This window comes from Sminthopsis crassicaudata, chromosome 3 (assembly GCF_048593235.1).
Source record: "Sminthopsis crassicaudata isolate SCR6 chromosome 3, ASM4859323v1, whole genome shotgun sequence".
Lineage (NCBI taxonomy): Eukaryota > Metazoa > Chordata > Mammalia > Dasyuromorphia > Dasyuridae > Sminthopsis > Sminthopsis crassicaudata.
The window spans coordinates 1,480,885-1,618,324 of record NC_133619.1 but is presented as its reverse complement, the minus strand read 5'-3'; the positions used below and the strand labels follow the sequence as shown (position 1 = coordinate 1,618,324).

The 137,440-nt window shown below is 58.7% G+C and overlaps 4 protein-coding genes across 6 annotated transcripts in view; 1 reads left to right on the top strand and 3 right to left on the bottom strand.

Moving 5' to 3' along the window:
* The window catches only part of LOC141560052 (uncharacterized), a 10,900-nt gene extending 8,127 nt beyond the window's left edge, over positions 1-2,773 (top strand). The window contains exon 3 of the mRNA XM_074297690.1: positions 2,168-2,773. Coding sequence (XP_074153791.1) covers positions 2,168-2,641 — 474 coding nt within the window. The 3' untranslated portion in view covers positions 2,642-2,773. The remainder of the gene's footprint in view (positions 1-2,167) is intronic.
* A 565-nt stretch (positions 2,774-3,338) lies between these two features.
* CAMKK1 (calcium/calmodulin dependent protein kinase kinase 1) lies at positions 3,339-44,417 on the bottom strand. Of its 2 annotated transcripts, none has more exons than XM_074297778.1 (16): positions 44,228-44,417; positions 26,899-27,401; positions 22,905-22,952; positions 22,086-22,139; positions 19,752-19,803; positions 18,890-19,020; positions 17,579-17,615; positions 16,982-17,003; positions 16,026-16,114; positions 14,394-14,593; positions 13,881-13,934; positions 13,222-13,295; positions 12,540-12,627; positions 11,106-11,234; positions 6,000-6,097; positions 3,339-4,763 (listed from the first exon to the last, which is right to left on the bottom strand). In XM_074297778.1, the coding sequence occupies exons 2-16, from the start codon at positions 27,352-27,354 to the stop codon at positions 4,706-4,708; spliced, it is 1,590 nt and encodes a 529-aa protein (XP_074153879.1). In that variant the 5' UTR covers positions 27,355-27,401; positions 44,228-44,417; the 3' UTR covers positions 3,339-4,705. The 2 variants fall into 2 exon arrangements, with proteins under 2 accessions (XP_074153879.1, XP_074153880.1); XM_074297779.1 differs by lacking the exon at positions 44,228-44,417 and adding an exon at positions 38,464-38,597.
* A 14,449-nt stretch (positions 44,418-58,866) lies between these two features.
* P2RX1 (purinergic receptor P2X 1) lies at positions 58,867-75,540 on the bottom strand. Of its 2 annotated transcripts, XM_074297776.1 has the most exons (13): positions 75,162-75,540; positions 67,487-67,634; positions 66,447-66,518; positions 65,828-65,897; positions 65,204-65,300; positions 64,055-64,135; positions 63,551-63,692; positions 62,666-62,796; positions 62,386-62,476; positions 61,935-62,000; positions 60,985-61,089; positions 60,653-60,728; positions 58,867-59,517 (listed from the first exon to the last, which is right to left on the bottom strand). In XM_074297776.1, the coding sequence occupies exons 1-12, from the start codon at positions 75,500-75,502 to the stop codon at positions 60,663-60,665; spliced, it is 1,410 nt and encodes a 469-aa protein (XP_074153877.1). In that variant the 5' UTR covers positions 75,503-75,540; the 3' UTR covers positions 58,867-59,517; positions 60,653-60,662. The 2 variants fall into 2 exon arrangements, with proteins under 2 accessions (XP_074153877.1, XP_074153878.1); XM_074297777.1 differs by lacking the exon at positions 66,447-66,518.
* Positions 75,541-82,962: 7,422 nt separating this feature from the next.
* Positions 82,963-133,950, bottom strand: ATP2A3 (ATPase sarcoplasmic/endoplasmic reticulum Ca2+ transporting 3). The gene is given in 26 exon segments (XM_074297775.1): positions 82,963-85,744; positions 87,559-87,634; positions 88,701-88,818; positions 89,966-90,083; positions 90,792-90,925; positions 91,091-91,176; positions 91,449-91,651; positions 94,976-95,196; positions 95,360-95,602; positions 95,604-95,671; positions 95,674-95,695; positions 96,341-96,559; positions 96,954-97,079; positions 97,257-97,388; positions 97,540-97,642; positions 98,352-98,440; positions 115,958-116,422; positions 117,014-117,099; positions 117,323-117,339; positions 117,342-117,405; positions 119,356-119,383; positions 119,386-119,496; positions 119,918-120,022; positions 124,986-125,068; positions 125,608-125,625; positions 133,703-133,950. Coding segments are annotated over 26 exon segments (3,114 nt in total). The 5' UTR covers positions 133,821-133,950; the 3' UTR covers positions 82,963-85,683.
* Positions 133,951-137,440: the final 3,490 nt, after the last annotated feature.

Sequence of the window (137,440 nt, the reverse complement as noted above, 5' to 3'; positions counted from 1 at the left end):
AGGGAGCCAAAGCCGCCGGGGAGAGACGGCCAGGAGTCGGGGCTCGGCGCCACAGCCGGGCACATCGCCTAGGGCTGGAAAGTTAGAGGGGGCACCGCGTTGTGAAGGCTTTGAACGCCACCCTGAGAAGCTGCTGTTTGATCCAAAGGGCGATTGGGGTCCATTTGTCGTCGTTTCTGGAGCAGAGGAGCCTAGCGGGAGAAGTGCTCCCGAAGCTCCAGAGAGCTGGGGATCCGGGCACCCCGGGGAGGGCGGTTCGAGGAGGCTTCCTAAGGAAACAATTGCCATTTGCAAATAACCTTTGGCAGCCGCCTCTGTGAGTGGGAGCCCCGCCATCTTGTGACCCTCGCAGAGGTTCCTCCGGCACTGACGGCTCCATGGCGGAGACAAAGAAGTGGAGAAAAGGCCCGGGTTGGGGGGATGTGAAGGACTTTGGGAGGCTTGAAGAAGTATATACAGAGCTCTGGGTTGTACAGGGAATCACAAATTTGGAACTAGGATGGTCTGGGAAGGGGGGTCCCTGGACACGGCCTTGGGATGGAGCCATGGTGGGGGGTGGAGTCTACCTCCTTCTCAAGCAATCAAGTATTTATTAGATGCCTGCTGCATGCTAGGCCCCACCTGAAGCCAGGCTTTCTGCCATTTGCCCCAGTGTCCCAGCACTCCTGCTGCCCCCGCTCTGCACGAGCTTCTGTGATCCGGGCTCCTGGGACGCTTCCTTCCGGGCAGGCGCCGACTACCACTTCTGCATGGGGGGGGGGGGGGCGCCGGCCACCACTCTAGCACTTGCTCAGAGACTCTCTGAAAGGGCTCTCTCTGTCCTCCATGTGCTCACCCCCCCGCCATAACGGCTTGCTGCCCAAGGACCCTGAGGTCACCCTGGCCCTTCTCTCTGCACAGGAAACAAATTGCAATCGGGTTCCTAAACGTCTAATGTCTACTTCTTCCCTTCCTTCCTTCCTTCCTCCCTCTTTATTTTTCCTTCTCCCTTCCTTCTGCTTCTTCCTTCCTTCCTTCTTTTTTCCTCCTTTCTTCCCCCTTCCGCATTCTGTCCCTCTTTTCCTTCCCTTCTTTCTTCCCTCCCTCCATGTTTCTTTGTCTTAACCCCAGCCCGGTCACGTTAACCCCTCCCTCGCCCGGGCCTCCCTAGCAGGATTTGGTTGTCTCGTTTGCAAGCTGGCCCCAGGATGGGAGCAGTTATCACTTGGACCCAGGCCAAGGACTCCGTTCTGATAAGATCTGCGCATTGAGACTTGCCAGGATTGCAAAAACTCGCGGGTTGGAATCCCAGGTTGCGATTTGGGGGTGACTCATCCCCCTTTTGGTGACATTTCTGTTAATGATCTGGGAGCTGACTCTGCAGCTTCTTTCACAATCCTGGGGCCCAGCGACAGCTGGATCATCCCTCACGAGGGGAGCGAGAACACAAGGTGGGGGGGCTTAGCCCCAGCATCTGGCCGCTCCTGCCGGCCCGGGGGCCGGCCCCAGCTCCCTCCCCCGCCGGACTCTGGCCGGGCTGGGGCCCAGAGGCGGTCGGGAAGTGGCCATAAAATTCTCCCGCCTCAAAGGCAGAGAAGGGGCCCCGGGCCGGGAGGGCGCCAGCTCCTCAGCCTGCCCCACCACCCTGTGGCCGGAGCGAGGGATGCAGGCCAGGAGGGCGGCCCTGGGAGGCGGCGGAGGACAGACCCTCCCGCCCTTGGGGAAGGGCAGGGGACGGGCTGGGGCTCTGGCCGGTGGGCACCGAGCCCTCTCCCCGGCCCCTTTCTGGTGAACCCGAGACCTGGGCCCCGCTTCTGCGGCAGTTACGCGGGCAAAGGGGCGGGGGGGGGGGTAGAGCGCGGCCCGGGGGCTCTGCCGCATTCCCGCTCCGGGCCTCCAGGGGTCCCCCCTCTTTGGGGAGCCTCTGCCGCTTGTGGGTCCTCCTCCCTGGGGGGGCCGGACCCTCCGGGTCCTGAGGCAGGAGGGGCTAAGTGACTTCCCAGGGTCACACAGCCTGGAAGTGGAGTCTGAGGCGGGATCTGAACTCGGGGCTGTCTCTCCCCAGCTCTGTCTCTCCCCAGCTCTATCTCTGTCTCTCTCTCTCTGTCTCTCTCTATCTCTCTCTCTAGCTCTGTCTCTGGCCTGGTCATCTCAGCCCTAATTCTCCCTCTCTAACCCCTCCCCACAGGAAGAAGAGGATGACGTCAGTCCTGGATCAGTGTCAGCATCACGGCCATGGGAGGGGGGGCACAGCGATCCCCATTTTACAGAGGAGGAAACTGAGGCAGATGGTGGTGAAGGGATGTGCGCAGGGTCACCCGGTGAGCAGGTGTCGGAGACTGGATTCGAACCCAGGTCTTGCTGCCTCCAGGTGGGCTCCCACGTGCCCCAACAGGGATCCATCTGTCCGTTTTTGTCGGCCCGGAACCTTCGGCTCACTGAACAGGTTTCCTGTGGAACTGGACCCAGCAGCGGGGCCTGCTGGGAAGAAGGTCGTGCTGCGCCACCTGAAAATCCGTCCGGAGTCCGGAGCCGGAAGAGCCTACTCACCGTGACATCTGATTGGTCGGCGCAGCCCCTGTTTCCTGTTTTCCTGAGGGAGCATCTCTCCTCAGCCCGGGTCAGTCTGTGCCCCTCCCTACGTCACGTGACGTGTGATTGACGTGAGGGGTGCACCGTGGAGAGTGCCCAGAGAGGTGGAGGCCGGGGCGGCGCTGGTGCCTCAGTTTCAGTGTTCTGGGGCGTCTCTCCCAGAAGCCCTTGGGGCACGGGCCCCACTCTCTCCGCGGGGTCTCTTCACCTCCCCCCTTCCAAGCTGCAGACCTCACCCAGGGGCTTCCTCAGACACAAGGCTCCTTCCCAGGGATGGCCTCCCCTCCCTCCCCATCACTCCCCCCCAGCTTGTGCCCCGCCCATGGGGTCCGGGCCTCCAGACTGTGCTTTGGGGCTCGGACTCCTGCCCTCTGGGGGCAGCTGGAGGAACTCTCCCAAAGTTGGGGGGCTCCTGAAAGAAAAGGCTTAGGACCTCACCGTGAGGACCCCCCACGGAGCTGAGGCGGCCCGAGGAGGAGGCCCCCAGGGTGGCCGCAGCTCTGGGAGGCCGAGGCGGCCGGGGCTGCGCAGGAAAGCGTGGGGACCACCAGGGAGGGCCCAGGCGGGGAAGGCCGGGCCGGAGGGCGGCCCTCCCCCGGGAGCCGGGGCTGTGCCCCCCTTCTCTCGGAGGGGGGTCCGGGCTCCTGTTAGCTCCAGGGCGGAGGTCGGGCCGTCCCGGGCCAGGGAGGCTCGTCCTTCCCTCTTGCGGGTCCGAGAGCCCCCTCTCTCAGCCCGCCTGCCCGCGGGGAGAGGCAGCAGACTGGTTCTTGCAGGTCCACATTTTAATGAGTATGTACAGGCTTCTCCTCCCACGGCGCTCCGTGCCCCCCCCCAGGGCCTCCGAGGAGGCTGGGTGAGACCCCTGTGTGGGGCCGCCCCGCTCCCGGACTGGCTCGAACTCCTGGGCGCCCCCTCCCGTCCAGGCCCCGGGGTCAGCGGGCACTGGGCAGCACTGAGAACCAGGGACCCCCAGGCTGGCCCCCCCCCCCCCCCCCCCCGTCTCACAATCGGGGGCAGGGCGCCCCCCTCGCCCCCCGGGCCCTACAGAGGGCTGCAGGAGCCACTGACGGCTGCGGAGCATGCAGAGAGCGTGCAGGCGGAAGCGTGGGGGGGGCCGGGCGGCGCTTCTCCCCCAGACCCCCAGCAGTGTCTCGGCTGCCCGGCGGGGTGAATGTGGAGGAGTGGGTCTTTAGGCGGCAGAACTGTCCTCTTTACAATCGCTCTCGGACTGGCTGCAGTGGGCGAGGCTCTGGGCATCTGGCGTTCGTGGGGTGCCGGGGACGCCCCCAATCAAGCTGCGGAGGGGAGACCTCTGCCCCTTGGCTTCAGGGGGTGCCCCGGGTATAGGGAGGGGGGTCAGGGCAAGGGGCAGGAACGGCGCCCTTTCACATTTGGACCAATTTAGTGCAAAGACCCCCCCAGGAGCCCCGGACTGCTCCCCGCTGCCTCCGCTTCTCTCCTGAGGGGAAAGGGGGCTGTCAGGGGGGCTCCATGGTCACCTTTCCCAGGAGACACCAAGTGGCCCAGACCAGGAAGGCTGGGGAAGGATTCCCATTCCAGTTCTTTCCCCCAGAAGGGCTCTGCCGGGGTGGGGGGTGCGCTTACCTTGGAGGCTGCCCTGGGCAGAGCGGGGATGACAAGGGTAAGGGGGGGCAGCCCAGCAGGCTGGGGAGGCGGTGATCACTCCCCTTGCAGGCCCTTTACCTTCTTGGGGCAGGGGGAGGGCGGGCCCTGAGCTCCCTCCTTCTCATCCCAGGCTCCAGCAAAGCATCCCTGCCCCTCTCTGGCAAGTGGCCCCCCAGAGAGCTCCTAGGAGGGACTTCCTGGCGTCCCCCCAGGGAATTGTCAGGAAGAGCTTCCTCTCCCACCTTCCAAGCCCCCTCCCTGCGAGGGCGGCAGCTCCACGGAGTTACAAATTACACATTCATCAGTCGGGAGACAGGCACGGACTCGGGGCTGGCTCTCGGCCCAGGCCTGGCTGTAAACAAGGTCCCCAAGCTCCCAGGCCGGCGGCTCCTCCCTCCCTCCTCCTCTTCGCCACCTTCGCTTCTTGGCGGTCCATGGGGTGGGCGCGTGATCCCGGGATGAATGGCAACAGCAGCGGTGCAAGGACCCCCGAGGGGGCCGGGGGAGCTCAGGAGGCGGGCTGGTCTTCTTGGGGCTCAGGCACTTCTTTGTTGCGGGCATCCTTCCTGCATGGGGGAGGGGGCTGGTCAGGGCCTGAGCTCTGTTCCCCCACCCTCGCTGCCAGAGAAGGCCAGGTAAGGGATGGAGGCTCAGACTTGGAGTTGTCAGGAATCCGCCCCTCCAGGCTCTGGCAGTTTTCCCCTGGGCTGAACTCTGCACCCCAGGGCCAAGGAGGAGGGGCCCCAACACCATCGGGCCAGAAGAGTCGAGTCTTTGCTGGAGGGGGATCCCTGACACAGCCCCTTCCCCTCGGGGGAGCCTGGACCCAGCCAGCCTTGCCAGGCCTTGGGGAGGACTGCCAGGGGCTTCTCCAGCTCCTGTGCCTGCGCCTCTGGCTGCCTGACCCCCAGCAGGGGGAGCCCTCGACCATGCTTCTTGGGCAGGCAGGACAGGGTTTTTTGGGGGGGGGCATTCACAGCTAAGGCGGGAAAAAGGCGACCCCCTCTGCTAAGTCAAAATCCTGGGATGTGCAGAGGCTCTCTCCTCCCCCTTCACTCCCCCCCCCCGCCCCCAGCAGGACATAGAAAGCCCCAGTGGAGCTTGTGACAGGGAAGAATCCACCTTCTTAACCAGGGAGAGCGAAGGCCCCAGGGCTTTGTCTGAAGAGGCTCCCGGAGCCAAAGCCGGTGAAGGGGCAAAACCGCGTGCCCATTCCTGGTGTGGAGCCCCCCTCCTCTTCACCAAGGGGTCCGTGCGAACAGCTGTGGCTGCTGGCCACGCTTCTGCCCGCCTTCCTGAAGGAGTGTAGGAATGGGGGGCAGGGCACCGAGGTGAAGGAGAAGCGCCCCTCGCCTGTCAGGGAGGGGAGCTCTGGGGGCTGAGAATTCAGCCCCTGCCTCTGTGCCCGGGAGCTTGTGGGCAGCTCCGTGAAGGGGGAATGGAGAAGTGTCCTTGGGGGTTGCTAGCCATGAGGAGATTCTCTCTGTGGCGTCTTCGAGGGCTGCTGGGCCAGAAGCCAGACTAACGGCCAAAAGTCAACAGGACCCCTAGAAGGGGCAGGAGCCGAATGTTCTGACTTCCTGTCCACCCACCCAGGCTCTGAGGCCTCAGTTTACCCTTCTGTACCTTCCTGCCATTGCTCCTGGGTCTGCCAAGCCAGGAAAAGGACAATTCATTGCTGCCCTTCCCCTCTGTACCCAGAGCAGCTCTGGCCTCTGGGGCTGCCCTTCTTCCCTGGCATGAACCAGCCCCGAGCCCCTCTTCTCCACAGGAGGGTGATGTCGCCCCTTGCCCCAACTCACTTTAATACATTCCTTGATGGAGACCTGTGCTCTGACTTGAAGTGGGTTTCGAATGGATTCCCGAAGGAGCGTTTCCTCAGCATGGCCTTCACCAGGATCTGGAGAGAAGGGGGCACACGGTGTCGGACCCGGGCAGGCAGAACTGAATTTTCATCCATTTTGAAAATCCATTTCTGTGACCTGATGCTGAGGGAAGCGAGCAGAACCAGGGTCATTGTACACTTCAACAACAAGACTCCAGGAGGTTCTGATGGACGTGGCCCTCTCCAACAACGAGAGGATCCAAGAGAGGACTCCGGAAACGAGTGTGGAGCACCACCTAGCATGGGCACCCTTTCTGGTGTTGTTTGCTCACATCTTTGTTTTTCTTCCAGGTTATTTTTACCTTCTTTCTAAATCCGATTTTCCTTGTGTAACAAGATAACTGTAAAAACACGCACACACATATCGCATTTAACATGCATGGGACTACCTGCCACCTGGGGAAGGAGGGAAAAGTTTTTGCAAAGTCAATGATGAAAAATTCCTCACGCTTATGTTTTGTATATAAAAAGCTCTAATAAAAACATCCCTTTTTGATTATGACAGCAGGTAGTAATTGTCTGCTCCTGAGCCCAGGGATGGCGCGATGCTCGGCTTGGGTCACTTCAGACCAAAAATGGCCAGTCCCGCTGTTCCCGAAGTCACAGACTGGCAGGGGCCCCAGGAAGGCCAAGGGACTCATTTTACAGAGGGGGAAACGGAGCCGTGGAGGTAGAGGGAAGTGTTCAAGATTACAAAGTCATGGGGGGGGGGGGTCCAAGACTCTCTCCACTCCTCTCTGATAGGACTCAGATGGACTCAGCATGGAGGAATGACTTGTATTTTTGTAAATTTGACTCACCCTTCCTCAGGAAAAATTTGAATCTGACTCGCACCTACCTTACTTATTAGCAGTTCCCTCGTGCTGGGCTAGGCCGACTGGGGTTTCCAGCCTGTGAACCCAAAGCTCACTACCTGACAAAAAAATGCTGGGAAAACCAGAAAACAGTAGGGTGGAAACTAGGTATAAACCAACGTCTCACAAGATATACCAAGATAAGGTCAAAATGGGCATACGGTTTATACAGAAAGCTTGATATTAGCAAATTAAAAGAGCATGGAATAGTTTAACTGTCAGATTTATGTGAAGGAAAGAATTTATACCCAAGAAGATACAGAGAACATTATAAAATATAAAATAGATAATTCTGATTATAAAACATTAGTTTTTTGTTTTGTTTTTTGCACAGACAAAACAAATGCAACCAAAATTATAAGGAAAGTAAAAATATGGGGAAATGTTTTTTTAACATGTATCTCTCTTAAAGGTCTCATTTATCAAATATATAAGAACCGAGTCAAAATTATAAAAATACAAGGCACTCCTCAATTCATAAATGGTTCCAAAAGGATATGAACAGGCAGTTTTTAGGCAAAGAAACCAAAGTTCTCTTTGATCAAGTGAAAAAATCCTCTAACAATTGATCAGAGAAATGCAAGTTAAAAATTCTGAGGTACCTGATACCTAAACCAGGTAGATCGAAAACTGAGAAAGAAAACTATAGACCAATTTCCTTAATGAATATTGATGCTAAAATCTTAAATAAGATATTAGCAAATAGACTTCAGAAAATCATCCCCAGGATAATACACTATGACCAAGTGGGATTTATACCAGGAATGCAGGGCTGGTTTAATATTAGGAAAACTATTAGTATAATTGACCATATTAATAATCAAATTAATAAAAACCATATGATCATCTCAATAGATGCAGAAAAGGCATTTGATAAAATCCAACATCCATTCCTACTAAAAACGCTTGAGAGTATAGGAATAAATGGACTATTCCTTAAAATAATAAGGAGTATATATTTAAAACCTTCAGTAAACATCATATGTAATGGTGATAAACTAGAACCTTTCCCTGTAAGATCAGGAGTGAAACAAGGTTGCCCACTATCACCATTACTATTCAATATAGTACTAGAAACTCTAGCCTTGGCAATAAGAGCCGAGAAAGAGATCCAAGGAATTAGAGTAGGAAATGAAGAAATCAAACTGTCACTTTTCGCAGATGACATGATGGTATACTTAGAGAACCCCAAAGACTCTGCTAAAAAGCTATTAGAAATAATTCAGAATTTTAGCAAAGTCGCAGGATACAAAATAAATCCACATAAATCCTCAGGATTTTTATACATTACCAACACAATCCAACAGCAAGAGATACAAAGAGAAATTCCATTCAAAATAACAGTCGATAGTATCAAATATTTGGGAATATATCTACCAAAGGAGAGTCAGGAATTATATGAGCAAAATTACAAAACACTTGCCACAAAAATAAAGTCAGATTTAAATAATTGGAAAGACATTCAATGTTCTTGGATAGGCCGAGCGAATATAATAAAGATGACAATACTCCCCAAACTAATCTATTTATTTAGTGCTATACCAATCAGACTCCCAAGAAACTATTTTAATGACCTAGAAAAAATAACAACAAAATTCATATGGAAGAATAAAAGGTCGAGAATTGCAAGGGAACTAATGAAAAAAAAGTCAGAGGAAGGTGGTCTAAGTGTACCTGATTTAAAGCTATATTATAAAGCAACAGTCACCAAAACCATTTGGTATTGGCTAAGAAATAGACCGGTAGATCAGTGGAACAGATTAGATACAAAGGACAAGATAGTGAATAAAAATAGCAATCTAATCTTTGACAAACCCAAAGATCCCAAATTTTGGGATAAGAATTCATTATTTGACAAAAACTGCTGGGAAAACTGGAAATTAGTATGGCAGAAACTAGGCATGGACCCACATTTAACACCACATACTAAGATTAGATCAAAATGGGTCCAAGATTTAGGCATAAAGAACGAAATCATAAATAAATTGGAGGAACGTGGGATGGTTTACCTCTCAGACTTGTGGAGGAGGAAGGAGTTTGTGTCCAAGGGAGAACTAGAGACCATTATTGATCACAAAATAGAACATTTTGATTACACCAAATTAAAAAGTTTCTGCACAAACAAAACTAATGCAAACAAGATTAGAAGGGAAGTAACAAATTGGGAAAAAATTTTTACAGTTAAAGGTTCTGATAAAGGCCTCATCTCCAAAATATACAGAGAATTGACTTTAATTTATAAGAAATCAAGCCATTCTCCAATTGATAAATGGTCAAAGGATATGAACAGACAATTTTCAGATGATGAAATTAAAACTATTTCCACTCATATGAAAGAGTGTTCCAAATCACTATTGATCAGAGAAATGCAAATTAAGACAACTCTGAGGTATCATTACACACCTGTCAGATTGGCTAAGATGACAGGAACAAATAACGATGAATGTTGGAGGGGCTGTGGGAAAACAGGGACACTGATGCATTGTTGGTGGAGTTGTGAAAGAATCCAACCATTCTGGAGAGCAATCTGGAATTATGCCCAAAAAGTTATCAAACTGTGCATACCCTTTGACCCAGCCATACTACTACTGGGCTTATACCCCAAGGAACTACTAGAGAAGGGAAAGGGTCCTGTATGTGCCAAAATGTTTGTGGCAGCCCTTTTCATAGTGGCTAGAAGCTGGAAGATGAATGGATGTCCATCAATTGGAGAATGGTTGGGTAAACTATGGTATATGAATGTTATGGAATATTATTGTTCTATAAGAAATGACCAACAGGAGAAATACAGAGAGGCTTGGAGAGACTTACATCAACTGATGCTGAGTGAAACGAGCAGAACCAGAAGATCATTATACACTTCAACAATGATACTGTACGAGGATGTATGCTGATGGAAGTGGATTTCTTCCACATAGAGAAGAGCTAATCCAATTCCAATTGATTAATGATGGACAGAAACAGCTACATCCAGAAAAGGAACACTGGGAAATGAGTGTAAACTGTTATTTTTACCTTCTGAATCCAATTCTTCCTGTGCAACAAAAAATTCGGTTCTACACACATATATTGTATCTAAATTATACTGTAATATATTTAACATATATAGGACTGCTTGCCATCTGGGGGAGGGGGTTGGGGGAGGAAGGGAAAAAATCTGAATAGAAGTAAATGCAAGGGATAATGTTGTAAAAAATTACCCATGCATATGTACTGTCAAAAAATGTTATAATTATAAAATAAAATAAAAAAAATTAAAAAAAAAAAATTCTGAGGTACCATCTCACACCTATCAGAGTGGATCACATGACTAAGGAAAATGTTGGATGTTAGAGAGAATGTGGGAAAACCGTACCACTAACGCACTGTTGGCGGAGTTGTGAACTGATCCAACCGTTCTGGAGAGCAACTTGGAACAATGCCCAAAGAGCTATCGGACTGTACGTAACCTCTGACCCAGCAAGACCACTGCTAGTCTATATCCCAAGAACATCGGAAAGAGCGAGGGACCTGTTTGTACAAACATAGTTGTGGTATCTAAGAACTGGAAATTGAGGGGTGCCCATTAGCGGGGGGATAGCTCTGATTGTAATGGAATGTTATTGTGCCGCATGAAGTGAGAAGCAGGACGATTTCAGAAAAACTTGCATGAACTAAGGCCAGAGCCGGGAACAGGCCGGGAGTCTCAGGAGAGAGTCGGGAGTAAGAGGCGGGTTGTTTGGCGAAGGACGCATGAGGAAGAGTCACCTGCCTCCAGAGAACCCACTGAACCTGTTCCTCTCCTTCAATCCTCCTACGAAATGCCGGATGTGGGAAGTTTGGGCCCGAGTTCACATGAATAATTAAATTGTGATGAGCAAATCAGCAGTAAAATCCTGAAAACCCGGGCTTGGGGAGCTTAGTTAAGGAAGTGAACGGCCTTCACCCTGCAGCACTGCCCCCCCCTGAGATCGCCTCAGGGGAGTCTCCTAGGGGAGCCTGGGCCCTGGCGGCCTCTGCCCGCGAGGTGCGTCCTAGGACCCCAACGGCTGGTGGCTCCGCCCCCACCCGTTGGGCTGAATCAGCAGGGACTGGGAGCCAGCCTTCCCTCGGCCCCCTCCCCGCTCCACTGCAGCAGAGCTCACCGGCCTCCCAGGGGCCCGGCGGCAGCACCGCGGACAGCTCCTTACCACAGTGGGCAGCCGGGGGACCAGCTTGACCGAGTTCTTCACCTCCTCCTCCGTCACCTCCACGATGCTGCAGTGCTCCTCCTCCGAGGGGAGCGGACACGTTCCGTTCTTGGTCACCCAGGGGTGCCCCTGCATGGGGACGGAGGGAGGGGCGGTCAGTCAGCCCCCGGACATTCTGAGCCACGGTTCTGGGCTCCCCTCAGAGCCCTCCCTCCTGCCTCTGTACCCCCACTCTTGGCTTCCATCTCGCCCTGACTCCTGCCCCCCCAGTCAGACGGACGTCTCCCCCTCTGCCCTTTCGGGCCCTCGTTTCTGCTCGGCCAGTCCTTCCTTTGATGCCTCTGCCCCGCCTCCACGAGCCCCAGGTGCCCCGTCCTCGGCTCGGAAAGCTCCGGTGTGTGTGACGTGGAGGCCCCTGACGGCCCGTGGAGCTTCTCAGGGAAGCTCCTCCTCTTCTCCGGGCAAAGGAGAGGGAGAGGCGGATGAAGGGGTACCTGAGAAGAGGAGCCTGGGGTCCAGGGAGCCCATAGGAAGCACAGTGACCAGGGCGCGCCTCTCCTGCCCCCCTAAGAGGCTCCCGGCCTGCCCAGGCTCTGGCCACTGGATTTCTCCCCTCCCCTCCCCTCCAGGGCCTCTGGGCCCCCTCTGGCTCCAGCCCTGCCCGAGCTCTCCCAGCGGTTTTCCTTCAAACCCCAGACTTTCGGGCAGTGTTTCCATCACTGAGCACTCCTGACTGTGCTCCCCCTTCCCCCCGCCCTTCGGCTTTTCCTTCCCAGCCACTCTTTTCCCCTTCCCCGGCTTCATCCCCCTCCTCTAACACTCATTGTTCTGGATGGGGGCTGGGTGGGCACTGAGGGGCGGGGCAGAGTGCAAAGTTCAGCTAAGGCCGGCCCTGCCTCACAGAAGGACAGGACCTCATACACCATACACACACAGAGGAGACTTTTGTGCAAAGGGTGATGGGAGGGAGGGACTCCAGCAAAGGAGGGAAAGTCAGGGAGGAGGGGAGAGGGAGGAGGGAGGAGGGGGAGAGGGAAGAGGGAGGAGGGGGAGGGAGGAGGGAGGAGGGGGAGGGAGAGAGGAGGTGGAGGAGGGGGAGAGAGGAGGTGGAGGAGGGGGAGGGAGGAGGGGGAGGGAGAGAGGAGGTGGAGGAGGGGGAGGGAGGAGGGGGAGGGAGGAGGGGGAGGGAGAGAGGAGGTGGAGGAGGGGGGGGAGAGGGAGGAGGGAGGAGGGGGGAGAGAGGAGGTGGAGGAGGGGGGAGGGAGGAGGCAGCAGCGTGCAAGAGAGTCTCAGTCCCTGACAGCGGGACTGGCCAAGAGGGTCAGAGAGGAGGGGGCAGCAGGAGGGGGCGACAGGGAGGCCACCAGAGGCTGGCTGTGCAGGCGAGGGCAGGAAGCTGCTCCTGACGCCCCAGGGAGGGTCCAGGGCACTCACCTTGATCTCGGGGATCACAATCCTCGTCTGGGGATCCTTGTCCAACATGCGGAGGATCAGGTCCTTCAGAGACTCACTGATCAAGGGCCTGTGAAGGGAAGGGGTGTGGTGGGCGGGGGCTCCAGACCAGGACGAGGAGGCAGCCTGCCCCCCCCCCATGGCTGATAGTCCTGAGTCTTTGCTTTCTGGTTTCCCCACAGCATGAAGTCCAACCCCATTTTGGGAGGCTTCAGGGCCACCTCTGCCCAGTGGTCTTCATGGTCACTTGGAGAAGGGAAGAGTGGTGGGGGAGGGAGGGGAGGAGGGGGAGGGAGAGGAGGAGGAGGGAGGGAGAGGAGGGGGGGAAGAGGAGGAGGAGGGGGAGTGAGAGGAGGAGGGGGAGAGGAGGAGGGGGGGAGAGGAGGAGGGGGGAGGGAGAGGAGGGGGGGGAGGAGGGGGGGAGAGGGGGAGGGGAAGGGAGAGGAGGAGGGGGGAGGGAGAGGAGGAGGGGGGAAGAGGAGGAGGAGGGAGGGAGAGGAGGGGGAGGGAGAGGAGGAGGGGGGAGGGAGAGGAGGAGGGGGGAGGGAGAGGAGAGGGGGAGAGGAGGAGGGGGGGAGAGGAGGAGGGGGGAGGGAGAGGAGGAGGGGGAGGGAGAGGAGGAGGAGGGGGGAGGTCCCTCCTCAGCCTGGGAAGGCTTACTTACTGCTCCGGGAATCCCACTTCCTCCTTCTTGATCTTCTGGTGGAGGGCCAGGATGGAGTCATCGATGAAAGGGCACTGGAAGAAGGAGCGGGGCTTTAGGAGGGCCATCTGGGGACAGCGTGTGGGGAGGGGGCCGGGGGGGCTGGAGGAGGGGGGACGAGAGAGGGAGAAGTCACAAAGCTGCTGGGGCCCAACCTGCAGATCGGGGCGGAAGCCGGGCGGCCGCAGATCGGGGGGGAGCTGGCTAAAAGTCAGAAAAGGGGATGAAGTAGTGAAAAGTTGGAAGGAGAAAGGGAGGAAGGAAAGGAAGGAAAGATAGAAACAAAGGAAAAAGGGAGAGGAGAGAAAGAAGGAGGGAAGAAGGGAGGGAAGGAAGAAAAGAAAAAGGAAGGAAGGCAGGGCGTCTCTCTCCATCACACGGGGCAAGTCCCCGTGGCCGAGCCGGGAAGATGGCACCGCTGGGCGAGCCCTCAGCCCTCCTCCCTTGGCCTGGCCCCCTCGCACCAACATGAAGACCGTCTGTGTCAGAGGGAGGGGCGGCTCGAGCAGGTGGCTTCCTGCCAGCCTCAGCCCAGCTCTGGAGGGGCCGTCCTGCCCCATGTGGGGCGCCCTGCCCAGGCCTTGGCACCTGGCGGGAAAGGGGAGACTGGGCCCACTCACCTTCCCATAGACGAAGCAGTACAAAGTGATGCCTGTGGCCCACACGTCCAGGGCCTGAAAGAGAGCACACGGCAGGGCTGACTAGCGCCGGGCTGTCCCGGCCAACCCGCCCCCCGGCCCCTCCGGCCCACGAATGACCCTCCTGGGGTCCAAGCCGCTGTTCATTTTGCTTCGGGGACAAACCAAGCCCCTCCACGCACGGACCATCGGGGATCTGTCTCGGGACTCAAAAACAGGGGGCGCCTTGCCAGGTCCTTTCTAGGGGAGGGAGCCCGGAGCCCCAGCGCTCTCTCTTGTGGTCTGGGGTCACCCAGAGGGAGGGTGGGGCTCCCCACTTCTCTCTCCGAGGCTAGCTGGCAGCAGGGGAGCAGGGGAGGCTGTGCCCACCGAGACAAGGGTCTTGGGTGGCCTCTCCCGGCCTCCGTCCGCCCAGGCTGTTGCCACAGAGGCCGGGGGATCGCCAGGCGTTCTGCCCGTCCGGCGTTTACTTGGCCGAGGGCCCCGGGCACCCACCTTTCCTCGGAAGCTCTGGACCGAGTCAGAGATGGCTTCCGGAGCCATGAAGGCCGGGGTCCCGGCAGTGCTGGACAGCTGCGCGTCGTTCCCCTCAAACTGGTTGCTGACCCCAAAGTCGGCGATCTTCACGTGGTCATCGTCCCCCAGGAGCAGGTTGGACGGCTTGATGTCCCGGTGGATGATCTTCTGGTAATGGACTGCGGGTGAGGAGGAGAGACTGAGGGCTCCCGGGGCGCGCGGAGCACGGCGGCAGAGGGGCTGCACTGGTGCACTGTCCCTCCGGGACCCCCTTCTCCCCGAGGCTCTCGGGCCCTGCTCAAGACTGACGACGGACCTTCTGCCCTGGGACCCTGGAACTGCCCCGAGCCACCTCCCAGACTCGGGGGCCCCTTTTGTGCCTTGCTCAGACCTCGGGATCCCCCAGGCCCAGCCCAGGACACGAATCCCAGGAAGAGCCCGGTCCATTTCTAGCTTTGGGTTTGTGCTGAGTGGTCCCCGAGGAGAAGGGGCACCCGCCCATTTTACAGATGGAGAAACTGAGGCTGGGGAGGCCACGTGGCCAGGAAGGCTAACCCTCCCGACTCCCTCCTAGGGAGCCTGAGACGTCAGCTCGGGCCCTGCCGACGGGGAGCCTGGGACAGCCTGGGACAAGGAGCCCACGCTGAGGAGGGCTGAGGCCGGGCCTCCAGGAGGCTGCGCAGACCCCCATCAGCCCTCCCAACCTCTCCCTGCCCGGGGGCGCCTCCGCATCCTCCCACCCTCAGGGCCCTAATCCTGGTTCCCAGGTAGTCCCCTCCCCAGGCCCAGTCCCACCCCTGCTCCCATTCCAGAATTTTCCAGAAAATTCACACATCATTAATTGCCCACGCTCTCAAGTGCCCTTAGGTCCCGAGTCAGCCTGGCCACGGGAAGGCGCCTGAAGAAGGCCCTCGGGCTCCCTTGGCCAGCCTTCAGCTCCCATCAGCCATCTCTTCCCTTCAGGGAGGGGCCGGTCAGTGATGGACGGAGTTCCCACAGAGGAGCCGAGCCGGCCGGCCTGATCGCCCCCCCCAAGGGTCCTGACCCGAGGCTCCCGCCTCCGTCCCCCACCTCCGGGCGCCCCCGGACTCCGGAAGGCCGGCACTGAGGCTTTCCCGGCCCGTGCTGGTGCTGCCGGTGGGCGGGCTTTTCAGGTTATCGTGCCCGGTTATTTTTAACATGGGACATGAGTCATGTGGGGTGAGAAAAATCGGAACAAAACAGAAAAAATCACAAGAAAGAAAAAGCGAAAATAGCCGTGGATCCGCCCTCGGGCTCTCGCTCTGGATGCCCGGCCCTGGGCCAGCCCGTCCCTGCGCCGATGGGTCCGAGGCCCTGCCGGGCCCCCCTTCGATCCCTGCTGCTCTCTCGGGCTCCTGCCCCGGCCATCACCGCACCTGGGGCGGCCCCGGGCTCCGGCCCGTGCTCTTCTGCCATTTCCAGGCTTGGTTCGGTGCCTGGCACGGAGCGGGCGCTCAATAAATGCTTAATGCCCGAGGGACCGCGCAGAGCCGTGAATAAGAGCCAAGCAGTGGGGGGGGGGGTGTGAAAGGCCGAGTCTCGGGCCAAAGCCCGGCCCTCCCTGGGCCCTCCCCGGCTCAGGCTACTCACGGTACTCCAGGCCCAGGACGATGTCCCGCAGGTACGGCCAGGCCTGCTCCTCGGTGAAGGGCTCGTCACAGGGCACCTCCATCACGGGGCTGCGGGGACACGGCCAGTCAGGAGCCTCGGGGCGGGACGGGGGGGGGCGGAAGTGGGGACCTGCAGCCAAGCTGGGCTTAGGTCCTCAGTGGGCATTTAGCATCCTCGGCACTCCCTCTCTCCTGTCTCTCTTTGTCTCTCTCTGTCTCTCTCTTTCTCTGTCTCTTTGTCTCTCTCTGTCTCTCTCTCTGTCTCCCTTTGTCTCTGTCTCTCTCTGTCTCTCTCTCTGTCTCTCTCTCTCTGTCTCTGTCTCTCTGTGTCTCTCTCTCTCCCCTCTTTCTTTCTCTGTCTCTGTCTCTCTTTGTCTCTGTCTCTCTGTCTCTTTGTCTCTCTCTCTGTCTCTCTGTCTCTCTCTGTCTCTCCCCTCTTTCTTTCTCTCTCTCTGTCTCTCTCTCTCTCTGTCTCTCTGTCTGTTTCTCTCTCTGTCTCTCTCCCCTCTTTCTTTCTCTGTCTCTCTCTGTCTCTCTTTGTCTCTGTCTCTCTGTCTCTTTGTCTCTGCTCTCTCTCCCCTCTTTCTTTCTCTGTCTCTGTCTCTCTCTAGGGTTAGGTCCTTCTGGCCTGCAGTGTCCTTCTGGGGGCCAGCCCCCCTTCCTGCAGCTGACCATGGGGCCGAAGGGCCCCGGCAGCTCCCGTGGCCTCCCCTGCACAGGCGGTGCCTCAGTCCGGCCTCCCCCTGGCAGCCCTGAGGGAAAGCGACGGGCCCAGAGGACGAGAACCAAGCTGGACCCTCCATGGCGACTCTCGGGCCTCTGCCCCGGGGGTCACCGCAGCCTCCTCCGGGTTCTCTCCACGACTCCTCCCCGCTCCCCCCACTTGGAGGGGGCAATGAGCTTCCTGGAGACGGTGAGGGGCCGTAGGCTACTTACCCCTTTTGGAGCAGGTCAAACACTGGAAGGAAAGCAGAACGGTCAGCGAGCTACCGTCCCACGGGTGCCATGACCTGCCCCCCCCCGCAGAGATCCGAGTTCCAATCCTCCCAGATGGTCTGAGCCGTCAGTTCATTTGCTTAAAGCTCGGTTTCCCCACGTAGAGCGAGGAGGCTGCCCTTGACGGCCCCTGCGATAGGATTCTGAGAGTCTGGGGGGTCTCTCTGAGCCTCAGTTTCCCCCTGGGTAAAATGATTTGCTGGGCTAGGTCAGAGGGTGTCTCGCTCATCCAGAATCCATGTGGCAGCCCCAGCCACCCGGAATGGAGTCCAGCATTTCAGGCGGGCAGCAGAGTCCAGTCCGGCCAGTGACCTTCGGGCCCCAGGACGCCCTCGGCCCAGGCTCAGCTGCTGCTGCCCGAGGCAGGATTCACCCCCGCCCTGGCCCCCTTTCCCTGGCGGGGGCGGGGGGCAAGTGGCTTAGGGCTGACCCTTCACTCTGGTCTGCCGCCCTCCCCCTCCCCCAGCTCATCTTATCAAAAGGGAAACTCCCTCCCCCCCCAATTTCATCCATGGCGAGAACCCAGGAGGAGCTCACCCATGTAGAGGTTGTCCTCCGCAGGGTCATCCAGGACCTGTCGGGGGAGGAAGCACCATCAGCAGGAGGGGAGGACAGTGCTGGGGAGGGGAGGACGGTGCGGGGGGAGGGGAGGACGGTGCGGGGGAGGGGAGGACGGTGCAGGGGAGGGGAGGACAGTGCTGGGGAGGGGAGGACAGTGCTGGGGAGGGGAGGACAGTGCGGGGGAGGGGAGGACAGTGCGGGGGAGGGGAGGACAGTGCTGGGGGAGGGGAGGACAGTGCGGGGGAGGGGAGGACAGTGCTGGGGAGGGGAGGACAGTGCAGGAGAGGGGAGGACAGTGCGGGGGAGGGGAGGACAGTGCTGGGGAGGGGAGGACAGTGCTGGGGAGGGGAGGACAGTGCTGGGGAGAGGAGGACAGTGTGGGGGAGGGGAGGACAGTGCAGGAGAGGGGAGGACAGTGCAGGAGAGGGGAGGACAGTGCAGGAGAGGGGAGGAACAGTGCGGGGGAGGCGGTGAGGACAGTGCTGGGGAGGGGAGGACAGTGCTGGGGAGGGGAGGACAGTGCTGGGGAGGGGAGGACAGTGTGGGGGAGGGGAGGAACAGTGCTGGGGAGAGGAGGACAGTGCGGGGGAGGGGAGGACAGTGCTGGGGAGAGGAGGACAGTGTGGGGGAGGGGAGGACAGTGCTGGGGAGGGGAGGACAGTGCAGGAGAGGGCGAGGACAGTGCCGGGGGAGGGGAGGACAGTGTGGGGGAGGGGAGGACAGTGTGGGGCGAGGGGAGGACAGTGGGGGGGGGGACAGAGTGGGGGAGGGGGAGGACGGTGGGGGGGGAGGGGAGGATAGTGTGGGGGAGGGGGAGGACAGTGTGGGGGAGGGGAGGACAGTGCGGGGGAGGGGAGGACAGTGCGGGGGAGGGGAGGACAGTGCGGGGGAGGGGAGGACAGTGCGGGGGAGGGGAGGACAGTGCGGGGGAGGGGAGGAGGGCCAGTGCGGGGAAGAAAGGGTGGAGGAGAGGATGACAATATGGAGGTTGGAGAAAGTGTCGGTTTGGATGAGGGAGAAGGGAATTCCCTTCTCGGAAAGTTTCCAGGGAAAGCTCAGGCTCAGGCTCCAGTCGGGAGGGGAAAGCAGTCTGGGGGATGGTGGGGGAGGAGCAGACGGAGGACTCCCCCCTCCGAGGTGGATGAAGGAGACAGGAAACAGAAAATGGGGAAAGAAGGGAGGGGAGAGGGCTGGGGAGGAGTCCCCAGGAACCAGTAGCTTCCACAGTCCTTGGGCCCCAGGGCTCCCCCCCCCCAGCTCCGGGGGCTCCCCAATGTCTGCACTCACCTCGATGAGCTTCACGATATTCACGTGGTCCAGCTTCTTCAAGATGGCGATCTCCTGATAGACCCGGTCCAGGGGAGCCGGCGGGACCGCGGGGCCGGAGGCGGCCTTGGAGCCGCGTGGGGGAGGGCGCCCTGCGGAGACAAGGAAGCCCTGGGAGGCTCAGGGGCAGAAGCAGAGACCCCCGGGGACGCCCCCCAGGCAGACTCTCCCGATGGCAAAGCCCGCTGAAGGCTCCGGGGCCTGCCAGGCCCCGCCTGACCCCAGGGGCACCAGGGGCACCAGCCAGCCGCTGCCCGACACCCAGCCCTCCGGTTCTCCTCCTTCCCCTCCCCCAGCTGCCCCTTGGGCCTCCGGAAGCATCGGGAAGTGAGCTCTTCAGGCCGGTTAGGAAGCTCCCCACAGCTGCAGCCCCGGCCTCCTCCTCGGGAACCAGGCCAAGTGCCCCCCCCCACAGCCGGGCTGGCCCTCCGATGGACCCCTCCTCAGCCTCCCTGCCCCTCGCTGGCGGCTTCCTCCCGGGGGCTTCTGGGAGGAGCACTCATCCAGGCTGGGATCACAGGGGCCTCCTCCTCTCGTTCTCATGGTCCCTCTAGCAGGGCCCTGGAGCACCGCGCCCGAGGCTGAGCCTTGTCCCCGTCCCTTCTCTCAGGGAAACAATCCCTGCGGGGGTCCCCCGGAGCACCCCCCCCCCCCCCCCGCCCAGACGCCCGAGGGCGGCCCCGGCCCCTTCTCCCCAGGGGGCCGCGGGGGTCCCCTGCTTCTGCCTGGGCGGGGCCTGCAAGGCTTGCTTCCCCCCAGGCCAGGCCTGCAGCGGACGCGGAGCCCCCCCCCAGCCCAGGCCAAGAAGGTCCGGGAGACCTACGTGGAAATCCGTACTGCTTCAACAGCTTCTTTTTGGACAGGACTTTCATGGCCTGGGGGAGGCAGAGAGACAGGGAGGTCAGGGGGGGGGAGGGGGGAGGTCACCCGCCCAGCCTCCTCCCCCCGGGGGGCGGGGCTGCACAGGGGGGCAGGGGACAGGAGGCGGGGTCTGAGCTCAGCACCTCGGAACAGCGGCCGGGGCGGGGCCAAGGGGCCGGCCCCGCCCTGGCCCCGCCCAGCAGCCCTCCCGGAGCCGGGGACGGCTCCGCCCTGAGCCGGTCCCAGAGAGCCAAGGAGCGCCCAAGCAGCCGAGCCCCCTCCCCCGGACTCCCCCGCCAGCCGCGCCCCTGAGGCCCCTCCCGGCTCCTTCTCCGCCCGCATCGTCCAGTCTGGACCCTCCCGACCTCATGGACCCCCCCCCACGTGGCGGTCAGAGGTCAGAACCCAGCGCAAGCCGGGACCTGCCGGGCAGAGGCGCCTCCCCCCTCCCGCAAAAGCGGGTCTCTCCTCTCTGTGTCTCTCTCTCCTGTCTGTGTCTCTGTGTGTCTCTCTCCTGTCTGTGTCTCTCTCTCCTGTCTGTGTCTCTCTCTCCTGTCTCTGTGTCTCTGTCTCTCTCCTGTCTGTGTGTCTCTCTCTCCTCTCTGTGTGTCTCTGTCTCTGTCTCTCTCCTGTCTCTGTATCTCCGTCTGTCTCTCTCCTGTCTCTGTGTGTCTGTCTCTCTCCTGTCTCTGTGTGTCTGTCTCTCTCCTGTCTCTGTGTGTCTGTCTCTCTCCTGTCTCTGTGTGTCTGTCTCTCTCCTGTCTCTGTGTGTCTGTCTCTCTCCTGTCTCTGTATCTCTGTCTCTCTCCTGTCTCTGTATCTCTGTCTCTCTCCTGTCTCTGTGTCTGTCTCTCTCCTGTCTCTGTGTGTCTGTCTCTCTCCTGTCTCTGTGTGTCTGTCTCTCTCCTGTCTCTGTGTGTCTGTCTCTCTCCTGTCTCTGTGTCTGTCTCTCTCCTGTCTCTGTGTGTCTGTCTCTCTCCTGTCTCTGTGTGTCTGTCTCTCTCCTGTCTCTGTATCTCTGTCTCTCTCCTGTCTCTGTGTGTCTGTCTCTCTCCTGTCTCTTGTATCTCCGTCTGTCTCTCTCCTGTCTCTGTGTGTCTGTCTCTCTCCTGTCTCTGTATCTCCGTCTGTCTCTCTCCTGTCCTCTGTATCTCTGTCTGTCTCTCTCCTGTCTCTGTGACTGTGTTTGTCTGTCTCTCTCCTGTTTCTCTCCTGTCTCTGTGTGTCTGTCTCTCTCCTGTCTCTGTGTGTCTGTCTCTCTCCTGTCTCTGTGTGTCTGTCTCTCTCCTGTCTCTGTGTCTGTCTCTCTCCTGTCTCTGTGTGTCTGTCTCTCTCCTGTCTCTGTGTGTCTGTCTCTCTCCTGTCTCTGTATCTCTGTCTCTCTCCTGTCTCTGTGTGTCTGTCTCTCTCCTGTCTCTGTGTGTCTGTCTCTCTCCTGTCTCTGTGTGTCTGTCTCTCTCCTGTCTCTGTATCTCTGTCTCTCTCCTGTCTCTGTATCTCTGTCTCTCTCCTGTCTCTGTATCTCTGTCTCTCTCCTGTCTCTGTGTGTCTGTCTCTCTCCTGTCTCTGTGTGTCTGTCTCTCTCCTGTCTCTGCGCGTGTCTCTCTCTCTCTCCCATCCTCCCTCTTGGTCTCTGTATTTCTCTCTTCCTCCCCCCTCTTCTTCTCTTTCCCTCCTTTCGTCTCTGTTTCTCTCTCTCTCCTCCCTTTCTCTCTGTCTTTGTCCCCCCCCCCCCCCATTGCAGCTCAAGTTTTGAGAGACAGAGAAGCAGACAGTGAGAAATAGGGCGCTGGCGGGTTCGGGGCCGTTTCCTTCTTGACCCCAAGGTCCCCGCTCCACAGCCACCCCTCTCTCTCAGAGCAGCTGCTGCACTTGGGGGGGCTCACAAAGGCGCCCCTATTCTAAGAGACCTCAGCATTCCAGTCAAAAGCAAGGGGTGCTCCCTGGTCTTGTGGCCCTCGGGTGACTGGCAGCTCACAGGGCTGTTGTGGACCAAAGGGGCGGGAGGGCCGGCCTGGCAGCTCTCCCCTAGAGCCTGCTGCCCCCGAGTGGCAGGGACGCACGCGGCCTTTATTCCACCAGGCAGAACGGGCAGGTGGCCCCCGCCCAGGCTACTGAGCCCGACCCTCTCATGGATGAGGGAAACTGAGGTTCGGCCAGAGGAATCTCCTGGCCCGGCATCACCTGGTGCTTTGTTCTTGAGGCAAGACTTGAACCCAGCTCTCCTGACTCCACCCTGGCAGAAAAGGTGATCCCACAGAGCCCCCGCCCTTCTCCCACTCCCCCCATAACTCACATAATACTTGTCATCAGATTCATTGTAGGCCAGCCGCACCACGCCGTAGGAGCCCTGCGGACCCCAGAAGGGACACAAGTCATGAATGAAGAAAGGGAGGGAAGGAGGGAGGGAGGAAAGAAGGAAATGAGGAAGGAGGGACAAACAGCTCCCATTTCTGGAACCTTCGTTTCTCAACCCCCACTGGACTGAACTGGGTCCCCACCATGGTAGCATAAAATAGGGTCTCCCTCTCCCCTTGGTGCAGAGGAAGGAACAGAGGTCAGAGTGTGCTGAGCCTGGGGGATCATGGTGGCCTGGGGCTGGCTCTCCTAGGATGCCCCACCCTGCCCCCACTCCTCCTCAGCCCAGAGCCCCCCAGCTTTGGCTCCAACTTCATGGTCCCATCCCTCAGGGCAAAGCCTCTGGGCCACTAAACCCTCCCCACCACGGCGCTGGAGGGCGCTCCAGGGCCAGCTGGTGTACGGCTCCATTTCACAAAGGGGGAGACTGAGGCCCTGAGAAGGGACGCTGACTGCTGCCCTGAGGGCCCCAACAGCCTCAACAGAGAATCCTCTCTGGGCCAGGCTCTTAATGCAAGATAGTTTGCACTTGGAGATGGGATCGTAAATCAGCCACAGCAGAGCCGTCCTGCTTCCCGCCAGTCAGAGCAGAAGCCCTGGCTCCTTGCGCCCATCCCAGCGCCATCCTGGACCTCTGCCCAGCTCTGTGCCCTCAGCTGCCTCCGGAAGAGAAAAAGCCCCCCCCCAGGCCAGGAGCAAAGGTAGAACTGGAAGCCATGGGGGCAAGAGAGGGACAGGAGGCCCCCGGCCAACCCACCTTTCCAATCTCACTCTGGAGTTTGTACTGGTTTAGTTGGACACAGTCCTGTGGGGGAGAGAGAAAAGTAGCATCAGGATGTGGTCAGCCTAACCTTGCAGACCCCATCAAGACTAGGAGCACCCAGAAACCCTCAGGCGGCCCGCCAGGGCCAACAAACCCCAACAGGCTCCTGGGGCCCAGGACAACCGAATCTGCCCTGGGCTGAGGTCAGGCAGGAGGCTACTGAACAGGAGCGGCTGGCCTCCCTTGCACCTGTGGGCTGGTAAGTCAAGGACTCGGCAGGCCTGGCATGGGCCCAGCCTTACCCCCTCAGATCCTGGGTGCCCATCTTGGCAGCAGTGCCAAGAATGAGGTGGCAGAAACCATGGGCAATGCCAAAAGCAGCAGCCTCTCGCCTGGAAGCATTAGTTCACGTGTCTGGAAATGGGCTGCTGGGAGTTGGCCATTACAAGGGAAGGAGGATTTGGTCTTCAGGCTGAGCAAAAGGAGAGTCGATCAGTCTGGATCAGCCAATAAACATTTGCTGTGTACCTACTGTGTACCAGGCACTGTGCTCCTTTCTCAAACTAAACTGCCAAGCGTTCCGACTCTACCACACAGGACACGGCCCCATTGCAATGGCCAGTGTTTGAATGCCAAATGTCTGCTTGCCAAAAAGACTATCTTATAGAGAATTCTCGCAAGGCAGGTGCTAAAAGGTGGTCAGAAAAGCGACACAAGGCCACTCTCAAGGGCCTTCTTCAGAACTTTAGAATAGATTGTTTGACACGGGAGACCTTGACCCAGATCCACCCCGTATGGCGTGCCCTCCGCAGAGGGGCTGGGCTCTGGGCAAAGCAGAATTCAAGGAGCTCTGAAGAAACACAAGATGTACAAAGTTACAGAAGCCGTCCCAAATGTTCCCATGGCCTCGGTGTCCCATCTGCGCAGAGCATTCCGAGCCTGTATCTGATCAGCTACAGTCACACGTTAGGCTAATCTGACTCTAACACATGGATGCCATTTTGGTCCTCTTCCAGAACAAAGAACAACCACCCACGGTCAGCCTGACGGACTGCCACACTATGAAACCGGGGATCACCGGTTCCCCCGGCAAACGTTCACCAAACTTCCTGGTGGAATAGGAATTCTACAGTTATGACGGGTGGCAAGGAAACTAAGTGCATTCGCCTTCCATGACTCCTGTGATAGCACCCAGAAAGTGCTGCTTTGTGCACCGTCCTAGGAGAGCCAGCCTCTTCACCTATGCCTGCAACAATCTGCCAGGATAGCCAACCTCCTCGCCCCTGTTGCAGCTCCCTCCCATTAGTCATCCTCCTCGCCCATGCTTGCAGCACCCTTCCAGGATAGCAGCACCTCCCAGCAGTCATCCTCTTCACCCATGTTTGCAACCCTTTCTAGGATAACCATCCTCCTCACCTATGCTTCCAGCACCCTTCCAGTAGTCATTCTCTTCAGCCATGCTTGTAACACTCCCAAGAGAGCTATTCTCCTGACCCATGTTTGCAACATCCTCTCAGTAGTCATCCTCCCCACTCATGCTTGCAGCACCCTTCCAGAATAGCGGCACCCAGTAGTCATCTCCTCATCAATGCTAGCAGTACCCTTCCTAGGATAGCAACCCTCCTCACCCATGCTGCAATACCCTTGCAGGATAGACATTCTCTTCACCTATGCTTGCGATTCCCTTCTAGGAAAGCAATCCTCCTAACCCAGGCTTGCAAGACCCTTGCAGGATAGGAACCCACCTCACCCACGATTGCAACATCTTTGTAGGAAAGCAATGCTCCTAACCCATGCTTGCAACACCCTTGCAGGATAGCAATCCTCCTCACCCATGCTTGCAATACCCTTGCAGGATAGCAATGCTCCTCACCCATGCTTGCAATACCCTTGCAGGATAGCAATGCTCCTCACCCATACTTGCAACATCCTTGCAAGATAGCAACCCTCCTCACCCATGCTGTACCCTTGCAGGATAGACATTCTCTTCACCTATGCTTGCGATTCCCTTGTAGGAAAGCAATCCTCCTAACCCAGGCTTGCAAGACCCTTGCAGGATAGGAACCCACCTCACCCACGATTGCAACATCTTTGTAGGAAAGCAATGCTCCTAACCCATGCTTGCAACACCCTTGCAGGATAGCAATCCTCCTCACCCATGCTTGCAATACCCTTGCAGGATAGCAATCCTCCTCACCCATGCTTGCAATACCCTTGCAGGATAGCAATGCTCCTCACCCATGCTTGCAATACCCTTGCAGGATAGCAATGCTCCTCACCCATACTTGCAACATCCTTGCAAGATAGCAACCCTCCTCACCCATGCTGTACCCTTGCAGGATAGACATTCTCTTCACCTATGCTTGCGATTCCCTTGTAGGAAAGCAATCCTCCTAACCCAGGCTTGCAAGACCCTTGCAGGATAGGAACCCACCTCACCCACAATTGCAACATCTTTGTAGGAAAGCAATGCTCCTAACCCATGCTTGCAACACCCTTGCAGGATAGCAATCCTCCTCACCCATGCTTGCAATACCCTTGCAGGATAGCAATGCTCCTCACCCATGCTGCAACACCCTTGCAGGATAGACATTCTCTTCACCTATGCTTGTGATTCCCTTGTAGGAAAGCAATCCTCCTAACCCATGCTTGGAATACCTTTGCAGGATAGCAATACACCTCACCCACGATTGCAACACCTTTGTATGAAAGCAATGCTCCTAACCCATGCTTGCAACACCCTTGCAGGATAGCTATCTGTTGGAAGCCACAATCTCTAAGCTGATTGGCAAAGCCCAGCACTGAGACCAAATGTGCACAGCACTCAGGCAGGAACATTTCTTTCTATGGTTCTCATTAGTGCACTATTATTTCCTATATTCTTTATAACTGGATTGATTAAAGCACTAAACATTATCTAAAAAAAATCTGGTGACAAGGGGAATTTGGGCAAGTTAACTAGAAATGATTCCACAGGCATATTCTGGCCTAATAAAACTAATCTCTCACTGAGACAAATGATAAAGGAGAGAACAGCATTGTCACTATCGGAGAGAATCCAAAGGTCCAAGAAATAATGGTGTTTACCAACTTAAATCAGAAAAGATCAGTATGTCTAGGAACCAAAAGATGGTTAAAGTATAACTAGGAATTGCCCTAAATGCCTGTGTACATGGTTTCAAGTCGGAGGAATCAAAATCCACAGAATTGACAGAAGACATAAGTAAACTAACAAAATTCACTGACATTTAACCTTGTATAACATTTACCTTTCATTATTGGCTTCGCGTAATGTAAGCGATAATTAACACTTAACCACAAAAAACTTACTCAAATATTAAATGTAGTAACACATAAAGGCCAATAAGTCAGACACGTCTGAAGACTATGTTGACCTAAAGAAAAGTCTATGATCACGATATAGTATAAAATAAAGCCTGAAGGAGCCTGAGGGAAGCGGGGGCATCACTTCCATCAGCTCCTCACTCAAACTACCCCACGACTCCTGTCTTCCTTTGACGCGACCCTATTCCTCCTGCTCAAGCCCCTGACCCCCCTGCAGAGGCTGGACCCCTGCAGCTATCCTCCTGACACCTGCTTGCACCCCTCCAGTAGTTATCCTCTTCACCCATGTTTGTAACTCTTCCAGGACAGCAATCCTCCTCACCCATGCTTGCAACATCCTTGCGGGTTAGCAGCACCCCCCCCCCCAGTAATCATCTTCCTCACTTACGGTTGCAGAACAGCCCTTCTCCCCAGCCCAGTCCTAGGCAGCGCTTGGTGCTTTCTCTTACTATTTGTCCCATAGGATAGCGGTTATCCCAGTGCTGGGCCCATAGAAAAAGTCAAGGAAGGCTTGAGGAATACTTGGGAACCTCTTACAGAAACTCTTTTCCTTGGCATTGGCAAAGGGGCTCACAAGCCCCACCCCCTCACTCCTGTGCCCAGGTTGGCTACGCTCAGGCTGTTCACCCAGAGCCTCACCTACCTCCACGTCCGAGATGGACACTCGGTTGGATTCAATGGTGGGCCGGCGCGCAACGCGGGGTGAGATATGGTTGGCGGGACCCGTGGCATAGGGCCCACTCACAGAGGGGCAGGCAGCAGAGAGACAGTTTCTGCTTGGTTTTTCCTGGAGAGAGAGCTTCCTGTCAGTCAGTGAAGGCCGGACAGGGATGTCCTTGGGCTCCTTCTGGGGATGGGCGTCTTGTGTGGTGAGGGAGGGGGCTGATGGGATCCTCTCTCTGGCTTCAGGAGGGCCGCTGCTTGCTGGAAAGTCTGGGCTGTGGCCATCCCCGGAGAAGACGGCACAGTCATCCCCCGCGCCTGCTCCCCCCGGCTCAGCCACATCGATGGCAGCCACCCTCTCCGCCAGCTCTGTGCAGGGCTCCTGGCAGCACAGGCTTGAGGCTCCCTCCATGCTGGGGATGAAGGCCAGCTTCATGCACCAGCGTGGCCTGGGCCTCCGGCCGGCAGGAATGATCAGACACCCTGGAAGAGAACACAGGGAAAGAGGTGAGGTGTGGCTGCCCGGGACCCCGGGACCCGACAGCCCTTAGATTTGAAGCCGGGTCTCCCGACTCCCGAAGCAGCATCCCCTGGGCCTGGCCCTGACGCCCCGGGTGGAATACCAAGTCCTTTGCCCCCTCAGCCTCATCTTCCTAATTCTTGGTCAAAGTGAGTCCCGAGTGCCCGCTTGTCCCAGCCCCACCTGCTAGTGACCTTTGGCCTCAGCTGCTCCCTCAAGGCTACCACATATGGTGGTTATGAGGCTCCTGTCAGGCAGGGCAGCTGGGCCCCAGGCCCCAGAAAACAGAAAGCTGGAGAAGTGAGGCAAGCAGTTCCTAGGAAGGAGCACCTCCAAACGGAAGGCCAGGCTAGCATACTAATGATAGAAGCTTGAGACTTCCTACTTCTCTTGCCCAGCTCTCTCCGGGGCCGACTGGCCACAGAGAACCATAGCTTGCCAGGATGGAGACCCAGCCCTAGTTGCCTCACCAAGTGACCACACTTCAGCCCACTCGGGGTGGGAGGCACAGACTCCGTCCAGAGCCACCCTCCCCAGCACATCCACAAAGGTGTCCAGCCTCTGCTTGAGGATCTCCGGCGGCAAGGAGCCCACGACCTCCCCAGGCGGCCACTCGGGCCGAACTAGCTCTCGATACGAGGCTGACTAGGTGGAGGCTCTCTGAACTGTTTTCCCTCTGCCGTGTCAAGAGGAGCTTGTTAACTGAGTGATCGCCCTAAATTGTTAGGAAATTCTTATTGTCGTTAATCCTTTCATCATTTCTAGCGTTATTATTAGTCCCTTAATATTACATTGTTCCATCAGAATACATCCTCATACAGCACTGTTATTGAAGTGTACAACGATCTCCTGCTCCTGCTCATTTCATTCAGCATCAGTTCCTGTCAGTCTCTCCGGCCTCTCTGGATTCCTCCTGCTGGTCATTTCTTACAGAACAATAATATCCCATAATATTCATATACCACAATTTATTCTCCAATGGATGGGCATCCATTCAGTTTCCAGTTTCTGGCCACTACAAAGAGGGCTGCCACAAACATTTCTGCACATGTGGTCCCTTTCCCTTCTTTAAGATCTCTTAGCAACACTGCTGGGTCAAAGGGGATGCACAGTTTGATAAGTTTTTGAGCATAGTTCCAAATTGTTCTCCAGAATGGCCGGATTCTTTCACAGCTCCACCAGCAATGCATCAGTGTCCCAGTTTTCCCACATTCCCTCCAACATTTGTCATTATCTTTTCCTGTCATCTTAGCCAATCTGACACGTGTGAAGTGGGATCTCAGAGTTGTCTTAATTTTCTTCATCCAAACTCATGAGTCCTTTAACATGTGCATGTGTAGGTGGGGGATGTTGAAGGTTCGGGGATGTTGAAGGTTCTGGGACGTAGGGACAAAAGGCCTCGATAGCCCGAGGATGCTGGCCGGGGTTCCTGGGACTCGGGGAGCTGGCCCTCCCAGGGAAGCTTCCCCTCCCCGCAGGAAGCTGACACTTTTCTGGTGCACAGAGTCCTCAGAGAAGTTAGGGGACAAAGCGGGGGTCAGGTCCAGGGGAGGCAGGGGATCGAGGCTACAGGACCTGGCCCCGTGTGGGCCCAGACTTCTAGGAAATGCAGAGGGGGCGAAGCTGGGAGAAGCGAGGGATGGGGGCAGACAGATGCCGTGGCCAGTGGGGGATGGGGAAGTGCTAGTGGGGCAGTCAGGGAGGGGAGCCACGCAATAAGGAGCTGACTGGCCGCCGCCCTCTCACCCTGCCTGGACAAAGCCCCTAGACGGGCAGGCCCAGAGGCCCCGGGGGCCAGCGAGGAAGCCTTGGCCCCAGCCCTGCAGAAGCTCCTGCCGGATCCCGCCCCGCCGCCCCGTCATCGCCCAGTTCTGCTGAATCACAGGCAGAATTCTGTGAAAACACAAAAAGCTTTTCTTTCTTTTTTTTCAAGTCCATCCTAAGTCCATCCAAGAGGCTGATGAGCAGCCGGCCCCTCAACTGTCAAACAGGAGAGACCGTGAGCCCCGACCCCTCCCAGAAGAACGGGGGCAGATGCCTCCCAGTTGCCCTACCGGAACGACCCAAACAGACTCAGAACTGAGCTGTTGGCAGCGGCGGGAAGCTTCAGAGGAGGCCGCGGATTAACAGGTCACTGCCTCCCCGGCCCCACTGGGTCATGCCCCGGGGCTGGCCAGCTGTCTAGTCTGGCTGCATTCTACCTGGCCACCGGCTCCAGAAGGGAGAGGCGGGCAGGGCGCAGCCTCCCCAGACACCCTCCTCCCTGGCCCCAGATTAAGCCGGCGAGCAGATGCAGCAGGAACAGGCATCTGAGCACCAGCCTGTGTGGGCACGGCCCGGCGGGGCACAGCAGCCAGCCGGCTCCGAGGCGGCACCTCTGCGGCAGATGCCAGGGCCTTTGGCACAGGCCCAGGGAGGCGGGGCCGGCCTGCTGGCGAGAACCCGTCCGGCGAGGTCGGAGAGGAGCCCGGCCGATGTCTCTCGGCCAGTGCAGCCTCAGACCAGGCCGGCGGGCAGAGCCATTTGTAACCCTCTAGATGCCCCCAGCCTGGGCACAGCACCTGGCACGGAGGGCACCCATCAATGGATGGAAACTTTAGGACTTCCCAGAGGGCGGGCAGAGCCAGCACTAGAGGCTCTGAAGGGACGGCTGGGCTCCCATGGCTGCTATGGGAACACCCCCAGCCTAGCCCGGACCACCCACCCGCAATGGGCCTGCAAAAAGCGGACCTGGCCAGGAAGGGGCAGATGTCCGAGGCTTGACAAGCACTAAATTCCCTCAGTGGAGGCTCATAAAGGCACCTCTGGATCCCCAAACTAGACACCAGAGGGGGGAGGGGAAGAGGGGCCCCTCCAGAGGCCTCCAGTGGAGGCTCCCCAGAGCTGGCTGGCTTAGCCCTTCCCAGGAAGGGGAGTCTCTTTTGGTCCTTCAGCAGCCCCAGAAGGCGGGCCCAGAGTGGGGGGGCCTGTCCCTAGGACCTCTGCCTCCCCCCGACTGGCCCCGGCTGAGCTCAAGCCTTTCTCACTTCCCATGGGGCCACTGAAACAGCCTTCTGGGTCTCCCTGACTCAGGCCTCCATTCTGTCTTCCACACGGACGCCCAAGACATGGTGACTGCTTGGCCCCCTACTCAAGAGCTCCCTAGTGCCCCAAGACCCAATACACACACCTCCTTTTGTACGGAAAGCCTTCCCAGCGTGGACCAATGCATCCTATCAGACGCGCTCATGTCCCGTCCCTGACCCTTGGGCACTCATCCGTTCATATACACCCCCCACCCCCACATCATCCCCCTTTGGTCCACCGCTTCTCAGCGGGCGCAGAGTAAACACCTGACCGGAAGTGCCTCGTGCAGGAGCCGATGGCAGCCCGCCAGATGGGCCATCCTGGGCTGGCCCTTTCTACCTTTCTTTCCCAACTCCTGTTGCCCCCAAGTTCCTCCCGCTGCCCCCTCGGCCCCAGCCAGACAGAGCGGGCCCAGAGGCGCCGAGGCAGCCCAGGGGGAGGCAGGCAGGGGCTAGGCCGGCCAGGGACCAGCCTCATTCCTCTTCCCGACTTCCTCCTGTCCACCCGGGGCACAGAGATCGCCTAAGCCCCATCACATTCCTCTCCTCCACACAGCCCCGCTCCCTCCTCTGCCCCAGGTGCCCATCTGCTCCACCCCCACACACAGCTGCCAGGCTTGTGCTCTCTGGGGCACCTGCCACTTGGAGAGCGCCAATGGAGAGGCAGGGAGGGGGGCAAAATGCCCCAGAATCTACTCCTTTCCTCCCTCGCTTACACCCACAAATGCAGATTAAACCATAAATCTGATGGGGGAGGGGAGAAGAGACAAAAGAGCATACCCTCCTCCCCCCTCCTCCCGCCCCTGCTGCTGGGGGTGTGGGGGTGGTCTCTGGGTCTGAACTTCTGCTGTGGCTGAGTTGGGGGGAAACAACTGGGTCCAGCTTAACTACCAGCAGCAGCGAGAAGACTTTTTTTCTTATTAACTATTCCCCAATTATACTTTAATCTGGTGCAGTTATCATGTTGGCCACCAAACACACATACACGCACACACACAACCAAGGTTAACAGCTAGGTCAGCAAATTCTGTAAAGTAGGGAAGGAGAAGGGGAAGGATAGGGAATAAATATTTATAGAGTGCCAACTGTGTGTTCAATACTACAAATATCATTTCATTTGATCCTTATCCTACCTGTGAGGCAGGTGCCATTATTATCTCCATCTTACAGTTGAGGACACTGAGGCAAACAGAGATGAAATAAATGACTTATTACAAAGTATCTGAAACCACATTTGAACTCAGATCTTCCTCACTCCAGGCCAAAAGCTCTATGCATTCTGACACCCTTTAGTTCCCCACAAAAGAATCTCTAGAAAGCCTCAAAGAATTTATTCACAAAACCAAAGAAGCACAAATTGCTTAAAGGTCAATAGGGGAGGGATTCTAGGTCAACAGAACAGTAAATGCCTAAAAGTAATAATTCACTTTTTAGCTTGGAAATCTCCAAATAAGTGGCTCCATTGTGTGTTATTATAATGGAAACAAGTAAAGTTTGCAATGTGCATCATGATGCCCCTTAAATATGTCCACGTTTGTAAGTAGCCAAATTAAAACATGATAAAAATGAGGGAGAAGGGGAAGGTGATGTGGACCAACAAAAAGAATGGTGATTTCAGAGAATTAAATCCTATTTCTGCCAACTCTTCCTCTGGGTCTGTTCCTCCCTCTGTAAAAGGGAGGGAAGTTGGATTTACCAATCAATAACATTTATTAAATGCCTATTGTGTGTGACAAGCACTGTGCCCGGGGATACACAGAAGAGTAAAAGCCATCCTTGGCTTGAGGAGCTCGCTCTCTAATGGGAATGAAAACACACAAGCAAACAAGTTATAAGCAGGATAAATTGGGAATAATCAACAGAGAGCTGTGCTAGAGTTGAGAAGGTTTGGGCAAGGTTTCCTGGGGAAGGTGGGGTTTTATCTGAGACTTAGAAGACGCCCATGAAATTGCTGAGTGTGCATAACATGATTGGACCTGCACTTTAAGAAAATCCCTTTGGTGGTTGAATGGAGGATGAACTAGAGTAGGAAGAGCATTAAGGTAGGCAGACCCCCCAGCATCAGACCCCTTAGACCAGCTGTGAGGTGAGAATGGTCTGTACTGGGTAGAGAAAGGGCCAGGAGAGGAGAAGGTACGTTAGGGAGATGCAGAGGTGAAATGGAAGGAGGTATGAGAAATATTGAAGAGGTGAAAGTGACAAGAAATGCTGCAAAGGTGACATCTACAAGAGATATTGCAGAAGTGAAATAGACAAGAGATGCTGCAGAGGTGAAAATGACAAGGGATACTGCAGAGGTGAAAGTGACAAGAGATACTGCAGAGGTGAAAGTGACAAGAGATACTGCAGAGGTGAAACTGACAAGAAATGCTAGAGGTTGAATGTCAGAGAGATGCTGCAGAGGTGAAACTGATAAGAGATGCTGCAGATATGAAATCAACAGACCTTGGCTGCAGACTGGATAAGGCTGGGGGGAGGAAGAGTGAGGAGTCCAGGCTGATTTCTAAATTGAGAGTCTACAGGATTGGGAGCCAGTATACAGGGAGAGACTGAAGATAAGTGAGAGTGAGAAGAAATGAGAGAGGGGCAATTTACTGGAGAAGACAGGATGGAATGGGATCATTTGAGCATAAAGAATTCGATGGCTCTCCTCCTCACATGAGGGAGGGATGAGGGAGGAGATAGTAGAGGAAGACCAAGAGAGAGGAGATGAAGAGGGGAGACGGGGAAGCTCATGATGAATGGTCTCAATTTTTCCTGTAAAATACAAGGGAAGAGTCTCAGTGGAGAGAGTGGGGGAGGGGAACCGTGGCAGGTTTGAGGAGGGATGAGGTGGTTTGGAAGAGTTAATTCGAGAGAGGTCATGATTTTCTCTATCTCCATTCAGCAGTGTGTGTGTGGGAGCAGAGGCACATATAAAATTCTGCTCCATTCCAAGCCTATGAGCTATTAACTGCTGTGCCGAGAAAGCCAAACTGCTATTTCACAAAATGAGGGTCAAGCTCATAAATCACAAATAGTTCACATATTCAAGGAAAGGAATTTAATTCACTAAATAGTAGCAGGAATTGCAGAAGAGCTAGCTCATTTTTGACACTTCAGATAATATCAAGAACAAAACCCGAAGAGGTTTTGGACATTTATAACATCAGAGACGTCTGGTAAGGATCAGTGTGAATGAGTCAGCTCCTCTCAGCCTCACAAAGATCCAAGACAGGCACAAAGGACTGGCCACATCTGGAGAGGGACTGATGGGCTCCGAATTCAGACTGGAGCGCACTTTATTCTTCCTCATGGGGTTTTTTCCCTTTTCATCCATTTCTTCTTTCACTACAGTGACCAATAAGGAAGCAAGTTTTACATGACAGCACAGGTCTATCAAACTGCTTACTATCTTCAGAAGAGGGGAGGAGGGAGGGGAGGAGGGAGGGAAGAGAAGAGGGAGGGGAGGAGGGAGAAGAATCTTGTAAAAATGGATGCTAAATATGTTTTTGATGTGGGACTGGGGGAAAACAATCCCTCTGGCTCCGATTTGTAATGTTTGACAACTTTCACGGTGTAAATGCTCCTACTGAAGATTTAACAACTGGCTGAGTAAAGGCTGGTCCCAGCTCACACCATCCCGGCCCGTATCTTTGTGCGCAGAAATTCCCCCACTTGGGACCCTTTCTCGGTTCCTCCATGAGCCTTCCCTGATGCCCGAGTGGGAGGGGAGCTCCGCCAGCCCACGGCACTGCCCCGTCTAGCCCTCCTACTCCAGCTGGTCACCATGGCCGTTAGAAGCGGCTTTCCTGGCAGGGGGTGGGGTTTCATCCTGATGGCCACAAGTAAGTCTTGCCAACGGATGGCCGAGCTTCCTAGCACCCCCCAGGGCTGCTCTGGGCAATTACAGAAGTGAGGATGACAACAGTGGCGCGTCCTGGGGGGCCGCAGCCTCCCCCCCAGCGCTCCCCAGGAGGTGCGGATAACGGCGGACAATCCCCTGCTGCTGACTTGCCAGGTGAGCTCACGGAGATCACCCAGGACAAACACCGGCCCTCGGGGATCGGCCCCCACCCTGGGCTGAGGGAGACCGGCCAGCTGAGAGAGAGGAGCCTCCCGACAGCCCAGGGAGGAGGCAGAGGCTCGGAGCCCGAGGGGCACAGCCGAGGGGCCGAGGCTTTAGGCTCAGGGAGATCCGCAGCAGCCCACGTCCGCTGAAGCAGGTGGAGCTGGGGGAGAACGGGAAGGGCCCGCCCTCTGGGGAAAGGGGGCTGCCCATGCAGAGCCCCGAGTCCCATCTGCTTTCTGCATGCTGGCTCTGCCCCCTCCCCCACACTGGCTCCGCAGCGCCCCTCCTTCTGCCTGGTGGGCATGGCCCCGCTGGCTCTGTGGGGAAGCGTCCATGAGATCATGGTCTGCGAACGCTCTGCAGACCAGAAGTTCCAGCCCCGCCTGCTCCCTCATTCAGGCTGTTTCTAAGCCCCCCTCCCTCCCAGAAGCCGAGCAGCAGGCCCCAGCCAGAGGGGGGCCACTGGGGGGCAGGGTCCGGCACTGGGGCTTTCTCCAGGCCAAGCGCCCAGGGCGGAGAAGCTCGGGCCTGGGCCAAGTCATGAGTCAAAGCCCAGCCCGCCTGCCCGCACCTCCCTGGCCTGGGGGACAGGACTCCTTCCCGAGGCAAGCCCAGCGGGGGGTCCAGGGCAAGAGGGGGGCTTTGGGGAGAGCCTGGGCTAGCCCGGTCTCTGCAGGTGGCTCGGCCCCAGGGCTCTGTGTGTGTGGGGGGGTTCCCCTTGGGCCCAGGGATCCCTCCATGTGAGGGGGAAGTTCCCAAAGCCAACCTGGGTGGGAGTCCTGCTGGTAGGGGCAGTGAGGAGGGAGGGAGGCCCGGGGTGAGCCCCGCCTCCCACGGACTCAGCCTCTACCGTCCCCAGCCTGAAGGCCACCTGGAAGCTTTGGTTATTTGGAGGAACAGGACCCTGTCCCTCCCTGTGGAGCCTGCCCAGAAAGGGGGCGAGAGGCCGGCATCAGTGCCCCTCTGGGGAGAACAGGGCACAGCCCCCCCAGGCACCCCCTTGCATCCTCAGCCCTCGGCACCGTGCCCGCTCCCCATGGCCAGCCCAGGCTTTGTTGTTAACTGCAGGTGCCCTCCGACAGCCTGGCTGCTCCGGGGCTGGGCTGGGGGCGTGCCAGCCCCTTTCCTATCTCCCATAAGACACAAAGATTCCCAGGGGGCCTTGCAAGTAGGTTCCTCTTCCCCCTCCCCGCACTTCCCCTCCCACAGAGCGTCTCCCTCCTCTTCCCCATGATCAAAGGGCCGCACACCCTCATCTCAGGGTTTGAGTGAGACAGGAAGAGGCTCCTCTGCCCCCGCCCATCCCCCCCCTTCCTCACACCCTGGGGCAAGGCTGCAGGAGAAGGTGCAAGCCAGGGGCCCTTCCAGAGCTCTCCCGGCTGGAGGTCAGCCAAAGAGGGCGGGCGCGGGGGCAAAGGGGAAAGGTCAATGAGGAAGCTTCAGGGTGCTCTAGACTAGCCAGAGCCTGGAGGAGACGCTGTAGGGTCACAGAACCTGACCGCTTCTTCTCCCCTGCAAAGGCCGGGCCTAACACTGTGGAGGAGCCGGTCAGCTTGACCACGGGGTCCTCAGGTCCCTTACTTCCTGAGGGGGTTCAGTCTCCCCGTCTCAGGCACAAGCATGTGACTCTCAGACTCTAAGCCTCCAGGTCCCTGCCCAGTCCCCCAACGGCCGATTCTCTAACATCCAATCCTGGATGCTCCCCAGTGTGGGGGACCCTTCCCGAGGGGCCACAGGCCCTCCACACTCGGACTCGGGGCGGGTCACTGTCCCTTCAGTTACCAGTCCATTGCCGGCTTCCAGTAAGCTTTTGCCCTGCTGAGCCAGGCCGCTGGAGACCCCAGCCGTCCCCCCGGAACCCCCTCCATCTGAGAGGACCCCCCAGAGCCAGCATGGGCTCCACTAGCCTAACCCTCAACCTCAAGAACCCAGGCCACAGCCAGGAGTCGGGGGTGGACTCCACGGTCAAGAACTTCCTTCAGTGCCCCCACTTTTCACCACCTTTCTCCCATATCCTCTTTCTGGTAACCCGGTTCTCCCTGGAGGACACCCCATCATTGCAAACCTCTCAGGAGGAAGCCTCCCGTCCCCGCTGCCAGAGGCAGGAGGAAGGGCAGGACGCCTCTGACCAAAGCCCACGGGCTCCTCGCTGCCCAGCCCCCTCCAGGGGTCAGAGAAATGCCGCCTTTTCCCTCTCGTCTCCAGACTCACTCCCCAAACTTCTCAAACGATTTTTCTGTGGAGTTCGGGGTCAATGAGAAGCCCCCGGGCCTAGTGCGGGGTCAGTGGGAAGCCCCCGGGTCTCCTCACAAAGTGCTCTGAGATCAGCTCTCCCCTTCCTGTTTCTGCCCTTGCCTTTGGGCAGAACTCCCACCGGAGACTCGTCTGCCGTTTCTCCCAGTGTCCCCAAGCTTCTTGGGCCGGCCCATCTGCCTCAGTCTGACTTTTGATTCTGATACCTGCCAGATAAACGGCTTCATTTTCTAGTTTTGTGTCCAGCTTTGCTTTCCCCACCTTCCTCCAAGCACCCCGTTCTGTATAACTGGCTCCCCGTTATCCAGGGGAAGGGAAGAGGATCAGGATGGCATGGAAGTCCCAGTGCCGCCTCCTGCCCATCTGAGCAGAAGCTACACTTCCTTCCTCAGAACCAACCTGGAGAAAGCGGGAGGGCGGGGGGAGCAGAGCTGGCAGCCCTGGCTCAGAGGGGGCCTCAGGGACTCACAGTACCTGTGCTGGACAGAACTCTGCATTTGAGGGCGTGGGAAGGGTTCAAATCCTGCCCAAATCCCTTGTGCCCCGGGGACCTTGGAGAGACAAGTCCCCCGCATTTGTGGTCCTCATTTCTGCTGTGGCCCAGTCGGAAGCCCCTTCTCACTGGGATTGGGCGATCCCGGCAAGGTCCCGGAGGGGCCAGCCCGCTGCTCGTCCCCCGCTGCCCTTCCTAGAACGGAGGAGCTCCCCCTTGGTGCGGAAACGGGGCTGGGGTGGGGAGCGTTCCTGTTTGAGCTCCCAGAAGCCCCAGCCTGGTGCTAAGTGCTGCTGCCGGCTGCTGCCAACCCTCGAAGCCCAGCCAGGTTAGGTGAGTCACCGCCTGCCCGGACGGCGGCCCACAGGGATGACTCAGAGGCGGCATGCCGGGAAGCGTCCAGCTTCTTTGGTGCCAGTGACGGGCCGCTGCCCAGTCATGCTCACACACAGGCTGGGCGGCCCCATCGGGGTGGGGGGGCCCTATCTGGGGGGGCTGTCCATAGGGGGGGCTTTCTGTGGGGGGGCCCTGTCTATAAGGGGGGGCCCTGTCCATGGGGGCAGCCCAAGTGGGCAACTGGCAGCAGATGCCCCAGGAAGCTCAGCCCACTAGCTGGGCAGGTTGGCAGGGCTGCCCCCAGCATCTCTACCTCAAACCCATCAACCAAGCACTCGGTGACCCTGGGATCCAAACTTCCCAAGCATGTAGTAAGGAGCAGGAAAGAACTCGGGGACGCCCTGCCATGGGGAGGTGCTGCCCTGCCATGCGAGGGAACCGGACTGAAGTGAGGGAAGCTGGGCAAGGTCCCCGGCCTCACCCTCGCCTCCAGAGCCAGCTGGGGCCACGGCCAGACGCCTGGAGGTGGCCCTGAGGATGAGGGAGAACCAGTCCCTGCCCCCACCGTTCCTCCAAAATCAGACAGGAAGGTTCCTAGGAGAGGGGCAGACTGGGCCCTCCATTCCACAGGCTGGCTGGGAACCGTGGCTGATCGCCACCACGGGGACTCGAATCCATGCCCACGGACTCCCGCACACATCCTCACTCACCCACCAGCCCACAAGCAGGGCCCCGTGGTTCAGAGATGGCTGGGGGGAGGTTCTTCAATTTGCCTTTTGCAGCTTCTACCTTCCACTCCTGGCTCTGCCCCCAGAGACCAAACTCACCAAATCACTCCCCTTTTCCCACACGTGGCTCTCGTGTCCTCTTGCAGCTCCCCTCTCCAGACTAAGTATCACTAATTTCTTCAACAGTTTCTCTCATGAAAAGATCGTCCACTCAGGCCCTTCCCCTGCCCACGCTGCCCACTCCGGGCTGTCTAGCCACCCAGACCCTCTCAGACTGTCCATGTCCTTCTAGAGGCAGGATGCCTAGAACTGAGCACATTCTGGCCAGGGCAGAGGCAGAGAATAGAGGGGACTGTCCCGGGCCAAGGCCCGTCGGAGATCCCAGCAGCCTTCTGTCATTCCATCCCGCTGGAGACCCATGGAGAGCTTGCCGGCCACTCCAGCCCTCAGATCTTTTCCCGACCAACACCTGAAAAGACTGACGAAACCTTAAACCGAAGTGAAGAGCGAGGGCGTTTACCTTTTCTAGAACAGAGCGGCCGTGTCAGCTGACAATCCTATTTCTGTGAGAAATCTACAGGCAGAATCCGTTCCTGTGATGACTAATGGGGACAGCAGTGGAGGTGGCCTGGACTCCAAAGATACTGGCCCTGCCCCCCCCAACCCCAAGGTCCCAATGATCAGTCCAGAAGTGGGGGTGCCCCACGAGGCAGGGGAGAGATGCCCACAGGACAGAGCATAGGACTGGGGCAAAGGCAGCAGCTTGGCCCAAAGGAAAGTTCTGGATGCAGACTCAGAGGCCAGTTCCCTCTTGCTCACTAGCCACCAGACAGACCTTCCTGGGCCCCATACAAGGAGACCTGACCTTCCTAGGCCCTACATATGGAGACCTGGCCTTCCTGGGCCCCATACACGGAGACCTGGCCTTCCTGGGCCCCATACCCGGAGACCTGGCCTTCCTGGGCCCCATACACGGAGACCTGACCTTCCTAGGCCCTACATATGGAAACCTGGCCTTCCTGGGCCCCATACACGGAGACCTGGCCTTCCTGGGCCCCATACACGGAGACCTGGCCTTCCTGGGCCCCATACACGGAGACCTGACCTTCCTAGGCCCTACATATGGAAACCTGGCCTTCCTGGGCTCCATACACGGAGACCTGACCTTCCTGGGCTCCATACACGGAGACCTGGCCTTCCTGGGCCCCATACACGGAGACCTGACCTTCCTAGGCCCTACATATGGAAACCTGGCCTTCCTGGGCTCCATACACGGAGACCTGGCCTTCCTGGGCCCCATACAAGGAGACCTGACCTTCCTAGGCCCTACATATGGAGACCTGGCCTTCCTGGGCCCCATACACGGAGACCTGGCCTTCCTGGGCCCCATACACGGAGACCTGGCCTTCCTGGGCCCCATACACGGAGACCTGACCTTCCTAGGCCCTACATATGGAAACCTGGCCTTCCTGGGCTCCATACACGGAGACCTGACCTTCCTGGGCTCCATACACGGAGACCTGACCTTCCTGGACCCCACACAAGGAGATCTGACCTTCCTGGGTCCCTGCATGGAGACCTGAGCAGCCAAGTCATGGAGCTGAGATAGCTCTGGGCCACATCTGCCAGTACAGCAGCCAAGCCGCCCTCTCCCTGGACACTCCAGCAAGCTTCTACCAGTAGCTAAATGTCCTCCAGCCTAGGCAAGGAGTCCGCCTCTCTCTAGAGCCTAAAGTCCCCCGGGGTTGTGCCAGAGGCCAGGGCCACGGTGACAGGAGCCAGGCCCCCAGGCCCCCATGCGGCTGCCACCTGCCCTGCCTGAGGAACCCCACAGTATTTTCTTGGGCCTGTCCACACTGAATCAGCCCTGGGAGAGGCTGCCCTCTGCCCGTAGGCCCGAGGCAGAAACACCATTCCGGCTGGGCACTAATGTCTCAAACAAAGGGGCGCAGGGGCGGGGAGGGCCGGCAGAGGGGTGGGGAGGGCCAGCACTGGGGCGGGGAGGACCAGCACTGGGCTAGAAGGGCCTCCAAAGGAAAGGGAGTCTAACTCACACCTGATCTGGGTTCTGTGCTACACAGAATCCCCCCCACACACCCACCGCCATGGGCACCCTGCCTCTGCTTGAAGACTTCCTGGGGAGGGGAGCCCCCAACTCCCAAAGCAGCCCGGTCTGCTGGGAGAGGCTCTGAGGCTTGGGGAATAGCCTTCTCCTAAGCCTATTCAACCCTTGGAGGAGGAGGAAGAGGAGGAGGAGGAAAAATTTTAGCAGAATGAGGAGATGAGGGGGAGGGGAAGGGGGAAGAGAGGGAAAAGATAAAGGAGGAAGGAGAGGAGGGGGAGGGGAGTAGAGAAGAAGGAGAAAGAGGAAGGAGGAGAGGGATGGGAAAAGAGACAGGAAGGAAGAGGAAGAACAGGAGGGGGAGAAGAGGAGGGAGAGAGGGAAGAGGGAAAAAGGTAAAGGAGGAAGGAAAAGAGGAAGAGAAAGAGGAGGAAGAGGAAGGATTTGGGGCCACCCAGTCCTTTCCTGGCTATGCCCTCTCTTCATCTGGCCATTTCCTTCCAGTTTGTCATCAACCCCCCATTGGGGACCTTCTCTTCCTCACAAGGCTCTCTGAAGCTCTGTCTCACGCCCCCAATGGGTTGCATGTAACAGCGGGTCCATTAAGCCAGGTGGGCACTGGGGACAGCAAGGGAGGGGTCACCCCTCTGGGGACAGAGACCATCTAAGTGTCCAGCTTTATTAACTGAGCTTTTCCGGTCTATGTTGCTCGGATATTCATTGAGGGACCTCTCTTCCCTCCTGGGGCTGGCTGAACCCCCTTGTCTGCCCAGGGAGCCCCCCCCCCCCCGGTTGTGGCTCTTCAGGAAAGCTCTCCCAATGGCTGCTGGGGATTCCAGGAGGCCAGAGAGGAGGCTGCTGGGAGTGGCCAGCTTCATCTGCCGTCTGAGCTGGCTGGGAGTTTGGGGAAGGCCAGTGGCCTCGGGTGCCTTGGCACTGCCCCCACCTCCGGCTTTGCCCAAGACTCCTAGGGAACCCTTTGTGTCATATTCGATCCCGGATGGAGCCCCAATGAGGGCAGCTAAGCTGGAAGTCAGTGTGTCTGAACCAAGGCTGCTCTGAGTGGGCCCTGGCAGAGGAGGAAACGGCCTCCATGCTCCCTCTGCCTGAGGTGCCTGCCATCCAGAGCCTCAGCCCCCACCAGCTGAATGGGAGCCCGGGTATCGCCAGCTGGGCTGGGCTGGGCTAGCGCCCACCCCCTTATTCTTGGGCCTGGAGACCTTTGGCATGGGCTGGACGATTTAGTATCTCTGAAAGGGGCTCTTAAAGGACCCCCCGAGATCAGCAAATAGCCCCAGATGAGTAACTGAGAAGCAAGGTACTGGGGGTGGGTCCCCAAGAACAGGCCAGGTCAGGCTTCTTCCCTAGCCTGTGGCCTTCCCACAGAAGATGCCAGGCCCCAAAGGCCAAGTTCAGACGAAGCAACCTCCCTCCAGCGTCCAGAGAGAAAACCAGAGGATGGATCTGTCCCTGCCTGGCACGCCGCCAGCCCTCTCCCACTGATGGGCTGGCACGCCGCCAGCCCTCTCCCACTGACCGGCTGGCTCTCCCTCCGGCCCGGGCCTGCACAGCGCTCTCAGCGAGGGCTCCGGGGGCCGGATCTGCCCACAGCCCAGCAGGGCATCTGGGCCCAGGAGACCCACCAGAGACTCCAGGGGGCACCGTCCCGCTGCCAAACCTGCCGCCCTCCCGCTGGGGCTGTCACAGTGGGCTCAGTCGCTCCCAGTGACAAGAACCCCCCCCAGCCTTGCATTGTGTCCTACCCCCATTCTTCTCCTCCTCCTCTCCCCGGCCCAGGAGGGGCTCTCCCCTAGGGTGTGGAGGAGGGGAGGGCCGCGCCAGCCACAGAGCCACACAGCTCACATCTCCAGTCCCAGCATCTCCGCAATAAAACCATTATTCATGCATCTGCAGACTCTGCTGCTGCCGCAGCTCCATTTGCTGCAAGGTGGAGGGAATGCCTCAGGGAGGCCGGGGGTGGGGAGGAACCCAGACGAGCAAGCAGCCGGGCACTGCCCGCAGGGCCCGTGGAGGGCCGGGTGGGTTAAGGGAGCTGGAAGCACAGCCCTCCCTGCATGGGAAGCCCCTCTGCTGACGTGGAGAGCCCGTCCTCAGAGGCAGTCATCCCGCCGGGAAGGCCGAGGTCCGGCGCCCATAGGCCCCTCTCAGGCCAGAGGAAAGGCTCAGGCTCTCTGCCGTTCCCAGGCTTCTCTGGCGTGGATGTGGCCCCGAGCGGCCCCATGCCCGCTAAGCACTCCCAGAAGAGCCCTGGAGCCCCCCCTCCTTCCAAGGCCAAGAAGGGCTGCAATCTGCCTCCGAGGAGGCGTGTCCCGACTGAAATGCTGGCAGTCTGAGGCCATCCTGGTCACACGGAGGGGCTGGAGCCCCCTCCCAGAACTCATTCCCTTACTCGCAAGCTTCTCCCCGCTCCTGCAGAGCACTTTTCTCGCAAAACTCAGAGCCGGCAGGCGCCATTTCCCCCAAATGCTTGGACAAGTGCTTGCCGGGGCCCGGAAATGGTGAGTGGGCCGGGTCTACCCCCCCAGGGCACACAATCACAGGCGCCCCCCCTACGGCTCTCTGTGACAGTCCCTCCGCTAACAGTGCAAGACCTGGGGGGGGAGAGGAAAGCCCCAGGGTATCTCCCGGACTCTGGCTGGGAAGGAGCCTTAAGACCACGTGCTCTGCCCCGTCCCAGGAGGAGTCTCCCCTCACTGAGGAGGGTACCGAGGCACCACGGGGCAAATCGGACTCGCCTGACCGGGCTCCACCACAAAGCTGGGGGTTCCTGAGGCCAGGAGATAAAAGGTTCTTTGGAGGCTGGTCACCCCAAAGAGCGCCACTTGCCCCGTGCCAGCGTTTGCTGCACCACAGAAAGGAGAAGCTGGCCTTCGGGAGGACCCGGGCACCATGGCACCACGGGGGCAGCCCAGCGGGCCGGTGTGAGAGTGGCCCCCGGGGGTCTCGGGACTGGGGCTGGCCGGGAGGAGGGGGCAGCCCAGCTAACGGGCCCTGGGCCCGGCCCTTTAGGGCAGCACGTGTTTCTGCTGCGGCAGCGAGGCCAGGGCGCCCAGTGTCCTTGGGCGCGGTGCCCAGGTGCACCCTGGGAGGGAGAGTGCAGGAGCCGTTCTCTCGCCCGGGGCCTCGCCAGCTCCCACCTCCGCTCAGGATGGGAAAGCCAGAGGCAACCTCGAAGCCGCCCACCTGCTAGTGGGCGGCTAAGAACAGAGCTGCGACAGCTGGCAGAGATCAGCACAGGCCCTGCCCGTGGGCCCGCAGTGCCAGCTGGGGGGCAGCAGCTCCCTTTTCCTGAGGCAGGGGTGTGTGTGTGACATGTGTGTGTGTTTGGGGGGGGATGCAGGGCCCAGCACTGGGGCGCTCCTCACCCCCACAGAGCAGAACAGAAGGGCCGGGGAGGGGGGGGCAGTCACGGAGCAGCTCCCCAGGAACGGCCGGGGAGGAGGAGGGCCCAGGCCCACGTGAGGGCCTCCAGAACAATTTACACAGGTGTGAGCCCCCTCGGAAAAGGGGGGAGAGGCACCAAACCAAGCGCCCCCAGCCTCCCGCAAAGGCCTCTCTGCCCGGGCCGGACTCCCTCCCTTCTGCCAGCGCGCTCCCAGCTCCCACGCCGGGCCCGGGCCGACCCGCCGGCCTCCGCCGCGGGAATCCTCCCGGCCCGGGGGGCCGGCGCGCTGTCCCTGGCCGCCCGGTGGGCCCCGACCCCTCCCCACGCCGCCCCGCCCCCAGCGCTGGGCTCAGCCCGCCCGGCGCGCTCCCCCGGCCCGGCCAGCCTGGGCTTACCTCGCTCGATGCAGCAGCCGCCGTCCGGCCAGGCGGGCAGCGGGCAGGGCGGCGTCGGGCACGGCAGACAGCTGCGCCCGGCCGGGGTGCGCCGGGGCCCGGGCTGTCCTCGGTGCCCCCGCGCCGGCTTTCTGCCTAGCTCCCGAGCAGGGAGCCGCGTCTACGCGCTGCCGCCGCGGCTCCTCCCGCCACTCCGGCTCCTTCCTCCTGCTCCTCCTGCTCTCTTCCTCCTTTTCTTCCTCCTTTTCCTTCTCTTCCCTCTCCTCCTGCAGCTCCCCCTCCTTTTGCTCCTGCTTCTCTACCTCCTCTTCTGCCTCCTCCTCCTCCTCCTCTTCCTCCTCCCTCTCCAGGCGCAACCAGCTCCCGACTCAGCCAGACAGGGCACAGCTCGGCTCAGCCTCGGGCCGCGGGAGGGGCGGAGCCCGAGCGCAGCAGGCCGCCGCCCATTGGAGCCTGGCCGGGCCGCTGCCCGATTGGGCCGGGGGAGCGGGCCCCCACCCGGCCGGCGTCCAATGGCAGGTCGGGCGCCGGGGCGGCCCGTGGGGCGGACACCTGGGCCCGGGAGGGGAGGTGCTGAACCTGGGCGGGGGCCTGGGACCGGAGGCGACCTCCGGCCGGGAGCGAGCCCGACTTTCCCGCCAGGCCCGGACCCTTCCCGGCGAAGGGACCCTGGGCCAGGCCCTGGCCCTCTATGCCTCCTCGGCTGGGAGGGAAGCGCTTCTCCCGCGCTGGTACCGAGCCGAGGGCTCCCCCAGCTGGAGGCCGATCATTTTCACCTGGCCGGGATTGGAGCGGGCGGGGGGCGGGGGCGGGGAGCGGGGGGGGGGGGGGGGGGCTCAGCCTCGGGCCACAGCGCGCCCTCAGCTCCCAGCCCGCTGCCACCGGCCCAGCCTGAGGCTCGAAGCCGCTGGGGAGCGGAGAATCCGGGCTAGCACGCACCTGCATCCTGGACTCCCAGCCTCCCTGCCCGGCCAAAAGCAGGCCCCAAGTCCGGGGCCATCCCTCTGGCTCGCTCCCTCGCTCCTGACTAGGAGCCCCCGGTGGGAGGGGGTCCCCGCTCCATCGATTGGCCACCCTGCATGGTGACCGAGGTTGGGCTGGCCCACGGGTGACTGGGACACACACTGCCTGCTCCCTTGTCCCAGGGCAGGCCTTGGGCCCGTTTCATTCCCTTCCTCCCTCCCTCCCTTCCTCCCTCCCTCCTCCCTCCATTCCTTCCTTCCTTCCTCCCTCCCTTCCTCTTTCTCCTTTCTCCCTTCCTCCCCTCCCTCCCTCCCCTCTCTCCCCTCTCTCCCTCCCTCCCTCCCCTCTCTCCCCTCTCTCCCTCCCTCCCCTCCCTTCTTCCCTCCCTCCCTTTCTTCCTTCTTTCCTCCATTCCTTCCTTCCTTCCTCCTCCTCTCCCTTCTTCCCTCCCTGCCCTCCCTCCCCCCCTCCCTCCCTCCCTTCCCTTCCTCCCCTCTCTCCCTCCCTCCCTTCCCTCCCTCCCCTCTCTCCCTCCCTTCCCTTCCTCCCCTCTCTCCCTCCCTTCCCTTCCTCCCCTCTCTCCCTCCCTTCCCTTCCTCCCCTCTCTCCTCCCCTTCCCTTCCTCCCCTCTCTCCCTCCCTCCCCTCCCTTATTCCCTCCCTCCTCCCTTCCCTTCCTCCCCTCTCTCCCTCCCTTCCCTTCTTCCCCTCCCTCCCTCCCTCCCCTCCCTTCTTCCTCCCTCCCTCCCTTCCCTTCCTCCCCTCCCTCCCTCCCTTCCCTTCCTCCCCTCTCTCCCTCCCTTCCCTTCCTTCCCTCTCTCCCTCCCTTCTCTTCCTCCCTCCCCTCCCTTCTTCCCTCCCCTCCTTCCTCCCTTCCCTCCCCTCTCTCCTTCCCTTCCCTTCCTCCCTCCCTCCCTCTTTTCCTTCCTTCTTCTTTCTCCTTTTCTCCCTCCCCTCCCTTCTTCCCTCCCTCCCCTCCCTTCTTCCCTCCCTCCCTCCATTCCTTCCTTCCTTCCTTCCTCTCTCCATTCATAAAACATTCCTTTCTCCAGTGAGCCACCATTCTCTAAAAGGGAGAGGAGACGCAAATAGTACCAAGTAGTAGAGAAGAAACACCTGGGAGAGACCCAAGGGGGCTTCCTGGAGGAAGGGACATGTGGAAGCTAACCTTGAAGAAATCTCAGTGTCTGGGAGGCAGAGGGGAGGGGAAAATGCTCTCGTTCTGGCAGGAGAGACACTGAAGGAAGGCAGGGAGATGAGAGACGTGTAGTGGATGGCTTTCACCATAAGGGAACTAGGGCTTCAGTGCTGGGCCCCCACGCCCATGTTTGGGTTTCTAGCAGAAGGATGCTTTGGCTGAGCTGGCTGCCGCTGCCTTCTCCCCTCCTGCTCCAGAGGGGCTCACTGGCATCCCCAGCACGCCCCCTTTAGTTCAGGAGCTTCTGATGGGGAGAACCTTGTGTTGCAGCATCCAGCCGGGAGGGGCTTGAGGAGGGAGTTCTAGTGGGTTTCACAGGCCTCAGAAGCCGAGCGATTTGCGGGATCTTGGGCTGCCCGGGCTCCGTGCCAGTGGCTGCAGCTGGCCCCGGCACCAATCAGGATCAGGAGGTGACTGGCAGCTTTCCTTGGCTGCCACAGAGACCGACCGAAAATGCTGAGGTCATCCCGGGCAAAGCCAGCCCCTCCCGAGTCTCCTCCCTTGAAAGCACCAAAGGTGGAGCAGATGGGGAGAGGAACTTCCAGGTGGGCTTTGAGATCCTGTCTCAAGTTCACCTGGGCTAGCAGCTCTTGACCAACCCCTTCTACCACCTTTAGTAGGAAGGCCGGTGTTGACGTACAAGTGTGCTGAGATGTCCGCAGTCTGAAAAGCATTTGGTCGGGTATGGTTTGGCTTAGCAGCTTCCCTGCTCCTGCCAGCTGTGTCTATGGAAGAACTTTGTATGCCAAGAGAGCAGTAAGGAACTGAACCAGCTATACCCAGAGAAAGAACTCTGGGAGAAGACTATGAACCGCTCCATAGAATTCCCAATCCCTCTATTGTTGTCTGCCTGAATTTCTGATTTCCTTCACAGGCCAATTGTACACTATTTCAAAGTCCGATTCTTTTTGGACAGAAAAACAACTGTTTGGTCATGTATACATGTATTGTATTTAATTTATACTTTAACATATTTAACATGTATGGGTCAACCTGCCATCTGGGGGGGGAGGGGAAAAGTTGGAACAAAAGGTCTGGCAATTGTCAATGCTGTAAAATTACCCATGCCTATATCTGGTAAATAATAACTATTAAAATAATAAAAAATTTTTAAAAAGAACTTTGTGAAGTTCTCTCTAGTCAGGAGGAAGGAGAAAGCTCATTAGCTCCTCCCTCCAGCCCTGCAGATCCCAGCCTGGCCTAGGAACATTCCTGGAAATCCTCCACCCAATCTATAGCCTGGATCTCTGGAGCCCTTGGGCTGTGCTTAAGTGTTTCCCTCATGCTACCTGAGTGGCCATCTTGTCCAGTCACGTATACCCCTGAGCACCCTGCTCTGCTTCCTCGGAGCAATCCTTGTCTCCGCTGCCTTTGGAAGGATTTTTGAGTTCCTCAGAAGCCTTGGTGTTTTGAGACTTGTGGCCGTAGGGTACGTCTGGACAGCAGAAACTCTCTCATTGTTGCCTTTGGGCCCACGATGACCCCAAGCTCACGATTGGGCAAGCACACCAGTGTCTGGCACTTCAGGGTTTGTTGACTGACTGATTGATGAAAAGGCGATAGTCATGTGCACCAAAGGTAAAGAGAGCCCAAGAACCCAGCCGGAGGGCTTAGTGTTTACTGACTCGGGATGTTGCTTGATTGGGGCAAGCACAAAGCTGCCTCCTGAGCAGAAGTTCATCATTGAAGATTCTTCTTGAGATGGGACAGCAGAGATAACTCTACAGCAACTCTCTGATTATTATTATTATCTCCATTCAACAGGTAGAAGACATAATGGAAGCAAAGGAAAGAAATGTGCTGATTTTAAAAAGACCTTTGGCACAGCTAAGAGCATGCAGAATCAAAATACAGTGGGACTCGATCAACATCTATTTTACAAGGAAAAAAATAGATTGGAAAAAATCTTTGCTGCAAAAATTTCTTCTAAAAAACTGATATCTAAACTCTGTAAAGAAATGGTGCATATTTATAAGTAAACTCCACTCCAAAAGCAGATCCAAGGCAAGTTATCAATAAGTGCCTGAAAAGTATTTCAACAACTTCTAACCAAAACAACCATAATCTAATGGTTCTTATTCTATTTTTTTTAAATGGGACGATCTAAATAATTTATTTCCTGTTTACCTGGGCAATCTATATTTGTATAGATATTCCTCCATTTCACTGAGATTATCAAATTTATTGGCATATAGTTGGGCAAAATAACTCTGAATCATTGCTCTAATTTCTTCTTCATTGGGAAAGCTCTCCCTTTTCATTTTTAAGACTAACAATCCGATTTTCTTCTTTCCTTTTTCTAATCAAATTAACTAAAGGTTTATCTATTTTGTTCGCTTTTTCATAAAATCAACTCAGTTTTATTTATTAATTCATTTTCTTATTTTCAATTCTATTAATCTCCCCTTTTATTTCCAGAATATAATCTATTGGTTCTTATCTAAACTCTATAAAGAAATTACATGAATTTATGAAAAAACTCCATTCCCTAAAAGGTCAAAAGCAGATCAGAGACAAATTATCAATAACTGCCTGAAAAGTATTTCGACAACTTCCAACCAAAATAATCATAATCTATTGGTTCTTGTCTTTGGTTTTCAAAGAGGACTAAAATGACATCTCATTGTTGGAATCAAGTTGCAGTGTGTTTGGGGCAACTAGATGGCACAGTGGATAGAGTGCTAGCCCTGAAGTCAGGAGGATCCGCATTCAAATTTGATCATAGTAGCTAGTAGACTAGCTGTGTGAACTGGGCAAGTCACTTAATCCCAGTTGCCTCTCAAAAATAAAAGGTACAGGGTGTTTGACTGATGCTGATCAGACCACTATGAGCTTGAAATGCGTGCCACTGGTCAAGCATAAATAGTCCATGTGAACATCTGGAGTGCATTTGCTAAATTTGTGCATCTTACCTTTCTTTTGAACTATTTTTATTCTGCTTTGCTCTTAGAGCACACTCCTTCTTGGATGAAGGCATCCTGTGCCAGAGGCTCCCATGTGACAATCAATTCCAAATCAGTTTGATAATCCATAATCTAGGCATTAAAAAGACAGAGTTAGAAACGATAAGCCTCTATGTTGGCGAAGCTGTGAAAAACGGGCACCTCTAACTATTAGTAGAGGTGAAATTTATGTGGTTTAAAAAAAAAAACAGAATCATAATATAATAATTATAAAAATAATAACAAGACGTTATATCTTTTGTTGGGACACTTCTTGTACTATAAGGATTTTTATATTACTTTTTTATTAAAGCCTTTTATTTTCAAAATATCTGCATGGATAATTTTTCAATATTGACTCTTACAAAACCTTGTGTTCCAAATTTTCCCCTTCTTCTCCCACCCCCTCCCCTAGATGGCAAGTAATCCAATATATGTTAAACATGGTAAAGTATGTTAAATCCAATATATGTATACATATTGATACAATAATCTTGCCACACAAGAAAAGTCAGATTTAAAGTGGAAAAAATGAGAAAGAAAACAAAAAGCAAGCAAAGGCCAAAAAAGGTGGAAATGCCATGTTGTGGTCCACACTCAGTTCCCACGGTCCTCTCTGGGTGCAGATGGCTCTCTCCATCACAAGTTTACTGAAATTGGCTTAAATCACCTCATTGTTGAAGAGAGCCAGGTTGATCAGAATTGTTGCCGTGTACAACAATCCCCTGGTTCTGCTCATCTCACTCACCTTCAGTTCCTGTCAGTCTCTCTAGCAGTCTCTGAAATCCTCCCGCTGGTTGTTTCTTACAGAACAATAATATTCCATTGCATTCATTTACCATCACTTATTCAGCCATTCTCCATAATGGGCAGCCACTCAGTTTCCAGGTTCTTGCCACCACAAAAAGGGCTGCCACAAACATGTTTGCACACGTGGGTCCCTCTCCCTCCTTTGAGATCTCTTTGGGATACAGGCCCAGTAGAAACACTGCTGGATCAAAGGGTGCACAGTTTGACAGCCCCTTGGGCAGAGAGGAAGTCTTTACACAATCAAACAAAAAGGATCCGTGCCCAAGCCTGCAGACAGGAGTCCCCTCGCTCCCACCCTGGGCTCTTTCCACGTCTGTATGTGGCACATCTGTATTATCCGGGCACATCTCACGATCCGCTTCTGCTTCCTATCTTCTGAACACCCTTGCCACAGCCATGGTTTTAACCCTTTCAGCCTTTGCTTCCGGCCCGAGGCGGTGGGTGAGAGTCTCACCTGGGCACCATTTCAGGCGGCCCCGTCAGGTTTCACCACTTCAATCCACTCCTGAGAGGAGGATGCGTGGCTTCTTTTGAAAAGTGGCCCATCGTATCCCTTTGCAACTATTGAGGAATGGCTTTGGAGCCTAGAATGGGGCATCGGTGCCCTGCACGTGCGGGGACTGGGCATTTATCAGAGGCAGCGGGTCAGACACATTTCCCTATCTCTTTTGTGGAGACGGTGTAACACTCGGAGTTAGGAAGGCCTGAGTTCAAATCCTGACTCAAAGCTTTTGGCTGCTTGAGCCTGGGAACATCATAGAGCCTCTCTTAGGCTCAGTTTTCTCATCTCCAGAATGGGGATGATAAGGATTGTTAAAGCTTGTTTGATTGTGACAGCACTGGGAGCCAAACCAGGTCTCAAGAGATTATAGAACTGAGTGGAAGAAGATGGAATTTAAGAGTGGGGAGGGCTGAAGACCCAGAGGGGGCCCCAGTTGAAAATTCCAGTTCCAGACGCGGGGGCCTGTAGACCCAAGCTTTACCAGCGAATTCCCTCCCAGGCTCTCATCCTCCTCCGCGGTCCCCTTACCCCTGGGACAGAGCTGCTGGCCCCCGGACCGCCCTGGGCGTTAGTCAGTGTCCCCCAGCCTTGATCCGTGGGCCCGCTGGGCCGCCTGTTCCCGAAGGATGCTGATCTTGGCTGGGTGCGGAGCCTGTGCTCCCGCCCCCCCCCCCCCCCAAGCTGCTCCTACCGATGCTCTCACTAGGCGGCTCTGGGCGGCTTTGTTCCGGGCAGCGCGGGGCCTCTCCCACCTGAGACAAGTGTCTCCCAGTTAGGCTCGGGAAAGTTGCTCTGGAAGCACGGGTGGGGGAGGGGGTGGCTGAGCGGCTTGAGGAAGGCCAGAAGCAGCAGCTCTGGGGAGCGGCCGGGAGGCGGGGAAGGAGGCCGAGGCTCGGGCCGTGACAGCTGTCACCCCCCCCCCCCATGTCGGGGCGTTGTGAACGCCAGCCCTGGCTCCGTGCTCCGAGGTCCGAGCTCGTTTATTGTAGCTCATATGAAAACTGGAAAGCGGCGGAGGACAACCGGGGAGGACGTCGGGGAGGACAGCAGGGGAGGACGCTGGGGAGGACATCGGGGAGGACGCTGGGGAGGACAACCGGGGAGGACGTCGGGGAGGACAGCAGGGGAGGACGCTGGGGAGGACAGCCGGGAGGACGTCGGGGAGGACATCGGGGAGGACAGCCGGGAGGGCGCTGGGGAGGACGTCGGGGAGGACAGCCCGAAAGGACGCTGGGGAGTACGTCGGGGACCCGGACCAGCCGCGCGAGGACGGGGCGCAGGGACGAGGAGGGGAGTCTGGAGAACGAGCGGGGTGCTCTGCCCGGCCCCAGAACGAGAAACCTCTGGGGAAAGCTGCCCCCCCCCCTCCCCGCAGCTTCCAAGGGGAGCCTGATCGTGTCAGGGCCCTACGGGAAGAGAACGCCCCCCGCGGGCTCCGGGCGCCCCGCGATGTGTCGGACAATGGCCTTGCGGAGTTTGCCTGCGGCCTCTCCCGGCTCGCTCCCCCCCACCCCCACCCCCACCCCCCCGCGCTGCTCCGCAGGGGCCGCCCCCTCCCTTCCACCCCCGCCTCTGGAACACGGGCGGAGGCTTTCCCCGCAGCCGCCGTTCTGCCGTCCCTCCCGCTCCGCTTTCGCCCGGGGATGGCGTGGTCCGTCTGGCCCTGCCGGGGCCCGGCCTTGTCGCCCGGCTCCTCGAGCCCCCTGCCCGCGGCCGGCAGAGCCGCACCGGGGGAGCTGCGGAGAACCGCGGCGCCCCAGGGGGCCTGGCGTGGATCGTCCTGCGTGCATGGCCGCCCTCCCCCAGCAGGGGGCGCCCCAAGCACGTCCCCGAGCCGCGCCGCTCCCCTCAGGGAGAGAACTTGGGCGCGCTACGTCACGGGGGACGTCCGGCGGGAGGGAGTCCCCGCGATCGCAGCCCACCCACGCGGGGGCGGCCGGGAGCACGGGGCGGTCTCTCGGGGTCAGGACTCCCCTTGAGCCGGAAATCGCAGAAGCTGAAAACGGCCCTTCTCGGGCCTGGAAACCCGCGCCGGTCACGGAGGAGGGAGGCGAGCGGGGCGCGGGGTCGGGCTCTCAGGGCGGCGCAGCGGAGGCAGAGGCAGCCCGGGAGTCGGGGGCCCCGAGTTCGAGTCCGCCCTCAGACTCTGTGTGACCCTGGCAAGTCCTTAACCCCGTCGTCTCAGCAAAGAAATAAACACCAAAGTGTGATGGTTTCTGAGACCACTCCAACGTTCTCTGCCAGGGAGCCCCAGGAGAAGGTCCCGAGATCGGGAGCCATTCTGGCCTCGCGGACACCCCCGCCGAGGTCCCTGCGCCGCGCCGGAGAGCGAGGCGGAAAGAGCCAAGCCGGGAGGCGTGGCCGCCGCCACAGACGCACGCCAGGGGCCAGGGGAGGGGCGGGGCGACCCGGGCCGAGCCCGGAGCTGGGGCCCTCTCACGGGAGAGCACGGTCCGCGTTACCGAACTCTGCCCCCTTGGGAACGGCTTCCCAGCTTAGGACGGAGCCTCAGCGCCCTGCGTGTCCGGGAGCGGGCACCTCTCAGGGCCGCGCGGGCAAAGCCAGTGCCCTGCAGCTTCTCCTTCTGGCTGCACCCCCTCCTCACCCCCACACTTCTGAAGCGGACCCCAATACTAAGAAAAGAGAAGGCTTTCTGGGCACCGTCCTTCACGCTCTCCCCTCCCCCATCTCCCCCATGATCATCCGTGTCCCTCACGTTCTCCCCTCCCCCCATCTCCTCCATGTTCATCCGTGTCCCTCACGCTCTCCCCTCCCCCCCCCCGTGTTCACCCGTGTCCCTCACGCTCTCCCCTCCCCCATCTCCCCCATGTTCATCCGTGTCCCTCACGCTCTCCCCTCCCCCCATCTCCTCCATGTTCATCCGTGTCCCTCACGCTCTCCCCTCCCCCCATCTCCCCCATGATCATCCGTGTCCCTCACGTTCTCCCCTCCCCCATCTCCCCCATGTTCATCCATGTCCCTCACGTTCTCCCCTCCCCCACCTCCCCCATGTTCATCCGTGTCCCTCGCGCTCTCCCCTCCCCCCCATCTCCCCATGTTCATCCGTGTCCCTCACGCTCTCCCCTCCCCCGTCTCCCCCATGTTCATCCATGTCCCTCACGCTCTCCCCTCCCCCATCTCCCCCATGTTCACCCGTGTCCCTCACGCTCTCCCCTCCCCCATCTCCCCCAGTGTTCAATCCATGTCTCCCCTCCCCCCATCCCCCCCATGTTTATCCATGTCCCTCACGCTCTCCCCTCCCCCCGTCTCCCCCATGTTCACCCGTGTCCCTCACGCTCTCCCCTCCCCCCCCCCGTGTTCACCCGTGTCCCTCACGCTCTCCCCTCCCCCGTCTCCCCCATGTTCATCCGTGTCCCTCACGCTCTCCCCTCCCCCCGTCTCCCCCATGTTCATCCCCGTAATGCTGCACTATGTTGTCAAGTCCTGGAGAAAGGGGCTGTGTTCTTAGCTCTTCCTTTTCACGGCCTGGTCCTTAATTAACATGGGCCCTCAATCTCGGTTTCTCATCAAATGGAGTTTGTAGTTTGGAGATTTGCCTGATTGAACTGAATTGTGGGTAACTCGAGTGTTATGTGTCTCTACACATGGACACACGCGACCCGCGGAGGCTCAGCAGCCAGCACTCCAACAATCGGGCCCCCTGGGCTGACCCTGCGGGGGGGGGGGGGGGGAGAGCGGGAGAGCCAGAGCGGAGGCGCTGGGAGCCCAGGTTCCCCCAGGTTCCCCCAGGCTCCCCAGTGGCCCGGATCTTGTCCCACTGTCTGCTCCACGCCTGGAGCCACTCTCAGGTTCGTTCCTGAAGAACGGCCTCCAGGTTCTGCTTCCGCCTCGGCCGCTCTTCTTTGCGCCCCCAGTTTCAGTTATTTCCTAAGCCCAGCCTCCCGCCATGTCGTCTCTCCGGCCGCCCCCACGGCCGCTCCCCACCGTTCCGTTGTCCCACCACCACGAGGGCGGTCAGCTTCTTTCTCAGCGCCGCCCCCCCCCCCAGCTCCCAGGGTTTGCTGCAGCGGCTGACACCGTCCCGATGCTTCACTGGCTCCCCGGCCGTTCTCTGGCCGAGAGCTCTCTTTTTGGTGGCGGAGAATTTTCTGAGGATTGGGGCCTTGGTGCCGGAGAGCGTGGGCGAACCCCGAGATTCTCTCGGACCTGAGGCGTTTACTTCCGCACATCTACCGCCCCGGCTTCCTCTGGTCCACTGAAAGGGCCCAGCCCATTCCTCTCCTCCCCTGGGTCCCACCCCCTTAGATCCAGGAATCACCAGGGAGGATGATCAATGCCAACCACAGGCGCCATTGTCAAGAAATCATGGCCCGCCTTCGGATGAAAAGTTGCCATGGAATTGTTTGGATGGGCGGGAGACACTTGGGCACCCCCTAGGGGTCATTTGTAAGTGATGGAGCCCTCTGAGGAGGCTCTTTCTGGGGAGGGCAGCAAGCTGGGCATCCGGGGAAACCCCTGGGGAGGAAAGGAGGGGCGTGGGAAGAAGGGAAGGCCTCGGGCTGAGGATGCAGCTCCCTTTGGGAGAAGGAGGAGGAGGAGGAGGAGAAGGAGGAGGAGGAGGAAGGAGAAGGAGGAGAAAGGAGGAGGAGGAGGAGGAGGAGGAGGAGGAGGAGGAGGAGGAGGAGGAGGAGGAGGAGGAAGGAGAAGGAGGAGAAAGGAGGAGGAGGAGGAGGAGGAGGAGGAGGAGAAGGAGGAAAAAGGAGGAGGAGGAGGAGGAGGAAGGAGAAGGAGGAGAAAGGAGGAGGAGGAGGAGGAGGAGAAAGGAGGAGGAGGAGGAGGAGGAGGACTTCCTCTCTCCATCAGGACCCAGCATCCCTGGAGCAACCGAGTGTCTCTACATTGGCAGCCCAGGACGCTCGGATCCCTAACTCCCCATCAGAGAAGCCCCACCATGTCCAGCACCCTCCAAGTGGGAGAAAAGTACTTAGAGAACGGAGCGGAGCTGCTGCTTTGCTCCGGGTGCTCCAGAGCGGACAGAATTGAAAAATGACCTCTGCCTTCAGGTTACTCTTAAAATGGAGGTGGGGGAGAGGAAAAGAGACAGAGAGAGACAGAGAGACAGAGAGACAGAGACAGAGAGAGACAAACAGACAGAGACACAGACAGAAACAGAGAGATAGAGGGAGTCAGAGAGACAGAGAGAGGGGGCAGCAGGGAGCGAGGAGGGAGGGACCCAGGACTTGGCTCCAAGATGTGGGAGTTTGAACGGAGTCTCCAGGCCCTCGGTCCCACAGAGGACGGGCGGTTTGGGTGGAAGAGTCTGCGCTGTCCACGTCACTCTTGGCTTTAGGACTGAGCTAACCGGGAATTGGCGCCCGAACAGGGACAGACACAGTCCTGATTCCAGTGGAAAAGCTTCTGATCTAGATCTCAGTCTCTCTGACCCAGAACCGTGAGTAACGAGGAAACTTTGTTAAAGATTAAGTGAGCGTGCTAATAGATAAATAAGGAACTTAACTTGTTAAGGGCTAAACCAGGAATCTCTTATAGTGAAATGGGGCAAACACCTTCTGTTCAAGGAAAATGTTTAGAGAGCATCATCAAGGTTATGAAAAGCCAAGGATTGATTATAATTTTAGAGGAGATTAGTGAACTTTTAAGAACTGTGAAGGTTATATGTCCTTCTTTTTCTCTGGAAGAAGAATTGGATCCAGATGAATGGGAATTAGTAGGAAAGCAATTGGGTGAACACTACAATTCCAGGCCAAACTCAATTTCCAAAGATACAATTCATATATACAATGTAATCCAATTGGCTTTAAACAATGTTATTCTAAAGGAAGAGATGAAGGAGCAAAATGGGGAAGTGTCAACTAAACTAGGTGAAAAGGATGAATCAGATAACAATGAAGTTAAGTACAATTCTGAGCAACAGCAACAGGAGCACCTCCCATCTCCTCCCTCAATTAACCCTTCAGGGGTGGAGCAAGAAGGAGGAGAGGAAGAGGCAGAAACACAAACAGAATTGTCTGTGAAGCAGTCTAAGCCTATGACAAGATTAGAAAAAGCATTGGTTAAAGCTAAGAAAGAAGGACAGGATATAAGTGATTTTATACATGCATATCCTGTGATTGAAGAGATTGACTCTGTAGGTAAAAAAAGGAGAAGATATGCACCTTTAGATTTGAATAAAATTAAGGATTTGAAAAAAGGTTGTACCCTTTATGGGACTACATCAGCTTATGTCAAAATGTTACTAGATGGTTTGTCTTATGAAGTCCTAACCCCGAATGATTGGAAATCCATAGCAAGGATATGCCTGGAACCTGGAGAAAATTTATTATGGCTTGCGGAATTTCATGAATTATGTAAAATTCAAGTCAGATGCAATTTGGAAATAGGAGTTAACACACAATTCACTTTTGAGCACTTAGCTGGTGAAGGTCGGTATGGAGAGAATTCGGAACAGATTCATTATACCATGACAATATATGAACAAATTGCCAAGGCTGCAATAAAAGCTTGGGGTGTCCTTCCTGGACAGAAAGATCGTGGAGAGGCTTTCACTAAAATACAGCAAGGTCCCAATGAACCTTTTGCAGATTTTGTGGGACGTTTGCAAACTGCTGTTAAAAGAACTATTGGAGAAAATTCAGCTACAGAAATAATGACCAGACATCTGGCTAAGGAAAATGCCAATGAGATTTGCAAAAGAATTATATGGGGATTAGACAAAGATGCTCCTTTAGAGGAGATCATAAGACGCTGTGCTACAGTGGGAACAAATGCTTTTTACACCCGGACAATGATGAATGTGGAAAGACAGGGTCCCTCCTGGCAAAGGCCTTCTAGAGAAACTCGGCGATGTTTTCAATGTGGAAAAATTGGGCATCTAAGAGCTCAGTGTAGATTTGGAGATACAGTGAGAAGACAGGGTGAAAGAAGACCTAAAACCCCATGTCCAAAATGCAACAGAGGATTCCATTGGGCATCAGAGTGTAGAATAATTCAGGGAAATGGGATGAGGGGCCCAGGTTCAGGGCCCCAGGCAAAAAAGACTTGGGGCATGATGGCAGCTGATGTTACACCCAAAGAACCTTTAGAAGGCCAGGTCTCTGATTTGATCAACCAGCAGAAAAGCAATCACATGGCAGAAAGGGATTACTTAATAAGTGAACCAAAAGGTAATCAGATTGCAAAAATGGATTACACTTGGGGAGAATACAGGCCTTTTAAACCAACATGGCTGTGTCCAGTGCAAACAATTCCAATGTAATTGCCAGATGATGAGAAGAGATTTAGAAAGTGGTAAATAGAAGGTAATAATTAGATAGGTTAACTGCCTGGGAGAGAGGGTTTGCTTGTATTTCTTCAGCAGGAGAAGGAATCAGATGGGTGCCAACGAGTCATATTCGCCTTGTCCACCAGAGAGAGACAGAAAAAGAGAAAGACCTCAAAATAAAGGAGAAGATCTAAGAAACATCTGACACTGAAAGAGCATGGATAATAAGAAGACTGTTAAAGAACTTTAAAAACCAGCAGGAATCATTGGACTTCCTCACACAAGATGAGAATAATGGACAATGGACTTATGGACATTTATAAATTTTCAATTTGTGATTATTTGATTATGTTATATACTTCTAGCATGTGTTATGTTACTATGTTACTATATGCTTATGTAATTTATGTAATTATCTGTAATACTTCCCATATTGATGGATTTATGTTTCAAGGTCATTTATGTAATTATCTGTAATACTTCCCATATTGATGGATTTATGTTTCAAGGTCATGACTGTCCTATGTTCTAAATCAAAAGAAAGGGGGAGATGTTATGATTACTAAGTGAGAACTGAGGTTTTCTGGACAATTACAAGGTGAGAACTCAGGTTGACTTGATAGAGGGGGCAAGCTCATTGGCTGGGGTGGTTCTTCCCAGAAGCCCTTGCATTATCCCACGCCCATTCTCTGGGAGAATAAAAGAGAGAGCACTGGGCGCAGAGGGCAGATCGGCCTGGAGAAGGATAAGAGCTGGAGGAGATTCAGAGCCAGGATTCAAGAGAAGGACTCTGAATTGCATCAGGCTTGACGGGGCTCTCTGCAGGAAGGGAAGTCACTTCTTTGGACAAGAGTTAACAGCAACTGCCTGGAGACAACGGTTCACTAGAGGAAGAAGAATCTGTCTGAGAGATTTGAGTAGACACAGCAGATCTCTTCCCAGAGAGCGATCCGGCAGCTTCTGGAGACGACAGCTCGCTACACCGGACACCGAGGCTGTTTATTAGCGTCAGGGCCCCTCCCGCCCCCGAGGCTGGGGAGCCCAGAACGCTGCTTCCTCCAGGCCCCCTCCCTGCTCCGGCCTCTTCTCGAGTCAGTGTTGGGGCTAGTGGGGGGCGGGGGAGGTCTCCAGCTGCCAGCCCCCCCAGCGAGGCTGCAGCTGTCCCGCCTGCCCATCCAGATGCCCAAACCTCCGGGAGGGGGGGTCTCCTCTGAGCCCAGGTGGGGGGGCGCAGATCCGTGGAGCTTTAGGGCAGAGCAGCCTTGGGGGGACAGCTCCAGGGGGCATGGGGCCCAGATGGGGTGCGCTCCCGCCAGGGCTGGGGACATCCGGCACCTCTGTGCAGGCCTGGCTGTGGGCAAACATGCACAAGGGCGCTCCTAGTGGGGGCGCACCCAGCGGTGGGACCCGGGGCCGGGAGTCCTGGGCTGTGTGAGGGGTCCCGGGGAGGGCTCACAGCAGGAGGGCACATGCGCGAGATGCCCGTGGCCCAGCTGGCATGGGCATCTCCCGTGGGGAGAAGACAAAGAGCGGGGTCCGTCAGCCCCGGCACGGAGCAGGGCGAGAGTCGGCGGGCGGCAGGGTCCAGATTCTCGGGTGGGATCATGGGGAGGGAGGGAGGAGAAGGGAGATCCTGGGAAGGGCAGAGGAGACGGCTTTGAGCTGGGGTTGGGGCTGGCCAGCAACTCTCCTCCCCCACCCTGGCTGTCCTGAGCTGAGCCCACGGTCCCCTCCTCATGGGCAGGGGCGATGCTCCGAGGGCCGTCCTGGGCCTGCATCCCTGGGCCTAGGGTTCTCAGGGAAGGACCCGGAAGCCAAGCCCAGCCCCTCCCCCTCACCTTTTCAGAGCAGCTCTAGCCTCCCTGGGCAGATGAGCCCTGGCCACTCTCCTGTGTCTGTCTCTGTATCTGCCTGTCTGTCCGCTCATCTATCTGTATTCCCACCTGCCCGTCTGTCTGTCTGCTCATCTATCTGGCCCGTCTGTCTGTCTGTCTGTTCATCTATCTGTATACCCACCTGTCTACTTGTCTATTGTCTGTCTGCCAGTCCACCCACCTGTCTGTCCACCCGCCTGTCTGTCCACCCGCCTGTCTGTCTGCCCGCCTGTCTGTCTGCTCATCTATCTGTCTGCCCATCTGTCTGCCTGTCTACCCACCTGTCTGGCTGCCCACCTGTCTGTCTGCCTATCTTCCCGCCTGTCTGCCCATCTGTCTGCCTGTCTGCCCAACTGTCTGTCTACCCACCTGTCTGCCCACCTGTCCGTCTGTCTGTCTCACCCACCCACACCGGCCCAGTCTGATCTTCTGGCCAAGGGCTCCTAGTTGAGCTTCCTGTGGGGAGACCCGAGAGCTCCCTGAGGGGGCATAGCCCCCGGGCCCACAGGGAACTGGGCAGACCTGGCTTCAGACTACCAACACCTACGTGACCTGGACGAGTCAGCCAACCTCAGCCTGCCTCAGTTTCCTCCTTTGCCAAATGCAGGGTCGGGCTCTGGCTACCAAGATCTTTCCAACTCAACCTCTCAAGTGCTAGGAACTCACTCCCAAGACCCTTCTCCAGGAAGGGAAGGCTAAAGATGAGGAAGAGAGCACCCTAAACGTGCCAGCATCCCTTCCCCAGAACCCCTGCCCCCCAAGGTGCCAGCATCCCACTCCCCAAGGCCCTGAGAGAGAGTGCTAAGCACTGGGGGCATCAGGGAGACTGCCCAGGGGAGGCCTGTCCCCTTCCCACCCCCCACCCTCTCCCTGTCCCCTCCCTTCCCCAGGCACCTTCCACACTTCAAGGCGACTTCAGGTTCTCCTGGAGGACCATGGTGGAGCCAGAGGCGTCTTCGTTGTTCCTTGTCTGGAGTTCGGGCCCCAGCCCAGGAGGAAATGAGTGGGGACCATGACGTCCCCCTCCCCTGCCCCAGAGGTTCTTGGGGCAGTTCTGGGGGAGGGGCCACATGGGAGGCTGGGGGGGACAGAAAAGAGGTGGCCCCCCAGGAGATGGTGTGGCCCCGGGACTGAGGGTGGGGGCTGCCCAGCCCTGACCTCCCCTAGAAGCTTGGCTGCCTCCGGCATATACACCCCCCCCACTCCCCCCAGCGGCGGGTACTCACCGGCCCCTGGCCCGTGTCGGCCTCGGCGTACTTGAATTTCTTCTGCTGGTAGTAGTGGCGCTTGGGCAGGATGTGGAGCAGCAGCAGGTCGCAGAGCACGGTGGCCTGGCAGGTGGGTACAGAAGGGCATCGGTCCAGGCATGGGTGAGGGGCGGACGAGTGCCCACGGGCTCATTGGTGCCCCCCTGCCCGGCTTCCTGGCTGTCTGAGCTCCCCGGACCTCCCAGGGCCCCATCTCCCACTGCCCCTTCCCCAGGCAATGGGGAGCCACAGATGAGCCTGGGGCAGGGCTGTGATGGGACAAGTCTGGGCCTTGGAAGGTGGCCTTGGTGGTGGGGGGACAGAGGGGTGGAGCAACAGACCCTTAAGGGCTGTGCTTTGTCATTGCCCATTTCCCAGATGAGGAAACCAAGGCTGGGTGGGGGTGCCCAGCTGGGGCACGTAGGCCATGGCAGGGGCTGAGCAGGGCGGGGCCTCCCCAGGGTCAGTCCTTATGGGGCACGTGGCCGGAGAGGGAGCCTGGGGCCCACGGCCGGATTTGGGGACAGTGCTCCCCCTTTCTGCTCCAGGGAAGGCTCTGCTCGCAGCCATTTACTCAAGCTCATGCTCAGGAGGGTCTCCTGCCCCCAGCCCCAGTTTTCCTTCTTGTACCTTCCCCTGCCTCTCCTGGGGCTGCCCCTGGAGTCCTGACCCCCGCTCCTGTTCTATGGCCTGGATGGGTGACAGAGGGGCTGCCCAGGAGACAAAGGGAGCCGCAGCCCCTCATCTGTTCTCTCGGGTGGACGCACAGTGGGCTTGGCTCTCCCCGGGGGCTGGGAGCCCCTCCCAAGGGCACGGCCCCCCCTGCCCATTTCCAGCCAGCCCATTCTCCTAATCCTGGCACAGAGAGAAGCATCTGGCCTCAGCCCTGCCCCCTTCTGTCTCGTGCCCCTGCCGCCACTCGCACTCACCACCCCGAAGATCCCAATGCCGGAGCCGATGGTGGTCATCGTGGGGATGATGTCGAATTTGCCGGCCTGCGGGGAGGAGGGCCAGATCCGGTCACAGCGACAGAGGAGGACCCGGACCCGGGCCCTGGCTCCGCTCATGCAGGACGGGCAGAGCCTCGGAGGCAGAGGGATAGTTCCGGGGAAGCCCCACGCCCTTGGGACCAGCCCCGGTGGCCCCCGCACCTGCCCTGGAGCCCCTGCTGTGGTTGGGGAAGGGCGAGCTAGCCCGTGAGGACTCAGCCTCTTCCTCCCTGTGCCCTCGTGGGGCCTTGGTTTTCCTGTCTGTAAAATGGGAAACTCAGACTAGAACTTGTCAGTGGGCTTCTGCTCCACATGGCGATCCCCCAGTCTCCACGCAATACCCCCCCCACTGAGACAAAGGCAGGGGGCTGCCCCTCCCCCTAAAATTCACCTGGCCATCCACCAGGATGTCAAAGCGGATCCCAAACACCTTGAACAGGTGCCGATGCTGGGTGCCATTCTCTGTGTAGTAGCGGGCAAACCTGGGGGGGAGGGGGGCCAGGCTGGAGCTGCTGTCTGCCCCTCATCCCTCCATCCCAATCCCTTTAGTCCCGTTTCCCCCCCTCCGGCTCCCCGCCTTGGGCTCCCTTCCCCCCCCAGGGTCCCCGCTCCCCCCAGCCCCCCGTTCCCGCCACAGTGCCCTTGCCCAGGCCGGCCCCAGGGGCCCTCACCTGAAGTTGAAGCCCGGAGAGAGGTTGTTCTCCTCGTTGTACAGGCCGTGGAACTCATAGAGGGGCCGGCAGTGGCGCACGGCCCAGTCCAGGTCGCAGTTCCAGTCAATGGTGATGCCGACCACTCCTCCCTGTGGGGGACAGAGGTTAAGGCCGGCCTGGTCCGGAGCCTCGGGCGGCCGTGTTCCAGGCCCAGAAGCTGCCCCGGGCGGGGCCCCTGCGGGCCCTCTCTCCGGCTGGGTGAGCCTGGACAGCCTCATCAGCAAGATTCGAGGCCGCCTCCCTGAGCGGAGATGCTCCGGCCATAGGGAGGGAGGCCTTGGGAAGGGCCCAAGCTCCCCAGGCCAAGATGGCTCCAGGGTGTGGGCAGAAGAGGCAGGATTTGGGGGGGGGGGGTGGCCAGGCCTGGAGCAAGAGATGGGGGGGGCAGGACAGACTGGCAGAGACTCAGCCTAGGCCACCTCAGGCCCTCTCCACTGATGGGCCCTGCCCAGGCCTTCCTCACCAGAGGGCAGCCTCTCAGGGGTCCCACGCCCCCCCACCTTGTGTGGCTTTCATTCTATTAACAGCATCCATGTGCTTAGCATGGGGTGGAGGGGGGGAAATAAGGTGGAGCTGCACAGACTGCTGCCGGCCTTGGGTCCAGTCCCCCTCTCCCCCCCCCAGTTGGTTCTGGAGAGCCCCGGGGCTGCCCCTGTGCCAGAGGAACAAAGAACCCAGGCCAGGAGGGATAGGGACTGGGCTGCCAAGCCTGGTCAGGCAGCTGGCTCTCTCCTTTGTCTCTCTGTCTGTCTGTATCTCTCTCTCTGTCTGTCTCTGTCTCTGTCTCTCTCTATGTCTGTCTCTCTCTCTGTCTCTCTGTCTCTCTCCCACAGCCCTCTGTACCTTCACAGCCAAGGTGCTGAAATTCTGGCCCGAATACCTCACGATGGAGCCCAGCTCGAAGATGGGGCACAGGGGGTCCCGGCTCTTGTGGTACACGCAGCTCTTCATATACTGCTTGTTCACCGTCTCCACCAGGTTTCGCCTGCGGGGAGAAAGGCCGGTCCTGCTGGCCAGGGAGCAGAGGGAGGCCGGACCCTCAGGAGTCCTCAGCCGGCCTCCCCACAGCCTCCTGGAGGCCAGAGGCCCAGAGGGCTCGGGAGGGCCGGCAGAGGCCCAAGGCAACCCCCCCCCTCCTGAAAGGACTTAAGGAAGCAGAGTTTCTGGGAGGCCCCTAAGGGAGCAGAGCCCCCCCAGCCTCAGAGGGGTGCAGGCCCCCACCTTCTGGGGTCCTGGTTGAGGGCAGCACACTATCCCTCCCAAATGTTAAGGGGGGGGACTGGTGGGGGGAGCGGCGGCCTCTGTCCGGCCCAGAGAGCTCCCGCTGCTGGGTCATGGAGCACTTACCTGTTGACTTTGAACCTGGGAAAGCTGATGCTGTTCTTGATGAAGAGGGTGAAGTTCTCCGCCTCCCTCAGAAGGGCCGGGCTGGAAGAGAGCCAGTGTCCTTCAGACTGCGGACTCGTGGGGCCCCTCCCCCTCTGCCCCTCCTCCCCCTCCCCTTCCTCCCCTTCCCCCTCTTCCCCATCCTTCCTCTTCTTCCTCCCCTCTCTTCCCCCTCCCCTTCTCTTTCCTCCCTTCCTCCTCTCCATCCTCCTCTTCTCCTTCCCAGGCTCGGGTCTCCCCTAACTACCTCAGCCTCCATCCTCACATGCCCCACCCCCACTGTCTCCACTGGCAGCCTCTTAAGGCCCCGGGCCACCCCCACCCCCCGACTTACAGAGCCCATTCCAGGTCTGTTGGGAACACATTTTCCCAGGACTGAGGAACTCATGCAAAGCAGGCACTTTGTAAATGGAGATGAATGAGTGAATGAGTGAGTGAATGAATGAATGAGTGAATGAGTGAGTGAATGAATGAGTGAGTGAACGAGTGAATGAATGAGTGAATGAATGAATGAATGAGTGCACAGTTTAGCATTTCATACAAAGTAGGCGCTTTGTAAATGTGGAACAATGAATGAATGAAGTGAGTGAAGTGCCGGGGCCCAAGACTGCGCCCTCGGAGGCAGACTAGGGGGAGCCCGGTCTCCAGCCTCCCCCTCGCTGTGCCTCACCCCCAGCCCCAGCATCGGGTAGTGAGGAGTTAGGTCCCTGCCCGGCCTGGGGGCCAGGGGCCAAGGGTCGGACCGTGGGCTCGGCTGCAGCCTCGGCCACAGGACAAAAACTCCACTGACCTTGGGGTGAGGACCGTGCTCCCTGAATGGTCCTCCCCGGACCCCCCCCCCACACACACACACACATCCGGGCATCTTCTAGGTCCCAGAAGCAACAGAGGCCCACCCGCCTCCGGGCCACGCCCCCACCCCTCCGGGCCACGCCCCGGGCCCCAGCCTCTCCGGGCAGCAGCGACCCCGGCGGGTCCCAAAGTCCGGCTGAAAGTCGGGGTCAGAGGCAGAATTGGGATTCAGCCCCCGCTCAGTGCCCAGACTTGGGGGCGGAGCTACAAGAAGACGCCCCGCCTCTCCCCCTGCTCCACGTTTACGGGGGTCTTTACTCAGGGACGTGATCGTCCACCTCCACGGGGCACCAGCCCAGGACTTCACACGTCTTGACGGAGCTGTTAAAGCGCACGCACTTGCCGGTCCGGATGCCTGCGGGGGGGGGGGGGGGGGGGGCTGAAGTTCTCCCGCTGGGGGCGCCTCCCGGACCCTCACTCAGGGAGTGGGGGCTCTGTCCCGGGCACTCCAGACACTCCCCCTCCCATCTTGGGCGGGGACCTCAGCCCGGCATATGCCGCGGGGTCCGCGCCCGGCCCACCCAAGGACCTTCTTTTCCGTCTGCTCTTTTAACAGCAAATGGAAGGAAGGAAAGAGAGAGGAAGGAGAGATGAAAGAGGGGGAGGGGAGAGGAGGAGGGGACATGGGAGATAGGGGAGGAGAAGGGGAGGAAGAAGAGGGAGAGGGGAGAAGGGAGGGGAGAGAGGGAAGGAGGAGGGAAAGGGGAGGGGGAGCAGGATGGGGGGGAGCTGTCCATGGTGGGCACGTGCTTCTCTGAGAGGCCTCTGGGCTCCTGACCCCTGGTCCGGCGTGACCCTCAGAGACTTGGGCCAGGAGGGAGCTGGGCTGCCTTAGGGGTCCGGGGAGGGGGGCAGCGTGGGGAGGGGCCGACCCCCCCTTACCGTGGCCCTTGCGCTTGGGTTTCCCTGCCGGACATTCCCCGTCATCCTGACAAAGCCCTCCGTCTGGATTCTGGAAACACCAAGGGGCGCCCCATGAGGGGGGAATGTCCTCCCGAGAAGTGTCTCAGAGCGGATAAACTGCTTCTGAGGTGGTGAGCTCCCCATCCCTACAGGTATGCAAGGTGGGGTGGCTGCCTGCCGGATTCGGGCCAGATGCTCCAGCCCAGAGAATCTGGAGTCCAGGGACCGCCCGGGGCAGAGGCAGGGATTTAGCCCCTAGCCCGAGCAGAGGGGGAGGGGCAGTCCCTCAGCATCTCCTCAACCTGACAGCCCCAGCCAGAATTAGGACTTTGGGCCTCACCGGGGGCCCATTTTGCAGACGGGGAAACTGAGGCAAAGGTTAAGTGATTTCCCCGCTGCAGCGTCCAGGATGGGCCTTCCCGACTCTGGGGCCGCAGCGTGGGGGAGGGGGGGGGCTCCCCGGTTCTGCCGAGCCCCCAAGGAGGCCGCATCCAGTCCAAGGTCGGCCCGAGCCCGGCCTCCCCAAAGCCCGCCCCTCCCCCAGCGCAGAGGGCTTGAGTCACGGGGCTCCTGCGGGGCGGGGGATGGGCGCTCTTACGTCCGCGCAGCTCCCCTGGACCTGGCCGGGAGTCACAATGAGGTTGGTGATCACCACGAAGGAGCTGGCGCCCTGGGAGGAGAAACGCTGCTGGGGCCGCGCGGCGGTTCTCGCCCAGAGGGGGGGGGGGCGGGGCGGGGCTTGCGGATCGCAGTGTGGGAGGGGGCGGGAGGCTTGGCCCTAATTTGGGGAGGGAGCCCCTCCTTCCGCCAGAACCGCCGCCTTTCCCTCCTGAGGGAGACTGAAAGTCCCAACTCATCTGCGGCGGAGCCAGCCCGGGAGCCAGCCCGGGAGCTCAGTGCGGGCAGCCGGGGACGGGCAGCCGGGGACGGGCAGCGGGGGAGGGGGGCGGACAGGCGGGGCTGGGGGAGACAGCCGGGCCGGTGGCCCAGGGCTGCCCTGGCGCTTGGCCACAAGGACTCGATTCCCAGCCCTGGAAGAGGGGAGCCGGGAAGGGAGCCAGGGCTGGCAGCGCGGGCCGGCAAGGCCGGGGAGGGAGGAGAGGCGGCTGGCTCTGGCCATCCCCTCGGCGGCGCGGAGCTGGCCCAGGCCCTGGGAGCTCCCATCCACAGGGCGGACGGGTGGTGATCGGGCAAGGCCCGGCTGGGGACGAAGGGGGGAGACTGAGGCGGAAGGGGGCAGGACCGCGGCACTTTCTCTGCCTTCTTCCCTCCCAGACGACAGGGCCACACCTCCCCTTGCCCTCTTCCCCCTCCGCCCCCAAATCCCAGTCAGAGCGAGGCCCCAGCTGGGAAGGGGAGACCAGGACTCAGGAGGAGGGCAGGGGCAGCGAGGGCCTCATGGGGGGAGGCCGGAGCTGGCAGGGGTCCTGACTGCTCCCGGGTGTGCACTGGGTGCTAGGACTTTGTTGGGAAAGGATAAACTGGCCCCTTCCAAGCCGCTTTTTCGTAGGTCTCCTCTCCCTCCACTCAGACTCAGTTGGCTGGAGAAGGAAGAGCCCCCATGGGAAAGCCCCCAAATGGTCAATCTGGGGTGTCAGGGGCTCCCCATCCCCGCTCCTCACACACTGGCTCACTCACCTGGGCTGGAAACACGTAATCAGCCACATCCCAGACCTGTAGGCCCAGGCCCGAGATGTTGGTCACGGCCAGGCCCTTGAGCTTCACTGACACCGAGCTGATGAGCCCATCAGTTGTCTGATAGCCCTTCTCGAAGAGAAAGACCCACCTGGGGACAGAAAAGTGTCCATGGGTATCCCACAGGTGCCACCTTCTGATCCCGGCACCCCTCCCCCTGGGGGCTCTGCTCTTCCAGAACACACATCCTCGAAGTTGTCCAGGGGCTGTGGGAGGGGGAGGGAGAAAGGACACCCAGGTCCTCAGGGGCGCCAGGGAGGACCTGAGTGAAAGTCCGGCCTCAGACAATTCTTAGCTGTATGACCCTGGACTTGCCTTCATTTCTTCTTCTGCCAACCACCCCCTATCATTGCCAAGAAAACCCCAGAAGGGTCACAAAGAGTCAGATGAGACTGAAAGAACCAAACAGCAAGCCGTATCACCTCTGTTTAACTCAGCTAACGCTCCCATGTTTTTTGTGAAGACCAAATGAGACAATATTTTCACTTAACACAGGGCCTGGTACATAGTAGGTGCTTAATAAATGTTTAAAATATTTGCTTTGGAGTTAGAAGGACCTGAGTTCAAATCCTAACTTATGTAACCTTGGGCAGTCATTTAATGGCTGCCTGCCTCTGTTTCCTCATCTGCAAAATGGGGATAATAATAGCAGTCCAGGGCTGCTGTGATAACTTATGAAAGAGGCTTTTTATTATCCCCTTACTATTCTCCGTCCAAGCGTCCAATCCTCAGCTCTCTGAGTCTGGACTTCTCAGTCGGGAAGATCTGGGGCTGCTCCCAAAATCAAACTTGAAAAAAAAAGGGCAGGATGGAGAGTAGGGATATGGAGCTGCACCAGGGGAGCCCAAAATCTCCAACATCACCCACTTCCTCCCAGTTACCCAGGCTTCCAGTTTAATCCAATGAGTGTGTATTGAACACATGTATTGAGCACATTCTATGGGCAGACAGTCTCTCTCCTTTTCTTCTCCTCTGATTGCTCTTCTGTCTCCTTTGCTGGAGCTTCCTCCAGATCATGCCTTCTAACCATGGGTCCCTCAAGATTCTGTTCTAATTCTTCTCTTCTCTGTTGGAGGGGATGTGGGAAAACTGGGACACTGATGCATTGTTGGTGGAGTTGTGAAAGAATCCAGCCATTCTGGAGAGCAATCTGGAACTATGGCCCAAAACTCATCAAACTGTGCATAACCTTTTGATTCAGCAGTGCTACTCCTGGGCTTATATCCCAAAGAAATACTAAAGAGGGGAAAGGGATCTGTATGTGCCAAAATGTTTGTGGCAGCTCTTTTCATAGTGGCCAGAAACTGGAAGATGAATGGATGTCCATCAATTGGAAAATGGTTGGGTAAATTGTGGTATATGAAGGTTATGGAATATTATTGCTCTGTAAGAAATAACCAGCAGGAGGAATACAGAGAGGCTTGGAGAGATTTACATCAACTGATGATGAGTGAAATGAATAGAATCAGAAGATCTCTGTACACTTCAATGTTGTATGAAGATGTATTCTGATGGAAGTGGATATCTTCAACATAAAGAAGATCCAACTCACTTCCAGTTGATCAATGATGGACAGAAATAACTACACCCAGAGAAGGAACACTGGGAAGTGAATGTAAATTGTTAGCACTGCTGTCTATCTACCCAGGTTACTTACACCTTTGGAATCTAATACTTAATGTGCAACAAGAAAATGGGATTTACACACATATATTGTATCTAGGTTTTACTGTAACACATGTAAAATATATGGGATTGCCTGTCATCTAGGGGAGGGAGTAGAGGGAGGGAGGGGATAATTTGGAAAAATGAATACAAGGGATAATGTTATAAAAAAATTACTCATGCATATATACTGTCAAAAAATTTATAAATAAAATTAAAAAAAAACAAATGGGAAAAAAATTCTGTTCTAATTCTTCTCTTCTCCCTCTAAAGGTTTCCCTGCATGAGCTCATCAGCTCCCCTGGATTCAGTGACATCTCTGTGCTGACAATTCTCACATCTGCCTATCTTGCTCCCTAACATCCTGCTACTGCCAGTCTCACATCTACAGCTCCCTTTCATAAATCTGGACATCCAATTGACATCTTAATCTCAACAAGTCCAAGACAAAACTCGTTGTCTTACCTTTTAAGCCCTCTCTCCTCTCCTACCTTCCATATTATTGTAGCAAACACATTCTTCCCAGATCCTCAGGCTCCCGACCCAGGAGCTCTCCTAGGCTCCTCACTTTCTCTCACTTTTCAGAACCAATATGGTGTCTATTTCATCTCTCTCCTCCATTTTACCTCTGTTCTAGATTTCATCTCTGAAACATCTGTATTTTGTTTCTGCATCTTCTCTCTTCTATTTCACCTTTGCAGCATCTCTAGTCAGTTTCATCATTGCAGTGTCCCTGGTCAGTTTCACCTCTCCAGCATCTCTACTCTATTTCACTCCTGCAACATTCCTGGTAAGTTTCACCTCTGCAGCTTCTCTGGTCAGTTTCACCGCTCAAGCATCTCTCCAATATGTCCCCTTCTCTGACATTGTCCCCACCCTCACACAGACTCTCATCATCTCATGATTAGCAATAAACTTTCAGAGGGTCTGCCTGCCTTCAGTCTCTCCCCACTCCAATTCATCCTTCATTTAGCCACCAAAGTTATTGTCAAGGACTTGACTTCTTTAAGTATTTATTTATATTTAAGTCTGGGATTTTTTGTTTCTTTGTTTAAGCCTCAGCATATTGTCATTTTTTTTCAGTCACTATATCTGAACTTTTTAAGCATCTAAAATCAACTTGATTTCAAGTACATTAATTCTGAAGCCAATGGGATATCAGGACTGGCCTGTTGGAATCATAACAAAGTCAAAGTCAAACCCAGTCGGGGATTGCACAGGCAATATATGCAATATTGGGGGCCTCCTTGCACATATATGACCTATATCTGATTGCTTACCATCTTAGGGAAGGGGAAGGAGATTGAGGGATAGAATCTGGCACTCAAGAACTTTAAATAAAAATGTTTAAAAAATTGGGGCCCTCCAAGATCTGGCTAGGGCTTCAGTAGGGAACAAAGCCAACTAGTGGATGATGACTGTGTAAGGAGAAGGAAGTAGAGATAAAGCTGAAGAAAGGCCCCATATTGGGTCATCCCTAGGCAGAGGTAGAAGCCAGGGATTATGGAAATATGAAGGGCAGAACTGGAATAGAGTAGCAATAGGGCCATCTGGCCCCCTGAGAAGACAGTACCAAAAGGAGTGTTCCCGACACAAGGTCCCAATCTAGGAACTCAGATTAGAGATTTGGGTTCACAGAAGAAAACCCTGAACACAATGAAGAAATGCTATGGGTTAAGAGAAACCTCAAAGGCAACATGGGGGGAGCAGGGAGGAAATGGTTTAGACACAAGGACTCCAAGAAAGGATAGAAGAAATAAGGCAAAAATTAAAGTAGAGCTCTTAAGGAAAAAAATTGGAAGGAAAATAAATAGCTTAAAACAGAAGATGGAAAACTTGACCCAAGTAGTGAACTGAAAATAGAATGAAATAAATAACTTGATGATTCAACAAGACAAGAAATATTAGAATAAAGTTGAATGTCTGGAAAGTTAGAAGAATGGATATGGGTACATAACATATATGGAAAACAAGCTTAGGAGAAAAAATTTAAGAATCATCAGAATTCCTAAAATTACAAAATAAAAAAAAATCTGGACACCATATTCCAAGAAATCATAAAAGAAAATTGTCCCTATCTTCTAGAATTAGAGGGCAAAGAGAAAGTAGAAAGAATCTATGAGTTATCTCTGATAAGAAGCACGAAAATGAAAACCCTCAGAAACATCACACTCAAAATCCAGAGCTTAGAGGATGAATAAAAAATATAGTGCAAGGATTCGGAAAGAAAGAATTGAAGAACATAAGGAACCAGAATCAGGATCACATAAGATTGTGTTGCACTTTAGGAGAGAAGAAATTTTGGAATATGATATCCCAAAAGACAAAGGGAAGAAGACTTGCAATCAAGAATAACTTATCCTGTAAAAGTGAATTATAATGCTATGTGGTGGCAAATAGGGAGTGATTTTTATTATAGTCCAGAACTTCCAAGCACTACAGATGAAAAGGGTAGACTTGGGCAGACTCTTTGAAATATAAACACAAGAGAAAAGGGGAACCTAGAAAGGAAAATATATTCCAACAATCAAATGATGACCAAAAGCTTACATTCTAATAGAAGAAGGAAAAGTGTCCCTTCAGAATTCCACTGTTTAAAAAAGACGTAGGCATAGTTTTGTCCCATTTTATTTACTTTTAAGAAAGAAATAAAAAGGGAGGGGAAAATAAATATTGGAGAAGAAAGTTGGGAAAAAAAGAAAGCTCTGTTTCTCATAATTGAGATATACTAAAAAAAAAAGTATAAAATATGAAGGAAGCTGTAGGAGAGGAAACCTCTCATAAACTTTATTCTTCTTTGGAACCAGGAAAGGAGTGTTGACTATATACACGAAGTTTTGTGTAGATACATATTAAATTCAATAGGGAATCCAAGAAGGGCAGTGAAAGAGAAGAAAGTGTTTTTAAGAAGGGTAGAACTGGTGAAGTAATAGTTTCAACAAAACAAATATCAGCTTTAGAAAGAGGATCATGAAAGAAGGATTCATTGGAAAGAAAGTATATGAAGCAGTGATCAAGATCTGGGCTGGATGAAGAGAGGAGGGAAAAAGGAGTGGAATCGGTCCAATTCAATACTCTTAGTGTTGACCCTATTCCTTTCTTTTTCTTTGTAAAGAATAGCTTGGGGATAAAGAAAAGAAAAATCATAAGAGGTTATGAAGGAAGGAAAATATGAGTAATAATGAATGTCAGTAGGATAAATTCACCTACAAAATCCAGGAGGATAGCAGAATGAGTTGGAAAGCAGAACCCAACAAGAAACATACCTTACACAAAGATGGGTGTGAAGTTAAAATGTGAGGATGGAGATAAATATATTCTGCCATACGTGAGTTTTTCAAATTAAGTTGGAATGAGATTCAGGCCAATTCCTGAAGTAGACTTGTGATGGAGAGAGCCATCTGTACCCACAGAGAGGACCGTGGGGACAGGTGTGGAGCACAACACAGCAGTTTCACTTTTTGGTTGGTTGCTTTTTGTTTTATTTTTTCCCCTTTTGTTCTGATTTTTCTTGTGCAGCAAGAGAATTGTGAAAATAAGTATAGAAGAATTACACATTTAACATATATTGGATTATTTGCTGTCTAGAGGAGGGGAGAGGAAGGGAGAGAGAAAAAATTTGCAACACAAGGTTTTGCAAGGGTGAATGCTGAAACTATCTTTGCATATATATTTTCAAATCAAAAGCTATTATTAAAAAAAAATAAAAGTAAGTTGGGAAACCATGATTTCAGGCAACACAATGGTAAAAACAGGCATGGCTTAAAAAAAGATAAGCAGGGAAACTATATGATATTTAAAGGTATATATCATGCAATAATATCAATACTTTATGATATGTATGTGTGTGAATATATATATGTATGAATGTGTGTATGTATGTATGTATACATGTTTGCCAAATAGCACTGCATTTAAATATTAAAAGAATCAAATTATGGGGAGAAATAGGTAGCCAAAAGCCCCAATAAAATTGGGGACTTTACTATCCCCTCCTTCTGACCTAGACAAAGCTAACAGAAGAGAAAAAACAGAAGGCTGTTAAAGGTCTGAGTAGAATTTTAGAAAAGCTAGGGAGGCTGAATCTCTGAGGATCACTGATGGGGAGTCAGAGTCTAAAAGTCAAGGAAGTCGCCATTGGACTGTGTCATCTCCTGAATGGGGGCCTGGAGAGGCTGACCGTCAGACCGGCTTTTAGGAAAATCGCTTTGCCGGCCGAGGGGAGGATGCACTGAAGTGGGAAGACAGCCCGGAGGCCAAGTGAGCAGCCTCCTTCGTCCCCCTTGGGGTGAAGCAGAGGACGGGACTCCCGAAGTCACGAGCTGGGGAGAGAGAGGAGACCCCGGTGGAGTCCTCCCTGCGGCCTTTGGGAGGAAGGCACCAGCTTCCTGAATCGGTGAAGGAGGGACCCGATGGTCAGTTGGGTGCTCCAGACCCCAAGCTCTGGGGAAGCTCAGGGGAGAAACTAGCAGGATTGGAGGGGCCTGGGAAGGCTTCCTGGAGGAGGCGGGATGTGAACCTGCCACTGAAGGAAGTGCAAAGTCCGGGGGAGGTAAGCCTCGTGGGGGCACAATGCGGTCTGGACTGAGAGCCGGTGCCGCCTGAGCCTGGGGGACCCCGACACGCGAGAGCCTGAGCAGAGAGAGCCACAGGGAAAAGCAGTTCTTTAAGCGAGCGGAGGACGGGGAGCGAGGGGCGGCAGGAGGAGGGGAGGACGGCCTGGGCAGTCCCTCCAGTCTCTGGGTCTTGCCTTCGCCTCAGGGCGGGGGGGGGGGGGCGGGCGAAGGGTCCCCAGCCCCGCCTTTCTCTGTGACTTGGCTGGGTGCGCAGCAGAGGATGGCTTGGGCTGGGAGCTCTCGGGCCTTATTTCTGCGGAGGTGAGTGCAAGTCCCGCCGTCTGCGGGCCTGGGGCTTCCCGGGGGAGCCACGCCAGCCTCCTCTGGCGGAGGCCGAGGCAGGCGGAGTCGGGCTGGCAGGAAGGAGGCAGAGGCCGGGAGGGAGACCTCGGCCTCCTCCCTGGGTTGCTCTGCTGCCCGCCACCCCGGTGGCCGATGGCCTTCAGTCGGGGTGGAGGAAGGAGGGGGAGAGACCGCTCCCCCACCCCGCCTTCTTCAAAGGCTCAAAGCAAGGGCCCCAGGGCTGCGCCTTTGTGCCGCCCCCAGCCTCGCCTGGCCGCCACTGAGCAAGTCTTTCTCCCTCAGGATTTGATCATCAGCCTTTGCTGAAATATGAGGAAACTGAGGGGGGGGCGGAATCCCACGGACGCCCCCCACCCCGCAGCAGGTCCCCAGTGGAATCCAGATGGGCCTAAGGTCACATGGCCCGGCCCTTTCCTCCCAGTGAGAGCTCCCACGGGGCAGGGGGGCTCCCTCCCACCTCACACTCACACCCCTGGGGGAACGCGCGTGCACACCGCACTTCCACCTTTCAGGGCACCACCTCTCCAAGGGCTCCCGCTGGCAGTGAGCGCACAGCCTCGCGCTCACCCCCGTGGGCTCCCACACCCGCAGCCCCCCAGGTACAAACGTACCCTCACCCTGTGCATCTCCGCCCATCCCCCCATTCGCAGGCACGGCCCCCCTCTCTGCACGCTCACACACAGGTGCCCACACACATACCCCCTCCCCGCAGGAAGCTCTAGGCTAAGCCCCAGCCAGCCCGGGCCCCTCCTGGCCGCTGGCAGAGCCTCCCCTCTCCCCCCCCCCCCTCCGTGCGGAGGGCAGTGTCCAGCCGGGTTCTGGGAGGCGGGAAGGAAGCCCTGCTCCCTCCGGGAGCTCGTGGGGGGGACAGACGCCGCCTTCCCGGCTCCGACCGCGAGGGACCAGGACAGCCCGGCGGGCTCCTTGGTGGCTCGGCCCCCGGGGGCTCTGAGAGGCCCTGCTGGGGGGTGAGGTGTCCCTGGGGTCCGGCCCCCCTGTCCTTGGAAACGGCGGGGTGGGGGGGAGGCTCTTACCCTACCACGTAGGTGAGGACCACCAGCTGGATGAGGCGGAAGATGACGCCCACTTTCTTGTTCCGCACCAGCACCATGCGGGGGGTGTCGTACTCAAAGAAGAAAGCCGACAGCTTGGTCCTGATCCGGCCCTGCATGCTGAGGGGGGGCTGACCGGTGCTGAGGGGGGGCTGTCCGGTGCTGAGGGGGGGCTGACCGGTGCTGAGGGGAGAGTCCTGCCGGAGCCAGGCTCGTGGGGCCCGGCCGCTGCCAGCTGTGTCCCCTCCTTGCTCAGAGCAGGACTGAGCGACAGATGGGACACTCCGTGGGTCGGGCAGTTTATCGGACAAATAAGTTTCCATCTATAGGCAGGGGGCGGAGCCGGGGCTGGTGGGGGGGGCCGCCCCTCTGGGGCCGCCCAGGCCCTGGCCCAGCGCTTGCTACCGCACAGCGGCCGCTCAGGAAGGAAGCCGGCTGTCAGACGGCAGATAAGCCCGGCCCCAGAATAGGAACATCTGGGGGCAGAGGCCCGGGAGCCCGAGGCCTCCGGCAGTCCTGGGTCCCCCGCAGCCCGCCCGCGGACAGGATCCAGTGCGAGAGGAAGTCGGGAGGCTCCCTGAGCCCTGATCGGAAGGACCCATTATCAGATGGACCCACAAGAGGCTAGCCAGAGGCTCATGGGCAAGCTGGGTTCCAATCCTGCCACTGTTCCTGACCAGCTCCTCTGCTGGGCATCAGCCTGGTGCCCGTCCCCGGTGCCCATCTCCAGTGCCCGTCCCCGCCTCGGGTCTAGCCTGGAGATGAAAGGCCATGGAAGGCCATAGCCAGGTTGGACTCTCCCTTACACCTCCGACCTTGGTGGCTGCCCCCTCCCCACCCCCCAGGATCTCCCAGCCTCCCCGGTGGGTCACAAGTAGAGGATGGCCCAGGTCCTAGTCTGTGGGACAGCAGGCAGACCGACTCCTGCTCTCAGCCTTGGCCAGCCTCTCTGGCCCGCTGGAGGCCCCGTCCACACCTGGGGGAGTCCCCCTATGCTGCTGGGGGTCCTGGGAGTCTCCCGTGCCCCCCATTCTCCAAGCGAACACAAAGTCAGGGGACAGGGAGGGGCCCCAGAGTCAGCCCTGCACACATGGTGCTGTTTGGGCCTAGAAATCTCCCAGGACACAGAGCCCAGATGCCCTGGTTGTAGTCCGGGGGTGCTGGGGGGAGCCCAGAGCGGTCTAGGGGATCCTGCCTTCCCCACTGTCCTACCATCCCCCACATCACTCTATGATCCCAGGACTTCACATGGGGGTCCTGGCAAGAGAGGCCTTTAGAAAACCCCCAAATCTTGTCATGGAGTCCATTCTAGGACCATCTTTGAAACCTAGCCAGGCCGGCTCAAGATCCCTTCTCTGGGGCCTGGGGTCCGGCCCCGTGGGGCAGGCAGTGTTCAAGTTGGCTCCTGTTCAGAGCAGCCCAGGCCTGGGCAGGGAGAGCTAACCTGGAGCTGAGAGGTCCTTTTAGGGAAGGGCTGGGAATGCCTGCCAATGGTTGGGCCCCGGGCAGGCTAAATTTAACCGGGCTCAGGCCTAGATCTGCGAGGCCGGGGCCTTCCCCCCCTTCGGGCCGAGCTCCCACAGTGGGCCGGAGGCATGGTCAGCAGAGAGTCCCGCATTCCTCCCGGCACCCCGGCAGCCCCCTTCCCTGCCTGCCCTGTTCCTGTCCCTGGCACCGTCCTGGCCGTCCCCCGCGCTCCGGGCCGACTCAGGCCCTGGCTGCTTTCCATCGGTCCCAGATGGACAAAGGACTCCGGTCCAGGCCATACAAGGGCTGTGTGAGCTCTGGAGGAGACGGCTGGGGCAGGGGAGGGCAGCCGAGGGATGGCGCCCGTCCCACTGACCTCATCCAGGACTGAAGCGGGGAGCAGGGGAGGGAGTGGGGGTTGCAGAGAGATGGGACGAGGGCATCCTGGCGTGGAGAAGGGGGCTTGTCCCTCCCCTGGAGCCTAAGAGCACAGGGGCCAGGCCCTAGGCCTGGAGGGGATTCTTGCTCAGAGGGAGGTCAGCCTCCATGACCTTGGGGCTCCTTCCAGGTCAAGGGGGTTGAGGTAGAGAGGAGCACGTCGTCGAGACACCTGAGACCACAAGAGCAAATAACAAACAGGGGGTCCGAGAGCATGGCCGCAGGGTGCCCTGGTAGCCCTTCCAGGGCGAGGACCCCCAGCACAGCCCCAGTCTCCTTGGACAGCCAGGCTCAAGGCTCTCTGGCGGCAGCTCCTCCTCTCCCCGGCCAGTCTTGGGGTACAGTTCTGGGGGCACCTGCTGCTCTTGGCCTTGGTGGGGACTGGGGGCCCAGTGCATAGCCCGGCTTGGCCTCCACTGCTCCTCCCCCCAGGCTGTGCTTGGCCAGCTGGACTCCCAGGCAAGTTGACGGGTGAATTTTCCTTCAGAGGAGCTTTCTTTCTCGTCGGGGAAGCCCCCAACCCAGATTGTTCAGCAGATGGGACAGGCGGAGGCCTCCCTCTGCTGGGCCAGCGCTCGCTTCTCCATGTTATTAACAAGGATGGGACCCCACTTGAGGAAGCTGGGAGCTCCTCCCTTTGCTCCTGTGAAACTGGTCTCCCGTGACCTCTTAGTGGCCAAATCTAATGGCCTCTTTTCAATGGCCCTGACCTTTGTAATCTTGGACACTGTTGGTCACCTTCTTCTCCTTCTCCTCCTCTTCCTCTTCCTCCTCCTCTTCTCTCCGGATTCTTTTCCTCTCTGAAGGCTCCTCTGCCTACCTTGCTAGATCTTTATTCACCCCCTGGGAGTGTCCTTCAGGGCTCTTTCCTGGACCTCTTCTTTTCTTGTTTTCTCTCACAGAAGCAATAAACTGGGGGGGGGGGATTAACACCCAATGGTTCTGATAAAAGGCCTCATTTCTAAAATATAGAGAGAATTTATAAGCATTCAAGACATTCTCCAGCATTCTCCAAATGGTCAAAGGATACAGATAATTTTCACATGAAATTGAAACCATTTCTAGTCATATGAAAAGGTGCTCTAAATCACCACTGATCAGAGAAATGCAAATTAAGACAACTCTGAGGTTCCACTACACACCTGTCAGATTGGCTAGAACGACAGGGAAAGATAATGCAGAATGTTGGAGGGGCTGTGGGAAAACTGGGACACTGATACATTGTTGGTGGAGTTGTGAAAGAATCCAGCCATTCTGGAGAGCAATCTGGAACGATGCTCAAAAAGTTATCAAACTGTGCATGCCCTTTGATCCAGCAGTGCTGCTATGGGGCTTATGTCCCAAAGAGATATTAAAGAATGTTTGTGGCAGCTCTCTTTGTAGTGGCCAGAAACTGGAAACTGAGTGGATGTCCATCATGGAGAATGGTTGGATAAATTGTGGTATATGAATATTATGGAATATTATTGTTCTATGAGAAATGATCAGCAGGATGATTTCAGAAAGACCTGGAGAGACTGACAGGAACTGATGCTGAGTGAAGTGAGCTGAACCAGGCGGAGAGAGCCGCCTGCACCCAGAGAGGACTGTGGGAACTGAGTGTGGACCACAACAGAGCATTTCCACTTTTTTGTTGTTGGTCGATTACTTGTATTTTCTTTTCTTTCTCATTTTTTTTAATTTGATTTTTCTTGTGGAAATATGTATAGAAGAATTGCACCTATTTAACATATATTGGATTACTTGCTGTCTAGGGGAGGGGAAGGGAAGGAGAAATTTGGAACACAAGTTTTTGTAAGGATGAATGTTGAAAGTTATCCAGGAATATGTTTTGAAAATAAAAAGCTTTAATAAAAAAATAAAAATAAAAAAATGTTTTGTTCCATGTGGTACTCTCCTGAGCTTCCACGGATTCAGTTATTATCTCTGTGGGTGATTCCCAGGTGGGTGGATAATAGCGATTATAGATACAGACATAGACACAGACATATGGGCAAGGGCATAGACATAATAGCCAGCACTTGCACAGCATTTTGAGCAACTTTTACCAATTTCCTGACTCCCTTTACCCTCCTCCTTTGGGAGGCCTTCATCAATCCTCCTTGGTCCCGGGGCCTTCCCTCTCCTAATGATTCCCCATGCCCTGTGCATTTTCCATCATACTTGTTTGCACACAGTGTTTGCTTGCTGTCTCCCCCACTAGATCAGAGATCCTGGAGAGCGAGAGCCTTTCTATCTGTGTGTCCCAGGCTAGGTGCTCAATAAATGTTTATTGACTGACTGACAAATGTTATCTCTCAGCTACTCTGAGGCAGGTAATATAATTATCCTCATTTTACAGCTGAAGAGACATGTCTACGCCCCTGCCCCTGCCCATGTCCGTGTGTCTAAACCAGGTCTGGGCTTGAACGCGGGTCTTCCAGATCCCAAGTCCACAATTGTCTGCCCCGGGCTGCCTGCTGGGCAGGCCTTTCTCCCGATTTCGATTCCGAACTTTTGGGCACGTGGCGAGCACCTCAAACTGGGTGCTCTCTAACCCTACACGTGTAGGACTGAGCTGGCTTTTGCCCTCCTTCCTTTGTCCAGCCTGCTGAGGGCACTCCCTTCTGCCAGCTCTTCCGTCTCTCCCAGAACCCCTCTGTCACCCAGCATCCACATCTACAGCTCCTCCCGCCCCCGTGCCTCCTTCTAATCCCTCAGCGGCCTCTCGGGTCCAGCCCCAGCACATCCCACTTAGCCTGTCAGAGTCCACAAAGCTTATTTAGTTCTGGAGCTTCCCTATCATTTCTCTGGCACCCAAAGCCCTCCCCCCACGGCTCCCACCCACCTTTCCGGCCTTATCCTTCCTTTCTGTTGTCTCTTTGGCCACCCTCGGTCCAGGCCGGCCCCTGGCAGTGCTCCATTGCAGCTCTTCCCCCCTCGCACTGCCCAATGATGGATGCGCTGCTCTTTCTGGACCCTGCCTCAGAGATCCCGTCCCTGCTCCTCCTCCTACTGTGTCACCACACACTTCCCAGGATCCACCTGTGAAAGGGCTGGGGAGCGGAAGGTGCCGGAGTTGGACAGTGGGAGGTCAAGGGTGAGGAGGGAAGGGGCTTGGGCAGTGGGAACAGATGCTCTGACTTAGGTCCTGGGCTTGCCCTGGAGGACACAGGGACCCTAGAAAGTGCTGGAGCTGAGGAGGGATGTGAGCGCAGCAGCCTTTGCAGGGAATCCCAATGGCGATCTGCCTGCAGGGAGGTTTCTTGCTGCTGGGGCACGGGAGGGCCCCGTCGGGGCTTGGCTGGGGCTGTTGGAGGGGGAGGATTCCTTGGCGGCTTCAGCATAAGCAACCTGTTCCTCCCCAGCAGCTCCCATGCCTACACACGTGGCCATTCCCTCGTGGACCTTGTGCTTATCTGGGAAGGCTGGCTGTTTACTTTGGAACCCCGCTTCTGGTCTGAGGTGGTCACAATCTCACAGTGGGCCCAGGTCTCTCACACCACACTAGTGCCAGCAACCCGCGGCCAGGATACCTTCCAGCCCTCCCCCAGGGACACAGGCAGTCTGGGGGAACCCCGCAGGCCTGGGCTGCTGGACTGGGCCACTGGACCCTTTCCAAACTCTCTCTCTCTCTCTTTCCCTGCAGGGCCAAAGGAGCCTCTAGTCTTGGGAGGGAATGCCTCCCAGCAGTCAAGCCCTGTGGCTTCTGCGTCCGTGACGTCCCACGACCACAGCCTCCACCCGGCCCCGGGCTCCCGGCGGCCAAGTCTTGCGATTTCTGCATCTTAATGTCTCATACCTGTCCTGTGCATCTGCTTGCAGTCACCTCCCTGGCTCAGTCCGACTGAAAGTCTCCAGGCTCTTCCCTCTCCAGTCCATTCTCTACCAAACTGCAAAGGGAAGAGTGTCCCTCTTGTTCACAAAGCCTCCACGGTTCCCTATTCTCTGTGGGATAAAACACAAATGTCCCAACTGGACACGTAAATGAGCAGCGCACTTATATAGAGCTTTAAGTTTAGAAAGTGCCCACAAATGTTATCTCATTTTATCCTCACCTCAGTTTTGGTGGGGGGGGGGGAAGCTGTTATAAGCCCCATTTTACAGATGAGGAAACAAGGCTGAGAGGAGTAAAGTGACTTGCCTAGGGTCTCACGGCCAGGAAATTTCCAGCTCCCGGCCCAACACTCCATCCATTGTGCTGTCCAGCTGCCTCATCGTCCGCCTCATTCTCTCCTCAGTGTCTAAACGTGTGCTTCGGCCACCCCACCCCATGCTTGGGACATTTGATCTCTGCTGCTAAGAATCTCTGGACTCCAGTTGGCAAAATCGTGAAAGATTTATCGTGAAAGTTGAATGTTGGAGAAGCTGTGGCAAAAGAGGCGCCCCACTACATTGCTGGTGGAACTATGAGTTTAACACCCTGCTCTGGGTGTCTTTAGCGACTCCCCTTTCCAGCTTTCTTTGAGTGATGTCTTCCCAAATTAGAGAGTAAGCCCTTTGGGGGCAGGGACTGCCATTGCTTGTGTTTGCACCCTCTAATGCCATGCCGGGCATCCGGCGAGGCTTTGATAAGCTCTTGGGGCCTTGCCGCAATATGTGACATCCCAGGGAGGACGTTTAACACCCGTCCCACTGCCTCAACGAGCCTCTGTAAGCTGCCCATGCCAGGCGGCACGATCCATCCTGGCAGCTCCCTATGAATGAAATCTCCTCTAGACGCCAAAGCCTGTGCCTCTAATACACCGGCAACAAATGCCCCTCCCGCCTCCGTCCTCACGTGACCCAATGCTCCGCCCTGAGTGGCTCGGGGACAGCGGAGCGCTCTCTCTGTTCTCCTCCCACTTGGCTGCCATCACTTTCTCTCCTCCCTGCCCTCGCCTTGCCTCTTGGCTCCGTCTGTCTGTCAGGTTCTGATTCTGTTTCTCTCTTCCCCTTTTTCCTCGTTCTTGCTCTCAGTCTCTCCCTCTATCTTCTGTCTGTCTGTCTCTTCCTACCTTCCTCCCCCTTCGGAGATCCCATGGGCTTATCTCGCGGAACTCCCCGGCAGCCACTGCTCCCTCCTGGATTCCAGGCCCTGGGGCCTCCAGCTGTGCGCTCCCCTTGGCCGCCCCCCAACCCATCTCAAGCTCCGTGCACCCACCGGGGGGGGAGCGCTGACCCTGCAGCGGTGCCGAGGGTTTCCCCGCCCAGCCGGCCTTCCCTGGCTCTCACTCCCGGCCGGAGCCTCCTTCTCTTCGAACAATGCGCGTGTGCCAGGCGCAAAGGGCCCTTCCGTGGGGTGCGGGGGATTGAGCATTTACATCCTGGATTCCGCAGTGGGGAAATTTGGGTCTCTCCGCGCTGCCGGGAGGATGGGCAGCACGCCCGGGGCTTTAAGCAGAGCCCTTTCGTCAGTCACTGTAACCGGCCGGACCGGGGACCTCCCCGGGCCGCCCAAGGGCCTCATGGGCGTCTGGGCAGAGGACAATCTCCAGTCAAAGAGCGGGCTTTGGGCACTAGCCTGGAGGAGGAAGAAGGGCGGCGTGGACGTCCGGAGAAGAGCTAGGGAGGGACGAAATAGTAACGGGAAGTGGGAGGGTCTCCTTGGTGAGCGCTTTCCAAGAACTTGGCCCAGGAGAGGCCTCTTTCAGTCAGCCCCGGTGTGTGCTGGGCCAGAGCCTCTGCAGAGCTCCTCGCACAATCCAGGGTCCCCCGCTGCAGGGAGCCTCTGAGACGCCAGCGGGGGTCCCGCCAGCTCGGGGGCTCGCCCAGGCTGCTGGGTAGCTGAAGGGGGTGGGAGCCCCACGGAGGCCGAGATGGACACCCACACATTTTCGCAGCAAAACTTTTATTTCTACAATCCCATGAGTATATGTCAATCACGTGTGCAAACCCGGAGCGTGACTGCAGCCCCGCCCCCAGCCCCCCACCCCCAGCTGGCTCCCGCCCCGCATGCAGGGACTCGATCGCGGGCAGGAAGGACTAGCGGCTTTTACGTCGGAAAATTGGACACCTCATTTCTAGCTCTTCGGTCCAAGGGAAGCGTTACATGCGCGCGCTGAGGGGGCGCCCCGCGGAGGCTTCGGGACCCCCTCCTCGGGGAATTTCTTTTGTACGAACGCAGACAGAAGTTGGGGTTCCCCTCTCACCCTCCCGGTCAGTCCTCTCAGGCCTGGAGCTTGCCGAGGGCCGGGACCCCCGAGCGGTCACCGGGCAGCGGCCGAAGCGCTTCCGGCCCCTCCCTCCCCCCCTCCCCGCTGCTCTCCCGCCGAGCTGTGGAACCGCCGGGAGGACCGCGGTGGAGTCTGGGCTCAGAGCAGGGAATTCAGCCACAAAGCCTTGGGGGGGGGGGGCCGGGTGTGGCCCCTCCCGCGCAGGCCCCGGCCTCGGATGTAGTCATTCGCCCTCAGGGCGGGAAAGAGCCTTTGAGATGGGCAAGTTGTGGAGTCGCTAGGGGGCGCCTGGCGGACAGGGCTCTGGGTCACATCCCCCCTCACACTCTCCCGCTGGACCCTGAGCACACTTCCTCCTCTGCCTCAGTTTCCTTATTTGTCAAATGAGCTGGAGAAGGAAAAGGCCAACCTGGGGGAGGGCGAGGGGGGTGTTTGTCCGGAAAGGGCCCCTCCCCTGCCCCCCCAGGAGCCGCCGTTGGGGACGCTGCCGAGGGCCGTGTGCCCGGGCTCCGGCCTAGCGAAGCGGACCCAGAGGCCGCCCTGGCGGGGCCCCGAACGCCGGCGCCTTTCCTCTCCCGGGCCCGGCCACACGCCCTGGCTGCGGCCTTAGGGACCCTGCCCCCGGTCCGAGGGGGGCCTGTGGGTGGGTGGCTGCTGGGGAGGCTTCCGGGAGGTCCCTCCGGGGCCGCTCTGGCCCTCGGTTTCCTCATCCGCCAGGAGCCCGCCCTTTCTGGAGCCGGGCTCGGGGGCGCCCCCTTGTGGCCCTGCCGCGCCAGCTTTGGCGGCCCCGCTCCCCTCCCGGCGCTACCCTTGCAGGACCCTTCCGCGTGGCCCGAATGACCCGGGAAGGGAAGGGGAAGCTTCGGTTGCAGATACTCCAGTCTGGGGCTCAGCTCCTCCCGCTCCCCTTGCCTCGAGCTTCAGCAGCCGGGCAGAGCCCCCTCCAACTCTCCTGCTCTGCCACCGGGAGGCTCGGGCGGGGGAGGGGGGCCCGGGGTTCCCGCAAGCTCGGAGGCTCTGGAGGGGCGGGGACAGGTGGGGGCGCTGGTGAGCCGGACAGACAGGCGGCCCAAGGGACGGTCTTTAATTCGGACCGTCTAGAAGCAGCGCCCCCAAACTGCCCCTGAGCTCTCCGCCACCCTCGGGGCCAGAGAGGACCCTCAGCGTTAAACCGCCAGCCCCCCAAAGATGGAGGAGGCACCCCTCCTGCGGGCAGCTGCTGGAGCCGGCCCCCCAAGCTCCCCGCCCCGGGGACCGGAGGCGGCGGGGGTCTCCAGGGGACCGGAGGCGGCGGGGGTCTTCAGGGCACCGGAGGCGGCGGGGGTCTCCAGGGGACCGGAGGCGGCGGGGGTCTTCAGGGCACCGGAGGCGGCGGGGGTCTCCAGGGCACCGGAGGCGGCGGGGGTCTCCAGGGCACCGGAGGCTGCGGGGGTCTTCAGGGGACAAAGTCGGCGCGAGGGCAGGAAGCAGGACTCCTCTCTGTCCCTCTGCTCCCCCCAGCTCTGCAGGGCACCCAAACGCCGGGAATCGCCCGGGAATCTGTCCCTTCTGCTGTCCCACCCCCAGCCCGGAGCACCTCCAGGGGCACCCGCAGGCTTCCAAGTGGCCCAGAAGCAGCGGCGGGTGCCGGGCGAGCTCGGACGCCATCTCGGGGCCCAGCTCGTGGGGATCCAGCGCTGGCCGCGGGCCCGGAGGCCCCGCCCCTCCCTTCTGCCCCCAGTCTCTGCCGGACGGGCCGGTCTCAGGCTGCTCCCAGACGGGCCTCGGGGCTGCCCAGGCAGGAGCCCCATTCAGGGAGCCCAGGGCCAAGGTGGGGCGCCATCTCCCGGAGGTCCCGGGAAGTGGGGGGCTGCGCTGTGGGGCCCCGGCCTTTGGCCTCGCTAAGCCAGTCTGCACGTGGGCCCTTCTCCAGCTCCAAGGATGAGCCCTTCGACTGAGGCTGCGTCAGACCCAGCAAAGAGCCCGGGGGGTGCCGGCCCCCCAGTCCCGGGGGAGGGAGGGGGCCTCTCCTCTGGGGGCTCCCCTACTCACGGCCCCCTCCTTCCCTTTGGCCTGGCTGGGCTGGAATCAGCCATTTCCTCTCAGAGGAACTGGGGTGAGAAACTCCTGAGTAAGACAGGGGGGGGGTCCGAGCCGGCCAGGGAGGGGGGCTGCTCCCTCCCCTTCCCCTCCCCGGGGAGAGTCTGGCAGAGGCTTAAGGTGGGCTTTCTGGGAGGACCATGGAGATGGTGGGGGAGGACAGAGGGAAGGAGGGAGGATGGAGGGAGGGAGGGGGGAGAATAAAGACAGAGACAAAGAAGGAGTGGGGGGGGGGAGAGACAGACCAGGAATAGGACATGAGCAGGGAGGGGCAGAGCCCGGTGGGGGAGGGGAGCAAAATGGAGGGGCAGGAATCCAAGGAATCCAGACAAGGCTTGGAGACACTGCGGGTCGCGGGGGCAGCGAGAGCCGGGGGCGGCCGGGCTTCAGTCAGAAAGGCAGCGCGGGGCAGGAGGGGGGGGCCCGGCCGGCGCCTCGGGTCCTGTTCTAAAAGAAAGAAAGCCTTTAGGGGAGAACTCCCAAGTCAGCTCACACTCCCAGCAGCCCTCAGTGTCCCCCCCATTCAGTGTCTCGGCTGGGCATCGTCTGTAAGGTGGGCACTCAGGGTCTCCATTTTACAGGCGGGGAAACTGAGGATCTCACAAGGATCTCACAGCTGATGTGTCCAAGCTAAAATGGGAACTTTGTGCTCAGTCTCTTTTTCTCTTTTCCTGTCTCTCTGTCTCTTTGTCTGTCTCTGTCTCTATCTCTCCCTATCTCTCTCTGCTTCTCTCTCTGTCTCTGTCTCTCTTTTTCCCTCTCTCTTCCTCACCCCCCCCCCCACACTGGAAGGGCCTCAGTGACTAGCTCACCACGCTGCCCCTTCCCTTGAAGACCCCCCCCCTCCTCTGCACCTACAAGCCCGGGGCTGAGGGGTTTCCTCCAGAGCCTCGCCCAGAGGCCGCCTGTTAGAAGAGTCCCTGGAATCAACCGGACCCCTTTGTCCCAGAGCCCCCTGGGCCGTCTCCTGCAGCCTCCTGGCTCAGGGCCCACCAGCAGCCCGATCCCTCCTCGGCCCGGCCCTCCTGCATCCGATCGCCTCAGTCCCTGTGCCAGCCCCCCCACCCCGGCTCCAGGGGCACCCGGCCCCCCCCTCCTGTGGGGACTCTCGGCCGGCCGCTCTGTTTGGGCAGCTCCCTGGGCAGCTGGGAGCCAACCGACCCTCTCTCCTTCCCTTGGTTCCCCCCCTCCCCCGCAGTCAGATGACAGGATTTTGTGCTCCTCCTTGAGTGTCACTTCCATCCTCCCCCCCTTAAGGACCCCCACGGACTCCCAATTGCTCCCCCCCTTCAGTTGCCGGAGCTCCCACCGGTCTGTCTTCGAAGCCAGGGCCCTGAGAGGCCGCAGGAGGGGGCCCCGAGGCCCTGGGAATGACTGCGGCGAGGGCTGGCCTGTCAGCTTTCCTATAAATCACCCAAGAGTCTGGCGCAGCCCCTCCAGAAACTTCCCTACAAGGCCTCGGGCCGGCTTGGGAACGGGCTGCTATCTTGTCTCTCACCCCTTCATCCCTCAGAGGCTCCCGGGAGGCCCCAGGTTGTCCCCCAGAGGCCTTTGGTCTGGGGCAGCTGGGTGTGGGCCCCTCCCCCCATCTGGCCAGCAGCTCCCCTGGGAGTCCGGTCCTCCCCAGCATCTTCCCTGGCCCACAGGGCCAAACCTGTCCTCTCCCTCGCCCTGTCCTGGAGTCGGGCCAGAAGCTTAGCCCCAGGGCTGGCGCAGCAAGGTCTCCTGGGAGGCCGCTGCCAGCAAGTACCCCCCAGTCCCCGGCAGCCTGGGGGCAATCTCACTCACACACAGACCCCACCCCCCAGGGGAGCCCCTCACTCACACAAACACCCTGAAGACGGCCCCCCCGGCTGCCCCCTGCCCGTCCCTAGCTTCAGCCTGGCTGTCCGGCTCCAGGCCCTTTCTCCCCCAAGATGGATTGTTGGGGGGCTCCAAGGCCGGGGCAGAGTCAGGGGCCCCGGGTTGTTTTGGGGTTGGCCTTTTAGGCTGGGAGAGGGCTGGCGGCGGGGGCTGTTGGAAGGGAAATGCTCTTTGAGGGTTGGAAGGGAGCCCGGCTCTCAGTCTGGCCCCAAGGGTCCTCTCTGATCCCTGGATCCCAGCATTCCCTGGGGCTGGGAGGTGGTGGGAGGGGAGACCCCAGGCCTCAACCCCCAGGAGGCGCCTCCCTTGCCAGGGCCGGCGCTAAGGCTTGGCACCTCGGGTCTGGGGACAAACCCGGGGCAGGGAAGGTCCAAAGGGGGAGCTATGGCGGGACCAACCGGGTTTGGGTGGGCTTCCTGGGGAGGTCCTGGGGAGGCCGGCTGGTCCACGCCTGGGAGGCTGTCCTGAGGATTCCTGGGGAAAGAAGGAAGAGGGGGACACTCAGAGGGAGAGACTAAGGGAGAGAGCCCCCGTCTGCAGCCGAGGCCACTTCCCTGCACCTCCAGGGAAAGCCAGGCGAGCCCTCCCCAACCTGGGGCCTCAGTTTCCCCATCTGTAAGATGGCCTGCTTCTCTGCCCCCTTGATATAGGGGTCCCCCTTCCCTGCAGGGTCCTTGCATCAGTTCAGCCCCCACAGGCTCCAGGAGCCAGCTGGATGATGGCTGACTCCTGAGGTGGGGAGAGCTGGCCGGAGGTGCCCTCCTGAGGCTCCTGGCTATGTAAACAACGGGGGTGAGTCGAGGGGGGGGAGGAAGGGGGGGAGAGCCGGACACTTCATGCAAAGGGATGGAGCCCTGGCTGTCTGACCCCCTGGGGCGGTCCATCTGTCTGACCCCTGAAGGTGGTCACCCCCAAGACTCCTGAGGGCGGGAAAAGCCCTCCTGAGGAGCCACCCAGAGTCGGTCCCCTCATGGCTGCTCTGAGAGTGGGGGGGTCTCCAGGGTCTCCAAGGGGTCTCCAAGAAACTGGACCAACCCTTGTTGTTGGGGGGCTTTTGAGGCAGGCCTGGGGGTCAGGGTTGGGCCAGATGCTCAGAGGCCCCTCCCAGCTTTGAAAGGCTGGTCCCACGACCCTTGTACCCACGACCTCTATGCCTGAGTCCAGCTCTGTGCTCTTTGCCAAGAAAGGATCCTGGGGGGGCACCTCCCTGCCCGAGCCTGAGGCTGGTGATGGGCAGGACCACCCCTGGCGGGGGGGCACAGCGCCTGGCCCATTCCCTCATCCTTCCCCTTGGCTCCTCTGTGCAGTCAAGCTCAGTTAAGGGGGGATCTTGGGGGTATGTCATCCCAGCTTCCCTGAATTGGGGGACTTGGGGGCAGCGCCCATGGTGACTCGAGCCCAGAGAGACCCAGATGTAGGAGGGCTGGAGGCAGGAGGGGCACAGACTCAGTACGGCAAGGGACTGGGCAGCACAGGGGGTGCCTGGAAAGGAGCCAGTGGTGCCCAGGGAGGAGCCAGTGAGCCCCTCTGGAGCACTCACCATCCAGGTGGTTCCGAGACAGGTACTTGAGGCCTTCATCCAGCAAAATGACAGGCAGGGAGATCTTCAGCACGACAGCCCACTGCTGCCCGCTCAGGGGGGTCACCTGAAAGATGAGCTGGGGAGCAGAAAGGAGGCGGGTGCTGGGGGAGGACCTCAGCGAGCACTCGAGGCCCCCAGCCCGGCCTCTGCTCCCCCGCACATCCTCCATTCCAGCCACTTCTCCATGTCACCAAATCCCACCCGGGATTTGGCATCAGCTGCTCCCCTCAGAATAGGAACCAAGCGCGGCACGGCCCTGCCCCTGGCCTGGCTGGGACTGACCCCGGAATGGCTGAGCCGCTTGCGATCCGGGAGGTGCAAACTTTCAGCACCTTGGCCAGGGCCAGTAAGAGCCCTAGTGGAGGGGGCCTCAGCACCAGGGCAGGGGACAGCTCCAAGGTCCTCCCTCACAGCCCTGCTGGGCTCCTCCTTTCTGGGGGGCTTTGGGGAGGTCAAAGCAGGCTCAGAACCAGGGCAGGGGACAGCTCCAAGGTCCTCCCTCATAGCCCTACTGGGCTCCTCCTTCCTGGGGGGCTTTGGGGAGGTCAAAGCAGGCTCAGAACCGGGGCTCGGGACAGCTCCAAGGTCCTCCCTCACAGCCCTACTGGGCTCCTCCTTCCTGGGGGGCTTTGGGGAGGTCAAAGCAGGCTCAGAACCGGGGCTCGGGACAGCTCCAAGGTCCTCCCTCACAGCCCTACTGGGCTCCTCCTTCCTGGGGGGCTTTGGGGAGGTCAAAGCAGGCTCAGAACCGGGGCTCGGGACAGTTCCAAGGTCCTCCCTCACAGCCCTGCTGGGCTCCTCCTTCCTGGGGGGCTTTGGGGAGGTCAAAGCAGGCTCAGAACCGGGGCTCGGGACAGCTCCAAGGTCCTCCCTTATAGCCCTACTGGGCTCCTCCTTCCTGGGGGGCTTTGGGGAGGTCAAAGCAGGCTCAGAACCGGGGCTCGGGACAGCTCCAAGGTCCTCCCTCACAGCCCTGCTGGGCTCCTCCTTCCTGGGGGGCTTTGGGGAGGTCAAAGCAGGCTCAGAACCGGGGCACGGGACAGCTCCAAGGCTTCCTCCTTCCTGGGAGGGGGGCGTTCTTGCCCGGAAGACAGAAGCTCTTTCCCCTTTGCCCCAGGGGCAGCCGAGACGCACAGCTGGGGGTGAGCCTGAGCTCCAGCCCGCGGAGGCCGGAGGGAAGCGCACACGACCCCCACTAGTCCCTCCGCCCCGGGGTCACTCACGGGCATCGGCTTGACATAGAGGACCAGAAAGTGCAGGGCCATGGACATGGCGATGGCGCCCAGCAGCCAGGGGTTCAGCCAGGGGGGCATCCTCAGCAGGGACTGGTTCTCCGACACGCTGCAGAGGGGCAGAGAAAGCGGGACTCTGAGGGGAGGGCAGGGAAGGCCGGCAAGGAGCGCCAGGGGGCGGTAAGAGAAAACAGGGTGGCGGCGGAGGCGGGGCAGCCCCTGCACACACTCACACTGACTCACACAGACAGACACACTCACACCCCACCCCCCTCACTGCCCCCTGCTGAGCTTATGGGCTTTTGCCGGAGAGCTCAGAGGGGCGCGTGGGCGGGATCCGAGCGGCCCCAGGGCAGGTCTCCTGGCTGCAGCCTGGGCCTGGGAGCCCCGGGGGAGGAGCCTGGGTTTTCCACATTAGAACAGGAGACCTGGGGGTGGGGGCTGTGAGCGGGGCCTCAGCACCCGAGGAATAAGCCTCTGAGGTGAGCCTGGAACCCAGAGCCTGCGAGGGAGCCTGAGGCTACAGGCAGTGGTCCAGGAGGGCAGCCCCACGCTGGGAGTCACCTCCCTGGGACGCTGGCAGAGGGCAGTGACTTGTGTGTGCCGGCACCGAGGGCACTCAGGGCTTCCCCTAAAGCCCGCTAAGACAAGAAGTCCATTGTACAGCCAGAAAAACTGAAGCCCGGGGAAGTCACACGAGGGATCAGGCTGGGTCAGAACGGATGTCCCAGGCTCCATCAGAGGAGGGAACTCCTCGGCCTTTGGTCCGCTGCCCCCACCGGCGCTCCCCCAGCCTCCTGCTGCCCTCCTTCCCCACCTGTTGAGCGCGTTGCACATCTCCACGGTCACCAGCACCGAGAGCGCCATGGTGGTGGGGTAACGGGACTCGAAGACCCCGCAGTCCACACCCTCGAAGAGTGGGTTGCCTTCCGTGCACCTCATGAAGTTCCTCTGGAGGCACAAGGGGTCTTGGTCAGAGGGGGTGGGGGAGGGGACCTGGATCAGTGCCAAGACCACTGAGGGGGAGGATGGGTCCAGGCCCTTCCCGCCCCCGACATTCCTCCCTCCTCCCTTTCTGGGGCTCCCCTGGGGCCAAGCCGACCCTCACCCACTTACCAGTTGGTGGAAGGTGACTCGCGGCCCCTCTGCGTCATACAGAAACCACCACGTGGCTGCGCCCACGGTGGCCAGGCCCACATACACTGTCGGAGGGAGTGGAGGCGGCTCAGGGAGGCAGCCTCCACCCTGCCTGGGGTCTCCCTCCACAGCTACTTCTGGGGGGGGGGGAGGGCTATGCCCGGAAAAGCAGAGGCTTCCCTCCATGCGGGCCCCTCCCTGACCACACCAGAGGCCCCTCCGGCCTCCATGGCTCCCCTGTGCCAGGAACCCCTTCCAACCTTGGCCTCCCCTCCCGGCTCGTGCCCCGGTAGGCTGCGGCCCAGCTAGCTGAGCCCAGACCCGGCCCCCCACTCACCTCCAATGGCCAGATAGCGGAAGAACAGCCAGCCGCTGATGAGAGGCTCCTGGGGATTTCGGGGTGACTTCTCCATGATGTCCAGGTCGGGGGGGTTGAAGCCGAGGGCCGTGGCTGGCAGCCCGTCCGTCACCAGGTTCACCCAGAGCAGCTGAACCGGAATCAGCGCCTCGGGAAGGCCCAGGATGGCCGTCAGGAAAATGCTGGAGACAAAGGCGGGACTCACTCACCTCTTCCCTCTCCCCAAGGGCATCGCTCCATCCGGGCTCCTGTCTGGCCCAGGGCCAGGTGGGGCAGGGTATGAAAGGCCAGAAGTCGGCTCCCGGGCTGATCGGCCGCGAGAAGGACCCCTACAGTCGTCAGAAGTGGTCCCCACAACCACCAGAAGGGCCCTCACGGTTGCCAGAAGAGGGTGGACCCCAGGGCCACCTGACCTCAGAGCTAAGACCAGGTGACTTTCCAATGACTCATCTCCCCCCGTAGCAGCCCAAGCCATGTCTGCCGAGGCCTGGGGGTAGGGGGCTCAAAACCTGGATCCTCAGAGCACTGTTCATTCTCAGAGGAGGAAATGAGGCCCACGGAGCTAAAAGGACTCAGCCGTTTGTAAAGAGGGAAGCGGGAATAGAGGGAAAAGTGCAAGATGACGGGATAGAAGAAATGCCCAGTAAGCAGTCATCACTGTAAGTGTGAAGGGGATGAACTCACCCACAAAGCAGAATGACAGAGAAAGCAGAACCCACCATACGTCGTTTACAATAAAGATTCACATAAAAATAAAACGAGGGGCTGAGATAAAATCTATTCTACTTCGGTTGAATCAAAAAAGGAAGGAGAGCCATTTTAAAGAAGGATACTATGTACAAATGCACGTGTGTGTATGTATGTAAATTAGATAAGAAGCAGGAAGATTATAATACTCTCAAAGTCACCATAGCTAGCAATATCAATTCTTAATCTACATGCGCCTAAGAATATGAGCACCTTAAAGTACGCTTCCAAATCTAGACAAATTGAACCAAAAGATAATAAAGAAAAAAAGTTGAGGACCTAAATAAAACTTTAGGAAAATTAAGTATGATATACCTTTGATTATTACTGAATGGAAATAGAAAAAAAATTCTTCTAAACTACATATGGGGGGCAGCTAGGTGGCGCAGTGGTTAGAGCACCAGCCCTGAATTCAGGAGGACCCGAGTTCAAATCTGGGTCTCAGACACTTAACACTTCCCAGCTGTGTGACCCTGGGCAAGTCACTTAAGCCCAGCCTCAGAAAAAAAAAAAAAAAGGAAACTACATATGGCATCTTTACAAAAAATAAACATATCTTGAGGCACCAAAAGTTTACCAAAATCATACAAAAGAAGAAATATTAACATCATTTAGTTATCATGATACAATAAAATTTATACTCCATAAAGAGCCCTGAAAGAAAGAATTTAAAAAGTAACTAGAGATCAAATAGCACAATTCTAAAGATGTGGTAGCTCAAAGAACAAATTATGGAAAAACAACAGAAGATTTCACCAAAGAAAATTATGATAATGAGACACCCTTATAGAACGTGGCTAAGAGTTTTGGGAAGAAGTTTATATCTCCAAATGTTTCCATCAACAAAAGAAAGAACAAATCAATCAGCTGGGCATGCAATTTCGAAAAGTTTGGACAAATTAAAATCCTTGAATAAACAGCAAAGTAGAAATTATGAAAATAAAATTAAAATAAAAAGACCCATGATCTGATAAATAAAAGGAGTTTTAAAAAGCTAACAAAATATAATTAACTAACCTGATCTAAAAGAGATGAAAACCAAAAGTGTGTCAAAAATGAAAAAGGATAATTTATAACTGTTGAAGAAAAAATGGCAAGAAATTCTTGGAACTATTGTCTAATTATATGCTAGCTGATAACTTAGAGGAAATAGATGGGTGCTTAGAAAAATATAGATGATCAAGATAAGAAATAAAGTCTTAAAAAACCCAGCATCAGAAAAAAAAAAAAAAGTCTTTGGCCATAAATGGACTCCCAGGAGAAAAATATCTGGGATCAGACGGATTTACAAGAGAATCCTTTTAGACACTGGAAGACAAGTAACATCAACATTGTGGAAACTATCTCTCCATCCAATGGCTTTTTATGATGTAAATATGACCTTGACTTCCAAATGAGGGCAAGACCAAGCAAAGAAAGACCAAAATTCCCAATGGAAGAGGAGGATGAAGAACATAAATATTCAGTTGCTTTTGTCCCCAGACGCTCTGTCTGTCTCTCTGTCTCTATATCTCTGTCTTTCCCCCTTCTCTCCTCTTTTTCTGTCTCTCTGTCTCGGTCTCTCCCTCTCTGAGTCTCTGTCTCTCTGTATCTCTCTCTCTCCTTTCTCTGTCTCTCCTCCCTCTCTCTGTCTCTCTCTGTCTCTCCTCCCTCTCTCTGTCTCTCTCTGTCTCTTCTCTCTCTGTCTCTCTTCTCTCTCTCTCTCTCCTTTCTCTGTCTCTCCTCCCTCTCTCTGTCTCTCTCTCTCTCTCCTCCCTCTCTCTGTCTCTCTCTCTCTCTCTCTCTGTCTCTCCTCTCTCTCCTCCCTCTGTCTCTCTCTCCTCTCTCTCTCTCTCTGTCTCTCTCTCTCCTCTCTCTGTCTCTCTGTGTCTCTTTGTCTCTGTCTCTCCTCTGTCTGTCTCTCCTCCCTCTCTCTCCTCCCTCTCTCCTCTCTCTCTCTCTCTCTCTCTCTCTCTCTCTCTCTCTCTCTCTCTCTCTCTCTCTCTCCTCCCTCTCTCTCCTCCCTCTCTCCCTCTCTCTCTCTCTCTCTCTCTCTCTCTTCTCTCTCTCTCTCTCTCTCTCTCTCTCTCTCTCTCTCTCTCCTCTCTCTCTCTCCTCCCTCTGTCTCTCTCTCCTCTCTCTGTCTCTCTCTCTGTCTCTCTCTCTCCTCTCTCTGTCTCTCTGTTTCTCTTTGTCTCTGTCTTTGTCTCTCTCTCTCTTCCTCTGTCTCTCCTCCCTCTCTCTCCTCTCTCTGTCTCTCTCTCCCCCCTCTCTCTGTCTCTGTCTCTCTTTCTCAGTCTCTCTTTCCTTCTCTTCTCTCCCTTCCCCATCTGTTCCCCACCTGTTGCACAGAGGCCTACTTGGGTATGCGGAGGACACAGAGGGAAGTTGCAACAACACAAAAGCGACGAGAGCCGCCCCACAAAGCCCAGGGTGGGGGTGAGAAAGGCCACCTCTGTGCCAGAGAGGTAGCGCCCACCCCCCGCCAGGCGCTAACGGGAGTGTGACTCCCATGGCCGTGCCCCCCAGCAGAAGTGGGCCGGGTCCGATAGACTCGGCTGCCGCTGCCTCCCTTCTGGTGACTGGTGCAAACTCTAACCTCTTATTGTGGAGGTCGGGCCCCTTCTTCCTTGGGGGAACAAAACTCTGAGTGGGGCTTGGGACGTGGAGGAAATCCGTGGGCACCCTTTGGGGGATGACCTCACTGGCGCTCCGGCTCCTCCCTGGCACGGCCCCCTCCCCTTGGAGCTCCCGGAGCCCCCCGCGGCCCCGGCTCTCACCACACGACCTCCCCAACGTTGGAGGAGATGAGGTAGCGGATGAACTGCTTCATGTTGTTGTAGATGGCGCGCCCCTCCTCCACGGCGGCCACGATGGTGGAGAAGTTGTCGTCCGACAGCACCATCTCGGCCGCAGACTTGGCCACCGCGGTGCCCGAGCCCATGGCGATGCCGATCTCGGCCTTCTTGAGGGCGGGGGCGTCGTTCACGCCGTCCCCAGTCTGCAGGGGGAGGTGGGGTGAGGCGGAGGCCAAATTGGCTTAAGGGGTCGTGGGGGAGCCTGGGCCTCAGGCGGGGGTCCCCACCAGGACGAGGGCTCTCCAGGACGGGCCCCTGAAGGCCGGTGGGGTAGGCTCCCTCCCAGCCCCGGCGCCCCGCCCTCACCATGGCCGTGATCTCGCGGAAGGACTGCAGGTACTCCACGATCTTGGACTTGTGGGCGGGCTCCACGCGGGCGAAGCAGCGGGCGTTGAGGCAGGCGGCGCGCTGCTGCTCAGGGGCCATGTCGTCGAACTCGCGGCCCGTGTAGGCCCGGCCGGCCACGTCCTCGGCCTCGGAGAAGATGCCCACGCGCCTGCAGATGGCCACGGCCGTGCCCTTGTTGTCGCCCGTGATCATGATCACGCGGGATGCCGGCCCTACGGCACATCTCCACCGCTGAGGCGACCTCCCTGCGAGGAGGGTCCAGCATCCCACGCAGCCCACAAAAGTCAGCTCCGTCTGTGGACGAGAGAGCACCCCTGTTTGGGCGGGCCAGGGCACGAGGGGGCGCCCCCCCACTCTGCCCAGGGTACTACCTGCCGCTAGGTGGGGGGGGGTCAGGCCCGGCTCCCCGTGCCCACCTGGGCTCCTGCCCTCCCCTCTGCTCTCCCCATGCCCACCCCGGGCCCCTGCAGCACCCCTGCCCTGATGCTCTGGCCGTGGCTCCCCGGGCGTTCTCAGCCAGACGAGGTGCTGGGCTCCAGACCCGGGGCCTGGCTAGTTGTCAGAGCAGGAGGCCGGGACTTGGGCCCAGGAGGCCCCTGGGGCAGGAACGTTTGGGACGAGGGGTAGGAGCCACAAGCTGAGACAGGCCCAGGAGTTGCTCCCCCAGGGGGGCTTCACGTACTCAATGCCGTCCTGGAAATACAGGTGGCTCCCAAGGCCCCTGGGGGAGGGGACGCCAGAGGCTGCCAGGCTGTGCCCAGGGTTTCCTGAGTGAGACTTAGGAGTGAGGCTGAGAGAGGGATGAGCAGCGGAGGCGAGAGGGGGCAGGGGGTTCTCGAGAGGGGGCAGGGGGTTCTCGAGAGGGGGCAGGGGGTTCTCGAGAGGGGGCAGGGGGTTCCCGGGGGAAAGGGAGACCTGGATGCAGGCCCCCACCCTCACCTCGTACTCCACGAAGCTGCCGGCGTCGTCCAGCCGCATGTCCTCCATCTTGTGGGGGTTGTCTCGGGTGGCCAGTGCCAGGCAGCGCAGGGTGTCGATGCCCGTGCCCCAGTCCCGGATGCGCGCCAGGATCCTCTCCCTGGCCGCGGGGCCCAGGGGCACGGTCCGGGTGCCGACGCGCATGTAGCTGCAGCGCTCGATCACGCTTTCGGGGGCTCCCTGAGGACCGCAGAGGGCTCTGTGGGGGCGGGGCCCGGGCGGCCCTTTCCTTGCTGGCAGTGCCCCCCCCCCAAGGTTCTGCTGGAGCCCTCCCTGGCCGGAGAGCTCACTATCCTGGGGACGCTCAGTCCATCCCCAGGAGCACTCGCTCTTCCGCAGCCGGATCGGCTCATCCCCTCCCACTGCCCCGCGGCTGTGACATCCCCAGGTCCCTCCTGGCCTCCTGTCCGGCCTCCCTGCTACACAGCCTCGAGCTCGGCTCTGGAGGGCCCTGAGCTCCCGGGAGGGCGGGGAAGCAGCACTGCCCCATTTTACAGGGGAGAAAACTGAGGTTTGCCCAGAGTCACAGCCAGGAAGTGGGGAACGCCGCCCCCCCCTCCACCCGGAACGGCACCTTCACAAAGAGCTTGCTGCCGGAGGTGGGCTGGGCCGGGCCGGTGGGCGTGCAGTACACGGACATGGACTTGCGGTCCCGGGAGAACTCCAGGGTGCACTCCTTCCTCATCAGCTGTTTGATGACCTGGGGGGGTCAGGGGCGGGGTCAGGGGCACAGGTGGGGGCGATGGGAGGAAGACCCCGGCCGATGCCGGGAGGTGGGCAGTGACCCTGGGGGAGGGGGACAGCGCCGAGGGGCCGTGGGGGGGCGGGGGAGCTTTCCCAGAGGGCCAGAAACGCCGAGCCCCCCCCCCCCACTCACGGCGTTGCAGGCTCCGGCGCGCTCCACCTCGGACAGGCGGCTCACGTCCGTGTCGAAGACGTTCATCTTCTCCACCAGGCAGGTGAGCGCCGTCTCCGTGGCTTCTCCCACCTTCTCGTACACCTTCTTGGCCTGGGCGCGGGCACACGGACAGGGTGGGGGGGGGCCGAGACGCCCCCCGCCCCGGCGCAGCTCTCTCCCCGTCCCTAAGGCCCTCCCTGCCCCGCTGGGGCCCCAAGAGCCGGAGCCGGGACTCCGGGGCCCGGGGCGGCCGCCCCCTCACCTCGCTGTAGTCCAGGGAGGAGTCGTTGCAGAGGGCGCAGATGGTGGCCAGCTCCACGAGCCCGTCGTACTGGCTGCTGCGCACCGGCTCCCCGTCCTTCAGCCTGCGGGCGCACCCAGCCTGAGCAGCCCCTTCCCGGCCGGCGCCAGCCCCGGGCGTGCTGCGCCCCCTCTGCCCCCACGCCGCGCCCTCCCGGGGGTCTCAGCGGCCCCCTGCGCGCACTGACCCCTGCGGCTTCCCTCGCTGCCCACCTGAGGCTTCTCTTATTCCTCCCGTCCTCCTCCGAACTGCCCCCCCGCACCCCCGCCGCCGCCAAGGGCCCCAGCACCGGCACTGCCTCGGACCCCCGTTTCCCCTCCCCCAGCACTCCCTCAGACCCCCAGGCTAAGGGACCAGGGACTGGAGGGAGCATTGCTCCCAGCAGGGGGCAGTGTTGGCCACGGAGCTGCGGGGCCTTGGGGACCAGCCTTGCGGACCCTCGCCTTCCCACCGGCCAGCCCTTCCCGGGTGCCTCCGTCGCCCTCCTGACCCGGCCGGGCTGCCCTCGGCCCGACCCTCCGCTCCCCGGAGCATTCCTTGAGCTCCACATCTGAGCCCGGCCCCAGGCAGGGCCTCCCCCTGAGGCCCTGGATGTGCTCCCTCGGAGCCTCCCCAGGAGGCCGCTCTGAAGGCGGCCGGGGAGACCCCCCGGAACTGGCCCCCTCCCTGGGAGCTTCCGGCCAGAACAGAGCCCGAGCCCGGAAACAGAGGAGGGGCGGGGGAGTGAGGGCGGCTCCGGCCGGGGCCCTGACCCCCCCTCCCCCCCCACTCACACTTGGCCTTCAGGCGCGTAGGTAGAGCCCGTGATGCTGAACTCGTGGAGGCGGCAGTCGTCACCGTCCGCCCGGTCAATGATGAACATCTGGGGGGAGACAGAGGCGAGAGCTGGGGGGGGCGGGCAGAGAGGGCCCCCCCAGGCTTGGCAAGTGGCCGCAGGCTGACGTTGGAGTGAGCTGAGTGCCGGCACACAGTGGGCTCGTCGTGAATATTTAGTGGCTGACTGAGCTCGGGCTGGAAACCAGGGCACCCGATGGCGGCTTCCTTTGGCTGCCGGGGGACCGTGATGCCGGGCTTAGACATCCTACGCCCCGAGCCAGGAGCGAAAGCTACCCGAGAACAAGGCTCGATGGTCCCGCGACAAGCCCTCATCGCCCGACACCCCTGGTACCTGCGCCCAGATTTAGCAGTGCTCCGCATACAATAGGTGCTTAATTGTTGTTGGCTGTACTGACTCTTCTGCAGTTTCCTCTTAAACTTCTTTAGTATTATGGCCTCAGTGGAAGTATTTTTACCCCATTTTATGGATCTCAGGGTTATCCCAATTTGAAGGTTCTAGATATTATTATCCGCATATTCTTAGGGATCCCGGTGTCTTTATCCCCATTTGCTGGATCTCGGACCCAGACTAACTCTTGGGAGTCTAGAATGGCTTTACAGGGAGGCAGGCAAAATGCCCCCCCCCAGCATGGCGAGGGCTCAGCCAGCCCAGCTCCCCCCTTCCCCCCCCAGTGACCCCATCCTTCTCCTGCTCTAGCCCCAAAGCGGCCCCCCTTGGAAGGAGCCTGAGTAACTCTGCTCAGACGCTCCTCCCATAAGTGACAGGGCCCAGGGCAGCCTCCTGAGGTCAGCACCACGGCCAGAGGCGGAGGCCCAACTAAGCAGGCTCTGGGCCAGGGCAAAGAGGAGCTGCCACCTGGGGCTGCCCCGGCCTCCCTGGGCAGGGGGCGCTGGGAAGGGCTGCGGCTGCAACACCGGCCTTCCAAGAGCCTCCTCGGGCCGGACCCACCCGCCCTGGAACAGCGACGCTGGGGGAAGCACCTGGGGCACCATGCGGTGCTCCCTAGGCGCAGCATCCCCCAGCAGGGGTGAGCCTGGAGGCTGGGGGTTGGGAGCCACCTGGAGGTCCGACCTCCACCCATCAGCTGGCCCAAGGAGGCCAATGGCGGCTGGGAAAGGGCTCAGCCTGAAAGCTCCCCAGCTGGGTGAGACCTCTGCCCCCCCTATTCCCCGTGGGCCTGGGGCCCAGAGCAGTGGGGGGCGAGGCTGGCGGCACACTGACACAGGGGCAGCCCCGGCCCAGAGCCGGCCCAGAGCAGGGAGGAGGGGACAGGAGGTGGAGGAGGGGTCAGGAGGTGGAGGACAGGAGGCGGAGGACTGGACAGGAGGTGGAGAGGAGGACGAGATTGCCCACAGCCCAAAGACCCTCCCTCTGATCTCCTCCTCCTGGACCAGACGCTCCCTGAGGGCAGGCAGGGCCCAGCCTCTCCTGCTCCTGTCTCCTCATCCAGGGGGATGTTCAGCTGCTGAGGGGCAGAGGCTGGTGGGCCCAAGTGTAAGGAGCACACGGGGCCAGAGGTCAGCCCCAGGAGCCTTGTCCCCTGACAGTTGTGGAGAGGGATTGGGAGGGGAGATGCTCGCCTTCCCCAGGCTCCGGGGCCACCTGGCCCATTCCTGCTCTCTGCACAGACCCAGACCCCCTATCCCAGAGCCTGTGGCTCACACTGCCCCCCTTGAGACCCCACGTCCCTTCTGGGTCAGGGCAGTGTCCATGATGGGGTCCTTACTCAAGAAAGAGAGGTCTGTGGGAGTGTGTGTCTGTATGCTGGTAGTATGTGAGTGTGACAGTGAGTGTGTGAGTGTGTGTGAGTATGTGTGTGTGAATGGGGGTGACAGAACAGATGCAGAATCCCTTCCACACTTGGCATAGCCTCAGGGGACATCCGGTGGGGGTGGGCCCAGGCCTGCTACCCCTCGGTCATGTACAGAGCGCTGGGTTTCTCTCCTCCATGAGCCAACAAGCATTAATTAAGCACCGAGGGTGAGCGTGCCGTCCTGGGGGTGCCACAAGTTGCACAGTGATCCCGAAAGCCTGAGCTGTCCCCAGCGGGCCGGCTCACCACAACAAACCCTGCAACCCTTCAGAGGACATTTTGCTGAGAGCCTGGGGCCTGTGGTGAGGGGGACCCTGCGCCGTGTAGCCCCCAAGTTCACAGCCTGCCGGGATGGGGCTCCCAGGGCTAAGGTCCTGCTGCCCCAGCCCCCGAGAGCCCAGAAGAGGCGTCCAGGTCGTGCTGGATCGTTTCCTTTCATCCTGGTTATGGTTATGTTTTCCTCGGCCTCTCTCCGGTTCTCCTGAAGCTCCCAGTTTCACTTGGTCACAGTCACTGATCTCCCATCTTATCCCCTGTGGGGCCATGAGCTCAGCCACACAACTTCTGCCTCCTCAACTTACCGAGGGCTTATTTTATGACCAAGAGCGCACTCTATTTTGGGCGAACTCAGCGTGGACTTGGAGAAGATGTAATCTCTATTTTGTCCCCTTCCACTTGCCCATCTGTCCCATTTCTCCAGCTTGTTCAATAAATATGTGGGATCCATGCCTTTGCGCTCATCTTCCTGCTCCCTTTGTGCTACAGCGCTCATGGCCGGCGGAGCCCCTCCCCCTTCTACCTGTTTATTGGAGCCATTCCTCCTCCATCGCTGGATGGCCCGACCTAAGGGCCAGACTCGGCGTGACCGTCCTGCTGGTCGCCTGGCATTAGCTTCTGCTCCTTTTGCCAGAACATCCTCATCCTCTTCTGACAAAGGTCCAGCCCAAGCGCATGTCGCTGCATCTTTTTTTTACACTCAGATCCACCCGTGGGGCTCACAGTCCGTTCTGTTCTAAGTTCCCCAAGAAAGCGGGTGGCCGAGCCCCGGGAGGAGGTTTCTGTCCCCTGCCCTCCAGGCTGCGGTCTCGGTCCCCTCCAAGTCCAGCTTCTCTGGGTCGTCACACTCGGGCATCAACAACTAAGTGCCTGAAAAATCTTGACCTTCACAGTCTCCAGGCAGGGGTCTTGGGGGGCTGCACCTTGGGGACACTGTGTGTCATTGGCCACACTGGAAATGCTGTTTTCTGACTTTTCCCCCCAGCCTGGACCTGGTACTGAGGGCTTGCTTTCATGCATGCTGCGGGAGGGCGGGGACAGTGGGCCATCCTGGGCCACTCTGGGACTGGTCCTTGGTAGTTAGGAAGCCCCAGGGACTTTGGAGGAGAAGGTCAGAGTGGGCTGCAGACTGACTAAGGAGAAGCTGCCCTGGACAAAGGCACCAGGGCTTTCTGGGAGGGATGACCAGGGCCAGTCACCAGTGGGCTCCACTCAATGTTCTGGCACCAGAGGAAGGGTCCCCATGGAGGACCCACAGCCAAGGAGAGGGGATATCTTCATCTTTTGTCTATTTCACCTATGCAACATCTCTAGTCAGTTTTCTCTCTGCAGCATCTCTAGTCAATTTCACCTCTTAACATCTCTTTTCCATTTCACCTTGGCTGCATCTTTTGTTGATTTCACCTCAACAATATCTCTCCATTTCACCTCTGCAACATCTCTAGTCAATTTCACCTCTGCAACATCCCTCCACTCTTCCTCCTCTGCTCTGACGGCCCCATCCCGGTGCAGGTCCTCATCACCTCCCACCTGGATTACTGAATGACCTTCTGAAAGGCCTCCCTACCTAGTCTCTCCCCCCTCTAGTTCCTCCTTTATTCAGACACCAAAGTGATCTTCCCAAATTGTGGGATCATCCTCCACTACTCAGTAAACTCCAGAACCGTCCCATTGCCTCCAGGAACAAATACAAAGTCCCGTGTGGCCTCCAAGCCCTGCATCACCCTCTCTAGTCTCGACACACCCGACTTGCCGACTCGTGCTTCTACCCAAGGGCATTGCTGATGATTCCACCACCAGACAAGACGTTCCATGGCTCGAGGTCCCCGGGCCTCGAGCCTAGCTGCTGACCTCCCTGGCTTCCTTTAAGCACAACTAAAATCCCATCTTCTACAGAAAATGTCTCCTATGCCCTGTGAATTCCAGTTCCTTCCCTTAGTTATTCCTTATTTGTCTGGTATAGTCTAGGATCTGTTAAGACAAACAAGGCTCAACCAGGACTGCAAACACAGCCAAGGAAGGAGCTGGAAGCCCCTCCCCCAGAGGGGTAGCCCCTGTGTGGAAAGAGGCGAACTTTCCGGACGTGAGCAGCCAGCTTTGCTTGTCCTTGCATGTGTCCCAGAGGCTTTGTTCTTTATTGTGATTGGTTGAGAGGATGGGGGGGGGCTGCCAAAGCAGAAAGCCAGTGAGAGCGTCACTCTGTTCTGGATGCTCGGTGAGGAGGGGCGATGAGGAGCACAAGCCAGAGGACTGCCGGGAAGGTGCAGGGGTCACGCACTTTTTGGAAAGAGCAGTAAGCTCCACATGCTCAAGATCTGCATTTCCTGCCCCCACCCAGTATTGGATCTATTCCGTATGTGGGGAGGCCCCTTTGATCCGTGCTCATAGGCTCACAAGTGGGCCTCCCCCCATATGGAATCCCATCATTGCCCCGCAGCATCCAGGCCCCCCGGATTCTCCCTTGTTGGCTCCTCCACCTCGTGAAGGACGAGGGGCCACTGGGACTCAGAGAGCTCCTGGCTGTCCTGCCCCCCAAGAGCCATTAGGCGGGGTCCTCTGCCCTCCCCAGGAGGTCCCGCAATCCTGCCAAGGTCTCTTGGCCTAAAGCTTGTGGCCCTGGAGGCACCAGGGACTCGCCAGTGGGGATGTCTTCTGGAGGGAACTCCACAACCCAAGGAGGCGCCCATGGCCAAGTTTTGCCTTCTCTTTCCTCTTCTCCAGCTCCCGGGGAAGGAGGAAGCCTCCCCAGATGCCCGAGGACCGGGCCTCACTAAAGACCCGCGGGACTGTTGCACAGAATGCTGGCATGGGACAGTGGGGGTGGAGGGTGAGCGAGGAGGCTGACAGCCTGGGGGGTCTGCAGAGCAGAGGGCTCTTCTGAGTGGCCTCCAGCAAGTGCTCCGGGCTCCCTTCCCCTCAGCCACTGGCGCCCTAGGACTCTCCCTATAGGGGGATGAGCAGGTTTATCACCAAACCCGAAGGAGGGAGGGAATTCATGCAACCACTTCACAGATAGGGAAACTGAAACACTAAAGCCAAGAGACTTGTGCAAGGATGGGGCGAGGTTCGGAGGCCACGAATCCTGCTTGTCTCATGCCTCCTTGTTTCCCCCCTCCCCCCTGGGGCCCTGGAGTGAAGGCCTCTTGAGCTGGAGCTGGGAGGCCGTGAGGCGGGCACGCCCAGCAAGAGCCCTGGGCCTGGCTGAGGAGCCAGCCCACTACCCCTCTCCCCCCTCCCACCAGGTGAGGATGAGGAGAACAAACATGGCACAGAGCCAGGGGCCGCCTCCCAGACCTGCCCTTTTCCATGACACCTGGAAAGCTCTCAAGCCAAACAGGAAGAGCCTTTGGGCTGATCCAGGGGCAGCCCTGTGCCCAGAGAGGTTTGTCGAGGAGCCGCTCCTGGGCTCCGGCCTGCTCGGGGGAGGGGGAAGTCAGAATGGGACCCCCATGGGCCACCCTCTCTCAGGGGATGTCCCCAGCTCCACCTCTTGCCCCAGGCAGCTGCTCCCAGAGGCACTGGCCCCTGCCCGTGGGCAGCAGCAGTGACTACTGCAGGAGCTCAGGAGAGAGTAAGGGTGTCAGGAGACTGGTCAGAAGGAGACTTCAAGGGGCACCATCTGGCACTGACGGGCAATCCTACTGACCGTGGGCAGTCTGGGGCTGCAGTTCCAGGGCATAGGCAGGCCTAGGACTCAGTCACAGGGGAGCAGGGGCTCTGGTTGCAGTTTCTAGGCAAAAAAAGTGACCACACAGAGACCGCCCCTCTGCCACAGTGCCCTCAAGCACTGAAAACTTACAGAACCAGCTCAGAAAACAGCAGCAAAAGACCTAAAACTGCTCCCATGACCCCCGGAGCAGTCCAACTTAACATGAAGCTCAAAATCATCAAATACAGGGGCAGCTAGGTGGCGCAGTGGAGAGAGCACCAGCCCCAGAGTCAGGAGGACCTGAGTTCAAATCTGCCCTCAGACAGTAAACACTTCCTACCTGTGTGACTCTGGGCAAGTGACTTAACCCCAATGCCTCAGCAAAAAAAAAAAAAAAAAAAAAAAAAGATCAAATAGGCTTGACAAATGAACAAACATCTGACCATAGAAAATCACTATGGCAACAGAGATCAAAACCCAAACTCAAAAGAAGATAATGATGTCAAAATAGCTAAATGCAAAGCCTCAAGGAAAAGTGTGAACTGGGCCCAGGTCCCCCCAAAATCGCAGGAAGAGCTCAAAAAGGATTTACAAAATTAAATAAGAGAGGTGTGGGGGGAAATGGGGAAAGAAATGAGAGTGATGCAAGGAGAAAATTGGGAAAAGGAATGAGAGATGTAAGAAGTCATGGGGAAAAAAGAGCCAATAGCTTAGTAAAATTGTCATAAAAATACTAAAGAAAATATCTTAAAAAAAAACAAAAAAACTAGAAAACGTCTAATGATAAGAGGTGCAAAAAAATCACTGAAGGAAAGAACTTTTAAAAAAAATATAATTGTTCAAATGTAAAAAAAAGATACAGAAGTTCATTGAAGAAAATATATTAAAAATTTAAATTGTGTGAGACTCCATGAGACATCAAGAAACAATAAAACAAAATCAAAAGAATTTTAAAAATAGAAGAAAATTTAAAATATCCAACTAGGAAAAAAGCATCTAAAATGTGGAAATATGTATAGAAGAATAGCACATGTTTACTTGCTGTCTAGAGGAGAGGAGGGGAAGGAAGGGAAAAAATTTTGGAATACAAGGTTTTGCAAGGGTGCATATTGAAAACTATCTTTGCGGATATGAACAGACAATTCTCAGATGATGAAATAGAAACTATATCCACTCATATGAAAGAGTGTTCCAAATCACTACTGATCAGAGAAAATGCAAATTAAGACCACTCTGAGATACCACTACACACCTGTCAGATTGGCTAAGATGACAGGAACAAATAATGATGAATGTTGGAGGGGATGTGGGAAAACTGGGACACTGATACATTGTTGGTGGAGTTGTGAAAGAATCCAACCATTCTGGAGAGCAATCTGGAATTATGCCCAAAAAGTTATCAAACTGTGCATCCCCTTTGATCCAGCAGCGCTACTACTGGGATTATATCCCAAAGAAATACTAAAGAGCGGAAAGGGACCTGTATGTGCCAAAATGTTTGTGGCAGCTCTTTTCATAGTGGCTAGAAGCTGGAAGATGAATGGATGTCCATCAGTTGGAGAATGGTTGGGTAAATGATGGTATATGAATGTTATGGAATATTATTGTTCTGTAAGAAATGACCAGCAGGAGGAATACAGAGAGGCCTGGAGAGACTTACATCAACTGATGCTGAGTGAAACGAGCAGAACCAGAAGATTGCTGTACACTTCAATACTGTATGAGGATGTATTCTGATGGAAGTGGATATCTTCAACATAGAGAAGATCCAACTCACTTCCAGTTGATCAATGATGGACAGAAACAACTAGACCCAGACAAGGAACACTGGGAAATGAATGTAAACTGTTAGCACTACTGTCTATCTACCCAGGTTACTTATACCTTCGGAATCTAATACTTAACGTGCAACAAGAAAATTGGACTTACACACATATATTGTATCTAGGTTATACTGTAACACATGTAAAATGTATGGGATTGCCTGTCATCGGGGGGAGGGAGTGGAGGGAGGGAGGGGAAAATTTGGAAAAATGAATACAAGGGAAAATGTTATAAAAAAATTACTCATGCATATATATACTGTCAAAAAATTTATAATTATAAAAATTAATAATAAATAAATTAATTAATAAATTTGACTCAGGGAAAAAAAAAAGATAAATATTTGCATTATACAAAAATGGTGGCCCAAAAGCAAAAAGACTATTAGAAGAATTAATGTCAACAGAATAGAGTCCTTCTCTGAACACTCTATGAACTACTGTTCATTGCCATTAGGGAGGGTAAGTTGAACCAAAAAAAAAAAAAACCAAACCACAGGTCCTCCCTCAACCAGCACTACACCACCCTTATGTGGAACCATCAGTTACAGTAAATGGTAGTTTTGAGTGCTATGGGTAAGTTAATTTACCTTGGCAGTATACTTTCTAGAAATGTCCACATCCCTAGGAATGACTTGCATTCTTTTTTTTTTTTTTTTTTTTTTTTTTTTTTTTCCTGAGGCTGGGGTTAAGTGATTTGCCCAGGGTCACACAGCTAGGAAGTGTTAAGTGTCTGAGACCAAATTTGAACTCAGGGCCTCCTGATTCAGGGCTGGTGCTCTATCCACTGCGCCACCCAGCTGCCTTGACTTGCATTCTTGTAAGTTTGACAAAGTTCTTTATAAATTTAAGATATGAGACTTTTATCTAAGGAATTGTTTATAAAAAAAAAATTCCCCCCCAGTTTTCTGCTTTCCTTTTGATCTTGGCTACATTTGTCTTGTCTATATAAAAACTTTTAAATTTAATGTAATCAAAAATATTCATATTACATTGTACAACAATATTTAATGTAATTAAAATTAATTCATCTTACATTTCAAAAAAACTATCTTTGCAAGTACTTTTGAAAATAAAAAAAACTATTTAAAAAAATCTTAAGAAAAACAAAAATTATTGGACTACCTGAAAACCATAATCAAAAAAAAAAAAAAAAAAAAAAAGCCTAGACATCATCTTTCAGGAAATTATAAAGGAAAACTGCACAGATATTCTAGAACCATACATTAAAATAGAAATTTAAAGAATTCCCCAATCACCTGAAAAATATTCCAGAATGAAAAGTCCCAGAAGTGTTCTAGCCAAATTCCAGAGCTCCCAAATCAAAAAGAAAATACTGTAAGCAGCCAGAAAGAAACAATTCAAATATCATGGAGTCATAATCAAAATTACATAAGATTTAGCAGCTTCTACATTGAAGGATCAGAGGACTTGAAATGAAATAGTCTGGAGGGAGAACTAGGATTACAACCAAGTATAACCTATCTAACAAAACTGAGTATAACCCTTCAGGATAAAATAATAGATATTCAATGAAATGGCGGATTATCGAGCATTCCTGATAAAAAGAGCTGAATAGAAATTTTGATTTTCAAATTCAAAACTCAGGAGAAGTATAAAAAGGTAAAAAAGAAAGAGGAAATCATAAGGGATTCAATAAAGTGAAACTTTCTACATTCCTTCACAATAACTCCTATAAACTTTATCTCTGTTAAGGCAGTTAGAAAGAGTAAAAATAGAGAACACAGGTGTGACTTGGCTATAATAGATGGATATCCAAAAAGATAAGATGAAATAAAGGACTTTCAAGTAATCCCAATGAGAAGACCAGAACTGAACAGAAATTTTAGCATTCCCACACAAGGCTCAAAGAGAAGCATAAAAGGGTAACAGGAAAGAGTAATCATAAGGGAGTCAATAAATTTAAACTGTTTGCTTTCCTATGTGGGAAGATGGTACTTATAACTCCTGAACTGTCTCATTATTAAAGCAGTTAGGAGGAGTAAACATAGACAGAGGACAGGGATGGGAGTTGAATATATTAAGATAATAGCTTAAAAAATAAAATTAAGGCATGAGAAAGAGAAATGCACTGGGAGAAGTAGAATGGAGTAAATCATCTCACATAAAAGAGATACTCAAGGAAGAAAAGGTGGGAAGATAGTGTTAGCCAATGTCTGCACCTCAGTCTCATCAGAATTGGTTCAAAGAAGAGAGAGAGAGAGAGAGAGAGAGAGAGAGAGAGAGAGAGAGAGAGAGAGAGAGAGAGAGAGAGAGAGAGAGAGAGAGAGAGGAGAGAAAGAGAGAGAGAGAGAGAGGAGAGAAAGATGAGGGGGGTGGATAGAAATGTACCTCACCTAATAGGGAAATGGAAGATGAAGGGGATAAGAGATGCAGGGTGGGTGGCATAATAGAGGGGAGATGGGATTAAGGGAGGCAGAGGAGACAGGATGAAAAGAGAGGGAAGGAAATACATCATTAGACACCAATACTGTGAATATGAAGGGGATGAACTCATCCATAAACAGCAGAATGGATTAGAAGTCAGAGTCCAACCACATGCTGTGCAAAAAAGACCCTCCTGAAGCAAAATGACGCATCCAGAGTTAAAAGAGCTGGCACGTGGGCACAAATGTTGGTCGCGGCTCCACTTGTGTGGCAAAGAATTAGAAACAGGCCGGGGTGGGGGGGCTGCCCATCAGTGGAGGAGGGGCTGAGTACTTCTGGTATATGAAGGTAATGGGCTATCTTTGTTCTATAAGAATCGATCACCAGGAGGATTTCCGAAAAGCCCGGACTTACGAGGACGCCTGAAGTGAGCCAAACCCGGCGAACGCTGGACACAGTAACAGCAAGATCGGGCGATAGACTTGGCTCTTCTCAACAGTTCAGTGCTCCAAGGCAGTCCCAATAAACTTTAGATAGAAAATGCCATCCACATTCAGAGAGAATTGTGGGGACTGAATGTGGATCAGAGGATACTGGTTTCCCTTTTTTTCTTCCTTGTGGTTTCCCCTTTTGTTCTGGTTTTCTCTCCCAACAAGACTCATGTGGAAATAAGTAAAAAATGAATGTACATATATAACTTAAAAAAATAGAAAAGAAGAAAGGGCGAGAGTAGAATCTAATATACTTCAGCTGCAGTAAAAAAGGATTGATAGCAATCATGATCTCAGACAAGGCAAAAGCAAAAAAGATCTAATTAAAAGAGATCATCAGGGAAATGACATTATCCTAAAAAGTATCACAGAAAATGAAGTAACATCAGAAATGTTTCCAGCAAGTTTCTCTACTAATGGTGTCATTTTCAAATATTTATTGAGGAGAGAACTGAATCAAATTCATAAAATAAAAAAAAAGAACCATTCCCCAACTGATAAATGGTCAGAGCACATGAACAGGAAGTTTTCAGGAGAAGAAATCAACGCTACCTCTAGTCATATGAAATAAGACTCTCCCGCACTAACGATAAGATAAATGCAAATTAAAGCAACCCTGAGGTGCCATCCATCAGAAGTGACAGATGCCGGAAGGGATGAGGGAGAAACGGGACTCAAATATTGGTGGAGTCATGTGTGCTCCAACCATCTGCGAGAACACTTAGAACGAGGGCCACAGGGCTTTAAAACCATACATAGTCTCTGACCCAGCAACACGCTCCTCGATCAGCGTTCCAAAGAGATCACCTTAAAGAGAAAGGACCCCCAGCTACAAAACTATTGAGAGCTCTTTTGTGGTGGCGAGGCACCTGGAAATCAGTTAGGGAATGGCTGACCATGTCATGGCATGTGATTGTGATGGAATGCTGTTGCGATAGGGGAAAACTGGGAAGATTTATATGAACTGATGCAAAACAAACTGGGAGATCAGTGTGCACAGGACCAGCAATGGTGAACGCCTCAGCTACTCCGCTCAAGACAGTGACCCGAGATAATTCCAAAGGGCCCACGATGAAAAAATCCTTTCCACTTTCAGAGAGATCTGATGGACTCTGAGTGTAAAGCAAAGTACAGTTTCTCCCTTAAATTTCTGGCATTTTTTTTCCAATATGGAAATATGGTTTGCATGACTTCACATGTATAATGTATATGATATTATTTGCCTTCTCAGTGGGTGGGGAAGGAGTGGGAGGAAAAGACTCTAGAACTCAAAATTTAAAAAAAAAATGCTAAAAATAAATAAATAAACTTAAAAAAATAAATGCCTGTGGGAAGAAGGAAAGAAAGAAGGGAAGGAGGGAGGGAGAGAAGGAGAGAGACAGAGATGGACACACAGAAAGAAAAAAGAATGCTAAAATAAATAGCCTCTAGAAAGCAACTGCAGATGGCAAAGGGAAAAAGGAGAGAAAGAAGGAAGGGAGGCAGAGATAGAGACAGAAAGATGGAGAGACAGAGAGACAAAAAAAGATGGAGAGACAGAGAGACAGAAAGATGGAGAGACAGAGTGATAGAAAGAGATGGAGAGACAGACAGAAAGAGACAGAAATAGAGACAGAGACAGAAACAGAGATAAAGACAAAGACAGAAATAGATACAGAAACAGAGAGATAGAGAGCGATGGAGAGACAGAAAGAGAGAGAGAGACAGAGACAAACAGAGACAGAAACAGAGGCAGAGAGAGACAAAGACAAATAGAGAGAGACAGAGAGGAGGCTGTGCAGGTGAAAAGGGCCTGGGGGGGGCAGAGGGAACAGTGGCCCCCCTCTGCCCCCAGCTGCTCGGGTCAGAGCGAGCAGCTGGGTCTCACCAAGGAGAATGGAAGGAGCGTTTACATTTGTGACAAACAGCCAGGAGGAAGTGGCTGCACATTCATCCATAAACAGGATAGGAGAGCCCTGTCCAAGCCGGCCCAGCTCCCTCGCGGGCGGCTGGCGCGGGGCCAGTCCTCGGACTCCCGGAGAGGCTGCTGGGGCTTCTGCCCTTATAAGGCCGGAGGAATCCCGCTGTCTCCGGGGAAAGGTCCCAGAGGAAGTGGCTCTGGGCCCGCTCCCCCCCTGCACCCCCGGGCCCTCCCAGCCTTTGTTCATTATTGGAATGGGGATGGAGCCAGAACGCAAAGGTCACCTGTCCCTCGGGTGCCAAGAAGGCTTGGCATGCTTCCCAGGGTGGGGGGTGGGGAGGACAGGTGAGTCAGAAGCACCAGGAAGACCGGGAGGATCAGCTCCTCCGCCTCCAATGAGCAGATCACCGGGCCCCAACAGCTGCCGTGGACAAGGCCGTTGGACCTCCCTTGGCCAGCTGGGGAAAGGGAGGTTCAAGAGGCCAGCCCCACATTTCTCTGGGGTGGGTCCCCAAAGGGCTTTCTGCGATGTCTGGTCCCCCGGAAGTGCCGGCAGCCCTGGGTTGGGGAGCAGAGAACCAGGGGTCCCCCCCCCACTGCGGCCATGGCCCTCTGAGAGGCTCAGCAGAGACCACAGCCCGAGGAAAGGCCATGACTGACACCTCTGAAGGGCCGCCCTGAGCCCCTGGGTTTCTGAGAGCTTTCCCGGCCTTTAGGTTCCCTTTGCTCACACTGGGCTTCCAGTTCATAAAGCTCATGCACATCCAAGACCTCAGACACTGCTACCAGCAGCCCTTGATATGAGGCTGAAGTGACCAGAAATTTAGGGATCAGCTGAGACTCAGCGCCCAAATCACCCGAGCCCCAGGCCAGACCCCGGCGGCCCACTCCTGGCCCTTTTCCAATCAAGGCCAGCCCAACAGCGCCCCCCACAGGCCTGGCCCTGCTGCAGGCCATGGAGAAAGGAGACCAAGTGAAAGAGGCAGGAAAGAGGGCAGAGGGGGCTGCCGGGAGCCGAGGGGATGGGGAAGGCTTGCTGAGGGAGGGGGCACGCAGGGCACATGCAGGGAGATGAGGCTGGGCGAGGCGAAGGCAGAAAGCTGATGCCGGGGTGGGGGGGAGGGGGGGCTTGGAGACCTCCATAGCCTCCCCTGACCCTCCTTCCATACTGGAACAGCTCTGGGGGGGGCGGGGAGAGCCTCCCAACAGGCAGCCTCTTTGTGACTCCAAGCACCCCTCACTTTGGGGTTTCCCCCCTCCCCTCCCCCCCAGTCTCTCCTGGTTCTGTCCTCTGGAGCCCTCACAGGACAACCCTGGAGATTCTCTAAGAAAAGCTTCTGCTTTCCCAGGCTCAACATGTCCTTTCATTGATCATCTAACTCTTGGAGTCACGACTCGGTATACAAATGTTAGCAACAACAGAAAGAAATTGAGGGGATTAGGAGAAATCAGGAGAAACTAGAAATACTTTGCTGGGAAAACCCCAAGGAATCAGCAAAGATAATAATGGAGACAATAATGTCAGCAAAGCTGCGGGAAACAAAATAAATCCTCAGAAACCAGCAGCATTTCTACATGATTACAACAAAATGGAAGAAGCAAGAACAGAAAGGAAAATTCCACTCTAGATGACTACAGAGCATGAGGGGATCCGCGTCTCAAAGCACACACAAGACTTATATAACCGCAGTTACCAAATGCTCCTAAAACAATGGAGAACAAGTTACGGGGCTGCCAGGATGGCCCTCACCCACAGCGGAGCTCTGCCAAGGGGGCAAAAAGGACAACACACCAACAGCTACTTCTCACTTTAACCCATCTCCATAAATGACCTCACAAGCCAGATAAAATAACATAATTTCTTTGGAGTTTAAAATTAAAACAAAAGAATATTAATGGAAATGATAGAAAGAAAGAAATGTGAAGGGGAAATAGCACTTATAGACCTCAAATTATATTGTAAAATAGCAGTCATTAAAACAAAAAGAATAGAGGGATGCATCAGTGGAACAGAATAAGCAAGAAGGATTCAGAAACAACTCAATTGCCCAGTGTTTGATAAAGTGGAAAACATGAACTGCCTAAGGAAAAAAAAAATCCAATTTGATAAAGCAAAACAAAACAAAACAAAACAAAACCTGTTGATTAAACTGGAAAGTAACCTGGTGACAATTAGGCTTAGACCAATGCTGTGCACCAGAGTTTTTCCAACAGGGCAGCCAAGGTGGCTTGGCCACCAGTCATTCAGAACGTCTCAGGCACATGGAGCCAAAGGTGAGGGCATTCAGGACCAAGAGGAGTGACAGAGGGTCAGACCTCTTCCTCCTCCCCCCCTTCTTTCTTTATTCTGAGGCTTCCAGTTCATACATTCAACCCCTGAGGGATCACTTGTCTTCACAGAGGAACCACAGTGCTGGGGCAGGGGGGAGGGGATGAGAAGGGCAGGAGGGGCCGGAAGGGGCAGGGTCTTCCCTTTGGGGCTGAGGTGGAGGGGGTGGGTCTGGCTGAGAGACAAGGTGCAACAGGAAACCACCATAGGCCGCCTGCCAGAAGCTTCTCTCCCATGAGACAGGAGAAGGCTGAGCGCCTGGTGGAGGAGCCAGCGGGCTGCAAAAGCTCAGAGGGGGGATGCAGCGCCGTGCTACCCGGGCTGCAGAGCACAGGCTATGTTCCCTGACCACAGGAAGTCTGCAAGCACCTTGCCAGGGGCCGGCCCCGCCCGTTGTTCCTCCAGCCCCCACAGTGATGGTCTTCCGCAGAGACCTGTGTTCGAATCCCACCTCTGACCCTTCCCGTGGGGGGCCCGTGAGGGGCCTTCAGAGCCCAATACCTGCTCTCCCAGCAGAGAGAGGCCGAGGGAAGGGGGGGGCAGCTGAGCTCAGATGGTGAGGAAAGGCCTGGGGGGGCACAGAAGGACAGGCCCAGGAGCTTCCTCCCCCACCCTGGGCCAGAATCTCATGGAACATCTGGGAAAGTTCCAGGCAAGCAAATGAATAATTTGTGCGGTCTCATCCAGTAAGCAGAGCTGGGGGATCTGGTGACCTGCCGGGAAGGGGGCTGGGGTCAGAGCTGTCCTTGGGAGGAGATCAGGCCTCCGGCCTCAGGCCCTCACCTCCCCCCCCAAGAACTTGGCCACAGTCCTAGTGAAACGCTGCTGGCCTTGGGGGCCATGGCCCAGCCTCTCTGGGCGGCCCTGCACGGGTCAAGGGAGGCCCCCAGAGAGTTCCCCTTTCTTTCATTCTGAGGACACTGGCGGTCGTGCCTTGCCCAGGCCCCGCCAGCACATTCAAACTCAGGTTCTCCTGCCTCTAGCCCGGTGCTCTATCCACTGTGCCACACAGCCCGCCCACCTTACTCTCTTCCAGCTTACGGGCCTCCTTCCCTCTGGCAAACCCTCACCAGGCCCCAGCTCGGCCTCCACCCCTCGGAGTCCCTCAGCCCACCGTCCCCCATTCTCAGAGGGGGCTCGGACCCCCCGCCCTGCACATGCTGCCTCCCTTAAGGCTCTCTGAGGGCAGGGCCTGTGCCCGCTGAGCTCCCCAGCCCCAGCTCCTCCTGGGCGAGGTGGGGGAGGTGCTGGGAAGGGGCCCAGGAAATGAGCCAAGGGCCTAATGTTATTGTTGTTCTTGTCTTTGGGCAAAGTTCTCCTTGTGCCAAGGTGGCAGCCGCCAGCGCTGAGGCGGGCAAAAGCGGGGGGCAGGGGAGATGGCCTGCGCTGACGGCCTCCAGGCCTGGGGGGCTCTGGGGGGGAGGGGCTCCCTCTCCTGCTGAGGTGGCCTTGGTCAGAAGGACACCCCGCCCGGGGCGGCCACCAGCTGCCAAGGTCAATATTGAACAGCTGTCCCCAGAGAGGGTGGGAACAATGCCTTCAGCTCCCTGCCCGGGGAACTCCTAGCAGGTAAATAGGGGCCCAGCCCAGCCCGGCTCCAAGAGGAGCCGCCTCTGAGCCAAGGGCGGGGCGGGGGAGGGAGGCAGTGAGGCGCCCCCGGCCCCCGTGCCAGCCGGAAGCCCCGAGCTAACAGCCCCGGGGCCGGCCCTGGAACAGCCTGGTGCAGGCGGAGCAGCCAGGCCGGCTGCCAGAGTGAGCACAGAATGCCCCGGTGCCCGCGGAGGGGGCAGCGGCGGGGGCCAGGCGGCCCTCCACAGCTCCAGGGCGCCTAAGGGGCTACTCTGCTCAGCTCCCCCAGGGCTTTGTAAGGGGATGGGCTGGGAGTCACCCTCCAAGTCCAGGGTGGCCGGGTGTCGGGGCCTGGGCCGCCGCCAGGTAACAACAGTGCCCCTCAGGTTACAATCCCCGGTGCCCCTCAGGTTACAATCCCCGGTGCCCCTCAGGTTACAATCCCCGGTGCCCCTCAGGTTACAATCCCCGGTGCCCCTCAGGTTACAATCCCCGGTGCCCCTCAGGTTACAATCCCCGGTGCCCCTCAGGTTACAATCCCCGGTGCCCCTCAGGTTACAATCCCCGGTGCCCCTCAGGTTACAATCCCCGGTGCCCCTCAGGTTACAATCCCCGGTGCCCCTCAGGTTACAATCCCCAGTGCCCCACAGGAAACTCCTGGTCAAACGTTATGTGGTCTATGATGATGGATGGGCCCAGGCCAGAACCAGGGCCCCTCAGGACAAGGGGGGGGGCTCCAGCAGAGATTAGTGCCTGGGGTCCCAGGGACAAGAATAAGCTGGTCAGCCTAGAGCACCGCTCCCCCCCCCACCGTCCTATCACAGCTATGGTGGCCAGAAACTGAAGTCTCATGGGGGCCCCCCAAACTTGAGAAAGGGATGGAAGCGCCCCACGGGGAGAGCCCATTGGCCCTCCCAGCCCCTCCCCTGCCGGCAGCAGCCTGCCCACCCTCGGGCCAAGAAATACAGAGACTGCCCAGAGCCGCCGCAGGGGGGCCCCCAGGCCCGCCTGCCCCTTCCAGGCCCCACCGAGCCTGAAGGCCAGGCCATGACCCCCTGGGGGGTTTCTGAGGGGAGATGATTTCCTTTTCCATTTCTCAGGCAAGCAGGGAGAGGCGGTTGGCCCGGAGTCACACAGCTGGGAGCCTTCAGGGCCGGGCTTGACCTCACCCCCCACCCTCCACCCCGGCTGGCGTGCCGCCCACCCAGCTACCTCCCGACAGCCGCCCCGTGCGGCCGTGTCCCACCTCCAGAGGAGCACTCCCGCTGGAGACAGACAAGAGGAGGAGGAGGCGAGGACTCACCCGGCAGACGGACATCTGGTTGGTGGTCAGGGTCCCGGTCTTGTCGGAGCAGATGACGGAGGTGCAGCCCAGGGTCTCCACGGAGGGCAGGCTGCGGACGATGGCGTGCTTCTTGGCCATGCGCCGGGTGCCCAGCGCCAGGCAGGTGGTGATGACGGCGGGGAGGCCCTCGGGGATCGCAGCCACGGCCAGGGCCACGGCGATCTTGAAGTAGTAGATGGCGCCACGGAGCCAGGAGCCGCCGTGGACGGGGTCGCTGAAGTGGCCGATGTTGATGGCCCAGACGGCCACGCAGATCATGGAGATGACCTTGGACAGCTGCTGGCTGAACTCGTCCAGCTTCTGCTGCAGCGGGGTCTTCTCGGGCTCCGTGGCCACCATCTGGTTGCGGATCTTGCCGATCTCGGTGTAGACCCCCGTGGCCACGACCACCCCCACGGCCTTTCCCGAAGCAATGTTGGTGCCCTGGCGGGTGGAAGCGCTCAGTGACCGGCGGGGAGAGGCCCCGGGGGGGCCTGAGCCTGGGAGGGGGGGCAGGGCCACTGTCCGTGGTCAGAGCGGGGCTCACCGAGCAGCTAGCACTGAGCCTGGGGTTCCCCCGACTGGGGGGACCGGGAGTGGGGGGCCCTTGGGACCGCATTTCCTGGCCCCTGCCCGAGCGGGGTCTGAGAGGGCCCGAGAGGAACCTGCCCACAGGAGGCGCTCGGCCTGGGCAGCCACGGGCGCCCGGCCCTCCTCCGGGCCACTTAAAGATGCCATCTGCGGCGGAGGACGCCGAGTGGGGGGGGGTGGAGGCTCCCCATCTTCTGGCCCTTCCCCATGGCACAGATGGCATGGCCCAGCCCCCAGCCCCCACTCTGCCTTTACCAAGCCATGTGGCTCCCCCACGGGCTCCACGCCAGAGCCACAAGGATGGTCCCCAGCGGCTCTCATGGGCAACAGCTCCCGGAGCCTCATGAAGTGGGGACCCCCGTGATCACACTGAAGGGGGCTGTCCCAGACGGGGGGTGGGGAGGAGTTGGCCCCCACATGCTCTACCCGCCTCCGCGGACTCACCGAGAACAGCATGTTCTTCTTGTCCTGGTTCACAGCGCGGGGGTCGGGGACGGGGTCCGTGTGCTTGAGCACAGACATGGATTCACCTGCACACACACAAGCGCCCCTGAGTCAGAAGCCGGCAAGAGCCCCTTTGCCCACTTCCCAAAGCGCCCCGGGGGGGGCCTGGTCCCCCCTCTGACCTCCCTCCCCTCCCCCCCCCCAGCAGGAGCAGGGGCCTGGAGCCGGAATGTGCCGGAAAGCTCTGCCTGGTGCTCTCCACGCTCCTCCTCAGTGCTCCCCGCACATCCTCCCAGGCCCCCCCCTCACCTGTCAGGATGGAACTGGTCGACCCCTCAGCGTGGTGGACTTGATCTCGATGAGGCGGATGTCGGCCGGCACCTTGTCCCCGACTGCAGCAGGGGAGGGAGCCAGAAAGGAGCCTCGGTCAGAGAGGGGAGCCCCCCCCGGTCCTGCCGAGCCCCCCCCCCCAACGAAGCCCAGGACCCTCCTCTGAGCCCGCGTCCGCGGGCTGGGCACACCGGGGGAAGCGAATTCGCCTCCTTGGGCCTCGGGGGTAAAGGTGAGGAGCTCTGTCCGGCCCGTCAGTGCCAGGCAGCTCCCGAGTCCAGGTGAGGCTGGAGCTTAAGAGAGAGAGGTCAGGGCTGGGCAGAGCGGCTGGGGCTCCTGCTCCGAGAGGGGGACACTGAGCCGGGAGGGAGGAAGGGGGGGAGGAGGGAGGGAGGGGGAGGAGGAGGGGGGGGAGGAGGAGGGGGGAAGAGGAAGGGGGAGGAGGAGGAGGGGGGGGAGGAGAAGGAGGGGGAGGAGGAGGAGGAGGGGGAGGAGGAGAGGGGGGGAGGAGAAGGAGGGGGAGGAGGAGGAGGGGGAGGAGGAGGGGGGGAAGAGGAGGGGGGGGAGGAGGAGGGTCCATAACTGGGCCAGGGACATCCCCAGGAAGGCCGGGCCCCCCTTCCTCCCCCGTCTCCGGCCCAGGCCATTCTGGCCCTGCAGGGGAAAGGTGTCAGCAAGGACCCCGCCTGGAACAGGAGTTCTGTCTGCCTCGGGGAGCGGCAGGAAGGAGGGCAGACCCCTCCATGGGGCCCCAAACACTGGCCTTGGGAACCCCCAAAAGGGGGGTCAGAGGTCAAAGGACAAGCCTACCAGGGGCTGACAGTCAGGTTCTGACAGAGGAGGGAAACTGAGGGCAGCAGCGGGGGGGGGGGGGGGGGGGGGACCTGTCTTGGCTCCCTGAGCCATGAATAGACACCAGGGGGGAGGGGGAGCCTGGGGAAGGGGGACCCCGGCGGGGGGAGGGGAACCCCAGGGAGAGGGCCCTCTTTTTTCCTCTTTCAGACCGAACAGCTCGGCTCAGGTCACGGCTCGGGGGCCGCTGAGTCAAGGCAGTGGAAAATGTGAGCCAGCCCCGGATCCGGGAAGGCGCAGGAAGCGGCCACGAGGGCCGTCCGTCGCCACAGCAAACACTTTCCCACAGTCCTCCGGGGGTTCTCCTGGGGAGCCGGGCCTGGCCAGAGGGGGGAGGGGAAGCAGGAAGCAGCCTGGGGGAGGAGGAAGCCGCCGACGCCTCCCGAGGCGCCCGCCCAGGCAGAGGGCACCTCTGCCCGCCGCCCCCGAGGGCCCGCCTTGGAGAGTGGGGCCAGCCTGCAGCGGCAGGCCCAAGGAGCCCCCCGGCCCCCTCCCCACCACTGTGCCGGCTCCTGCCCCAGGCTGGGGGGGGGGGCCAGGCCACTGTGCAGCACTGGCAGGGGCTCCTGACTGGGGCACGACGGGGTCGCCCGGCCTGGGGGGCGGGGCTGCGGCCCCAAGCTGCCGTTCCCGGCCTGTGCCCACCCTGGCGCTCGGCACGGGTCGGTCCTGAGCTCCTCCAGCCAGAGCAGACCCAGAGTCGGGCTTTGGCCAAGGCGAGCCCCGAGCCCTCAGCCCTGCCAGGCCCGCCTGGCTCTTCCTGGCAGCCCAGGAGCTCTGCAGCAGTCCCACAACCGGCGGCTTCCCGGTGGGCCCGTCACGGCCGGGCCTGGGTAGGGCTGAGGGTCGGCCCGGGGGCCGGAGTCTGGGAGCTGCCAGAAGCTCTAAGCCTCCTTACTGAGGAGCAATGGAGCCCGGCCTCCCTCAGCCCCCAGGACCCCCCTGTTACTCCCAGACAAGCCTGAGGCTGTTCTGTGGGGGGAACTTGGGGTCCCTTCTGTACCCCAAGCCTGCAGGGACCCTGTCTGCAAGCACACTGTGCCCACCCAGGTACCCCCCCACAGCACATTGTGCCCACGTGCCCCCCCGCTGTGCCCCCTCCCCCACGCAGTGTGCACTGGGTATCTGCGCCCCCCCGCCCCCCCAGCCCCGGCCCCCACCTGCCACCTCCACGATGTCTCCCGGGGACGAATGTCCCGGGCCCGGATCCTCTGCACGCCCTTGCGGTCCATGCGGATCACCTTGCCCATCTCCGGCTCATACTCCTTCAGCGCCTCGATGGCACTTTCTGCATTTCTCTCTCCTGCCGGCACAGGCAGGGCTCCCGGTCAGCACCCGGGGAGGGGGGCGCCCGGGGCCTCTGGGAAGGCTGGAGGAAATGCACTGGCTGCTCCAAGGTGAGCTTGGCGCAGCACTGGGGGCAGGGAGGGAAGCCATGTCCTGGAACAAAGGCCCCCAGGATCCCGGGGTGCTCTGGGTCTCCGGGGGACACACAGCCGGGCCAGGGTGATTCAGAGCCTCAGCGGGGAGCAGCCGGGGGCCACCCCAGAATCCCCAGGGCTTCCTGCCCCTGCCCTGCGCAGGCCGGCCCCAGACCCGGAGGGAGGGATCGACCTGTGGCCACGAGGGGTGGACAAGCCTCCTCCTTCCCAGCCTCCACCAAGCTCCGTCTGCCTGCCTGCACCAGTCTCAAAGGCCGACCTCAGTCCGCCACGTGCCCACCTGCCAGACCCCCACCACAGCGTTGGCGACGAGAATGAGGACGATCACCATGGGCTCCACGAAGGCCGTTACGGTCTCCTCGCCCTCCTCAAACCAGGCCAGGACCTGCAGAAACAGAAGCGGGTGGGCACGCAGGCACGGGAGCCCCCACGGGAGAGTGGGAGGCGAGGTGCCAAGCCCCCTGGGGCGAGAATGGCTGGGGCAAAGGAGCCCCCGGCCTTTCATCTGCTGACCCGCCAGCTGACCCTGAGCCTCCCTTCTCTGGGTCTCGGACTGTGAGGTCTCTGAGCCCCCCCCCCAAGTTGGGACTCTTCCTGGGCACTTTGTCTACCACTGGGTCATTGCCTCAGTTTCCTCCTCTGTCAGATGGAAGTGATAAAGCTTGAACCAGCCTGGAATCCTGCAGATTTGACCTTGATGTGAGCCATCCCCAGGGGTCCATCCCCCTAAGCCTCCTCCCCAGTGGCTCCCAGCAGGCCCTGCCCTCAGGCTCCCACACAGTCCCGGGGATCAGGGACAAGGACCCAGGAGGCAGGAGGGAACAGGGAGGAATCCCAAGGACAGAAGAGGTGCAAGGCCATGTGAAAAGCAGCTCCTCGGCTGAATCCCAGGTGGCCCCCGCAGAGAGGGAAGGGACGCTTGACCCACACAACAGACCGTGAGGGAGCTCAGGAGACCAATGGACGGCCAGAGAGCCCCCTGGGACGGTCAGAGAGCCCCTGGGACGGTCGGAGAGCCCCCCGGGATGGCCAGAGAGCCCCCTGGGACGGTCAGAGAGCCCCTGGGATGGTCTGAGAGCCCCCCGGGACGGCCAGAGAGCCCCTGGGACGGTCAGAGAGCCCCCCGGGATGGCCAGAGAGCCTTCAGGGATGGCCAGAGAGCCCCCTGGGACGGCCAGAGAGCCCCCCGGGACGGCCAGAGAGCCTTCAGGGACGGTCAGAGAGCCCCTGGGACGGTCGGAGAGCCCCCTGGGATGGCCAGAGAGCCCCTGGGACGGTCAGAGAGCCCCCCGGGACGGCCAGAGAGCCTTCAGGGATGGCCAGAGAGCCCCTGGGACCGCATGGGCTTGGAACAGCCTAAGAGGGCTTCATGGAGGAAGTGGACTGGGGAGAGTGGATGGGTAGAGGCCCCAGAGAGCAGCCTCCTGGAGCTCAGGAATGCCAGGCCTGGGAGGGATCTCTGGGCTCCCCGTGCATCTCCCGAGGGCAAAAAGGAGTTGGGGGGAGGGGGACCAGGGAAATTCAAAGAGAAGCTGAAGGTCAGAAAACAAAAGAAAGGATAGGCTGGAATAAAAGCCAAGTGTCCCAGACTCCAGGCCTCCCCAGGCCTCTTTAAGTTAGGAAAGGGACAAGAAGGGGCTGCCTGGGCCAGGCGCACGCAGCTGACCGTGGCCTCCAGGTGGGGGGTGCCACGAGTCCCTCGCTGCCGCCAGTACAATGCTGCAGCGAGGGGGAGGGGGTGCCAGTCCTGGGTCAACACGCAGACTCCAGGAGATGGGGAGGGGGAGTCTCAAAAGTCAGCTAACTCCATCCCTTCGTTTACAGAAGAGGAACCTGAAGTTCAAAAAAGGGAAGTAACTTGTTCAAGGTCACACGGGGATCAGTGGCAGAGCCTGGACTCGAACTCGTGTCCCACTACACCAAGTTCCACCAAATCCCCATTGTCACAGACACAGCACAAACACCGACATGGACAGAGACACCAATATGGACAAGGACAGGCAACAACCAATCAACAATCGTCTACAGATCACCCTCCCTGTGTCAAGATCAGGGACACAGAAAGAGGCAAAAGACACTTCCTCAAGGAGCTTGTGAGACTGGGGAGGCGGCGGAGTCCAAGCCCATGCACACAGAGCGAGCTGCACGTTACTGGATAGACAGGGAACGGAACTAAGCACAGTTAAGACACAGACACGGACATTGACACAGACATAGATACAGAACAGAGAGTGACACAGGGACAGACACAGACATAGATACATATACAGACATGGATATTGACCCAGACAGACATAGAGGCAGAACAGTGATGCAGACACTGATACAGACACGGACATTGACACAGACAGAACAAATGCAGAACAAGCAGTGATACAGACACAGACACAGACCAGATACAGACAATAATCTAATGGGGCAAATGACATATACAAAAAACAAAGTAATTCAAGGAAAGTAATTACAGGGGAGGGAAGGGGACAGAGGAGCAGAAGCCGGGTCAGGAAGAGCTCCAGGAAGAAGGTGCTGATGAGCTTCCGAGGAAAATCAGACTTCTAAGAGGCAGAGGAGTGGGGAAAGGCATTGCAGGCATGAGGCTCTGCCTGAGCAAAGGCACAGAGATGGGAGATGTCCTACGAAATGATCAAACTGGCGGGGCGCAGCTTCTAGGGGAAATGTAGAAATGACCCAAAGGCCCCCAGCCCTGGGAGGAGGTTTATCTATTTCTCCCCCAGCGGTTAGAGAAAGTGCAGCAACACCCTGGCTTTGGGAGCGCTGCAGTTCCACAACCCAGCACCGACTGGCACATGACAATCTGCGGGTCGGTGATAAAGTTTCTGAGACAGTTATGAGAAAGGGGGTCCCATGCGGCCAGACTGCTCTGCGAACCCCCCTCTAGGCCCCTCTTCAGTTCTCCATTTAAACCTAAAATCAACCTGTCAGTGACAGGAAGCCCCCATCTCTCTTCTTGCACTCGGCCCTTCGCCGAATCCCTTTGGGGCACGGCCCCCCCCACTTCCACGGCTACAATTACTATGATAAATGCGGCTTCTGACTCGGGGATGGGTCCCAGCTGCTAATTCTTCTGAGGCTCCTCCTGACACGGTCTGGAGCCCCCGCCCTTTGGAGTCTCGGCAAAATGAGATGTTTGTTGCTGGCACACAGTAAGCATTTAATAAATGCTTGTTTAGAAGAAGTAGCAGTTCAGTGGTACCACAGGAAGGGGAGCGGTGGGGAACAGAGCTGGAGCCTTCTGCTGGGGCCCCACCAGGAAGTCACTGATATCTCATCTCGGGACACGGAGCCTGGGCGGCCACGTGGATGGGAGAGGGGCGAGGGCCCGGGACAGAATGGCCAGAGTGAGGCGGCCGGGGAGAGAGGGCAGGGAGAGCGGGGGCTGAGGGCCTGCAGCCCGGGAGGCTTCCTCCAGGGGCCCGGGGTACAGACCTTCTGGGGACCAGAGAGCGGGAGCTGGGTCAGGGCAGAAGGACCCTCAGTGCCAGCTTTGGAATCTGGGAGTGAGGCTGAGGCAGAGCAGCCAGGCAGGAGGGGAGGGCAGCCAGGTGGGAGGGGGAGGGCAGCCAGGCAGGAGGGGGAGGGCAGCCAGGAGGGGGGGGGGGAGGACAGCCAGGCAGGAGGGGGGGCAGCCAGGTGGGAGGGGGAGGGCAGCCAGGTGGGAGGGGGAGGGCAGCCAGGCTGGGGGGGAGGGCAGCCAGGCGGGAGGGGGAGGGCAGCCAGGCTGGAGGAGGGGGCAGCCAAGTGGGAGGGGGAGGGCAGCCAGGTGGGAGGGGGAGGGCAGCCAGGTGGGAGGGGGAGGGCAGCCAGGCAGGAGGGGGAGGGCAGCCAGGAGGGGGGGGGGGAGGACAGCCAGGCAGGAGGGGGGGCAGCCAGGTGGGAGGGGGAGGGCAGCCAGGTGGGAGGGGGAGGGCAGCCAGGCTGGGGGGGGAGGGCAGCCAGGCAGGAGGAGGGGGCAGCCAGGCGGGAGGGGGAGGGCAGCCAGGCTGGGGGGGAGGGGTAGGGCAGCCAGGTGGGAGGGGTAGGGCAGCCAGGCTGGGGGGGGAGGGCAGCCAGGTGGGAGGGGGAGGGCAGCCAGGCTGGGGGGGGAGGGCAGCCAGGCTGGAGGGAAGGGGGGAAGATTTGCATCTCTTTGCCTATGAGCTAGCCTTCAGCCTCCCAGAGATGCCTTATTCCTCTCCAAGGTGACCTCCCCCTCTCCAGGGAGCCTCTCATTTCCCAGGCAAATGGAGTGCCCCCGCCCACACCCAGAGCCCTCAGCACCTGGCTAGGCACTAGGGGGCACGCCTGTGAGGGCAGCAGGTGTGGGGAGCAAGAAGGGGCTGCAGCTCCGGGCCTGGGGTCAGGAGAGGCAGGGGAGAGAGCCCCTCCCCCACCCTCGATCCCAGTGGGGCACCTGGCAGCCTCCCCTGGAGCCTGGCAGATGCAGACACAGATACTGAGCAGCCACAGCTGCCCCGCCTCGAGGGGCTGCAGTCCGGGGCCCCCTCCCCTGGTTTCTCCCTGGCCCCTCCCTGTCACTCTCACTCCCCCATTCCACCCTTGGCAGAGGATGGGCGGTCTCCCACCTCCCTCCACAGAAGGGGTCCTCCGGCCGGCCCCCCACTCAGAGCCGGGTAATACAGGTCTTTAGTACCCGGGGGTCAGGGCCTGGTGCCTCCCAAACAGAGCAAGAGGGCCGGACCTCCGGCCGGGACCTGCTGGGGGACAAATGGCCCTTGCTCGGACCCCGACTCATCCGCGCGCTGGCCACCAGGGCACCCCTAACTCTGTTCTTCCTGCTCCAAAGCGGATCTTCCCCCCAAACCCTCTTTCCTCCCTCTCACTGTAGAGGCCCCCTCGCAGGGGCCTAGGACCCCCTTTCTCACCTCTCAGCGCTTAGCCCGGGCACAGACACGGCCACTGCCCACGCGCTCTCAGCCAAGTGCCAGGGTTGTGGGCAGCGGCCAGGCTGGGTTAAACTACCAGAAAGCAGGGCAGCGCGATACTGGAGAGAGTGCGGCCCTGAAGTCCCGAGTTCGAATCTGGCCTCGGACACTTAACGCTTCCCGGCTGTGTGCCTGGGCAAGTCACTGAACCCCAAGTGCCTCAGCAGGGAAAAAAAGCTGCCCAATAACCCAAGGCGGTGCCCACAGAGAGCCGCGTCCCAGGGCCCGGCAGATGGGTGGGAGCCCTATACACACAGTAAGGGCCTAAAGAGGTCAGCAGGGGCAATAGCCAGGCAGGGTCAGAGGGAGGGTCTCCGCCCAGGAGGCGGAGGGCGGGACGCCCTCACAGTGCTGGGGGGTGAGCCGAAGGGGGTGAGGGGCCCTCCCCGGACCCCCCATACTCACGAAGGACACGAAGGCGGCCAGGAGGAGGATGCGCACCAGGAGGTCGTCGAACTGCTCCAGCACCAGCTCCCACAGGGACTTCCCTGGAAAGCCAAGGGACCGGAGTCGGCCAGGCCTGGAAGGCCCCTGCCCAGGGGGCCCGAGCTCCGGCCCCTGGGGCCTGTCCCCTCCCCCCCAGCAGAGAGGCGGTCCAGCCCCGGGCCTGGAATCAGCCCCTGACTGGATGTGTGGCCAACCCAGCGGAGCTTCGTCCTCCGGCCCCCAGGACCCAGACAGGCCAAAGCAAGTGGTCCGAGGTCCGGGACCTGACCCCCCCCAGCATGGCCCCTAGAACCCGTACCCTCAGGCCTGTGCCCTCCAGGACCCAACCCCCCAGCATGGCCCCTAGAACCCGTACCCCCAGGCCTGTGCCCTCCAGGACCCAACCCCCCAGCATGGCCCCTAGAACCCGTACCCCCAGGCCTGTGCCCTCCAGGACCCAACCCCCCAGCATGGCCCCTAGAACCCGTACCCTCAGGCCTGTGCCCTCCAGGACCCAACCCCCCAGCATGGCCCCTAGAACCCGTACCCCCCAGGACAACGGACACTGGAGCTCACAGAGCACCATCAGCTACTCACGCACCTTCCTCCGCCGGGAGTTCTGGGGGTTCAGGCGAGGTGCAGGAAAGAAATCGGCAAAGAGAAAAGAGACCATAAGTGAAGGGGGGGGGGCTCCAGGCCGGGCCTGCCCTCCGGCAGCTTCCAGTCGGGGTCCCGTGCATCCTGACTGAAGCGCCAGAGACGGACCAGGGCCGTGAGGCAGGCCAAGAAGCCCGCAGGTGTTGAGGGGCCGTGGGGAGCAGGGCCCGGCCACTTCCTCCCGCCCGCCCCAGGGGGTCACTGTGGTGATCCAAGGGGGTTTGCTTTAGAAAGTGCCTGACAGGAGGAGCGCCCCTTCCCCATGGTGCCTAGGGGCCGTAAAGGGCCTTCCTGCAGGAGGACCCCCCCAGAAGGAGAATCAGGGATTTTAAAATATTTGGAAAATGAAAAGTTTTCAGGTGCATCGTCTGGGGTGAAGAAAGCCGGGGGGAGGGAGGGCAGAGGTGAAGCCGCCGGGCCCCCCAGGCCGAGCCCTACACCCCATGGTTCAGAGGTCGCCCACTGATCCCTACATGGAAACATTGGGTCCGAGGAGGGTGTCTGCCTGACCGCCATCGGAGAAGAGAGCAAGGTCGGGGTGACCATCCAGTTCTGGCTGGTGGCCCACGCCAGGCCCCGAAGGCAGGGGCAGAAAAAGGAGTGGATGCCCGCTAGGGCCAGGGCAGGGGGCCTCCCAGCGCCAAGAAGGCCTGGAGCCATGGGCGGGGGTCCAAGGACGCCCCAGCAGCCAAAGAAGCAGAGGCGGCAGCGGTAGGGTGGGCTCTGGCTGCCTCTAGGCCCTCACTGTGACCAGCCTGGTCAGGAAGACCCTGGGGGCCACCCCCAGAACAAGTCTTGCTAGAAATGCTGAGCACAGGGCAGTGGGGCGGCGCTGGTGTACAGGGGCCCGCGGAGCCTTCGGAGCCCCCCGCCCTTGAGATGGCAGGACCGCGGGCAGGCCGACCCAGCTTCCCCCGGGGGGATTGCCAAGCCAGAGATTTCCAAGGACAAACACTGCAGTCCCTGCTTCTTCCAGGTGGCAGATGGAGCCAGAAATAAACTCCGGATCTCCCTGGAAACCCCACCGGGCAGCGCCAAATATGGCCAGATTTCCCGGACTGCCTTGCGACTGTGCCGGACGAGACGCCGGCCCCAAGCGCCAGGCTGGAGCGGACACTCTCTGGGCTCGGCCACGAGGCTGGCAGGGGTCGAGGGGGACAGATTCTGGCCATCGGCCGACCATGGTCGGCCCTCGTGGGGGGGACGGGCGACTTGGAGCTCCAGCGTCAGTGAGGGGGATCAGAGACCCGACGTTCCCGGGCCATCCTCACTGAGGGCAGAATTGTCCCCCTGCATGGTCAGAAAGGCTAGGGACACAGGAGGGGGACAGCCGTTAACCCAGAATCTTGGGGGGCCAGGGAGCCCTTTGACAGTTTCGCTGGTTGGGGGGGGGTTGTCCGGGACCCTCTGGGGTCTTTGAATCGGCCCCTCCCATATGCTGGGGGGTGATGGAGTGGGGCTCCAGGGGAGCGAGGCGGCGATGGCGAGCCCAGCTCAGGCGGCCTTGGGTCACCCACCTTTCCCCTCCCCCAAAGCGGGGCAGCAAGGCTAGATTAGTGCTGCAGGAGCACCCCTGGTCCCGGGGAGCACTCCTGGCACAGGGGAGGCCACCCAGGCCCCGGCACCCTCCTCCCTCCTTCAATAACAAGGACCGGTATTTCAGCTTTCAGGAAAGAACTGTGGCGGCCCCACAGCCTCCCCTTGGAAGGAGTCTCCGAGGACTCTGCACTGGAGGTAAAAGGGGTCCCCGCAGAGGACCAGCCCAGGGCAGGAGCCCGGCCACAAGGAGCTCTCCTTCCTGAGGGGAGTCCTCCCTAAGGCCCCTGGCCCTCGGGGTCTCCTGCCCCCCCCCCAGCCCCCAGAGGCCAGGCTGGCACACAGGGCGAGGGCCGGGCCATGAGGCGAGCAGAGATGGGCAGGCCCTGTGCCCGAGGCTTCCGCCATGTGCCCACTGCCTGGCACACTCCTCAGCATGTACCTCAGGGGGCAAACACACCACCCTTCCCCATCCTCAGAGAGCTCCAGCCACCAGACCCAGCCGGAGAGAGACCCCAGAACCGGCACAAGAGGTCATCCCGGCTCCCCACGACGCCCGAGGCTGCAGCCCCTCCCTGGAGTCCCTGGGTCCGCCAGCTGTGGAGCAGCCCCGCAGGCCGCCCTTTGCTCCGCTCATTGCCCAAGCCTGGCCATCCCAGTGCCCCCCTGCAAGGCTCCGCAGCCTCCCCTCCCCCTCCTGCCTTTCTCTTCCTCTTCCCCTCCCTCCTCCCCCTTCCTTTCCCCCTCCCCTTCTCACCCTCCCTCCTTCCATTCCCCTCCTCTTATTCCCCCCTCTTCTCCCCCTCTCTTTCTTCTCCTCCCCTTCCAATTCTTCTTTCTCTTCCTCCTCCTCCCATTCCCTTTTCCTCCTCCTCCTATTCCCTTCCCTCTCCTTCTCTCCCCTCCCCCTCCTCTCCCTGGGGGTGGGGGTGGCGTCTGCCTCAGGCACCCATCACTGGCCTGGCCAAGAAGGCGGCGCCCACCCGTGAGCCCCTAGACCTCTAGGGCTTAGCACAGGCTGAGCACACAGTAGGTGTTCAATCAATGTTCACTGAACTGAATCAACCCGTGGGCTTGAAAGGCGGCGGTCTCCGGCCCAGGGCGAGGCTGGCACTGCAGGAGCCAAGGGAAACCGGGCTTGTGCAGGAAGCCCGGGCTCGGAGCCGGGCGTGCCCCGGCTGGCACCCACCTCTCTGGGAAGCTGCGGCCAAGCGTGACCCCCGCGGTGGGGGCCCTGGTGTGGGGATCCTCCGGGCCGGGCCACTATCCCTGCCTTTGGGGGGCTCAGTGGGGGGCATTTGTGAGACACCTACTGTGCGCCGGGCGTGGGCCAAGTCCTTGACAAATGTTCTCACCACAAGGAGGTGCCGTTGTGGGCTCCACTTTAGGGCCGAGGAGACCGAGGTAGAGAGCAGCGAGCTCTGGAGCTTGTTTAGAACTTGGTTTCCCTGAAGGGAGGAGGGGAGCAGGAAGGGGGGCACCGGGCGCTCCCCCTCTTTGGGACTCAGTCTCCTTGTGTGTAAAGTGCCAGGAGCCCATCCGGCTTAGAATCCCAGTGAGGCCTGGACGGTGAGGGGCTTGGCAGCCAGTGTAGACACCAGAGGGGGCGGGCCCCAAAACTTGGGGTTCACTCGTGTGAAGGACTCGCCACGGCCACTCTCTTGGGCAAAGGCGGGCTTAGTTAGTGGGGAGGGGACCTGGCGGGAGCCTGGGAATGTAGCTCTGGAATGGGGGGCGACTGCCAGACGAGGTCCTCGGTGGGACCCACGATTGCCCAGTGGAAAGGAGCCGCAAGGAAGGGGACGGGCAGCCTTGTGGAGTTAGGGGAGCCACCCGTGGAGGGTGGGAGAAGAAGAGAGACCTCTGGGGCAGGTCCTATCCTTGGCTCTCTGTGCACTTCCCATTTCCCAGCCTTCCCCGGAACGCAGCGGCCACTAAATGTTCTCTGGCGGCTCCTCAGAAAGGGACGGGAAGAAAAGGGAAAGCTTGTTGTCCGGCCCTAAGAGCCCTGAGCGCCCACCTCAGTCAGGATGGGCCCTGGGATCAGACCTAAAGACAGGAAGCCCCCAACCCAGCCCCAGCCCCTGCCCCAGCCCCAGGCCCACTCCCAGACCCAGCCCCAGCCCCAGCCCCAGGCCCAGGCCCAGGCCCAGGCCCAGGCCCAGCCCCAGCCCCAGCCCCAGCCCCAGGCCCACTCCCAGCCCCAGGCCCAGGCCCAGGCCCAGGCCCAGGCCCAGCCCCAGCCCCAGGCCCACTCCCAGACCCACGCCCAGCCCCAGGCCCAGGCCCAGGCCCAGGCCCAGGCCCACTCCCAGACCCAGGCCCACTCCCAGACCCACGCCCAGCCCCAGGCCCACTCCCAGACCCACACCCAGCCCCAGCCCCAGGCCCAGCCCCAGCCCCAGGCCCAGGCCCAGGCCCAGCCCCAGCCCCAGGCCCACTCCCAAGACCCACGCCCAGCCCCAGGCCCAGGCCCAGGCCCAGGCCCAGGCCCAGCCCCAGACCCAGGCCCACTCCCAGACCCAGCCCCGGCCCCAGGCCCAGGCCCAGGCCCAGGCCCAGGCCCAGCCCCAGCCCCAGCCCCAGCCCCAGCCCCAGCCCCAGCCCCAGGCCCACTCCCAGGAGCAGCCCCTGCACACCAGGCCTGGGAGGGAGGACCAGGGAAGAGAAGCCGGCTGCCGATGAATCAGCCTTGAGCAGATGCACCGGGGGCGGAGAAGGGGCTCCCGCCAGGGACTGGGGGGTGGCAGGTGAGCCAGAGCCCCTCATGCCAACACGAGGCCAGGGCACCAAGGCTCTGAGACTGCAAGGGGGGGGGGGAGGGAAGTGGGGCCCCTTCACCCAGTCCTAACTGCCCTATTCCCCGGGCTGGCGGCTCCCCCAGAAGAGGAAGCCAACCGGCCTTCGCCGGGGGGGAGGGGGGGGCCAGGCTTATGTCCCCTCAACCTCAGAGAGCGGGGCATCATTCCATTTTGTAGAAAGGGGGGGCCGAGGGCTCCGGAGCGAGGCCGTCCACAGCAAAGATTGGGGTCGGGATCGGAACTTGGGGGCAGCCCTTTTCCTCCCATCCCCCCTGCCTCTTCTGCCCTGCTGCCTGCCCACACAAGCCAGAAGCCGGCTGACTGTGGCTCCCCTCAGAGATGCCCCCCACGAGGAGACTGGGGAGGGTCAGCCCCGCTGGGACCCTATCCCCCCAGAGCAGCCCAGGCCCGGCCACACTTGGGGCCCCAGTTGCCAAGGCCCAGGGGAGAGAGCTACCAGCTGGGCAAACAAGTGGAGGGGCAGCGCTGCAGCCGCCCACTGCCCTTCTGTTCTAGGCTATAGGGGGGGGGGCGAGGCTTGGACACTCCCCCCTTCCCCGGCACATGCGCTGAACAGGGAGTGAGTCAGCCCCAGACATCAGGGACCCTTCAGAACCCTCACACTGGGGAATAAGGCGAGGGCGCGGATGCCTGGACAACCCCCCCCCCAGCCCTTAGGCCTCGGGCCTGATCCCCGGCAGTCCCCCCCTCCCATTCACTGATCAACTTAGGCTGCTGTGCTCCCTTTCCACTGCCCATGTTCCCTTCTCCCCCTGCCCATGATCCCTTCTCCCCCTGCCCATGATCCCTTCTCCCCCAGCCCATGATCCCTTCGCCCTCTGCCCATGATCCCTTCTCCCCCTGCCCATGATCCCCTTCTCCCCCAGCCCATGATCCCTTCTCCCCCTGCCCATGATCCCTTCGCCCTCTGCCCATGATCCCTTCTCCCCCTGCCCATGATCCCTTCTTCCCCTGCCCATGATCCCTTCGCCCTCTGCCCATGATCCCTTCTCCCTCTGCCCATGATCCCTTCGCCCTCTGCCCATGATCCCTTCTCCCCCTGCCCATGATCCCTTCTCCCCCTGCCCATGATCCCTTCTCCCCCAGCCCATGATCCCTTCTCCCCCTGCCCATGATCTCTTCTCCCCCAGCCCATGATCCCTTCTCCCCCTGCCCATGATCCCTTCTCCCCCAGCCCATGATCCCTTCGCCCTCTGCCCATGATCCCTTCTCCCCCTGCCCATGATCCCTTCTCCCCCTGCCCATGATCCCTTCGCCTTCTGCCCATGATCCCTTCTCCCCCTGCCCATGATCCCTTCTCCCCCAGCCCATGATCCCTTCTCCCTCTGCCCATGATCCCTTCGCCCTCTGCCCATGATCCCTTCGCCCTCTGCCCATGATCCCTTCTCCCTCTGCCCATGATCCCTTCTCCCCCTGCCCATGATTCCCTGCTCCTACTGCCTTGACATCTCCCCCATTTCAAAACCTCCCAGGGATCACTGGGGCCAGAACAAAGCGCTGCCCCGGGGTGAGAGCCTGAAGTGGGGAGGCTGGCAATGCTTGGGCTCTGCTGGGGGGACCTTTGGGAACCCAGGGTGCCCCGTGCTCTGAGGCTATTAGAAGGGCATCGGGCGTCACGGGGGGAGGTCAAGCCCCGATGCCAGTCAGCTCTCCCTCAGAGGCCTCCCAGGCACCCCCACCCTACACACAAGCCACCGAGTTCCACGCCACCCCCAGAGAAAGGGCCTGGTCCTCATTTCACAGATGAGAAAACTGAGGCTGAGAGCAAACTTTTCCAGGACTCTGCAGACTCTCCACCCTCAGCTGGAAGCATCCCGCCTGAGGCTCTGGGCACTGCCCCGCGGGGTCTCCAAGGCTCCTGCCCCTTCTGATGAGTGCAAGGCTGGGAAGGAGGCGGGTCGGGGCCATTAAGGGGGCAATGTTCGAGCACCCCATATCTCCCCGGCTCCTCCTCCAAGGTAACTAAATATAGGAACGTGAAAAAAAAAGGAAAGAGCGGCGATCTTCTGCCCCGGAAAGATAATGTTTACACCAGTGACAGCTCCAATAAACAAATGGGAGCCGGGCCTGCGCCTGACAGCTGCGTGAGCAGCCAGGACCCGCGGGGCCGGCCGGGCCGGGAGGCGCTGACCCGCAGGGTCCGGGCGGCCCGCCAGCACCGCCGAGGTGGGCACAGCGCCCACCGGAGGAACGGGACAGCTCCGGGCCAGCCTTCTCCTGCCCATTTGACAGAGGGGAAAGCTGAGTGACTAGACAGGGCTCACACAGCCAAGAACACTAGGTGTAGTTGGCGCACCCCGGGGCGCGCTGCTCACTCACAGAGCCAGGCTCCAGGAGCTGGGGGGGGGGGGACCTCAGGGGCCACACGATCCCAGATGGGAAGCGCTGGGGATGCAGGGAGGAGGGGAACCGGAGAACGGCCAACCTGGGAGCCCCCTTCCACGGACAGGAGGCTGAGGCAGGGGGAGGCCCCCAGGGAAGCCCGGGCCAGGCAGCGGGGGCAGAGGAGCTGGAGCCAGGCGCCCACTGGCCCTGCCTCGGTGCGGGCACAAGCCCACCGCCCAAGGGGAGCCCCGCCAAGGACACCTTGAACCGAAATGGGGGGGTTGGGGGCTTATGCCCATCCATGGCCTTGGGGACTTTGGATGGGGGGGACTTGGGGGCCCCAGAGGAGGGGGCAAAGTGCATCTGGGTGGGGGGGCGGTTGTGATCCCAGCTGCCCAGCTCAGGCGGTCCCGGGCTGCTGGGTGGGAGATGACAGCTGCCCTGAAAGTCCACCCTGAGGGGGGTGTGGACACAGCCCCCCCAGACCAGTCACTCACGCCTCCTCTGGGTTAGTTACAGAGGAGGAGACTGAGGCTGGCCGGGGCAGGGAAGCAGTGGGAGGCAGTGGGGCCGCCCTGGGGGAGCCTCCCCTCTCCCTGGGGACCGGAAGGCCCTTCGGCTCCCGGGTAGGAGGCAGCTCTGACAGCCCTGGGCCTAGCCGCAGCCGCTGTCACAGGGCTCCCCCAGGCCCGGGCTGGAGGCCTTCGGGAAGCGGCTCAGCTAGTCCGGAGCTGCCCCACGGGTGGGGGGGCAGGGCGGCAGAGCTCCCGAGGAAGAGCGGCTCGAGCTGGCCAGGGTGCTGACGGCTGAGCAGGGGCTACTCCCCTGGGCCGGAAGCCCCCAACGCAGGCAGCCCCAGGTCCCCGAGGCCGCCCCGCCCCCGACACCCACACGCCCCGCTCGGGACTGCCGCAGAAGCGCCTGGGGCCTCATTTCCGCCCCCTCCCGCCTGGGTGTGGGGCCCCGAAGGCGGGGGTGGCCACAGCCTAGAACCGGCCCGCCACAGCCCGACCGCAGTGCCGGGGTCTGGTCCCGCCGGGCGCGGGACCCTGGACGAGGCTTCCTCAGTTTCCCCAGCTGTGCCCCGAAGGGCTCGGGCGCCACCCCCTCCCCCAGCTCCGCGGGTCTCAGGAGGCCAGGGGCGGCCCCCGGAGGGGGAGCAGCTCCCGCGGGGGCGCAGCCCCTTCCCCAGCCCGCCGCCACCGAGCCACGAGTGTGGGGGGCGGCGATGCAGAGAACGGGCAGCCCCCCGCGCTCCTCTCCCAGAGGTCCGTCCAGCCGGGGACCAGTGGAGCGGGGCCGGGGGCCGGGGGTCAGGGGCGCGGATCCGGGGACGCGGGGCGCGCGCTCACTCACCGTTGAGCCCGTACTTCTGGCGGCTGCAGCGGACCTGCTCGGGGCTCAGCCCGCAGCTCTCCCGCACCGAGAAGCGCCGCAGCACGGCGGCGGCGGGCTGCAGGTGGGCGGCCTCCATGGCTCTCCGGGGGCGCCCGCAGACTGGCACGAGCCGGCCGGGGGAGCCGGGCGAGGTGCAGCCGCCCAGGAACTTGGCCCGCGGGCGGCCTGAGCCGAGGAGCCCGGCCTGGCTCGGGCGGGGGGGAGGGGGACGCGACGAGGCGGACGGGGAGGGGACAGGGACCCGTTAAGGGGGAGGGGGACGGCCCAGCCCGCCGGCCGGGCCTCGAGGCGCCGCCCGCCGCCCGCCCCCTCCATCCCGGGGGACCGCCCCCAGGCCGAGGGAAGCTCCTCACTGCGCCTCGGCCCCGCCTCGGGCCCCGCCCCGGCCTCCCATTGGCGGCCCCCGGCTCCTCATTTGCATGGGGTCCCCCTCGGGGAGCGGGGCAGCACCCTCCCCTTTCCCCTCTGCCTCCCCCCGGGCCAGCTGCGCTTCCTACACCGCCCGCCCGCCTACCCCTGGGCAGCTTCCGCCCGGGCGGCCCCTCTCCCCCAGCCCGCCTCCAGGCCGGCCCGGGCACCCTCCCGCGGGGGGCACAGATAGGAAAGGGGGGAGCCCGGAGCCCGGACCGGCCTTCAAGGTGACCCAGGGAAGGAGCGCGCAGCCGGCCGCTCTGCCTCCGGCCCCGGCTCCCTCCAGCGCGCTCCCCGGCCCCCGCCTCTGCGGGAACTCCTCCCCCCTCTCCCAAGCCTCGGAGCCTCGGTCTCCCCAGGGGCACAGTGGGGGGTTCGGGCCCGGCCGGATCCAGGGCCTCTGGGCGCCATTCGGGCCAAGCCCAGCCAGCTCCTAGGCTCGGTCCGGAGAGCTGGGGGGGCGGGGGCGCAGCTTCGGGCCCCTCCCCCAGCCCTGCTGCTGCTGCCCCGGGGACCCAAGGAGAAAAGCCGGCCCGCTCACATTCCCTTGGGAGCAAGGCTCTAAAGAGGCCCGAAGGAAGTGACCTCCGGGTCAGGGCAGAGGCCAGAGGGGCCCTGGAAAGGGGGGGAGGGGGAGGAGGACCCAGAGGTGCCTTCCAAGCACAGCTAGCACCTGAGCAGGGCTCTGCAGCCAGGGATGGAGATGGCGCTCCAGGAGGAGGGCCCCGTGTAGGCACATGCTTGGAGGCCAGAGAGGCAGGAGCCTCCTTGGGCAGCCATAAATCAGGAGAGGAGGCCGGGCACCTGGAGCACGGCCGAGGAGGAGCGGTCAAGAGCCAGGCTGAGATGGTGTTCCCTTGTCCCAGGGGAGGAAGGGAGGCTGGGGGAGCTGAGAGGGAGGCCCTGGAGGTGACAAGGAGCCAGAGGTCACAGCTGGACACATGACTGGCAGCTGATCCGCTGGGGAAGGGAGGCCTGAGGGTACTGGTCTGGGAGCACAGGTGAGGGCCTGAGAAGATTGTGGCCCTGGGGGAGGACTGCTGCAGGTCCAGCTGACAGCGCCCGCATCCCGGCAGAGAGGAAGGGACGCGGCTTCATCACTGCCCCACCGAGGGGCAGGTCGCTCAGCGCTCCCTTCCCCATCTGTCAGAGGAGGAGCGTCTGACCTCTGAGGCGCCTTTGTCCCGGCTCTGGTGATTCCAGACTCTCCCTTGGGCTCAGCCTCCACTTCTTAGCCTGGGAAATGGGGGACGGAGATGCTGGGGGAGCCGGAGAGGCCAGCAAACGGCTAGAGACCCGGCCGGGGCTTCGGGGACAGAGGCCATGAGGGAGGCCCCAGTGTGGGCGGGCAGAGGGAGGACGCAGGAAGGACCAGTGGAGGCACACGTCAGAGCTCCCCGGAGCACCTCTGGGAGGAGGCTGAGTGGTGAGGGGCTCCCGGGAGCACCTCTGGGAGGAGGCTGAGTGGTGAGGGGCTCCCGGGAGCACCTCTGGGAGGAGGCTGAGTGGTGAGGGGCTCCAGGGAGCACCTCTGGGAGGAGGCTGAGTGGTGAGGGGCTCCAGGGAGCACCTCTGGGAGGAGGCTGAGTGGTGAGGGGCTCCCGGGAGCACCTCTGGGAGGAGGCTGAGTGGTGAGGGGCTCCAGGGAGCACCTCTGGGAGGAGGCTGAGTGGTGAGGGGCTCCAGGGAGCACCTCTGGGAGGCGGCTGAGTGGTGAGGGGCTCCAGGGAGCACCTCTGGGAGGCGGCTGAGTGGTGAGGGGCTCCCGGGAGCACCTCTGGGAGGAGGCTGAGTGTGAGGGGCTCCAGGGAGCACCTCTGGGAGGAGGCTGAGTGGTGAGGGGCTCCCGGGAGCACCTCTGGGAGGAGGCTGAGTGGTGAGGGGCTCCAGGGAGCACCTCTGGGAGGAGGCTGAGTGGTGAGGGGCTCCAGGGAGCACCTCTGGGAGGCGGCTGAGTGGTGAGGGGCTCCCGGGAGCACCTCTGGGAGGAGGCTGAGTGGTGAGGGGCTCCAGGGAGCACCTCTGGAAGGAGGCTGAGTGGTGAGGGGCTCCAGGGAGCACCTCTGGGAGGAGGCTGAGTGGTGAGGGGCTCCCGGGAGCACCTCTGGGAGGAGGCTGAGTGGTGAGGGGCTCCAGGGAGCACCTCTGGGAGGAGGCTGAGTGGTGAGGGGCTCCAGGGAGCACCTCTGGGAGGAGGCTGAGTGGTGAGGGGCTCCCGGGAGCACCTCTGGGAGGAGGCTGAGTGGTGAGGGGCTCCAGGGAGCACCTCTGGGAGGAGGCTGAGTGGTGAGGGGCTCCAGGGAGCACCTCTGGGAGGAGGCTGAGTGGTGAGGGGCTCCCGGGAGCACCTCTGGGAGGAGGCTGAGTGGTGAGGGGCTCCCGGGAGCACCTCTGGGAGGAGGCTGAGTGGTGAGGGGCTTCCGGGAGCACCTCTGGGAGGAGGCTGAGTGGTGAGGGGCTCCATGGGAGCACCTCTGGGAGGCGGCTGAGTGGTGAGGGGCTCCAGGGAGCACCTCTGGGAGGAGGCTGAGTGGTGAGGGGCTCCAGGGAGCACCTCTGGGAGGCGGCTGAGTGGTGAGGGGCTCCCGGGAGCACCTCTGGGAGGAGGCTGAGTGGTGAGGGGCTCCAGGGAGCACCTCTGGGAGGAGGCTGAGTGGTGAGGGGCTCCAGGGAGCACCTCTGGGAGGCGGCTGAGTGGTGAGGGGCTCCCGGGAGCACCTCTGGGAGGAGGCTGAGTGGTGAGGGGCTCCGGGAGCACCTCTGGGAGGAGGCTGAGTGGTGAGGGGCTCCATGGGAGCACCTCTGGGAGGCGGCTGAGTGGTGAGGGGCTCCCGGGAGCACCTCTGGGAGGAGGCTGAGTGGTGAGGGGCTCCAGGGAGCACCTCTGGGAGGCGGCTGAATGGTGAGGGGCTCCCGGGAGCACCTCTGGGAGGAGGCTGAGTGGTGAGGGGCTTCCGGGAGCACCTCTGGGAGGAGGCTGAGTGGTGAGGGGCTCCATGGGAGCACCTCTGGGAGGCGGCTGAGTGGTGAGAGGCTCCAGGGAGCATCTCTGGGAGGAGGCTGAGTGGTGAGGGGCTCCAGGGAGCACCTCTGGGAGGAGGCTGAGCGGTGAGGGGCTCCAGGGAGCACCTCTGGGAGGAGGCTGAGGCGGCCCCGGAGGAGCGGCCCCTAGCGGTCTCTGTGCAGGAGGAGCGGCGCCGAGGCCGGGAGGGGGAGGAGCAGGTGCCCCTGAAGCTGCCCCGTGCGCTCCCGGCCTGCGGGCTCGCTACTGCGGCTCCCGGAGCC

Excerpts from the sequence above, each read along its gene's own strand:
- CAMKK1 (XM_074297778.1), bottom strand. The coding sequence starts at position 27,354 with ATGAAGCTGGCCTTCATCCCCAGCATGGAGGGAGCCTCAAGCCTGTGC. Across the intron at positions 22,140-22,904 it reads TCCAGAGTGAGATTGGAAAG|GGCTCCTACGGCGTGGTGCG; the intron begins GTGGGTTGGCCG and ends TGGGGTCCGCAG. Across the intron at positions 4,764-5,999 it reads CCATCAAGGAATGTATTAAA|GAAGGATGCCCGCAACAAAG; the intron begins GTGAGTTGGGGC and ends TCCCCCATGCAG.
- P2RX1 (XM_074297776.1), bottom strand. The coding sequence starts at position 75,502 with ATGGAAACTTATTTGTCCGATAAACTGCCCGACCCACGGAGTGTCCCA. Across the intron at positions 65,301-65,827 it reads ACCCAAGCGCAAGGGCCACG|GCATCCGGACCGGCAAGTGC; the intron begins GTAAGGGGGGGT and ends CCCCCCCCGCAG. Across the intron at positions 62,797-63,550 it reads TCAGCACCTTGGCTGTGAAG|GGAGGAGTGGTCGGCATCAC; the intron begins GTACAGAGGGCT and ends TGTCCCCCACAG.